At 38.4% G+C, this 144,179-nt stretch overlaps 1 protein-coding gene across 1 annotated transcript; it reads right to left on the bottom strand.

Moving 5' to 3' along the window:
* Positions 1–32,701: 32,701 nt before the first annotated feature.
* KCNK2 (potassium two pore domain channel subfamily K member 2) lies at positions 32,702–138,590 on the bottom strand (the record flags this gene model as incomplete). Its single annotated transcript, XM_084284027.1, has 7 exons — positions 32,702–35,085; positions 49,860–49,999; positions 58,250–58,436; positions 61,839–61,999; positions 95,994–96,111; positions 109,197–109,507; positions 138,557–138,590. The coding sequence occupies 7 exons, from the start codon at positions 138,588–138,590 to the stop codon at positions 34,762–34,764; spliced, it is 1,275 nt and encodes a 424-aa protein (XP_084140153.1). The 3' UTR covers positions 32,702–34,761.
* Between the last annotated feature and the right edge of the window lie 5,589 nt (positions 138,591–144,179).

Genomic DNA, 144,179 nt, shown 5'->3' with positions numbered 1-144,179 from the left:
TATATATATATAGATAAATGTTAAGTTGAAAAGTTACTCCTCTAAGTCAAAATACACTCCTTACAGATACTGCTGCGCTGAGTCATACTATTCAGAATTATTTGTCTATATAGACCAAGTACATATACATTATATAGGATTATTACAAATGTGTCTGAAATAATGGCTGTAAGGCATATCTAACATGCATTTCAAGGGCTGAGCTGCCCAACTGGAACATTGATTTTGCCAAACCAGTGGGCTGTAAATTCACTATCAGTTGGTGGACAACATACTCTGAGGTACGAAAGCAAACGCAAAAGGTAACCTCATTTTGCTAACATAATTTCTGTTTGGGGTGTTTGTATCTGCATTTTTGCTTCTATTACTAAACTGTAAGTGGAAATCATATTGAAGTGTTCCCTCTCTCCAAGCATCACTTAATGTTGTTTCACATCACCAGTTCTCTCACATCTTTGCATTGCTGTAATCCAGATCATTATTAATAGAAAATGCACAAAAATACACACAAAAAAATGCACAAAAATACACAAATACTACATCAGTAATTCAGTTGTAGTAGAAGAAATCAACTATTTCCTCCTAAAGTTACATCAGTCATAGCTATAAAAGCCTGGAAGGTTCCAAGCCTTGGGATGACCACACATCATAGCTTTTAAAGATCAGGGAGAGGACTAATATGGAAAAAAATCTCTCCTCTTTTGGAATACTCTCCTTTGAAGTAAGAAGTGATGGCCAATTGTAGGGCCAGGGTGTAGGACAAAACAGACTGTGTCTGCTCTCTGCATAATTACTTATACTAAAACAGCAACAACAAAAACGTGGACACTGTCAAAACTGAGCATGCGTGGTCATCTCATATGTTAAAAATACACTGCTTAATAGTTGCCTTTTTTTTTTTTTTAAGGTGTTGATGTAGTAGCTCTTTATTTCAGCCTAATTCCATCAAATACAGTTCTGTAGTTCATTTCTTTTTAAACAAATCCTTTCCCTTTTAATAAAACAATGCAGTAGTGTTCATACCATTGAACATTATGTCTTCTTTTCCCAGGGAATCTGTTAATTTATAAGCCATGGTTTGGATTCTCAGATGCTTGAAAGATTAACAAGAAAAAAAAAAAAAAACACACAAAAAAAAAAAAACAGTAAAACAACTATACTCTGTATATTATTTATAACCATGTTAAAATAATTGGCATATTAGAACATTTCAATTAGTATGGAGGTCTAGATGGCAATCTGTATCAGGCTGTTACGAATACTCTAAAAGAACTTTAAAATCTAAAGATGTTAAAAAGGTATTTTGTGCCATTTAAAGGTAGTAAATCTATCAACTATAACCTTGGTATTATTCAGTCAGGCTCCCTCCAAGCTGGGTGAGGTGAGTAGAAATATCAATCAGATTCTGGAGTTTGACCCAAGAATTGTATTGTTTATCTTCATGGCACAGGGAATAAAAATAAATAAAGGAAAAAAAAAAAAAAAAAAAAAAGGAATTTTTTTGTGGGGCTGACTGCTCCAGTTAAAGTATTTAGCAAAGAACTTTTTGAGGAAGGTGAAATCTGAAATCTAATTTAATATATTTTATATTCCCACAACACACTTAGCAAGTTTTCTCAATTCAGTAACATTTCCTACTGAAGGATTTAAGATAATTAATCCAGGGATTTGTATTTCTGTCTAGCTAAATATTTTTAGCTACTTCTTACAAAGTAACTTTTACTTATGTGTTCAAAACATACTCCCTTTGAAAAATGGTCTTTTTCAAGATAATCTACTACTTGAGAGACTCTTAACACCCTCTGTGTGCTGATGTTTCACTTGGCAAGCTTCCAAAGCAGCTTATAAATTACATATTCTTCAACAAGCTGATTTATATCAAATAACAGCTGATGTGTAAACAAAAGAGAAGAGAGAGTCTAACAGAAGCAATGTGATAACATGGTAGAAACTGGAAGGTTCCAAAACTGAAAACACTTTGGTAAATGCCACTGTACCTCAGAGGGCATTCTGGTAAACAAATGAGGAGTTCTTCTCTTTAACATTTATGCATTGAAATACAGTTTCACTATTTTTCCCCCAATCAGCTTTCATGTAATAGTTGAAGTGTTGCATAGCTCATCACTCCAGTACGTATCAATGATGGAGTTCACATAGTGCAAAGCACCACTGGGAAATTAACTTTCATCTTCACATGGGATTTGCAGCACACTCAACATCAACATCAGAGCAGTCCTGCAGAGGGGTGAACAAATTTTACAACCCAATGCTGTCAGGAGAAAGACGGGTCCCACTGCTTCCCCTCCAACTGGTATCCAAGGTCTGTTTGCACAAACCTATTACTCATCAGACCTCCTTCCACAGGTCCCTCATGGTAAGTTAGTTCAATTCACAATCTCAGTAGAAAAAGAATCGAGCAAAAGAAGTATGTTGTTTTCTGTTGGATTTGTAAGATGCTTAGGATAGCCCAAAGGATCCCTGTCACAGCTTAAGGGAAGTCTTACGTCTTTATGAAAACATTCAGACTTGTGTACAGGGACAGCAAGGCTCCTTAGGTCAGTCTGTGAAACCTTGGTTTGGTACAAACCCTGCTAAATCCAGTGGAAGTTTACCAATGCCTTCATGCTTGCATTGTATCACGGTTTAGAGGATCATATCCACAGTGCCTAACATCAATACCTAACTTAGACAACGTCCATAACACATCTTTCCAAGCTTCCATGGTCATAGTTCCCTCTACAGTCACTGAAAGTAGAGCGAAGGGCGGCATTCATGATTTTCAGCTCCTCTTTATAAGTACTTTTAGACAAAGAAGTCTCACTGTTGTGCTGGCAAATACATTTCAATATGCCAGGAAAACACTGGCCAAAAATAACGGTTTATAACTAATAAGGAAGCCAAACATTAACATAAGCATGAACAATAAAAATTCATTTTCTTTTAGTTGTAATGCAAAGTCTTCTTTTATTATGGTCTGTGAAAGTACTTTCACTTCTTAATAGTATCATAATTAGCAATACACTGCTTATTGTGCTAAGGGCACAATTCCATGAAATACCTGGTGCTGGTGGATCTGCTTTAAGAAGTTACCACTGTAATTCTGCTGCTATAAGGGCAAAGACTGAGCAGGCCTAATTGCGCTTTACCCAGGATCTGTGAAGCAATCAGCCTCTAAAGGCCAGGAGGAAAGAGAAGGCGATTGTATTCTAGAAGAGAAATTAAGACTTTTTTATTATTATTATTATTAATTTATTTAATTCCATATCTCCAGAGATTTTTTTTTTAATTTTTATTTTTCTACCAATAAACAAAACAGCAGAACAGTCAATTCCAGCAGAGAAGAGCAACAACCTGACTGAGATTTTCATATCACCATGCCCCAATTACCATGTGAGCAATCTGTCTCTTCCCTCCTTGGGTTAACAGACTGAGTCCCAACTCTGACATTTAAGAAGCAACAGCCACATCTAGAGACAGGTTAAAATCCATCTCAGAAATTCCTCCTCCTCCCCCCGACCCTAAAGCCAAGTTGCTTTTTGGGTCACGTAAGACTTTTGGCTCCCAAAGGCTAGGTGAGTATTATATCACTGTCCCAAGGAGGGACACAGCTGATGTCCTTCCTTGCCCTGCATCGCTGGGAGCACAGGTCACCCTTTGGGAAGCAAGATTAAAAGCCAATCAAAGGCCCTTGCTTGTATTAACCTCATCGCAAGGGAAGAGGGTGGGGGCTGTCAGCCTTAATTAATGCCTGGTTTAAATGCACTTTGCATTCCTTGCTTGACATGTGCTTTACAAAAGCCAAGAGCTGTTGTTGTTATTAACAACTCACAGTATAAACACACTTGGCCTGATTTTCCTCCTCCTTACAATAGGCTTCACGCTTGTTTAAGTCTCAATTCCGATGGAATAAGCAGGCTTTCTGCTGTCAGGGTGAGAGGAGGCTCTGAGAGGTAATGTATGAGCACCTCAAGAAGAAAAGGCAGCAGGAATAAAAAACAGCATGGTTAAGTGCTCCATTCCTTGAAGGTTGAGCATGGAATCAAAAGCAAGCCCAGTTGTATAAGCCTTACCCCGTGCATGCTTCTTAGCCTCTTAAGCAAAAAATTGTCTTGTTTGGAAAATTATTTTTTAACAAATGCTTTTTTTTTGAAAAAAAAAAAACAAACCTCTGTCAAACTGCTTATAATACAGCTAGAGCTAAAAAGACATCAAAGACATTCTGCTAAGGTGCTTTGATCTGGAGGAAAATAAAAAGCCAAATGAAAGAAACAAAAAAAAAAAAAAAAAAAAAAGGAGACATGGCTCATCAACTTGGGTCCCAAAATGCTTTTCCGTAAAGCATTAAGATATTTGGAGAGGAAAAAAACAAACCTACCAAGTTCTAAAATCAGTCCCAGCGGTTATGGGCTTTAATGTTCTGCAAGTCACAGGAGGCTCTTTAGTTTGGCCTTGATCCTTTCAAGTAGCTGGAAATGAAAACATGGTGCAGAAGCTGTGGCTTCAATTAGACATAATATCGAAAAAAAGGTTGATAGCTCTTCCTTGCTAATGAGAGAAAAAACAAGTGCTCTGGAAGAATGCCATCCTGTCCTGCCAGCTGACGTCAATAGAGCAATCACGCACGTCTAAATATTAGGGCAACTTGCAAACATATTTTTGCACCTTTTTCATCTGCTTACTGGCTCCTTCAGAGAGATGAAGTTAATGCTGATCTCTTTTCTTAGTTCAATAAGTTTTTGATGTTTTTCCTCTCATCTTTTCAGCACAACAGAAAAATTAGTTGAGAAAGAAGAAGGTGAATTTATTCCACCCACACCCCCCCCAATTTACAGATTACACCAAGGAACCAAACCAGTTCCTTCTGAAGTCATTGTTACTTCAACTGGGAACGTTGCTCTGGTATCAGAAAATAAGTCTCTAAACTTACACTGGACAGAAAAAGATTAATTTAGGAGAGCAGGAATGTGAGGGAACTTAAATATCAGCTTCAGTCCTCATTCTGCTTAGCACGTCCTATTGCATTCACAGGCATTTAGGAGAACATAAAGGACCTGTGCCTTTACTTCTTGGTTTTCCACTTATATTAGTTTATTGTTCAAAGAGATCAAAGTCACTTTGGATTTAAAAACAAAAAGTAAATAAATAACAACAGCAAAATTAACCATAGAAGTATTCTAGTCTACACTGAATACTTTACAAACTATAAAATGGGACTTGGAAGAAGGCCAAGGATATGAACACATGATTTCATAATGATCATTATTGTAGTCCCAAGTAATCAAATCTCTTTCAGCTGAAAGATATTACCCTTCCTAGATTCAACCAGGGAGTATTAGATTCAGTTGTTTTCTTTCTACATATGCAACAAGAAGTATTGTTCTACCAGCCAGTATAAACAGGTGGGAAGAAGCAGTGTATTTGCCTGGAAGTAACTTTGCTTTAAGTTCGTGGTAATTTTAAGAAATATTAGTTGCTCTGATATACGGTTTCTATTTAAAATAGCATGTAAAATACATAGGATACAATAGTGTTTTAGAACAGCAGATCACAGCCAGCATTTCACAGCTCAATGTAGCATGAAATGCAGTTCAATATAAGGTAAGAAACTGAGCTCAGCTCTCCATCTCTAGTGGTGCCCTTACACATTGCTCAAAGATGAGATGCCCTGGGTGAGTCAGGTCTCTTTTGGAAGGCAATAGCTCCAGCACAACACAGCAGCAGGGCTTTGCTCCTTGCCTCACCAGCCACTGCTATCTTCTCTGGCAAGCAGAGAAGAAAATGGCAGTGATCAACCTGGGGACACCTCCTGTGCCTTGACAGAGTGAGCACCCTCATGATTCACCTCACTCAGCTTCATTCTGTGCTTTTCCTGTATGTTTTGGGGTACTTATATTGAATTGAGAACTGTGAGGTATTCTTCATTTTTGTGCCATTTTCCAGAGAAATATTCAGGATCCTTCATGGCTTGCTATTTTAAAGAATTTACTAGTGAGACAAAATACTGGCCCTTTCCTCAAGTAAGGTGCAAAGTGAAAAAAAAGAAAAGTATATTAAGTAAATCCAACCCCTCCTCTTAGAGCATTACATATTTCAACTTCTTCAAACAATTTGTTTTCAGTCTTTAGGACCTTCCACAGCAGAGTTCCTGCAAGACCTTCAGCCCATGTTGTCCCCAGAATTGCGTAGCTCTATCTGTTATAATCATAGAAACACGAGGTTGGAAAGAACCTACAAGATCATCTAGTCCAACCATCCTCCTATCACCAGTATTACCCACTAAGCTACTAAATCATATCTCATACCATTTTGTCCAGGTGCTTCTTGAACACTATGAGGGACGGTGATTCCACCACCTCCCTGGGCAGGTCGTTCCAGAGTGCCTGACCACTCTTTGATGGAAGAAGTTTTTCCTGATATCTAATCTAAATCTCCCCTGGTGCAACTTGTGGCCATTTCCTCAAGTCCTATCATTAGTTATCTGGGAGAAGAGGCTGACCTCATCATGGCCTCCCCTCAGGAAGTTGTAGAGTGCAATGAGGTCTCCCCTGAGCCTCCTCTTCTCCAGACTAAACAATCCCAGCTCCCTCAGATGCTCCTCATAAGACTTCTGCTCCTGATCCCTCACCAGTTTTGTTGACTTTCTCTGGACATGCTCCAGGGCCTCAATGTCTTTCTTGTAATGAGGGGCTCAAAACTGAACACAGTACTCAAGGTGCAGCCTCACCAAAGCTGCTTACAGAGGGATTATCACCTCCCTGCTCTTGCTGGCTACATTATTTCTAATACAGGCCAGAATGCCGTTGGCCTTCATGGCCACCTGGGCACACTGCTGGCTCATGGTCAGCTGAGCATTGATCAACACCCCCAGGTCCCTTTCCTCTTCACACTTTTCTTCTAGCCACTCTGCCCCAAGCCTATAGCGTTGCATTAGGTTATTGTGCAGGACCTGTCACTTGGCCTTGTTAAAGCTCATCCCATTTGCCTCAGCCCAGCAGTCCAGCCTATCCAAATCCCTTTGAAGGGCCACCTTGCTCTCACGCAGATCAACACTACCTCCCAACTTGGTGTCATCTGCAGACTTACTGAGGGTACACTCAATCCCCTCATCCAGGTCATCAATAAAGATATTAAACAAGATAGGCCCCAGTAGCAACCCCTGGGGGACACCACTTGTAATGGGACACCAGCTGAACTTAACTCCATTAACCACAACCGGCTGGGCATGGCCCTCCAGCGATTTCTTGATTCAGAGAAAAATATATCTGTCCAGGCTATGGGCAGCCAGTTTCCCCAGGAGAATATTGCAGGAGACCATCTCAAAGACTTTGCTGAAGTCTAAGTAGACTACATCAACAGCCTTTCCCTCATCTACCAGTCTGGTCACATGGTCATAGAAGGAGATGAGGTTGGACAAGCATGACCTTCCTTTTGTGAACCCATGCTGGCTGGGCCTGATCTCCTGAATGCCACGCAAGTTCCATGTGATCTGATCCAAGATGATTTGCTTCATAACCTTCCCTGGAAGTAAGGTCAGGCTGACAGGCCTCTACTTCCCCACATCCTCCTTACGGCCCTTCTTCAAGCTGGGCTTTTGCCTTTCTAACTTCCACTGTGCATATCTGAGCAACTTCCTTGTAGTTGCCCCAAGTAGCCTGTCCCTTCTTCCAGCAGACGTAGACTCTCTTTTTCTCTCAGAGTCTCAACAAAAGTTCCCGGTTCATCCATGCCAGTCTTCTTCCCCTCTGGCACTCCTTACGGGACTCAGGAACAGGCTGCTCCTGTGCCTATAAGGTTTTCATCTTGAGGAGCATCCAAACTTCATGGACCCCTTTGTCCTTCAGGAGTGACTCCCAAGGGACTCCTGCAATAAGTGGCCTGAATAGGTCAAAGACTGCCCTCCGGAAGCTCAGGACAGCAGTTTCACTAGTTACCCTTCTGGCATCACCAAGGACAGAAAATTCTACCACTTCATGGTCACTCTGCCCAAGACAGCAACTTTCACTTCTACCAACCAGTCCTCTGTTAGTGAAGAGCAGGTTTAGCGAGGCACCTCCTTGGTAGGTTCTTGAACCAGCTGTGTCAGGAAGCTATCTTCCACATGCTCTAGAAACCTCCTGGACTGCTTCCTCTGCGCAGTATTATACTTCCAGCATATATCAGGGAAGTTGAAGTCTCCCATGAGAATAAGTGCTAGCGATTGTGCAACTTTTGTGGGCTGCTCACAGAATGCCTCATCCATCTATTCATCCTGATTAGGTGGTCTGTAATAGACCCCCACCAAAATGTCACCCCTACAGGCCTTCCCCTGATCCTTATCCATAGACACTCAACTGTATCATTCCCAACTGCAAGCTCTTCAACGTCAAAAAGCTCTTTAATACCAACCCTGTCAGAGTTTAAGAAGTGTTTGTACTGTGCTCTTAGTTATATCGTCTGAATTTTAGGGTGGACTTGTGTGGAGTCAGGAGTTGGACTCAATGATCCTTGTGGGTCCCTTCCAACTGGGGATATCCTATATAAAGAGCCACACCACCACCCTTCCTTCTTTGTCTATCCCTTCCGAAGAGCTTGTAGCCATCCATCACAGTACTCCAGTTGTGGGAGTGATCCCACCACATTTCAGTTATAGCAACTAGGTCGTAGTTAGCCTGTCACGCAATCACTTCCAGCTCCTCCTGTTTGCTGCCCATGCTGCGCACATTGGTGTAGGTGCACTTCAGATGAAACATCTGCCTCACTGCCACCTTCAGCACTGCTTCCCTGGGCACTTCTCTGGCGAGCCATTTTATCCCCTTCCTTGATGAGTCCTGCCAGCTCCTGCGCTAGTCCATAGCATGGACTCAGAAGGAAGGGACAGACCTCCCATGTCCCACCACAGGAGCTCCCCCAGCCACCCCAGCTGTGCTGTGGGCAGTTACAAGGTGCTGGGCACCCTCCCTGTGCCCAGCAGGCCCTGCGAGGTGCCACCACCCCAGGGCTGTTTCTGGGCAGAGGCCATGGGTGCAGCCGCCGTGGCCCTGGCACCACCTGCTCCCTGCCAGCCTCTGAGAGCCCCCGCAGCCTGGCCGCGCCACTGCCTCGGGCCTGCCCTGGCCGACTGAGGGCCCCAGGTGCCCCCGTAATGCCTGGACAGGTGCTGCGGCTGCGGCGGCTGCAAGGCGGCCAGCCTCGACTACATAACAGAAGACATCAGGGAACTTTTCCAATACCCTACTTGCAGTTAGTCATGACTTTGCAAAATCCTAATCACATAATGGATTTTGTGTCAAGAATGCAGGTTCCCTAGACCTTATTAGAGGTGTCTTTAAGAGTCATTTTTCTGCAGGTAATTAGTAGAGTCTTAACTGGACTCTGACAACTAAGATGTCTACAAATCTTTCTGTGTATAGAGAGTATAACGTAGTTCTTCCTGTTGAAGAGCTCATACATCCGTTAGACTAAGAAAGAAGTTGAGCGTATTCTAGCCCTTAACAGCTACTTCATGGGCTATTCCCACAAAGCAGTACATTTATGTACAGTTTGCAGACTACTTGAATTACCGTGACCATTATTACCATGACTATCTGACTTACGTGGATAAACAATGAAAAAATACGATGGGAAAACTGGTTCTGTAGAAAGTTTTACCTACTTCATAGATTTTCAAGCATATTTATTCATCTTCATACCTTCCCCTGCTCCACACGATAGTGTAAGAATACCAGTGCAGACTCAGAAACACTATGTCACTGTTAAAATAACTGAAAATGATGAGTTTTCTTCCAGCTGTTGAGACTTTGACATCTCTAAAGAAAGTCTTGCATGCAGAACCCAGGCCTCTATTTTGTACCACTTAAACCACTTCAAAAATCATTGTTGCCATTTTCACCACCAAGGACATAGTTCACAGGTAACCACTATGGACTTCTAGTACTACAGACTGGCTGACTCTCTGAGCATTAGAAGCTGAAAAAAAAAAAGATATTTTATGGTTATGGTTCTTACAGCCATTTATTTCAGGAATCATCACTTCAGAAACATAATCATCACTTCAGAAACATTGCTTATTTTAATTAAAAGATACTCTCACCCAAATACATACCATTTCCCCCCTCATTCTTGTGCATCAAAGCATTGAAATGGCTGATTGGATATAAGGTATGTAGTCACGACAACTCTGATTCTGCTTTCTGGGAGGGACAATAGCTACACAGCGCAGGTATAATGACTACTGACAAAAAGAAATTCTTACAAAAAGAAATGGAAGCTGAATAGTAAAAAGGTTCTCTTGGGAACTGCTGTTCTCTAAGGAGGGAACATTTAATTTCAGATAGAACAACTGGAGCAACTTCAGTTCTTCAGATAAAACAACTACCTCCCAAAATTAGAAGAACAAAATACACAACCCACCTCCCGCTCTGCCCCAGAAAATGATGTCAGGAGAAAAATATAAATACTAAACTTAAAAGTAACACCTGATTTTGATATTTATTTATTTATTTTTGTCTAAGAAAATTGAAGCATATATTCTTTTGTACATAATTATATATGCTTGTATGTATTCTTGAACAGCAATAACTGCAATTAAGTTGGACATTTTAAAAAATGCCTAAAAACTTCAAACTTGTCTGTTTGAACTCTGCCTGTGGAGAGAAACAGAAGTTTATTTACAAGGCTTTTGAATACATAGTGTTACTTTTCTGATTGCAAATGGTAAATATTGGCTAATCTCTATATGACGTTATATGTTTACACATAACATTATCTACCTAAAGGTTTTGTGTACTTTTTCCTTGTTGCTATATGTTTTGAAATAAATATAGCTAATCACCTAAAGAATTTTTATTGATCTCCACCAGAAATCCATCTTGCTGTTTTTGGGTTCTCTATGACAAAATGCTACCACCCCAAAATTATGAAGTGAGGCCAGCATACACAAAAGTGTGCTCCACTTCACCACCACCCAGTGTTGCTTGAATGTGCAGAGAAAAGTTGGTGCATAACAGCCAAGTGATATATACAAAAGAAGTGAATGGCCTCTGTCATGAATACAACTGTAGTTACTGTTCATTAATAATAGGGAGATTAAAAAACAAACAAACAAACAAACAAACAAAAAAAAACGGAGACTTGCACTTTCATAGCTAGTATGGTAGTATGGTACAAAAAGCTGGCTCAGAATGCCTTTGATTAAGTCTGAGCTTAATTACTGAAGAATAAGGCAATATAAGATGGGAGAAGGATGACGTGCTCAGACCTGAAGCATTATTTATACTTTTCATACCTAAACAACTCATTAGATGTTTAGTTTTTCATGTCACATTAATTAGCAGAAGTTATAGTTGACTCTGCAAAAGGCTCAACTAGCTAGGCTTACTGGTTTGCAAATGAGTTGTCAGCAGCTAAGTTAGCAAATTGTGTTTTGTTTTGTTTTTTCCAATTCCACAGGGAAATAACTAACTTGATTAAATGGTCTTCACTGAAAGGATCTTAAGAAAAACTACCTTAGCAAAAAAGTGTTAGCAACAACCCATGCACCATCAACAAAAATGTTTTGATTAGGAACAGTTATGTAGGCTTTGAAAATTGTTCTGGATTTCAGAGAAAACTCTTGAGCTTGATCTGAAACAAAATTTAGTATTTGTATAGATGTCCTGGTTTCAGTTAGCACAGAATTAATTTTCTTCCTAGTAGCTGGTGGAATGCTGTGTTTTGGCTTAGAATGAGAAGAGTGCTGATAACACCCCGATGCTTTAATTGTTGCAGAGCAGTGCTTATACTAAGCCAAGGACATCTCAGCCTTTGCTCTGTCCTGCCAACGGGCAGGCTGGGGGGTGCAGTAAGAGCTGGGAGGGGACAGACCCAGGACAGGTGACCCAAACTAGCCAAAGGGGTATTCCATACCATCTGACGTCATGCTAAACAATATATAGGGGTGGCTAGCCGGGGGGAGGGGGCCGGACTGCTCGGGGTTAGGCTGGGCATCGGTCAGCGGGTGGTGAGCAATTGCATTGTGCATCACTTGTTTGTACATACTATTATTACTTTCGTATTATCCCCATTGTATCATCATTATTATTCTTGTTATTATTATTTCTGTTATTTTTTTTTTCCTGTCTTATTAAACTGTCTTTATCTCAACTCACGGGCTTCACTTTCCATTTCTCTCCCCCGTCCCAGAGAGGGAGGGGGGAGGGTGAGCGAACGGCTGCGTGGTGTTTAGCTGCCGGTCGGGTTAAACCACGACAGTCTTTTTGGCGCCCAACGTGGGGCTTCTTCAGCACGACCCACCTCCTCCTCTGATGATATCCCAAAGTATTTGCCTTCTGGCCAGTCCATGATCACTTCCAATATTCCTGGGCGACTGGGGTTTCCTATTCGAGCCCGCTGAGTAATCAGTGCAACCCACTTGCTCCATGTAGCATCAGTTGCATGATGCGTAGAGGGGACCCTTCCCTTGAACATCCAGCCTAGTACCGGTAATCGGGGTGCTAGGAGGAGCTGCGCTTCAGTACCGACCACCTCCGAAGCAGATCGAACTCCTTCATATGCTGCCAATATCTCCTTTTCAGTTGGAGTATAGCGGGCCTCAGATCCTCTGTATCCCCGACTCCAAAACCCCAGAGGCCGACCTCGAGTTTCCCCAGGTTCTTTCTGCCAGAGGCTCCAGGTGGGGCCGTTCTCCCCGGCTGCAGTGTAGAGCACATTCTTTACATCTGGTCCTGTTCGAACTGGCCCAAGGGCTACTGCATGGACTATTTCCTGCTTGATTTGTTCAAAGGCTTGTCGTTGTTCAGGGCCCCATTCAAACTCATTCTTCTTGCGAGTTACTTGGTAGAGTGGGTTTACAATCAGACTGTAATTTGGGATGTGCATTCTCCAAAACCCCACAACACCTAGGAAAGTCTGTGTTTCTTTTTTGTTAGTTGGTGGAGACATAGCTGTTATTTTGTTGATCACATCCATTGGGATTTGACGACGTCCATCTTGCCATTTTATTCCTAAAAACTGGATCTCCCGTGCAGGTCCTTTGACTTTATTTTGTTTTATGGCAAAACCGGCTTTCAGAAGGATTTGGACTATTTTCTTCCCTTTCTCGAAAACTTCCTCTGCTGTGTCACCCCACACAATAATGTCATCGATGTACTGCAGGTGTTCAGGAGCTTCCCCCTGCTCTAGTGCAGACTGGATCAGCCCATGGCAAATGGTAGGGCTGTGTTTCCACCCCTGGGGCAGCCTATTCCAAGTATATTGGACTCCCCTCCAAGTGAAGGCAAATTGTGGCCTGCACTCTGCTGCTAGAGGGATGGAGAAAAATGCATTAGCGATATCAATTGTGGCGTACCACTTGGCTGCCTTCGATTCAAGTTCATACTGAAGTTCCAGCATGTCCGGCACTGCAGCACTCAGTGGTGGCGTGACTTCGTTCAAGCCGCGATAGTCCACTGTTAGTCTCCACTCGCCATTAGACTTTCGCACTGGCCATATGGGACTATTGAAAGGTGAATGAGTCTTGCTGATCACTCCTTGGCTCTCCAATTGACGAATTAGCTTATGGATGGGAATCAGGGAGTCTCGGTTGGTGCGATATTGCCGCCGGTGCACAGTTGTGGTAGCAATTGGCACTTGCTGTTCTTCGACCCTCAGCAACCCCACAACAGAGGGGTCCTCTGAGAGACCAGGCAAGGTAGATAATTGTTTAATGCCCTCTGTCTCTAAGGCAGCAATACCAAAAGCCCACCGGAACCCTTTTGGGTCCTTGCAGTATCCTCTTCTAAGATAGTCTATGCCAAGGATACATGGAGCATCCGGACCAGTCACAATGCGGTGCTTTTCCCACTCATTCCCAGTCAGACTCACTTCAGCCTCCAATACAGTCAACTGCTGAGATCCCCCTGTCACTCCACAAATATAGATGGGCTCTGGTCCTTTATAGCTCGATGGCATTATAGTACATTGTGCACCGGTGTCTACTAAAGCCTTATACTTCTGTGCGCGTGATGTGCCAGGCCATCGAATCCACACAGTCCAATAAACTCGATTGTCCCTTTCCTCCCCCTGGCTGGAGGCAGGGCCCCCCTAATCCTGGTCAGAATCTTCCTCGTTTCTGTGTTTGAAGGACTGTCTGCTGGAAGTTGGAGCAGCAAACTTTTCGGAGAATCCCTTTTTCCTGATTGTTTTCTTTTGCAACTCACGTACCCGTGCCTCTAGGGTCGTGGTAGATTTTCCATCCCACTTTCTCATGTCCTCTCCATGGTCTCGTAAGTAAAACCACAGGGTGGCACGGGGTGAGTACCCACCATATCGTCTTCCTTGTGTGGGTGAACGCCTACCCCTGACAGCTGAGACACTGCTTTGTACAGGTGCGAAGGAGAATAATCTCTCTTCAAGTTGGTGAACCTTTTCAGAAAGTTTCTCCCAAGTGTTCTCCTTTGGTCGGTGGGCACTGGTTGGTTCAGGTGGGGAGGACAATAGATTCTCTTCAAGTTGGTGAACCTTTTCAGAAAGTTTCTCCACAGCTGAGACGCAGGCCTGTAAGGAAGAGGAGAGACTTTCTTCGTACTGCCGGAGTTGTTTAGCCGCTTCACCCACTGTGGGTTCCTCATCCTCTTTCCAGGCCATTATTGCCAATGAGCTGGCATATGATGATGGTGCACTCCGTACAAACTTCCGCCACATGGGTCGTGTACACTTGACTTCATCTGGATCTGTGGATGTTTGATTGAGGTCTGGATCCTCATAAATCACTTCCCGTACGGCTAATTCCCTCAGGTACTGGATTCCCTTCTCCATAGTGGTCCACTTGCCTGGTAGACATAAAATATCTTCCTTGAAGGGATACCTTTCCCTCACAGCTGAGAGGAGACGCCTCCAGAGGCTGGTGGGTCGTGTTCCATCTGCAATTGCTTTGTCAATGCCGGCGTCTCGAGCAAGGGATCCCAGCCGCTTGGCTTCCCTGCCGTCTAATTCCACACAGTTGGCTCCAGAGTCCCAGCACCGGAGCAGCCAGGTGACAAGCTGCTCACCTATACAGCGACCAAAATCTTTTCGCACATCTCGTAGCTCGCGCTCGTTTAGGCTTCGGGTAGTTACTGTTGCTCTTTCGGCATCCTCATCTTCCTCCTCCTGAATCCTTGACGGCCCAGCGTCGTCATCATCTTCGTCATCTCTATACTTAGTTTTGGCAGAAGCCTTACCTGGATTGGCAGAAGACTCTCTGCGTTCTAAACGACTTGAATTTCTGTACCATATTTTCACCTTCTCTACAGGGGCAGCTTGCACTGCTACTGCTCGTTTCTCTGACTTTGTTACAGGGTCTGCCACAGGGGTTGGAATGCCCTCTGCAGGGTCAACTTGCACTGCTACAGCTCGTTTCTCTGACACGGCCACAGGAGCTGGAGCGGCTACAGGAGCTGGAGCAGTTGCAGGAACCGGAGCTGTAGCGGCTACAGGAGCTGGAGCTGGAGCTGGAGCAGTTGCAGGAGCTGGGACTGGAGCAGCAGTAGGAGCTGGAGCTGGAGCGGCTTCAGGAGCTGGAGCTGGAGCGGCTTCAGAAGCTGGGACTGGAGTAGCGGCCGGAGCTGGAACTGGAGCGACTGCAGGAACTGGGACTGGAGCAGCTGCAGGAGCTGGAGCTGGAGCGGCTTCAGGAGCTGGAGCTGGAGCAGTTGCAGGAACTGGGACTGGAGTAGCGGCCGGAGCTGGAACTGGAGCGACTGCAGGAACTGGGACTGGAGCAGCTGCAGGAGCTGGGACTGGAGCGGCTGCAGGAGCTGGGACTGGAGTGGCTGTAGGAGCTGGGACTGGAGCGGCTGCAGAATCCACCGCTGCCGGTCGGGTTAAACCACGACAATACTTTCAAAGTTTGGGAGAAATCAAATTTTAAGCCAGACACAGTCGGCTATGTTAACTATTAAAATAAAATACGATCTTTTTCCTTCCTACAGTTCAACTTAAAGAATAGGAATTTTAACTGAATTAAGTGAAGGGAACTGTTCTCCTCTTGAACAAATAGTATACATCACATTTTATTTATATGTACATTACAATGCATTATATAATTAGAATATAGAATTAAATGCTATTGCGTGTATTATTTTTTGTGTGTGTTGTATTATGTAGAGATTTTTCTTTTACAGTGCAAGATATTATTACAACATAGAAGGGTTTATCTAAAGTTTATGGCCAAATCAATTTGATGGGTAGTTCAAAACAAGTCTTTCCTCTCTGGCGTTTAGAAAAGTAAAAGTTTTTTTTTTTTTTTTTAGGTTTATATGATTGTAGCTAAGCAAGATGAACCTGAACTGATATAATAAGCACAGGTTCAATAATCAGCAGCTTCATTTTCCCCCCATTTTCTTTCAGACTCTTCTCTCAAGAGGAACATAAGACTTATTTTTTTATTCCTTACTCCAAAATACACAACAAAGCCTCTAGCATTTAACTTTTTAGTAGGACATCCATTTACGATTGTTAATGGGGCTTAATTTCCTGTTCAATAAGCCTTGATTCTATTTCGTTAAACTGCTGGAAAACTGTTTCTATCTCTAGATATATACTTGGCAGGAAAGCCCCGTATTAGAGCACAAATCCATTGACGAACACAGCACACAAATGAACATACACAGTGTATTGCTACCACAAGCTCACTCTGCATTTACAGTGGAGTTGCAGAGGTCTTTAGGGAAATCCATGCAACATCAGTTGATCTACATTACTTCTAGATTCTGCCCTCACATAATTGCAGCACATTTGTAGAAACACAAGTTAGGGCTCATGTTTTTGTAATTTATGTTGACTTTTAAGGTAGGGTAAGTGAAATATAGCGGCTCTTGTATTGACAGATTCTGAAACATTACTCGCTTAAAAAGTTTGATTTCCAACCTGGTGAGACACGTGCTTCTTGGGCAGTCTTCATCTTACTCTGAAAAAGAGTAAGATGAAAAAGATACATAGAATCAAACATCCTGCTCATCTTACTCTGAAATCTTTTTCAGAGTAAGATGAGCAGGATGTTTGATTCTATGTATCTGCTTTCTAATGTTATATTACAAACTAATCTTGAACAGTGAGATCTGGAATATAATTTCCAAGACACAATTTACACTACATAAGCTTTCAGAAATTAGCAGCTAAAAGCTCACTTGCTTAAAGTGGCTTAAAACCTTGATCTAGGCTCCATAGCACTGATTTAAATGGTTTTGATCATCTACCACTCTGAAAATGACCACAGTGATTTGAATTCTCTGCAAGGTGAATCAGATATTTCCTTAGTTTAAATCAAATAAAGGATACATTTCAACCAAATCAGGTATCTCTAGGTACACTGCTAGAGCTCAAAGTAATTTTAACAAAAAAGTGCCAGTTATTCTACTTACTACTTCTGAAAGCCAACAGAAAAAAAAAAAAAAAAAAAATCATTCTTGTCAAGTTGCTGGTGCCCATTCAAGAATTAGTTGTACAGTAATTAAATTTTAACTTCAAAGCTTGAGGAAAAACCCTGAATAGCCTTGTAGAGTCCAGTTCTTAAGATTACCAACTATAAATATAAAAATCAAAACCAGAAGTTAAATTGTACTGCTTGTCCTTGCAGCTAAATTAAAAGCAGAATCAGACACTGAATTACTAAATCCAATGACATCAACACAGTTACAGTTCCTGAGCTTAGTCAGAAGTGATCATCAGCAAGCAGCAAATTAATACCCATCTTAGGAGAAAGTGCAATATGTATTCCAAACTTTTTTAATTGGTGAGGAAACTAACTCAAAACAACAAAACAAACAAACAAACAAACAGTCATGAAAACTCTTGTAACCTTACTGAAGGAGCATATGTGTTCTGGGTTTTATCCTTTATTAAAACAGACATGATCCAGAGAAAAATAAATATTCTCAGCTGAACTTCCAACTTATTGGTTCAAAGGATACTATCCTGACATTAATCATTGAAATATAAAAGCAAAAGGAGTCAACAACAGAAAAAAAAAAATAAATATTGTCACTTTAGCACAATTCTTAGCTAAGACAAGTTTGTTTGGCTGAGACCAAACTATAAAAAGATCCCCCCTTTTGCAACACAAGACTAGTGCTGATACGTCAGAGATTTGTCACTACTGCAAAGGTGCATTTACTCCTGTAAAATTGACTGCAACGGTGCCAGTTTAAAGAAAGAAGAAAGGATCATCAGAAACTGATCATAAAAAAACAAACCAAAAAATCACTAGTTTTTTAGCTTGAAAACAGAATTTGTTTTCCACTGTAGGATATTTATATTGTTTCATATAAACCCAGGTTTTGCAAAGAGGGGTGATTTTAAGTACACTCAACTAGTAGTACATCTAGAAGCACTGGAAACAGGATGCTGCCATTACCAAACATCCAGGCTAACTTCCAAATCAGACAGATAGCTATACATTTACACCATCATCCACCATTGGTGTGAGATGAAGATTCAGAAAACGAAAAGCAAAACTGGTTTGAACAACATTTGTAGTTTTGGTACCCTGATAGAAGAGAGGTGAAGAACCTCATTTTATCCAGACTGCAAGGCTTTCCATGCTTTCTTATTTCTCAGAAAATAAACAAGAACAAATAAATCAATGTCTGATGTCCTCAAAACTATTGCATTCTAAGACTTTCCCTTATAGACCTTATTTTAAAAATGAATGAATGAATAAATAAATAAAAAGGACAAGCAAGGCTTTAATAAAAATAGCACAACAGTTGAACTTCCATTCTAATCAGCATGCTGTATCTCAGGATGCTTGCACTATTTCTTGAAGATGGCTTTAAGGAAACTAAGAAACACCATAGGGTTTATCTGGTCTCTTCAATCACTTGGTCTGGACATCATCTAAAACATTCTAGCTGTGACTAGGCAATAAAGCTATAATTAAAATCTGGGAGCCAATTGACTTCAGCAGACTAAGATTTTGCCCCTTAAAAGTGACAAAGTGACCTATACATTTTCACATCATTCAGGAACAGCAGACTCAAGATTAGGTGAAAAAAAAGAAGTGACCTTAGTTCACATTACATTTTATCTAATCTCTAGCAGTAAAATGAAATGACCAGATACTTCTCCAGTCACCACGCTGTTCCACTGTTCACATCCTATTTCAGTTTGAGGAAAGTGGATGAATAAAGGAATGATTCACATACAAATCCCATATCTGGGTGGATTGGCCTTCCTGGAGCACAAAGGGCTTTCCTCTTTTCTAAAGAGCCTCCTTCTGGTACCGGTTAACCTAATGGTAACTCCAGGTGAAGGTATACATTTCTCAAAGGCATTGCCAAAACCCTGATATAAAGCTCACAGAAGTCAAAGGTGTCTGGCAACTAATGACATTCAATCCACACAACCCATAATGGGCTTTATCAGCACTTTTAAATACCAGGAAATGCAGCATGTAACTGATCTCACATTTAATTCCTACTGACTTGCCTGCCTAAGCTAATAAGAACCAAAATTGGAAACCAGACATAGAGCACCAGAAGAGCAGAAAGCTGAATAGGTTTGCAGATTTTATTGTTACTTGTAGTGAGTGTAACAGGACAATTATTCTATAGTTTAAAAGAAAAACTAAATTTGGATGAAATTCTGACAAGCTTTAGATTATACAGATGAATTATAATTTGGTTATAATTTAGAAAGAGAACAGATCAAAGAGGATGTTATTCACTGGAAATTTCAATAATTTTATTTTCACTGATGGTAGAAATGAAACTATATAAAACTACATTTCTGAAGACTGGCTATTTGCTGAAATGTTGAAATGTGTTGCTAATGGTTCCTTCAAATCCTGGTCTGTTATCGTATTGTTGCATTTTTCTTATTATACTACAAATACCCTCTCTCAGTGGTTCGGTTACATTAATTTCTAGCCAACATTAGTATTTGTCAACAGCAAATACACTTAAAACTGTTGTAGTTCCTTTCAGAGCTGTACTGTTATTGAGACCATATTGCCCATTATGCTGGTGTTGTTTCCTCTTTTTGTCCTTTCCTCTTGACAAAATAATATATCTTAATGTCCTAACACTCTTCAGAGCTGTCCTGGACATTGGTTTATTTTTAATCCGTTAAGATCAATCTCAAAAATAATCAAAAGTCAACAGAACAGAGAATTGGTGTTTCAAAGGTAAAATCTTAGCAACATTCTCTACCCACTCCCCTTTCATTCTTCATTAATAGCAAGATTACGACTGGAAATAAACAATGCAAATATACTGTTATACATTTATCCACTGTAATACTTCCATCTTTTAGTGCACTAACACTACCTATTGCTTGGAATCACTAAGAAAGCCATCATCTCATCCTTTTATCTATGAAGCACTACAACTGGTTTGTCTTTGTTTTCAGCTTTCAAGCCCAGGTGCAGAAGCAGGTGCTCCCACAATTCTCATAAAGTTAATCACTACCAAGAGAAGCAGATTATTAGATAGAAGCTCAAAATTGCTGACTTGAAAATTCAGGTTTTGTTGTTTAACCTGCTCTGTTTCTGGATTTGCAAATAAGGGTATTCAAGTATCAGGCATGAATTAAATTCATGGCACTCCACAACTAATCTCTATATAACTAAATAGTCTAATAGTCTAATAGACAACTTCAGTTGTCTGCAGAGCTTTGACTTTGTTCTCCAGAGAGACAACTTTCATTTACCAGACCCTTACACAGCTTTATTTCCATGGCTTCAAAACCTTTATGAGCCTTTACAGAGTCCCAGTCATGCTATCATCTCACCAACTAGTTGCCTTCATTGACGTACTTGCTGTGTTTTCCAGAATTAGGCACTGATGAATAGAAGCTTAATGTCAGAGGGTGTATTCTCCCATCAATTTGCAACAGAAAACAATGCCTGACTTCATAGTGACAGAAATCCTGTAGCAGCTTTTAACTTCCTGTTTTTGAGATTGTCAGACCACCTTCTAAATTTTCACAGAAGGTGCTCTAAATTATTTTTTCAGTCCTTGTCCCAGTCAATTTCCTGCTAAAGTAGCATTGCATGAAGCAAATATTTCAAAGAAGTGATGCTCTATCACCTGAGGTATTTCAGACCAATGAACACTTCCTAGGACTCAGTGGGGACACTGCAGCCTTGATTCAAGTAAATATCAACAAGTTGAATCTAAGAAACTTTTAAATTATTGCTTAGTTGCTGGAAATGTCCAATTTGTCTTGCGTAGACTAGATAGCTTGTTAGCCACATAGGAACAATACTGTAACAAAACTCAGCACAGGATTTCAGAAATAGGGAAGATGCTCTTTATTTACCATCTCTCTAAGTAGATTTTGGTCACTTACACTCTGTCGTAGATTTCATTCACTCTCTCTCCCAGACACATATTCCCACAAACACTAAGACATGCTTGACCAAGCAGTCCGACCAGGATCACTTGCATGTGACAGAGAATCAGGGACATCAGCTTTTATCACTTCTCTTGACTGGTGACAACTTACTCTTGGACAGATATTTTATGCCTCTAAGAGTCAATAAAATGAGATAAAACAAAGAGGGAAGGAATGTGTATTTATACTGAGCACAAAGAGGAAGACATTGCATCTGGCAGATGCACAATTTTTAGGTTTTATTTTTAATAAAGCAAAACACACAAACAGAAAGAGGAATAAAACTGGGAATGATTACGTATTTTTAGGTATCACTCTTCAAGCTGCATCAGTACAGATGAATCTATCTTTATGGATCAAAGACAAAATAGAATAGAAAAGGCCAAAAAGAAGGGAAACTTGAAGGAAAGTTAGCTTGCATGTGACCTTTCTTCTTTCTGTACTAAAATGTGGGCTTGCTTGACTGCTCTTCTGAAAGACAGAAGCAAGTTGCACACTGATAATTGTTTTGTGCTCTCAGTTATGTTTGGAAAAAAAAAAAAAAAAAAAAAAAACATACTGAATAAATAGCCTTCAGCAATAAACTTGACAAAGCATTTTTCTAGTAAACTGTCAACATAGCAAATGTGAAGCAGTGAAACAGGCAACTCATCTGATTTTGCACAGCTAATTTTCTGTCCTTTTATGCATTTGATTCACGTGCTACTGCTCCTTGATTTCTTTCTCTGCAGTATGGTGGCCACTGAACTCATCATCTTGCTTACAAAACGACAGTGGGATATTTTTTACAGTTCTCCAGGAATACTACAGTTGTAGGAATCATACTGACAAATCCCCATGTAGCCCATTCACCTAGGAGGCCTTATCAGCACCTGATAACACCTCCACCACCACAGCTGCCAGGGGCGGAGGTTGATGAAGCCACAGCCACGTCCTGCTGCAGATCACAAAACCTCTTCAACCAGAAGATTGGCCAAATCATTTTGGTCTGGCTACTTCAGAGAAACCTCTTTCTCTCCTACCTTGTTTTCACAGCGGCTCTAAAACTTATCAAAAAGGGAAAAACCAAAAGACTCAGGTGGGGCCCAGGCCCAATGATGTCCTTTGCTCCCCTCAGCCACCAGGGTCCTTTCCTGAGAAGTTCAACAGTGAGGTCCCAGGTTTCTGGAGTTGGGCTATGTTTTGGAAGCAGCCTGACTCAGACTAGTACCCAGAGACCTCTCCCAGGCTGGAAGTCCACTGAGCTGGCTGCTATTATCCATCCCCAAAACAGATTGTCTGCCCATCACCTTGCATTATGTGGGTCAGCAAAAGGGCTCAGCTTTGTAGGACTAACCAGCATCTGAGCTACTGAGCTTTCATCTCCTTGCCTCCACGATGTGCTGCACACCAGTACAGTTTCAAACAGGAGGAGTAAAAATCCTATTTTGACAGCCTGACCTGTTGCCCCATAGTTCAGCTGCTCTTCAGGGACATGTGAACTTATCCCCTCCAGCAAAGGAAGTTCAATTTCCCAGAGAGGTGCTGGGTAAGAGCTATTGTATAAAAAGGGCTGGTACCAGAATCTGCTTCATCTTCTCTGACTACACATCAAATGGTCCTGCTAAGTGCTTTGGGAAGAACAAAACAAAACAAAACTGTGGTAACATTAGCTCAAGGACTGGGAAGAAGCACATCTCAGCATCCTCAGATAGATCTTTATAACACTTGCATTTATTTCCAAAATTTCCCTTTTTTAACTGCATCTAGACAGGAAGATTCAACATGGAGTTGAAGGAAACTGCAGCTTGTAGGTTAGCAAATCCTGTTGCTTTCTATCAGATGGCAGAAGAGAGCTCAGCTCCCCTGCTATGGCCCCGGCATCGTTAGCAGAGTCACATACAGCCCTGCAAATTTGGGGGAGGCTGAGGTGACGATCGTCTGCTGATCTGAGAAACTTGCTGTGTTGCTCCAGGGCCTCAATCACATGCACAGGGTTTGGTGTCTCTATATGGGGACAAAATTATGGGAAATAAGTTCTGTGTTGACTATTTTTAGGTACATAAATTCTTTATTGGACCTAAATTTCTGAGCTATACCAAATGAAGGCATCAATTATTAAGAATCACCTCAGAAATTAGTCTTTCATGTTAGCTGAAAAGCTCAGCATTCACTCATTTGATCAGAAATCTCTGCCTGTTCTCGTTCTCTGCCATTTCATATATTTTCATGTCAAGCTTGGTATTTTAAACTTGAGGTCTTATGAATTAGAAAGAAACTTCTGTAATATAATAAAGCTGAGGGCTAAAAGTTATATAAATGCATGCTAATTTTGTTCTACAGCAAACGAATAGTGGCAGTCAGTAGGATTATTTAAACAAAGAAAGAATTCAGCTGCACAGAGGTCACTCAAAAATGGGGCAAGGCAAAATGGATCAATCCCTCCCCATGATATACCAAGCTCGTCTCTTGTGCTCACATAATCTCCACATGATTCACAAACCAAAATGTATCTATATTGTGCCCTTTCCTCAGCAGATCTTATATGTATGAAGATTGCCTTAAAAAACATTCTTTCGGTACATTTTTTTTCCATTTAGAAAAGTGCTACCATGGCCTGTGACCATTGTTCTGTGGCTTGAAGCTTGTGACAAGATCTTCAGGCCACCTGACATCACGGGAGGCAGAAGGTGAAGCTGTTTCCCCTTTTATTAACTTCTTTTTCATAGCTCAATTTATTAAAAAACAAAACAAAACATACAGTTGTACCTTCATCTGCCAGCCTATCTGTACTCCTTCAGTTGGGATAAGACAAGACTGACAAAGATGGGACAGGTACTCTTGGTGGAAATGCAGCTTCAGAAGGTTTGGCTGCTCTGCAAAATAGGGAATGTCAGTTTTCCCCATTACAATTTGAAGGAAATGCCTTCTGTGTCACATTAAAAAAGGTGGGTCCTTCTTCTGGTGTGTTAGAATACCAACACATTTCGTATAGCCAGGGCTCCATTTCCATTTTACATTAGCTCTGGTGTACTTAATTCCTTTGCCAATGTTAGTTACTGCTGAGTGTGTAGGTTCTGCCAGTAAACATGCAGTCAATGTGAGTGACTTGATTTTGTAGCCTCAAGTGCTAAGATGAATGAACATTTGGGCATATTGGTAATATCATTACAGTTAATTGCATTTTTAATAAGCCCCCCCTCACTGCAAAAAAAATCGTGCCTTTGTGAATAGAGAACTGAGACTTCTGGTTGATTTAAAGCAAGCCCTCTCCTGCGATGTCCTGGTCTCCCACTTTTTTCTAAAGATAGTATTACCCTGGGGGTTGTAGGAGCCTAAGCAGTGGTAATAGTTATATATGAGGTTAAACAGGACAAGCAAATGAGAAGCTACAAGAAAACTTTGTGTGTGTGTTGCTTCTATTCAGGAGCTAGACTGAAGTATAATTTCAAGAAGGGGATTTAAAAAATGTTTGAACAGGCACTTAAACAACACACTGCATCTAAAGCTTAGAAACATAGGGAGGCACACAGCACTGAAATTATCTCCACACATCGTATTTGTTTTCTTGCCCAATCCTTCAGCTCTTTTGGATAGAACTATCCTCTTTTGCCATACTTTGGGAGGGGACTGGGGGACAGTTAGTCAAAGAGGTACAGAGGTGAGACTGTGGCCTGATACCCTGCACAGATGGAAGGACATCCCTTTAAAAGCCTTCTTATGGGAAACAGGCTTATTTACATTTCCTCCAGTGACAGTTTGTTTGATGAAAAAAAAAAAAAAAAAGACTCTGCCTCCTGGGCTTCTGAGTCTTGGTAACAATGCTCAAAATAAAGCTTTCCTTTTATACTTTCTCTTGTATCTTTTCCCATTTCATGTACCTGCCCCTGTATTCAGATTTCTCAGGAACAGAACCTCTGAAGCATGTCTAGAATCTGGTTACCTCATTTATCAAAGTGGCTCCATATCCAGTGTTTTGCTGAAATTTGGCAGCATAGCTCTTAGTAAATTAATAATTCCTGTCATCTGGCGTGAAAGGGAATAAGGAGATAACCATTGTTACAGCTTGCAATGTAGGTCTAAAGCCTATTCCTCTTTATAGTCTCTCCAAGAGTCTGTACTCTAAGGGCTGCCTATTTTTAGTAAATTGTGACATTTAATGAGCACTGCTTTATAGCTTAGCACTATGAAGTTTTGGTAATCCAGCAGCTCTTTTCTGGGGAGAAGGCCAGACTCCAAGTGCTGGTTCTTATTTTACATGCTTGTCATTACAGTGACTTGACAGATGTTTAAAGTGCTCTCAAATTAACATGACAAACAAAATTAACATATTATTTGTGGTTTCTGTACTTATCACTACAGCAATCCTATTTATTCATTACATAGCCACAAATCATTCCCACTAATACGCATTGGTTGAGAATTAAAGTATTATCCTAATCCACAAATACACAGTAATTTTTAATATCGTAATTAAAAAAGATTTACTTCTCTGAATCATGAGGGGAAGCAAGTGCTATGAACGTGGCACTAATGGCAGCAGCAAAGAGAAAACAAAAGACAATGCAGAAAGCTTTCTGTGTAAGGTGTTCCACACACTTCCTTTTATTTTCAAAGACACATCCCAATACAATGTTAACTATACTAAAGTGTTTCTTATTACTGCTCTCTGAATCAGCCATGAACTGAAATAGAGCAAATAAACCTAATAATTCACAGACCCCTCTTTAACTGCTGTACAACACAACAAATATTAAAATAATAATAATAATAGTAAAACAAAAAAATAAAAATAAATGAAGTGAGGGGGAGAGAGAAATGAGAGCATCACAGCTGTGGAACATTGCCAGAAAAGAACAAGGAAGAAGGAATTCGTCCAAATTGTTGAAGTGATTCTGTGGCTAATGATTTTTCAGGCTAATGGTTTTTAGTTCTGCCTTTTCACGTCATCTGTAAGATGATGGAAGGATAGAAAGTCAGATGGAAAGGGCAGAGAATCTTGATTTGTAATGCTCTGGATCTGCTTTAAGGATCACTCACTTCGAATATAGCTCAGATACAGAGCACAGACAGAGCACAGACTGATCATCAGAAGCTCCTGAAATAATTACTATCCTGAGAATTGCCCCTGCTACTTTGAACTCATTTTTGGTTTATTTCTCTCAGAGAGGCTCGCAAACACTTTCAACCCAAGCTATATATTTGCAGTGATTATATATTTCAATTATCAAACTACTTCTCCTGCACAGCTCCCTAATAGCACAAGTGGATTATAAACTCTGGAAAACATGGTGTAATCCCTGCAGCTGCCCCCAGATCCTTTCAGGCCAGTTTTCTGTAACTTCAAAGTACTTTTAGCTGCAGAGTTACCATACTGGCAGGCAGACAAAGTGAAAAGCTGGAATAGATGGCAAAACAGCTTTATTTTGGCTGCATGCAATCCCAACCACTGCCTGAAGCGCTGCAGGAAAAGGCAACCCATGGAGCTGCACATGATCATATTGTCCTCTTCATACACCACGCAATGCCACAAGATCTGCAGCAACATATTTTTTCAATATTTCTTGTATATTAAAGAAGAAAAAAAAAAAAAAAAAGAACAAACAAAACAAACAAACAAAAAACAGGTGCTTAGTACAACTTTACAGATCCTTATATGTTTCTTACGTAAATAAACCTTTCCACTTGCATTGATATTGTGTTATTCCTTTCTAATAGGATCAGAAATGTGCAAACGAGTCACACAGTACATTAATTTGTTTCAATGAGTTATGTTTATTATTCAAGGTGTAACTAGAAAATGTAAAAATGCATGAAGCAACTATAGTCTACAGACAAATGAAAACAAAATTAAAAGAAAGAATGAAAGGAAAGTACCCTGACATATCTTTGTATCTACATGTAGTTATGCATTTCTACATTCATTTTTTCAGTACAGAGTAACTGGGTTTGGATTTGTAATGAAAAAGAAGAAAGCTTTATGGTATGCTCTGTAGTTACAGGCCCTACATATTCTACATTGTAATCCTTTACTCTTTGTGGTAGGCTCTGTTAGACAACAGCAAGTATGGAAAAACATCATTGAGGTTAGCAGAGTATAAACTGATGTGTGAATGCAGGAATGTAATCTCTATGTTGTCAATAAAAACTCATTTCAGGCCTAACTAAACTTTGCTTCTGAGATCACCAAGCAGCAGTGAGAGTTTAGAGGAATTTTTTCTTTATTAGTTTCTAAAGAACTGTTTTCTGATATTTTCAGCCTACACAAGTAGAAAATACATACAACTTCTATTGCTAATTTTGCACTAAACTGTTGCACGTTAAGACAGGCCAAGCTCACAAGCAGCATACAGCTGCAGTGATAAAACAAAACTGCAGCTTCTGTTCTGGTCTTGACAGAGCAGATGGGAGTCTGATTTTTTCAAAATACTATCTGTACACAAAACTCTGTTCAAAGGGCTTTATATTGAAAAGGTAAAATTTCTCTTATTACTCTACCTGTAGAGTATGACTAAGAGAAGAAGTTTGTCCCCTTTCAAGCTACCCGGTCTTTGCTAGTTAGCTGGCACCCAGAAGGGTGTAATACATTCATAGCCAGTGCACATTCAGAGCTTGCAAAAGTGTTGCAGAAGAGCAAGAGTAACCTGATAAAATGCAGACTGCACTCTGCCTCTCTTCTGACAGTCTCTAAGGACACTGGGAAATGAAAAGGTCTTTGTGCTTGTACCACCTCCACTTTATAAAGTGCACAATAGTACATGACATATTACTCCCACTTCAACTTTTCGTGGTGGAGCCTAATTTTTAATGCTCCTTTCACTACAAACCACTGAGGTATTCTCTATTAAAAAAAGCATTCAGACTTTATGGCTCTTCATTCTGCAGTCCAGAAGGGCCTAGACTGTGACTCTTAGGCTAATATTCTGGCCAGCTGTACAATACAATGCCTTTGCAGTTGTAAAATTTCCTCTCTCCTGCTACAGAGCAGGCACAGGTGACATAAAGTATTCTAAATACTCTATACATTAGGCAGAAGGATATGCCATGCCATATGGCCATGCTAAAGTAGAACTTTCCTTGATCATGATTTCTGTCAGATCTAGTGGGCTTCAATCAGTAATTGTCCACTGCAGTGATGCACTCTGCTTCATGTGAACACATACATCCCATATTTGTCCCTTTCAAAGTATTACATTCCAGTAATACTCCTGCTGGATTTGGTACCCATCTATCAGCTCATTTATTATGGTAGGAAATAAAAAGAAACTTTGAACAAAATCAATTTCTTGGGGGGAGGAAACAACACAAAACAAACAAAAATCTTCTGGAATGACATCACACTACTTTAGTATGCATGAATACTGAATACAATACTTCTTTCCTAGATAAAATGCAAAATCCATATAAAATGAGAGCAAATTTGTGACTAGTATAAAAGGCAGATCCAACAGGATTCTCTCATGTTCCCATGAGAAAATTATTAACAAATAGATTCATATTTCTAGTCATCCAACAAAGTTAGTCTCTATCTCCCTGGAGCTAAAGTAGACTAAATTATACTTAATGTGAAAGATGCTTTCCCCAGAAAAACTTCTCAGTCTTCACAGTTTTATTTGAAGAATCAAATTAATAATAAAAGAAAAAAAAATTAAGAACTATCATTAAACTGCTATTGAAGAAGTCATTTCAGGATGCAGCTTATCTTCTGAAGTATATTATTATTTATTACTTATGACAAATAGTACATAGGCATATCACGTACCTTCCTCTAGAGGATGAAAATCTGACTGTATATTCTTGGGTATTAGCTAGAATTAATAACAGGGGTTAATAAAGTAAATCCTTCTCAAGGAGTTTCTCAGTGAGGGTATTCATAAACATTCTTGTGGTATTCACAGGAAAAAAAAAAAAAAAGTATATGCAGTGTTCAATGAATCCTACTAACAATAATTAGCAACAGTGGAGACAGAACACAAACTATTATCCCAAACTCAGTCATAAAGAAATCTAATACTGGTAGCCTAGTCATACTGTATTATTTACAAACCAGAGATTAGTTGTTTTCTCTGTAATTATCTGTCTATATCAGCTAGACCAGAAAAACAGCTGAACATTCAGAAACAATTAGAACAGGAAAAAAAAAAAAAAAAAGATTATTTATTATATCATAAATGTAGAGTGCTATAATTAATGAAAATATGTGATGTCTATTGTTTTTCGAAGATACTGATATTAAATTGAGCTACATTGTCAAAACTCTAATTTAACACGAAACAATATTGAATTTACCAAAGTGGATTTTTTAGTCATCTTAAGATTATACAACGTTGATGCACATTGAAAGCACAGGTACATGGGTCCAGAATAAAAAGCTGTATAAGCTAATATATCAGCTGTTTATATAAGGAAAAAAATGATGTTCTGCAATAACTGAAGTACCTGTTCATAAACTTATTCAACGTAATCCTCTGAAAGTTTGTGAATGCATAATTATCAATGGCTTAGAATTGAAGTGTTCCAAGTTTTTAAAGTGCAATAAACTTGTTATAACTGATTCTTACACAGGCTCCTTACAATTGTAACAATTTGGCAAAGTACAGAATGCTCGTTCAAATTAAGAGGTGACATTTTTGTTATCTATGAGTAGCCCAACAGCTTTTTATTTCTCATAACAGTAAATCAGCATCTTCTCTTTTTTTCCCAAATGGAATATAGCGTTCACAGGAAGGTTGTGCTGGTTTTTTTTTTTTTGTTTTGTTTTGTTTTTGTTTTTTTTTTAAGTCTGCAGGGCAGCACAAACCAAAAATCTTACATGCATTTCTATGACAAAATAATTAATTTAACTTTGACAAATTCATATAAAATGTATACATTTTTTTAAATATATAAAAACCTTTCCTTTCAAACAACACTGCAAGGTAGGAAATAAAAGGTAATTACCCCATAACTGTATGACAGTAATTTATTAGAAATATTACTGCTGTATTTCGACATTATATGTAGTTTCCCTGACAGGAAAATTTCCTTCACAGGAAATAAAATTATATACATATGTAGACTTGTCATGAGCATGTAGGGTTGACTAAGTAGAGCAGCTTTCTATTTCTTCTTCTACTGGACATGTTGTATTCCTGTTTAGAGATCAGTGGCGTAGAAATGATGCTGGAAGAGCAAGAACTCAAAACAAACACACAAGCCAGATTTTCTCCCATCTGCCATCCTGGTCTCACAGTTTGTTTAGTGACCTAAGGAAGGTCCATTCCAGTTCAAGCCTGGTCCCTTTGGAGGTTTAGCACTTCTGTGGGTTCCTATGTTACTCCCCAGCTTTCCTCCTATTGCGTCAAAAAATAATTCAGGAAGGAGTGAAGAGAGAAAGGCATGACTTCACAAGGTTCAGTGAGCTTCTGGCTTTGACCCTTTCAGGCTGTTTGCAACTCAGGGGACAAGGGTGCCTAAATATTGGAAAAGGGGGACAGCCAGCCCAGAGTTTAAAAAAAAAGATGAAATGCAAAAGTAAGCTCTTCCCACGGTATTCAAGCAAGGATGGGGCATAGAACAAATTCTCTGTGACTCAGTCTCAGTCTCCCTGCCTCCTATGCAGGGCTAATGAAGAATTGAGGCTTTGACCAAAGTAGACAATTTGGATACTTTGTCCGAGGATACAAATTACAACAGAGAATTAAAAAATATGTATATTATTATGCATGGCAGAACATAGGCAACAACCACCAATACAGATTAGCTACTTCTCCAACAGATTCCAGATAATTTTTATTAATGTTTCTTCTAACATTGAGAAATAAACTATTTTGTTAAGTGGCAAATGTGCCTTTACATATAGGAATGCGCTAGAACTTATCTATCATTCAAACTATTTTTCAACATCTGTATTTATGGTATTTGCTTGGCAGTAAAAGAGAAAATAAACTTTTAACAAACTGAAATAACCATTTTCAGAAACTTGCTTAAGTAACAAGCATCCCAATAGTCTGAAAACATCACATGTGTGAGAGGAAGGAGGACAAGTCGAATTTCATGAAGTCTTAATTCCTGTTTTTGTTGCTCCACATTTGGTACGGAAAAAAGAGAGCTACACAGGATTTCCAGAGACATGAAAGGCATGGGGTTTTAATTCAAAAGTTTGCTCTTACAGGAGAAAAAAGAAAGATCTTCACATATATCATGAAATTTTGTAATTTCACTTAACCATCCCTAGCAGATCTATCACTGTACTTGGAGAGGGAGAAAAAGATTTTGGAATAAACCTAATGGCTCTAGACCTATGATGACTCTACATACTTACCCCAGCTGGACTGTTGCATCTTTTCTTCTTCAGTTATTAATCTTATGAGTTAAGGATTTTATTTGTTAATGTATTGTTCCAAACAGACAGATCTTTGATAAGGTTGGGTATTTTAGATCAAATACTGAAGTTAAAAAAAAAAAAAAAAAAAAAAAAAGAGAAAGAAAGAAAAAAAAAAGTCTTATAAATAACAAGGGTTCTTTTCCCAGAAATCACATGCAAGAATCAAGACAAATAAATGCTCAATGTATTTAACACATATCCATAGTATTACTAATATTGTCATAAATTCTTGAAACAATATAGTCTTTTCAGCAGGTCTTGAAATGACTGAAAGTTTCTTTAAAATTAAAGAAACCATGTAGGCACTCACTGTTATAGGTTGGTAAATTGATACAAACTAGTAAGATTGATCCAAGGACTTAAGCTTGGTTTGCATTGGAAGGAACCTTAAAGCCCATCCAGTTCTAATCCTCCCACCAATGGCAGGGACACTTTCCATTAGACCAGGTTGCCCAAAGCCCCATCCAGCCTGGCCTTGAACAGCTCCAGGGATGGGGCATCCACAGCTTTTCTGGGAAGCCTGTTCCTGTGCCTCAGCACCCTTATAAAGATATCACATCTGCTTTCAAATACGGTAAACATTGAACATTACCAGTCCCTCCAAAAGGCACTGAGATATCCCATCCAAATCAGATTAGAACAATTTAGTAAAATAACACTCTTTAGTCTTTACTTACCACCACACAGCTGCAAGTCAATGATCGTTTGGCCAAAACATAGAGAGGCCACTGTAAATCATCCACTGCCGGAATGACTACTCTGGTGCAGCAGGTTACTGCCCATAGGGCTGCTGGTTCACACACCTCTGCACAAGGCTACCACCAGCACAGCATCCCGCATCTCCATCAGTGAAAAGACAGAGATCACCAGCAGCTCCATAGCACGTGACAGAATAAACTTCATCCTCCCAAGTTTTTGAACAAAACAGAAAGAAACACAAGATTGGGTACAGCATCCAAAGAACATTATTTTTAATATCAAGAAAAAAAATATATTCCTGTGCTGGATGAGTCAAGCCTTTATTGCTAAACCAGCTTAAATTAAAGAAGGTGGCAAACTGCTATACTCTAACCAGTGAAAACACAAAATCAGTTTCACAAATGATTTCTCAGCATTCCAGTTATAGCAAGCAGGAGATTCAGAAAAACATATTTTAATTAAAAACTTTATTTTTCATTACAATTCACAGTTTATACATGGCAAGATGAACTCTTGCCATGTGGACATTCAGAACACTGTGCTGGGGAGACAAGGGTCTTTGTTATAAGAGCATTGCTCTGTGCTGTTTCATGGAACTTCTTTAATTTTAAAAGCGTACTCTCTGTAAATGTTAACTGACTGATATTTACACTGAATTGACTGAATTTACATATTAACTTATATTTATTAGAAAACAAGCTAAGCATCCAAAAACATTAACATTCATATCTTGCATGTTATCTAATGGTCAGAGATGCTGTAAGATTTGCCACTTGAATCATGCCCAATCAGCAAAGCCTTGTTTTTGTGTTTTGCTTTTTTTTGATTTTTCTGTTTTAATTTTCACAGAGCCTAAATTATTCTTTAAGGCCTGTTCAATTCATTTTATGTACAGCCAGGTTACAATAGACTAACATAAGAAAAGAATGTAAAATTATCCATTCCATCCTGCATTTCTTCTGAATCTCATGTACACCTATAAGCAAAATAGAGGACATAAAATCAAAGTTAACGTGTTTTCTTAAAACCAGTAAACAAAACCCAGAGTCTGGTTTAGATCTGCTTCTCGTCAGCCTATCCTTTCCGAACAATCACCAGTATTCAGGTTGTGCTATTTATCAGCTCTTCTTCATGCCTGCACTTATATTCAGAGCCATCTCTTTTTAAATGTACAAAGTCACAGTGATACCAGTTTCGATTGCATTCCCACGTTAGTCACAGCTCCGGCACAGGCAGCCACTGTACAGTGTGACATTCAGGAAAGCACTCCAGCAGGATTCCTGTGTAAAATATCATATGGCATCTGGTGCGACTTGACTTAAAGAGGAAGTTAAGAATCATCGTCACAGAGCAAATATCTGGCAGAAGGTTTATGCTTCTTAAAAAACACTTTTTTTTTTTTTTTCTGCATTGTTTTCTGAATGTGGTTATTAGAATACAGCAATTAAAAGCCTATCCTGCCTCTCCTTAAAATAGCCATATTTATTTGCTTGTCATCCACCAAATAACTTAGTGATTGATAAGCTGCAGATTTATTTATTTTTTTTTGGTACATCTGACACAGAGAAAAAACTGCTTGAAAAACACTGCTTGAAAAAAGACCAAATAGGGTCTGCAAATTCTACAAGTCAGTGTGAACAAGTATCATCTGGACCTGAGTAAAACAAAATGCTTCTGGGGGACATGTTTGAAACTTCTAAGACTGCAGTGCCTTTAAATTTGGAGCTAAGAATATCATTTGATCATTGTTGAGTTTTGGCATTCATTCATGCTGGTTGGTATCTTCAATACAGACACCTTTAAAACACCATCATTTCAGGAAGAATGAAAGCTCAAAGAAAATACACTTCTCATAAAAAAAAAAAAAAAAAGAAAGAAAAAAAAAAAAGAAAAACACACAAACAAAAACCATACAGGAAGTGTAGAGGTTCTGGTTCTTCAAAAGATAAGGCACTGACAAAAATTTCTTAGGTAAAAGGCTGCATAAGAATTTCTTGCCATTTACAAATGTGTTGTAGTCCATATATGGTCCATTCCTAGGCTCAGTAAGGTAGACCCTGAAATTTTAAGGACTGATCCCTCAAAGCTACATTGTTACCATAAACAAGTGTGATTCATTCTTTAGGCCATATGGCACATTAGGAGAAGTGAAAAACAGTCTGGGCAGATAAAGGCAGAAGACGTTGCTTGTTCCAGCATCTTTTGATAACAGAAGTGCCATTCATCTTTGTGTCTTTGAAGAGATGTGATGGTAACTTGGGACTGTAGTTTCTGTGGAACTCATGCACACATATAAAATGCTATTAGCTTTGATCATTGACGGGGTGGAGAAAAAAAGGTATATGGCTAGTCTAAGCCAAGAGCTTCTCATGGGGTGGGATCCAAAGTCACAGCTGCTTAATATTTTCAATAACGGCTATCTCTTCTGCTGCACAGTGCGGTGTCAAACCATTCATATAAATGCTGTCCGTCTTTGTAAGAGCTGGCAAGATGTCCTTCTCACTGGTGAGATGGTTGACTGACAGGGTTCTCTTGCAAGGAGTCAGGTCTTGATTGTGGTTTACAGCAAGTTCAGCGGAGAGCTTTCTTTTGATGGAGGTAGCCCGCTGGAACTTGTCATAGATCTCCACACTGAGACGCCTTCGTGTTTCTTTGAACTCTGCAGTGACATTGGCCGTCCACTCTGCAGCATGGGCTCTGAATTCCCCTACCTGAGGCAAAAATGAGAAGAAAAAAAAAAAAAAGCATAACCTGTCTGAGCACATTAAAGACCATGTAGGCTTGAAAGCCTGGTGAGCCCAATGTGTCTCTGGGCTGGCAGAGCTGCTGTAATTGGTACAGATTTCTCATCCCACAGACTTGTTTCTTTATTGACAGCAACTAAACAAGAAAAAATGATGCACTGGGAAGAGTTAACAGCAATTCTAAAAAAAAAAAAAAAAAAAAACAAAAAACATTAAAAAAATATATATATTTTCTGCTGAAGTTTATTATTGAATTATAGGCAGCGAAGAACAACGAGATGCTCTGGAGCCCTGGCAGCTGCACAGTACCCAGCTGGTCAGGGGATGCTGAAATCCCAGCAATCCAGGCTGTGCTATGTATTGCTACCAGGGTGCAGGGTTATTTATGAGCACTTCTACTGTCTGCAGAAAGATCCCTAGGAGACTTGGCAAAGACTTTTCTAAATTTAGACAGAAAAGCTTTTATAAATGAAAGCATCAGCTGCTGGTATTCTCTTTTTTTTTTTTTTTTGTGCTTGCTCGAACACAGCGCCAGTACAGTGACAGCTTCATGTCAGCAACATGTCTGCTTACCACCCCGACTCCTCTGAAGTGACATGCTAAAACAACTCACACACAATGGCAGTGTGGGACTCCTGGAGCTGTCACCATTTACACCCAGAGTAAATGGAGGCCGCTAGTCAGCACACGGGGCTGTGGTACAGTTACCATACAGCTGGTGGCATTTCCCCTCTCGTGCACAGATCTCCAGTCAGGTTGGCTTGGTTGCAAGGTGCTAGGTTTGCACAACCATTATCTTTTCATGTATGTATACATTTGAGTAATCTGCTCTAGTGTGAGGTGTCCCTGCCCATGGCAGCAGATCAGAACTGGATGGTCTTTAAGGTCCCTTCCAACCCAAACTATTCTGTGACTCTGTGCATGTACATCCCTGTCACACACTTAGCTCCTGTTCCCTCACTCTATGTATCTTTTCTATAGAGCCTGTCAATATAACAGGCACTATCATTAAAAACTACCAATTTTTCATTAAACTTTCATCAAAACTACCACTTATTTTTACTCTTTAAGTTTCCTTTCCACCATTTCTGTGTTTCAGTATTGGGAAAAATGCAATATCCTATAAGCCCAAACTCTGAGACTACTGCTGAGGGAGGCAGCTGCTGGCACAGACTCAGATTATCCTCATCATCCTTGGACAGGTCATGAGATGGACTTGGCAGCTTACCCATATAACAGTCAGAGGTGAACTATGGCCTTGTAATTTATATGCTATTTATATTTTTGCTCTTGTATTTCAACCAAAGCACCGTTACAATATCAAGTTATATAGGTAATTAAAGGAGGCACATTTTGAGGAGATTATCTTGTTATAAGGGCTAAGAAAATAGATCGTTTTTCTTTAAATCTTGTCTCTGTGGGCAGCTTATTAATTGGAAGGTATAGCATAGGGAAGATAGACTGCTGATAAATATAACTCCAAAGCAAGGCATTTTAGAAGAATTAACCCACTTAAATAAATTAGTCTAATCGGTACTGCTCAGTCCAGAATTTCAATCATTGGCAAGCAAGCTTGGACTTGGCAAGCACAGAAATCAAATAAAAATTAACAAAGAGAAATACGGGGGGTAAGCTAGCAGAGAAAAGTGGCCAAAGGCTTATTCATGCTTTAGAGTACAGTGGAAAACAGGAATATAATGAAAGTAAAAAATAATCAGCTCACTCAGGAGTGACAAGGTCTCAGGAAAACTTCCCCCCTCCAGAAACAAAACAAAAAACTCTCTTTACCCAGAGGTCATTTTATTACATTTGTCTCAGCTTCAATGAATTACACCCGTTGACTAATGTGGACCCATTATGTATATTTTGTAAAACAGGGATTATTATCTGTAATACACAGAGGATTTTCTCAGCTGAATGATTATTAGTATTTAAATTGCGCAATTAGGATCAGACACACTGCACTTCAGATCTGAAAATAATGTAATCTGTACTGCTGAAATATTTCAACTGCTACAATATTTTTATTTGTAGTAAACAAGTAATAAAAATATGATAAAAAGTATCAGTTCACACCCCAGGGCAGCTCTGTCCTGCTCCAAATCTTGTATAAAGGCAGGCTGCTCAGATTCTGGACCATGCTACTGGCCGGGGGAGCAATTAGCCAGTACATATTCTATTCTACCCAGCATATTTGTAGCTTTCACCAGTTGTGTAAGCATTCCAGTTATTTTTCTCATATACACACCTCTGCCATTTCACATAGTCACATTCAATGGATTTTATCAGATTAGTAGTTTTAAAATTGTGTCTTGGCAACCTACTGGAAGCCACAAGCATCTTGAACTGCCTCCCCCTAACCTTTTTAACCTGCCTTTTAATAGTTTTCAGTTTCTGCTTCTGTCTTGTTCTCCCAGCAAAGAAAAAACAGCTAGCCATGCTTCTGACAATAGCAAGTACATGTAACCTTTAGTACGTACTCCGAATTACCCCACCAGTCTCCCTCACCACATGTTGGTGATGGAGCTGTCTTGCACAGGCAGTGTAACTCATGCATGTTAGTTATTCTGGAGAATTTTCAAACTGTAGTTGTTAGGATATTTAATTACTAAGTTCTAATTAGATTTCTTTAGGGAACCAAATACATGCAGCTAGATGAAAAACATCATTAGATATGCCTTTTGGAGACAGACTCATGTTCCAATTAAGGTGATATGGAACATGAACATGGTGGCCTCAATCATATCTGTCCATATACCAGAACTATGATGCTGCTTGGCACAATTTCAACTTTATATTAAAATCATTGAAAACATTGAAAAATGTTGTGCTGTTGCTAAGCAGAATTGAAATACATTAATAGTAAGTCAGAGGTAATTGGCACAGCAGGAGAAACTAGAAGTTCAGTGCTGTGTGAACTCTGTGTACCCCAAATTATTGCTTTGCTTTTGTGTGAACTGAAATGCACTCAAAATGTTATGTTTTCAGAATAAAACTCTCAATTCCATAGCACTTACAGATTCAAGTACAAAAGGTTACAGAAAAAGAAATGTGCAGTTTTCAACCGCCAGTGAACATAAGCAACTTGCTCTCAAAATTTGATCCTCCCTTTATCCATATGGACATTTCTGTTTATGTTCAGGTTCTTTCTGTCCTTAGGGTATGACATTTCTTCATACTGCATTATAGGTCCTCTTCATCTGGGCACTGACAGCCACAAAATCTTTTATGCAAAGCGATTGAAATGCCAGTTGCCTATGCTGCTCAAAAAAATCTCTACATACCTTCTGTAACATTTATTTACTTTTCTCAAATTCTCTTGCCTCATTACAGCACACAACTTCAGATTCTGCAGTACCTGAAGGACCCTTTCCACTGGGTAGCTTTCCAGCCACTCTTCCCCCTGCAGCCTGTAATGCTGCTTGGGGTTGTTGTGTCCCAAGTACAGGACCTGGCACTTGGCCTTGTTGAACCTCACACAGTTGGCCTTAGCCCATCAGTCCAGCCTGTCCAGATCCCTCTTCAGAGCCCTCCTGTCATTGAGCAGATCAACACTCATGCCTAACTTGGTGTTGTCTGCAAACTGAGGGTGCATTTGATCCCCTCATCCAGAACATTAATAAAGGTATTGAAGAGAACTGTCCCCAGTACTGAGTCCTGGGGGGACACCACTAGTGACTGGCCTCCAACCGGATTTAACTCCATTCACTGCAACTCTTTGGGTGCAGCCACCCAGTCAGCTTTTTAATTTCACAATTTTTCAACCAGTATACAGTGGAAACAATATCTGAGCAATTTTGAAGTGTGACTTCTCATTCCTGTTAAAGTCAGTGTAAAAAAAATAAATAAAACTATACACCAAGAATACTGTATGAACTTTCTGAATGATGAAACAGTTCCTGGACTCTGCAGATACCTTATCAACAATATTATCTAAAGATGGACATCCTGAATTTAATGGACCTAGGAAAAAACATGGACATTAAGTAATCACTCGTTCTCCTGTTCCTGACAAAAAATATCTAAATACCAACATAAAACTGGTGCGGGTCTCTCAGTCAGTACCACGGGTGAGACCAACACCTTCCCTATTGATTTTCATTACCATGTTTTAGATTTCTTGTTTTCTAGCTGAGCTCAGATCTTGGATAGAGGCCAATCACATAATCCTGAATGTAAGCATGCCCAAGGGGATGCTACTGCTAAAAGAAAAAAATATTTGAAGGTATTGAAGAACATGACTTGTTCTTCATTATGTTTACTCTAATTCCTTATATTTATCAGGAATTTGAGGACCTTTCTGGACATGCTCTGAACAGATAACCAAATAATTATATAAACAGAACTGCCCAATATGCAGGAAGACTGTTCATCCTATTAAGTATGGTCTGGACAGTACAAGTCATGTAGCCATAACCTTTACATATGAGTAGTCTGCATTTTGAATTAAGTCACAGCTGTGGTCAATAAAATAAAATAAAATTGAAACAAACAAGCAAACAGAGAAGGACCTCCTTAAATAGACTGAAGTGAATACACACTGTTCTGACTTTGCCTTAGTTTGCTTCTCTCTCTCAGGGTCATTCTTGAAAAATTCAAATGTTGAAGCATAACCAGTTAATCTTCTGCTGTTTACAGAAGGGGAAGATATCATTGCCTGGATAGAATTCAGAGGTATGATATGAAAGATATGCCTAGGAGGAACTATACCATTAAGTACTAAACAAAACATAGACATTACATACACTGTGCAAGAAAATGAGACTATATGTATTTCTAAATGAAGTGTGTAGTTTATTTGATATCTGTACTTTTATGTTGTTTCCTTTGGTATGCAGGGCTCATACACTTTATGATGGTCATACTGTTAGTGCAAACCAAAAAAAAAAATCAATTAAAAATTACCAGATGATATACCTCTGACTGCATTTTAGGAGGGGGAAAAAAGTGGCCTTCCTTACTGTTCTTAATGCTCTAGATGTTCCTCAGTATATGATTTCTAACATTTATCCTTAATGCATTCTCCAAAGTTTTTCAGCTTTTTTCTATCTCAATGTAATTTTCTGTTACTTAAAAATAACACATCCAATTAACCTCTCCATGATATGCTACTCAGCAACAAAACTAGAAAGAGCATGTACATGTCACATTATCCCAGCAGCAGAGTAGAGTACATAACATTTTGTCTTAGCTTTCAAGAAACTCATCCAGCCTTCTCAGAAATTGTTCTCAAAAAGTCCCACTTAAAAAAAATGAAATTAAAAAAAAATGTAGGTACAGAGATACTAGATGTATTTAACAATGCAGCTGCTAGATGGGCTGACTCTCTGTAGGAGGGTTTGTCTGTCTTCTCACTTTCCTGCAGGCCTAAGGAAGCATAGGCCACTTCTTTCTGCCCAAAATTTATGTTCATCATTGCAGAATAGGGAAAGATAGGTTTCACAGACATTTTGATTGATCACCATTCTTTTCCTGTGTATCAAGAATTTATAGTCAAAGTAAATAAATTCACATTCGCAGTATATGGCGTTTAGCATTTTCTAATTATAGCATTATTAGAGAATATGCTAATTCCATTGGGCTATAATCGGTGAATAGGTAGAGAAGACTCTTGTTTACTTGTCTTTAACACAAGAGAGAGGAAAGACCACAGGCACTAACAAGATACCTATGCCAAGCTTTCCCAGGAGTTTAATCACTGTCTTCCATTCCTTTGTTCTTCCCAGACCTCAGCTCTATAGCAAAGAACTCTTATACAAGTTTTTAAGCCACCAAACTTAAATTTCAAGTTGAACAGTACAAATCAAGCAGTAGTTTTCTCTTTTGGATCCCCTGACAGGTATCCCTTTTTTTAAAGCCAAATATCAGAGGGGAAAGGTTCTGTTTTATGAAGTTGCATCTTCTGGACTAACATTTAAATTATATAGTGATATTTTTGTAGACATGGTGGTCAGAAGTGTTTTGGGAACAATTCTCTCCCACTGGTAACTGGATTATTCAATCCTTTAATAAATAATGTTTGTGAGTTCATTCCAGTGAGCAATGACTGTTTGGTTTCACCCACATAACTTCCATGAGAACATCTGATACCTTGGATAAAATAAACCACACTACCCAATGGGAATGCAGAGAGCCTGCAAATTTTGATTATTGTTGTGGAGACACATCTATGGTGGCAGCTGTGTGAGTATATTTTGTGGAGATATGACAGATGGCAGATACAGAAGTGTCCCTTTTGATCTCTCATGGTCTGATTCAACTAAATAGAAACAGGTAGCTTACAAATTTATTTTTTTTAATCACAAACAGAGCCAAATACAACAGTCACCACATTTTTGCTTTGGTTTACCTCTTTTTTTTCCTCCTCCAGAAATATAAACAAACCATATTAGGTACCCGATACTGCCTATCAGACACCTCTTTACATAGAGCTACATGTTTATATTCTATTACTGTACACAAGCTATTGGCCTGGTTAGCTCCATCCATAGTGTTCCACTTTGCTAATGAACTTTCAGGCATAACAAAAAAGAGATGATTATATTTTCCTATCAAAATCAGTCATTCTATTCAGCTGTTTTTATCTACCTCAGAGAGCATCCAACCCCTCTCAACATGGTAGGTGTGAATTACACTCACAAGAATCACAAGAATTAATCACAAGGAAGTTTAAGTTTACATGAAGCTCTATCAGCTGACCCTAATGTAATTCAGAAGGCCAATATGTAGTCTATTCTCTATAGCCCATGACTTTGCTGCAGCCAGAAATAGCAAACATTTTGAGAATTATACTAGAAGCATAACAAAATCCAAGCCACAAGCAGTTGAAAGGCTCTCTCAAATTTCTCCCACAGTATAAAAGATAACTTTCATAATTTCATTGAACTTTTTTTTTCTCCTTATAAAGATATGCTGAAGAGAACATAAAAACAAAAGACCTAATTTTGACTTGGTACTAAATAAAGACTGGCTACTGTATTTACATGGTCAAGTCCCACCAAAAATTGCTTAATCCTTAAATTTCCAGTATCGATATCTGGAGTAATATTTCTGTGAAATATTAAAGCTGCACTAAAGTTGTTCCACCTGAGTATTTCAACTGTGTTTACCCCTTGTAACAAAAAGTATTCCATAGTGTCTTCAGTCCTTTTTATCCATTATTGAAAAACATAATTTCCTCATTATCAACATGGCTTCTTGAAGATGCAAGGTTATTCTGCTGAACTGGCTTTGTCCGAGGACTCTTCCATAAGAGTTTTCCACATGAAAGTTATCAAATGCATACACACTCATTATTGCTAACATGTTCTAGTGTCTTGTCTTAATAATATCCAAGCTCTGAGATTACAAACATTATAAATAAATAATAATAATAAAGTCTTCAATAATGTTAATGATGAGGATTATGGTTGAAGACATTCAAGACTAAATATCACTCTGTCAATACAGTTAAGTCACAGGTACATTTGTCTCAATGGCTTAAAGGATCAATTACATCTTGTCTCCAAAAAATAAAATAAAATTAAGATTTGCTAATGTAAATGGTGATAACCTACATTCAGTGAGTCTTCGTGTATAAATAACTCTGAGAAATGCCATTGCTATAACAGAACTCTTTAATCAATTTCTATCTTGCTATGAAGTGTAAGTAATTTGCTCCAGTTTTATTTTTGCAAATTCAATAGCCCTCAGTGCCCACCTTCCCTTGCCAGGCACAGTGCCCAAGTTGCTAACAGAGGTGTATTTGGGTAGCACTTCTCTTGTAATCAACACCACACCAACATCACTTAGGGACCTGGTACTTACTATAACAACATAGGCATTTCTAAAGAGCTTTAGTATCCTCTGCTAAGAGGTAGGATATAAATATAAGCCACACAATATGATAACAACATAGGTGTTACCTTTGTGTGTGCAGTGAATTTGAGACTAAATTATGCAGGCATCATGTGTCTGATGTACACAAAGCTATGAAGAAAGACATCTCAAGAAATAAAGTGTCAAAACCAATCAGCAGATTAGTTTCTCTCAGACTAACAGAATAACGTATCCTTTCAAATTTCTTATTGTACAGAGTATAGTGGTGTACTTGTAAAAGAGTGATCAACACAGAAACTCAGTACCAGACTGTTGCAAGGGCAGGACCTAGAAAACCATCGGGTAGCTTATACTCGTGATCTTTTAGAATTAGATCAAATTTCAGATCAAATTTCATTCAAAATCAGGTCAGCCATTTCTTCCTTTTTCTTACATTAATACCACTCTATGTCTTCAAGACTGAGAAAAATTATGGAGGGATGTAGTCCCATCTTTTTATTTATTTTTTTCTGTCCTATTGCTATTCAAGTTTGACTGGAGGCCTAGAGCTGCATTTATTACACAAATATTTTATGACCTAATACTTCATGTTCTTTCCCATCTGACACAAATTATTAGAAACAATAATTTTTTTCTATGTTGCAATTCTTTCTCAGATACACATTTCCGCACATTTTGGATGGACTGGGAGAAGAACTTAAAAGTTAGACGGACTTCTCTTCAGGCAGCTCTTTATTTTTTTTGCCATTTTTTGTAGAGCTCTGCATTCTTCCTGACTCTTAGGCCACAGAGCTAGGGACTGTTTTCTGGCAATATTCCTTTTTGTAACATCTGCAGTAGTAACACCATTTTCCTACAGAAATTCAACAATCCCCTGCTGGCACATCCTAGAATTGTGTCACCCCCATTAACCACTCATGTAAAAGGACTTCATCTGCAATTGCTTTTGCGCTATGACTGCCTCCTACAAATATTTATCTGATTCAGCACTTGCTAGGAACATGCTCGCACCAAGTTCTTCTACCCAACTCCTTGAACTTATGAATAGACAATCGTTAGCATTACTGAAATGTATTCTGTTTTGTTTGTAAGAAAAGGAAAAGCCCTGAGTTGTTTTCCTTAAGGCAACTTGCTTATGGCAACATGCAAGGGATCAGCAATGTGTTCATATCTTTGTAAAAAGCCTCTAATCACCAGGCTGAATAGTTATTCTGATCGGTTTCATTTCTAACTCAATGGATGTTGTCTCATAAAATAGCAAGTGCCAAATTAAGAGCTCATTGTTAGCCTCCTTCCTCCTCAGTCACATACCCTCATGGAGCAGGTTTTAAGGCCTGTTTGCCTGCTAAGCTGATTGAATTCACTGAAGTCTTGCAAAACTTATGTCCCTTTTCTAGCAAGCTGAGTCCACTCATTTTACAATTAAATAAGCACCAGATATATTATTAAGTCAGAGGTGTAACATACTACAGAGAACTGGGAAGAAGGCCAGGGGAAGGACAGAGGATAAAGGAGGGAGAAAGGAAGGCCAGTGTTTTCAGCATGGATGAGCAACAAATTTGGCTCAGCTGTTTTGTCAAATCAGACATGACTAATTTTAATTCCTTTAAAAAATAAAAATAATAAAACAAGACAGAGGTACCGTACCATTTCCATGCATAATGCCTACATTCAGGAAATACAAGAGATTCACCTTCTCTTTAAGTTTGGGCCCCCTATGCTGTATGAACGCATTTAGCCTTAAGCTATAGTAAAATGAAAAGACAACAAATATTACAGAGAGTGCAATAATTTCCATGGCATCATCATGACAAGCCTAATTCTGTTTTGACAGACATGAGTGACAGATCTGCCACTGGTGCCAAGGATTAAACAGAATGATGATTCAGATGAATCAAATTGTTTATAAATACCAAAGATAACAGTTACCTTTTGAATTTTCACAAGAAATGAATGTGCTATTTCTCATGAAGTTTTAGATTTGGTCATTAAAGCTGGATCCATGTCATTCAATTCAAAGGAACGACACCCAGAATGAAAAATCACTTGTCCAAACTGAGCTGATATCTAACACATGTCATTCATGTGGGCTCTTGATATATGCCGAAGAGAACAGGCTCTTTGAGGATATAATTCATCACCTTAAGGTAGATACCTTAAAAAATTTGAACAGATCATACTAGAAACAGTTATTTCCTTCCAGTGACTATAAAGACAATGTAGATGACTAGTTCAGATGTTAAAATCTACAGTGGAGGTTAATCACATCTTCACTGACTTAAATGGAGTCTAGAGCTTGAATGGACTAGTGCTTAACAAACGCCAACAAACAACTTGAGGCCAAGGGATGCAAGCACTTAATCTTATAAATGGGAGTTTGAAAATTATAGCCTAAATAACTAAGATTCTTGATTGGGCAGGCATCTTTGCAGGAAACACTGAAATTCAGAAGCTGCTGCATACTGAGGTAAAAGAAAAATATGACAAGGAAAAAAAAATCCTGCTGAAATTTTACCTTTCAAAGCAACTAAAATCAGAAGACTATGTAAGTGCTCTGAGTAATCAGAGTACAGAGAATAATGAATAGGGGGGAGTTTCAGGCAAGCTAGTACTCTGAAGCTGAACTTCAGAGACAGATCGCCTACTTAAGATTTTAACACACAGCATGTTCCAATGACTTTCTGACACTTCATCTATCTTACTGTATGAACTGCTTCCAGCAGCAGATCTATCCTTCTAAAACTCCCACTTCTGCCTCTACTTGTCTTTCACTTCCCTCCCCATCTGAGGCATTCAAAACTCTCAAGAATATTTCAGGAGACAAAGGCCACCTGAGTAACTGAAAGACATTCTGGCTATCTGCATTTTAATATCAAAATACAGCATTATTGTGGATCAATGAATATCTGACCAGATTATTTTTTATTTTATTTTTTATCTTAACTCCACTTTGCATATGAGAAACTTTTCTGGTGGTATCATGAAAAAATATATATTTTTTTTATTTGTTGAATATAATGCATTATTACCACAAATCCTCATATAAACTGCTTTTAAGAACAATAAAACAGCATTAGTAAAGAGAAAAATGTGAACAGGAAATTAGATGATAATCATAATCAACAATTTCTTGGAACATGGAGGTTTCCTTACATAATATGTACTCCAAGTAAACAATAACATTTTTTGTTTTGCTGGGGTGGAGGGTGGTCATATTTTGGGATCCCAGGAGTTGGACTCAGTGATCCTTGTGATATATCCTACAGATTTTATCATAGCCTCTGTCTCTTAGTAGATTTCAGTATATAGCATGGCTTCCAATGTTAAAGGCTGTTTCTGGGAATAATGAGCTATTCCCCCCAAAAACTGACAAAATGTTTCCTTAAAAAACAGTAAAAAAAAAAAAAAAGTCATGCTTATGACTAGGATTTTCCATTGCACTTATTTCTATTATCTGAACTACAGATAGATTCTTCTGTTATAATCTGCATCCACAGAAGCTGGAACAGACCATCATAAATTTAAGCTTAACTGAAAAAACAGATAATTCAAGAAATTCAGAGTGTCTTCTGGCTTCTGCTGGCAAAGAAGAGATTTAATGACTACATTTCCACTGAACTGTCTCAACTTTTTCACTCGAATTTTCCTGGACAGATAGCAAAGATGAGCTGAGAACAGCAGTTTTAAAGTCATAAAACGTTACTTGTAAAGTGAATACTTGTACAATGCTTCTGTTCAATCAAACAGTTCATCTCACAGCAAAATACACTGTATTTGAACACAAATTTCTTCTTACAAAATTAGGATAGAATCCAGAAATATTTCATTTTTCCTAACTAGCACACAAATAGTACTGTGCCATGTTTCTGTTTTCTCAAATTGTTCCCACATTTCTGACACTGTAGTAGTTACTGCTAGAACATTTTTTGTTATGCATTTTTTCAGACATGCTTAAGCAATGGGTTAAAAAGTGGGGGAATATTTCTGAACAACAGGGATATGATTAATTGAACAAATGGTACAAATTATGTTATGTCTGTCTTTAATCTAACCTAAAACACATGAGACACTTGTATACAGCAAAATCCTTAATACCCGCATCAGCCAAGAGAATTTGGATATATCTGAAGAATGATGTTTTCCTTTTTGTAGACAAAATGAATATGCTTGTTTAGGCTACAAAGGTGAGAAAGAATGGAAAGAGGAAAGAGGAGATACATTCCTGGTGCCTGAGGAAAGAAACTCTGGCATAGCGCTGTGCTGTATAACCTGGGAAATTTTGAGTTTTGCTTCATATAACTAGGAATATACTTAATATGTTAGAAATCTATGACTGTTCAATTCATGTTTCTTAGCCTATACTGAAATGTCTCCAGTATAAGAAAAAAGACAAAATTCAAACATTCTTAATATATTATCATTATAATAACATGGATAATGAGACATTCTAAACAAGATTAAACCCTCAGTGCTATGTACAATTATATAGTCAAGATAGCATCTTATCCAGAGATCTTACTGCCTAATAGAAGAGTATGAGAAAAGTAAGATTAAAGACCAGATTTGTTTCAGGAAGTAGCATGAAGAACTAGCTTGTGTCACTAGTGCATGAGGAAGTGCTGCAAAGTGAAGCCTGAACAAGGTATTTTTGCATAGCCCCAAGTCATAGTGCCCTAGTCATAATCACAGAATTGAAGGGGTTGGAAGGGACCTCAAAAGATCATCAGGTCCAACCCCCCCCCCCCCCCCCGCCAAAGCAGGTTGCTGCCCAGGTAGGGGTCCAGATGGGCCTTAAATATCTCCAGAGAAGGAGACTCCACAACCTCCCTGGGCAGCATATTCAAGTACTCCATCACCCTCACCGTGAAGAAGTTCTTTCGCATGTTGGTGTGGAACCTTCCTATACACTATCTTGTGACCATTACTCCTTGCTCCATCCCTGCAAACCACTGAAAAGATGTTGGCCAAATCCCTGTCTCCCACACCTCAGGTATTTATACATATTGATGAGATCCCCTCTCAGTCTTCTTTTCTCCAGGCTGAACAGACCCAGGTCTCTCAGCCTTTCCTCATCAGGAAGATGCTCCAGGCCCCGTATCATCTTTTTGGCCCTCCTCTGGACTCTTTCCAGGAGATTCCTGTCTCCCTTTTTGTACTGGGGAGCCCAGAACTAATACCACTCTTGAAACTAAATGCAGTTTAGGAAATAACCCAAGTTGTGAACAGTTAGAAAATAGGGAAACACCACATGTACTTGTCCAACTCTTACTTTTCTCAGTGCAGACAAAGTAATGGGCTAGATGGAATTAGTTCTTAAATTCAAAATAATACACAAAAACAATACAGGTTAATGCCATTTGAAGTGATCTGCTGGTTTCCCTGCAGACAGTGGAGATAATGCAGGTTGACTGATAAAGATGCCCTCAGTGCTCTTCCAGAACACAAGATAGTGATCCTGTGAAGTGTTGAATCTGGAAATGAGAACACTTGTGCAATACATCCCACTCCATATTTGTGAAGGACACTAGAACAGCTAGTTGTGTAAACCAAACTATAAATGTAATTTAAGATTTGCAGAGCAGAGGCAAAAGATGAGTTCTCATACTTTAAATAAATTTGATCAAATAAATATTGTCCTTTGCTTTGGAGCTACATTCTCTCATTAGTTAGCTCCTGATTCTTTTATTGTGATAAGCGTTTATGAAATTCTTAGCAAAAATTTCCTTAGAACAGGCCTGTCACAATGCTGTCACTAGCTGTAAGAGCTCTAAGCATAGCAAGAGCAATGCAAAAAAGCTACAGATCTCAAAATGGACTTAGCAATCCTGCCCAAGTGCCCATCTCATACCCTCCTGCCTGCTCTTACTATCATCGCTGCCCTTTGGTCAGGAAGAGGCAGGGACCCTGAATGATCCAAGGAGCCTGTAATGAGTGAAGATGTAAGGGTGTAAGTTACCCTTTATAGTAAGGACTTTGGGAACTCAAGCAATGTCAAGATTACATCTGGACATTGATTACATCTAGATATTGATGCCATGCCCTACAGCTACAGAGACAATTTAAAGAAATATAAGTAGCAGGCCATTGCACAGTAACCATTCATTTCACCAAAAAAGATTTTTTCTATTTAAATAACACAAATGAACTGACACGTGCAGAGGAACTGAAGTTAAATTAGAGGGAAATAATATGTTGCTTAAAACAGAATTAATATATTTCTGAAACTTCTAGTGAAACCTGAACTGTGTTAATTGTCACCAAACAAAGTTTTATTTATCCTCTAACATTTTTAGAAGCCAGAATATTTTAAGTGACAGGAGTAAATTTTGTCACTTAAAAGTAAAAAAAAAAAAGATTCACAGTAAAATATTGTATCATCATTGAAATAATACACGTTTACAACGCACCTGACTACTAATAGCTATGCATGCTGCTGAAGATAATTATATTAAAATACATCCAAGAATATTTAAATAATTCATTTCAATACATTAAATAATAGGAAACATTCTCTTAGTGTAAAACGATGAAAGGTTTCTTGAATATAACTATTCAGTGTTGTGTTTTTTCATATCTGCATTCCATACAGAAACAACGAAAGCAGAATGATTATTTTTGCCTCAAAAATCACCGACTCTATTCTACCGTCTAGAATAATTCTTTCAGATAAATCTTCCTCTAACTCAGTCATAATTGTGTAAACACCACTCAACAATATTTTACTTAAATTTATATGTAGCCACATAAAATTCACTATACATTGGACTAGACTGCTACAACAATTCCATTTGAGCTGCAGCATATATTTAATATACAGACAGCTTTGTCCCATTCCCTAAGAATAAAAGGGGTTGTAACTTCATCTGATTTCTAATCAAAGTTTTTAAAAAACAGTATTTCTTCTCCTTTCAAAATGTTCTTACCTCTTCCTTTGTCTTTTTTGATATGACTCTTAGCCAGTCTCCGATCATGCTGAGGACAGCTGCAAAGTAAGCAAGCCCAACAAGGATCCAGAACCACACCACTGGCTTATAAAAATCTAGGTACTCAATATCTGATCCCCCTGAAAAACAATGAAGTTAAGAATAAAGCACACTTAATTGTTATAGGTGCAAAACTATTTTAAAATTAATTCTTTTTCTAAAAATAAAAAATAAAAAGAGAGATCAGCAGTAGTATGCGAATGTACACAATAGTTCCTAATCTTTCACAATATTTAAAATAAACACTGACAAACTGATTCAGCTTTTGAGATACCATCACTTAAGGTGGAGGATGCTTAAGGTCATTGAGGACAGCTTGAATGAAAGGATTTCCCACCTGCTGCAAATAGACATGCAGTACAAAATTAAGCTTTGTTCTGGAGTATGTTCTTATGCTGAGAAATCTGGCTTTGCAAAGACTTAGAAGCACATCTCAATTACATGAATCCTTTAACCCTAGTAGAGAAGAATAATATCTGCATTACCAAATGTCCCTGTTGGGCACTCAAACATTGCCATCTCCTTTTTACTGAAGAGGAAACCAGGCTACAGGGACTTGAGTGAGCTGATCAAACTCAAAAAAAAAAAAAAATAAGAGGATAAAATATCTGGCAGCTGGAGGCAACTTTTTTTTTTTTTTTTTTGAATCCCGCTGCCATAAGAACCAGACACTTAGACACTTTCTTCTTTCCAAGTGTTGAAGTAAAAAAGGATAAATTTCAGAGACGTCTGTAATGGAACTTTTAGGTCCAATACAACTATAAAGAACAGATGCTTTATTCTACCCTCCACTCTCCCCCAAAATAAAAATAAAAAAAATAAAATGAAGTTATGTTTATCCAGAGTTGTCAGACAACACAAAGTAACTCACATTTCACATATTGCAGTACAATAACACAAGTTTTAAACTTGCAGATCAGCTATACTATGACAAATAAAATACTCTTCATCTGAGTTGCTGAAAACAGAAATTTGCATGTCTGCTTACTGAAACAGCCAAAAGAAAATGCTCTTTACACCCCTTCATGAAGAGCAGTGTTCTTCCTAGCTCTTGTTATCTAATCACCACACAGATTACATGCAAACAAAGAATTTTACTGACTAGTATCTTAGTGTGGGATTCCTCATAGATGGAAATTTTTTCTCATGTCAATAAGCCCTTTCATAAATAAAATTTGTTGAGCTGTAGTGGTTTATTCAACTGCCTAAGAGATGAAATCCATACTGCAAAAATGAATACTTCTACACTTGTACAGTCACAAATACAGTACAAGACAGGGCTTTATCAGAATGGAACAGAAGACAGCCATTCACTCAAAAGGCTGAGTTTGTCACACCCCAAGATAAGCAAAATATCAGAGAAATAAATATGTTAACATCCACCTTGCATCAATGCAGTAAAACAGGATTTACAGATGACTTGTCCTGCTGTCATTCAAAAAAGTTGTTGATTACCACCGTGTCTTAGCTCTATCAGGAGTAAGCATTGAACCACACTCCTTGGTTCACATTCTTCGTATGTTCATACAATGCACAAAGACATACAATGTAAGGTATCCACTCGCCAGATTTCTAATTTCCAGCGTGTGAAGTTTGTAAGTGGGAACTGGAACCCAAATATATCCGTCTGCAGGCAGCACTTCCTTCATCATGTATATGTAGTTTGTTTACAGCAAGGTTAATTACCAGATCAGGTCTTCAATTAAGAGTTTTCTCTGCTGTCTGACCAGGAGATGGCTCCATCTAGCCATGCCCAAAGGAGTTCAGCTTTCCCAAAGTTTGCAAGGGACCCTCTAGAAAGGTTAGACAGCTGAAGCTGTCTAACCTTTCATCAGCTCTTGAATCTATGAATTTCAGGGACTCCTGGTGAGGTCTCAATTTAATGGAAGACCAGGGAGAAAGATATACCTAAGGATATTCATCCTGAAATAAGTATTGTCTTCTGTAACTATTGGAGGAATTCAGCAGAAATGTTCAAGTGTCATAGAGTAACACAATATCATAGGTAGGAAAACAAAATCAAAATCAACTGTACTGAGTTCAAAGTAAATGAAATTCATTAACTACTGAATTGCAATTTACAGAAATGTGTACAAATATATTTGTGTATGTATATGTACATGTAAATATATTTGTACTGAAGTGTGAGATAATTAGTCTAATGAATTTACCAGTAACACTGTAAAAAGCATATCAACATGATAGATTTGCATGAATTTTTCATAGCACCACTTTTAGTAATGCTATCATCTGTCTTTTGCAAAGCAGATTTTACATAACGCCTTAGGAAGCAAAATGCTGAGAAGCAAGTTGAATTTCAATGTTTGGCAAAACTTGTTTTGTGGGCCAGGGGACTAAACTTTTGTCTGACTTTGTTTGGACTTTACCAGAAATAGCTTTAAACAAACAAAAGATATATATCTACCTTCCCAGAGATTTGGTCAACTGGTGTGCACCAGCTCTAACTAGAATTTTCACTGCCTTTATCTTTACAAAGAGCAGCCTCAGTTTATTGCTGAGATGTTTTGTGGTACAGATTTGATTCCAAACTCCCTAGAAATCAACAAAAAATCAAAGAGCTTTCTCGTTTATCTTCATCACAGATTTATCTTTCATCACAGATTGCTGCTACCACCATTCTTACATCTGCCAAACAACTTTTAAATGATTTAGGATTTTTCATGGAAGACAGATTTTTTTTTTTTTATGGCCCAAGCACCTTTCCTTTCTGAGGTAAGAAGTTCTATGTTTTAGTGAAGGATGGCATTCAAGAAGATTTCAGACATACATGTACATTAGGACAGATTCTGTTTATAGGGTACATGATTGGGCTTAAATTTATGCATATGTATATATATATATTTACATAAAACAATTACATAATTTAAGTAAAAAGTATTCTCTATCATTGCCACTCTTTTCTCTATCCTTTCATAGCTGACACAAACACAGAATTCTAGATTTAGAGACTTTAGAATAATTATCTCTAAAGTATCTTTTTGTTCACATTTTTGCTTCAAAACTATAAGAATATAAAGAATGAAAAAAACTGATGTTGAGTATCTTAATTCCATGTTAGCATAAACTTCTGTGTTATTCCAAAACTAGCCCTTCAGACCAGGAATGGACTTTATTATTTTTTTTAACAGTACACATTCTGAGCATAAAAAAAGTGATTAAATTTAAGCACAACTTAAATCAAAGTTTAACAAATAGCCATCCCTCAATCAGTAGCTTGTCCATCAGTCATGACAAACCTGGCACCATGGGCAACTGGCATAATCCAGAAACTTCATTTGTCCCATTCCAAAGAAACATGGAGGTTTGGCCCTGTACCTTGAAAGGAATTACCTCGAAGAACTGCAAAAAGGGACAGAGTAAGGCTAGCTTATGCAGAGACCTGAAGAAGCGGCATGCTGGGGACAAGACAACATTTGCACCATCTGCAAGAAAGAATATAACGTTGGCTATACAAGTTACTTGATACCACTCAGTGGAAAATGGAGAGCTACTTCAGAATACAGGGCACAGCTATAAAACACCCTTTCCACACTGTCCTGTACAGAAATTGAGTGAAACACTGCACGTTGACTTAAGCTTAAAACAGCCTACATGGTTCACACTATATAGTCCTTATAGCAGATGTGAACTCCTGAGGTGACAAAGAGCACTTCTGAATGCCAAAAAAGACAATGCCAGCAGGAGAGAGCACAGATCAATAGGACTGCTATGACCAGAAGGTAAGGTGTTTCAGTTCAGTGACGTTAAATGAGACTAAAATTCTGAAAGTGTTCTACAAATTAGTTCTCCCTCCAAGTAATTCAGAGCAGACCCAGATATATATATATATTAAAATGGCAATAAACCTAATTCAATTACAGCCCAAAACAGTAAAGAAGCGATAAGCTAAAATCACAGATCAACAAAAAAAAATAAAAAGAATGCCTTAGAAAACATTTTAAAATTGAAGACTCACAAAACTCTGTGATTATTTAAATTGGACTGATTGCAGCATAACCTTATTCATTATGCTAGTGAAACAGACTACTGATGTGCTATTAATATTTCTGACCCTCACATAATTCTGTCAAGTTTGGGCATCTGATCTACTTTATATTTGATAGCTGCTAGACTATCTCCTCCAGAAATATTTAAGGATTTATCTGCACATATGACCAATGCATTGTCATGTTACATATATTTTGACCTCATTGCTAACATTGGTAGACAACATTATCTTTCATTATACTAAAAAATGACATGAGAAGTCCTCTTACTTTCCTCTTTTTGAATATTTATAATAATAGCTTGATTGTTTTTTTTCCTGTAGTATTATTCATTGACTCCCCTGAAAACAAGATAAGCTATGTTTGAATCAGTTTGGCATGATTTTCAAGAGACAGTTTCTTACTTGCTTTGTGTGTATTTGCGTGTGTGAAAAGCTACAATGGTAGACTTTCTTCAGTTATTAAAAAAAAAAAAAAAAAAAAAACTCTTAAAGAAAGAATAAAAATACATTAAAAATTCAATCTCCCCATCAAAAAAAAAAAAAAATCAACCCCACCTCCCACCCCCACTTAAAAAGAAAAAAAATCTTTTTTTGTTGGTATTTTTTTTTTTTTTTGGAATATTATCCATGTATTTTCTTGAACATGCAGTACAAAAACTGTTCACCTTTTATCTCCTTGCACACACCCTTAATGATCAGCCTTTACATCTACCTTAGGACTTCTCTTGCTAGTTGAAACTGAAGCTAAAATTTCCATAGGGTCCAAATGGCAACTTAGATTCTCAGTACAAAAGAGGATGTTTTGGCCTTGTGGCTCCTGGGAACTGAATGCTTGTTCTCCAGTAAAAATGAGAAGACACTTGTAGAAAGAATCTGGAGAACTGTACAAGAATTTATATTGTAAGAGCCAGCCCTACAACCTTTAATACCATTACAATCCATAATCCCATGTTCTCCTGTTGGTTCCCTTCTGGTACAGCTATTTGGAAACACTCTCCTTTACTTCTTAAAAAGTTCTCCAAGGCTTCTCTCTGGCTTTCAAATCCAGTGGTGCCAGGCAGCAGCCAATTCCATGTTAGTGAAAAGAGAAATACTGTGAGAAATATTTCTCTTAACCCATTATCACAGCCATGACATTACTATCCAGGACTTTCAGACTTGTTTTTTTCCTCTGGGATGACAGTTCCCAGAAAGATAAGATAATTACCAGAATATTTGGAAATTCTCAAATAGGAATTTTGTTTTGTTTGAGGGGACTTTATGAAACAAAAAATATAATAATACATAATTATCATACATAATTATGAAATATCCCATGGAGCTCCTATCTGCTACAAGAATTGCCTTTGTTGTTGTTTTAGAAGTACACTCCATTATAATTGCAAACTGAAATGACACTCTGCTTTAGTTTTGACTATTCTTCTGAGTGGTAGAAGGCAATTTACACTCCAAATATTATTTAAGGAACATGCCTTCCCAGACAAAAAAAAATCAAAAAAAAAAGGACTAAGTTAATGTCAATGTTTGTTTGTTTGTTTGTTTTGTTTTTTTTCCCCTCTTCAAGTGGCTGCTCACCTAAGCACTTATAAGTGGACTGCAGTAGCTTTCTGCCTGATGCACGACTCACTGTGACAAACCAAAACCAAGAAATGTCATGCTCTAGATCCACAACGATGTCAGATGCTTCTGCCAGATGAAATACTTGTGTTCCATCATGACAACCTCACCTACAGCCATTTACACTAACACATGCCTTATCCCTACTTGCTTCATCTTATTTTCTGTCACTCAGCTTTTCTAAACTTTTGTGTTAGAGTGTTCTAGTTAAGGTCTACAACAAAACACCAATGGTATTTAATGCCTACAAGGTGGTTATGGCTTACCTAAAAACAAACAAACAAACAAACAAACAAACAAACAAACAAAACACCACAATGAAACAAAGAAATCATAAAGACAGCTTACTAATTTGGTAGCTTGCAAAATATTCTGCACGTTTTCTCAAAATTAATAAGAAAACATTTGTCTTAAGGGCTAGGTTATCAGCTTGATTTAAAACTTGCAGTGTGAATTTTCCTTTTAAAATAGTTTAGTATGATGGAATTTATTCCTTATATCTAATCTAAATCTACCCTCTTTTAAGTTAAAAGTATTAGCCTTTGTCCTATCACTACATATTCCCTCATAAAGAGGCTCCCTATCTTTTCCACAGACCCCCTTTAGGTACTGGAAGATCACCGTAAGGTTTCTATGGAGCCTATTCTTCTGTAGACTATCAAAACCAACTATCTCAGCCTGTCATAGGAGAGGTGCTCCAGCCCTCTGATCTTCCTCATGACCCTTCTCTGGACTCACTCCAGCAGGCCCCTATCCTTCTTATTCTGGGGGCCCCAGAGCTGAATGCTCTACTCCAGGTGAGGAGTAGAGGGGGAGAATCACTTCCCCTGGCCTGCTGGCCATGCTTCTTTTGATGCACCCCAAGATATGGCTGGCTTTCTGCAAGTGCACATTGCCAGCTCATGTTGAGTTTTTCATCCACCACCACCTCCTTGCGTTTGCTCTCAACCCACTCATCTCCCAGCCTGTATTCATGCTTGGGGTCACCCTGATCCATGTGCAGGACCTTGTACTCAGCCTTGTTGAACTTCATGAGGTTTGCACAGGCTCATCTCTCAAGCCTGTCAAGGTACTTCTGGATGGCATCCCTTCTCTCCTGCATGTCAACTGCAGGAGTCAGTCATCTAGTCATCTGCTGTCAACTGAGTATGTTAGTCCACACAAAGATGATAACAATGAAGCTTATTTTTTTTTTTGTCAGAGATGAAGTTGACAATCTAGTGGCCACATTAACCTCACAGTGATGATGGAGATGGTCTAAACCTCTTTGTTTAAGCCTTCACTGCAAGTATGAGTCCAATTCCTACACACTGAAACTCTAAGGCAATAACATATTACAGAATGAATGAGTGTCTTGCATATTGCTCTAAAAGTAAATAGAAAATATTCACAGCATTTCAATATCACCATTAAAGCAGAACTTAAAAATATGCAAAAAGACCATAAAAGGCCACAAGGTATAGATCAACATAATTCAAGAACATTCTGTAGAAAGGGAACATGTTTCCTGGTAAAATTAAAAACCAGACATCATGTAGGAACAAATTACAATATCAAGTGGTCTACAAATAGAAAATCTGCAGAAATTTTATAATGAGAGTAATGATGAATGTACTCGGTGTTCCAGTTAGAGTAAAGTGGGCCATTTCACGTGGTTTCTTACAGTAAATATAACCAGGCATTTATACATTATTATTTTTATTCCCTGCCACACACGTACACCAAAGGAAAGAAAGTCTAAAGCACCCGTACTCTTAGCTTTGAAATAGCATAAATTTTTGATTTGGTGCTAGTCAGAATCTGTTCAGAACCACAAATTCTTGAAGACAAAATCAAAATAAGAACAATCTGGCTGAGGAAAGCAAGTCTCGGACTCATAGCATGAAACTGAATTTTTAATCCTAACCACACCAGCTCACTGGCTCAACACAGCTTCTCAATAGAGACAGCACATACTTTGTCCTACTCTGAGATCTTACACCTTTTCAAGAAATAACAAATGGTGTAGATAATAAAAAAGCTTATTTTTGTTTCTCAAATTGAACTTGTCTAATTTATTTTTAACTAATCCAGTCTAGATTAATAGAACCAGGTGTTGGTCATGTCATCTACACGCTGTGCTACAACTTCTTATACTGTAAAACACACATGGGCAAATGCATACAGAGCAAACAAAGTAGAGAAAGATAAAACAGAAACATAATTTCAACAGCAGAAGAATAAATCTGGAACAACACTTTGAAAGCAAAATGTGCAAACAAAAACTAAGTTTCGTATATAACTGAGCAAAATGAGACGCTAAAGGACTCCTGCTAAAGTAAAAATACTTAGCAGACTAAAATACTGTAATTATTCTGGTACTTCTCTCAATCTGTAAAGCCAAAAAATATCTAAAATCAGGTAAAACATCTTTTTAACAGTACAACAGAGAAAAAAAGGAGTATATGTAGTCAGAGGGAGACTGTTTCATCATCCCACCTCCTGTAGTCAGTGTAGTGGCTGTAGTCAGCCACATGATCCAAGGTGGCAGTCTCTCAGGGCTTGACACAAGAACGATGAAGGATAAAACTGGGAGAGAATGGTAAAACCACCCCTGCCATCATTGTGTCAGTGTTCCCCAGCTCCCCCCAAAAGACATAAAAATGCAAAACATACATCGCTGTGCAAAATTTCATGAGATAAAGAGCAATGAGAAAAATCTTACCTGCAACATAGTCACCAAATCCAATGGTAGTTAAAGTGATAACCACAAAGTAAATTGCATCTAGCGTGCTCCAGCCTTCTATATGCTTGAATATAACTGCAGGAAGAGCAACAAACAGCACGCAGCCAAACAGTATGAATATTATTGTTGAAATTATGCGAATCTTTGTCTGACTCACATTCCATTTCTATGGAAGAAAGGGAAGGGGAAAGAGAGGAAACCCATTGTTAATAAAACTGTGCCACTATATATAAGCACCTATCACCTACAATAAGCACCTCATTGCTCAAGAGGACATTCTAGTTCTCAAACAGAAAAATCAAAGCATTGTTTTATTGTGAAAGTGTTTTCAAAGCAAATATGACTATCCTAGGAAACATTTGGTGGCAGGAAATGCAAAGTAGTGCTGGACTCTTCTTTGTGGTCAGATGGGTGGATGGCTTGTGCAACGTTCATTAATATTAACAGCTGATCATGATACAGTTTGAGTGAGGACAAAATTTGAGTAAGCTTCAAGCAGTGCTCGCACCTGGTATCTCTCTGCTTTTTTTGCATCCACGAATAACTAAATAAAAATGGCGTATTTTTATCATATATCTCTCTCTTTAATGAAAGAGATAACTAAGCAAAACCATAGAAAACAGAGTTGAAATAGAAATAGAGGGGACATGAAGAGATCTTCTCTTCCAAACCTTACTCAAAACTAAAAATGACCACACCTAAGCCACGGCATACAAGACATGTGAGGCAATGCAATCAAGGTTAACTTATTTTCAGTAGAAAGTTTTCCCAATGCTTACCCTGCATCTCACTTGCTTCTGTTTAAGTCTACTACTTATGGTCTCATCCAGGGCAGACCAACTCCTACTTCATTCTTTCCAGCAAGCTTTTACAGTGTCTTCTGTCATATATTCTTTAGTCCAAAAAAAATGCACTTATTCAAGTCTAACCTCACCCACTCAACTCTCGTTGCTATCGCTCACCTCCATCCAGCCAATACACACATTTCTTTAGATGTGGTTCTCAAAACTGGACAAAAAGTGAGACATACTACAGCAAAACAGAACATAAGAAAGGATCCTTTCATCCAATCTATTTATACTCCTATTTAAGCCTTTAACTGTGACCTACACTTTCTCACAACAGTACAACACTCTCCAGTACTAGCTGAAGAGCCCCTAGAGGCCTCAGAACATCACTACAAAACTGCACCCAGACAACTGTTTATTGACATGTAATTGAGTATTTCATTATTCTTTCATGTCTTTTGAATTTGTTATTTTTGAACTGAATCTTATATATTCATGCTGCCTTTCAAAATCTTCAAGATCACTTTGAATTCTAATTCTGTCCTCCAACTTTTAGCTCTCCGCAGCCTGAGATCATCTCTAGATTTAATGAGAAAAGTGTTTTGTCTGTTGTGTAAACTAGTAATGATTTATTATTTTTTTCTAATCATACCAAATCTAAAACAGACCATTGCAAAGTCATGTTTGACATGCCCTACCAATTTGACAATTTTCCTCTCAGTACAGTTTTCCACAGTCTTCCATGCATCCAGGGCATATTGCTTTAAATTAAGGGAAACTAGGGGCTGCATAAAACTGTAACCTTTAAAAAAAGCAGACCAAAAAGAGACCAAATTATTCACGATGCATGGTTTCTTGTATTCATGGTTTCTTTTATTTATGTTAAGTGCCAATGGAAAATATGTTTTCAGTCAGCAGGACCAAAGTCTAGCTTTTGTAACCCAAATCCCAGTAGCTGGTCAGGTTATGGCAACATTAAATGCCCTGTTCTGACCCATCAGTGTCTCCTTGTTCTTCTTTTAAAGAATGAATGAAGGAGTGTTCCAGACTGCAACATAAAGATCAGTGTTTTAATTCAGAGATTGCCAAAAGGAGGCAAGTTGCTTCTTTTTGTGTTAGGGCATCTTTGTTGTGTATATACACTACTAAACAAAGGAAAGGGGAAAAAAGGGGGAAACCCATTATTCCTCTAAGTGATAGCCTAAGAGACACAAACAAATTGGTCTCATATTTTGTACCTTTATGCAAAAGCTAAAATTCAGTTACAGCAGAAAAACAGAAAGGATAAAAATGTGTTCTCATGGAATGTTCATGCCCTTTCTAGCCAAGTCTCAGTGGAAATTAAATGTTATTTATCAGTAACTAATTAGGATTGGAACTGATATCTGGAACTGAAAAAAAAAAAGGAAAGAAAGGGAAAACAACACACACATATAAAAACAGCTATGCTTTTTCCTAACATTGGCTTTCAAGGTTGTGTTTACATATTGCATATGTAAACATATACATGTATATCAGCATATGTCTGTATGATATATTTATGTACATATGATATATATGTAAACTAATGTATCAGCACAGCCAGTTTGCCTTTCATTAAAAAAAAAATCAGTCCTTTTAACACTTGTTGGTTTGATGCAAACAGCTACGAAGTTATGGTACTTACTACATGTTCACCATATATGATACATTCTACACATCAAATGACATAGTATTTCATCAATGTTTTGAACATAGTATAGTAATAGCTACACCTATAGCATTTCATTAAAGTTTAATAAAATACTTAACTCATTTTCTTATATTTCATTGTGTCATTTATTCTAGGCATCAAAAATATCAGTAAAAATATTTTTAATTACTGTAATAAGAAAGTATGATATTGCTAAAATTTTCTGATTCTGAACTCAAAGTATCATGTGTAAAGCAGACTTTAAGATAAGCAATGAAGTTCCTCTGCTATAATTTAAGGCATTTGGTTGTTAAGGACTGGCTATGTCTTAACTTTATCAATATCTGCACAAGCTTATGTAGTCTCTTGTTGGGTCCCTTCCTCTACTTAAGCTGTGCCATGCTGTGTGGACTAATTAAAGATCCGTGGATCAAACAAAATGAAGGACATGAATCTCAACAGGCTGTGCTACATGGTTCAGCAGAAGCTGAAAATACCTTAAAACTGTAGAACACCCTGCAGCTCAGTGAGGGGACCAAAGCCTCCTCAAACAGGAGTCCAGTGTTGGGAAGCAGGTTCTGTATCATTTTGTCTTTCCTGCTCCCTTGAATGCCCAAAGCATTAGTCACCTATAGCCCCATAAATCTGGAAACATAGGTGTCTGCAGGCTGTTGACGCTTCCTCAAGTTTGCTGATGTCTGTGTACAGATTTTTAAGGACTGTGATTTTAGACTGACACCAAAGATCTTCTGTGAATCAACCCAGAGCAGCAATAACTTCCATGTATTACCCCTACAGTTCCACTCCTCCATCTCAACATGCCAGTGATTTCCTATCACAGTCTATATTATAGTCTTTAAAGGTAAACACCACAGTAAGCTTAAGAGTACTTTAAGGGCAAAACAAAAAAAAGTTTTGGATCTTGCTCTTTGCAGTCATCATTATTGTAGAAAATGTTGGACTGCATCCGATTCTCAATTAATGTTCAACATGTACAGACTCTACAACGTTCTCTGTACCTTTTGCTAGACATTTGGTTACAAGGATGAGCTATACCCTGTGTGTTACACTTGTTGAATTTAGAACAGCAAGCAGCCATCATACTCACAATGAAGGTATCTTCTACTTTGGCAATTCCTTTTCCAAAGATTGTCCCTAGTTGATCTCCAACACCAGCCAAGAGAAAACCAAAGAGAGGAATTCCCAGTAAGGCATAGATGATACAGAATATCTTTCCACCTTGTGTGCGTGGGGAGATGTTTCCAAAGCCTAAATTACAAACAACTTGAGATGCTTAAAAAGAAATTACATATATTACACTTAACATTTTAAAAGGACTGTAGGAACAGAACAGTTGCAAACACATCCTAGGTTAACCATATGATACAGTAAACACCGTGAAAAATCAAATAAAAATGTGTTGTATAATCCTCTTTGAACTAAATTAAAGTGTTGTGCTTTTTTAAAAAAATATTGTGTACATAATATGGAGAAAAAAATTCATTAGAGAAATAAATCTTATATTTTTATATATACACATATACACTAATAAATTATAACTTTCCACATTTAATACATGTAGTTAACACGAATTGGTTAAGTTATGTTTTAGCCTCTGTTTTCTGGAAACATCTATTATTGGACTTTAATTTGCAGGCTGCATTACTCTAAAACAAGATACAATTTTTGGGTGCACTGTGCTTCAAAGCAAAGCAGCCTGAAAGAAACCATTTGGGTGATCAAAATAGGATTCTCTAAATTAAATGGAAGTGCTTACACTCATTAAAGGCTCAGGTTCTTTCACTGTTGCAAACAGCTTTGAGAGACAGTTTACAGCTCAGGACTCTTCTCCATTTGAAAAGTGAAATAATTTTCACCAACCTGTGAAAAAACACACCCTTGATATGCCCATGATACCTCCATTGCTGCTGTTCTACTTTAAATAGAAATCCCAAAATATGAAGACCTTAGACACCACTGTCTTTGAAATGCCCTCAAATATATCATTTAAACATCAGTCCTGGAGATATGTCCAAGGTCGCACTGTTTCATGAGCATCAGTCCTCATTTTAATTCTTTTTTTTTTTCTCTGAAGTCTTGGGGGAGTAGCAGGGCAGTAGTAATAACACATCAGTATTTTTGAAATTATTTCACTTTTCAGCACAACAATGTGCAGTCTGAAGGAGGCCAGAGGGAGAACTTTGCAGAAAAAAAAAGGGATTATTTTCCATGGAGAAATTAAGCAAAAGCTTTTAAAAGAAATTACCATTTTTGTAGAAAAGATATCTTGTGAATAAAAAGCAAAATATTTTAGCAAGTAATTGAGACATTTGTTTATCTTTAATATTAAAATTGCGCGTAAAAGATACTTTTCATATAAACACATAAAACTCGATGAAGATCCCATTTTCCTTTGAAAAAGCTGACAAATTTTATCAGCTCTATTGAGAAAATGCTCATTTTTTTTTTTTTTAAATAGCTTAGTATTCATGCACACCAACCACCGGCTTCTACAAAGCAAAGCACTTTTAATGAATATCTCACCTATAAGTGTTGTGTTTTCTTTTTTTAAAACTATTTTGAGCATATTGGTTTAATATGTATTTTCTTCATGAAACCTATTTATATTACCTTAATTTTTTGTTCTGCTGTTATGTAGGTAAGCTAAACCAAAACTTTTTTCTTTCAGTACACAGGAGACCTACCCCTCAGTTAACCTAACTAAAAAAAAAAAAACATATTTGGAATATATTTTACTCTTAGGTATTTTGCTGTAATATCTGTTTAGAAATAGTAATCATGAGAAAAACAAATGCAACGTTACAATAGAGTTTAGTTACATTACAAATTAAAAAAAGCGAGGAAAATTATGTTGATATTAAAGTTTTCCCAAAATGTTAACTAATACAGTCTCTTAAATACAGTCAGTTAAATATAAGGGACAAAATTACAGGAAACATCATCAATTGAAAGTCGTGGAGTCTTCCACCTTTGTAAATCTTCCCTGCAGTAATATAATGCACAAAAAATGCCTGACTCAGTCAAGTGGAATAAAGTCAGAGGGCCTTTAGTCTAACCTAGCATTCCTCCCTAACCTGGAGCCAGAGGTAAAATTACTGATTGTTATAATTCAGGAAATTTCAGCTCCACTGAGTTCACTCTGTGCGTTCATACACCAAGCAGGAAAGACTCTTGAGTTTTAAAATAAAATTAGCTCATCACCAACCAAAAAGAGACAAACAGATCCAAGCTACTCTGTTTTCATAAATATCTCTGTTTATGCAGCAACAGGAGCTTGAATAGCTGCCAGGGTGTAATTCCTGCAGAGTCTTAATGCAATTCAGAACCTGAGTCTGGATACACCAGATTTATAAAATTCATATTGGGGGATTTGGAAATAGCTCTCCCTTTTCTTGGTTTAAGAACTGTATTCACTAGCTCCACAAAAATGATAGCATAATAGTGACAAAATACCAGCCCAGTGAAGCACAAGCCAAGGAGGCAATTTTACTTACTTTACTTCATAAAGCAAACTGGCAGTTTCCTTGCATCCCACAGCTATTACAGAGATGATTGCTGCTGTGGCATATTTCTCATCTGCTGCTAATCGGTACGAGAACAAGAAGTTCACGTTCAGCTCTATGCATTCTTGCTCTAAATCACAGGCATATTTTGCTTCAGAAAAGGATGGGGACTTTTTTTTTCTACCCTGAAACTGTTGCTTTTCATCGAAAAGCAAATTGTTGCAAGGATTTGCTTTTTGATGAAAATGGCAAATGCTTTTCTTCCATAAATGACATAAAGAAGGTCTAGTGTTATTAGTTAAAAAAAAAAAAAAAAAACTCACAAACACTGCTGGAAAAAAATAACACTCCAGCAGGCAGTACAGTTTATCTCCGGTCAGATGCTCACTGCACACAGTACAAGCCATGGCACTATCATGACAGGACATGTGCTTCAGTGAACTGATCCGCCAAGGGGTTTCCATCACACATTAATCATATTTTCTGGAGTGTCATGTTTCATAACAGTCTGCTGCCACACACCACAGCCTACTTCACGAGTTACACAAATTGTCCTTACATCCTACTCTCTTGGTTTCTTCAGCAAAAAGCTAATCCATCATTTATGTAATGGGAGAGGAAACATTTATATTTCATATGGTTGTTGTAATTCCTGAGGGCTTTGTCTCAGAAAAAAAGTTTAAAAAGTATTATTAATTTCTTAGGAAAATCAGCAGAATGCTGCTGTTGAGTAAAACCAAAGGAAATCTTCACTTCAGGCACTGGGCCACAGGACTGCCACTGTGTACCTTGCACCTCCCCTCCCCACACAGGGCAGGAGCAGCACAGAACAAAGTTTCACCCAAGGTAATGTCAGTACCATTTGCAAGCGGCCCTTCCCAATGCCCCCCCCCCTCACTTCCCTTCCATAACCAGGAGCACAATTTGCCTCCTAGTTTCACCAAATCCCTTTCATGTCTTGCTAAATGCCTAACATGCCTTTAACACCCAAGGGATTTTGTGCATTTAGAATATGCTGTCTCTGACAAGCAGCTGTGGACAAGAAATGCATTTTAAAAAGAGCTTGCCGAATGCTTACGTGAATAAAGAATATAAGTCCATTGTAAATACTTTGCAACTAATTGCTCCATTCGCCAAAATAACATATTCTATGGTTTCAGCTCCACAACTCTTACAGCCCCCAAGATTCAAATGGCAAATTGCTTTTGGGAACCTCAGGAGAGACTTGATGGGAAATATGTATTTTTTTTCCCCCCTCATATCCTCTCTTTTTTAATACACTTCTTCAAGAATGAAGATGTCTAACTTTTCTGTCTGGTATAGATGGACTATTGAGTAGAAATTAGTAACTTTGTGCTAACTTCAAGGGCATTATTGGTTTTGAGCAAAACAGAAAGTGTTTGAAGATTTTTTCCTGTGAGAGACAATAGTTTATATTTCATACAATTGACAAGAGGCACTTTTGTTCAGGTTTAGAAATCAGACTGTCTTTGCATTCTAGCCTTCATAAAAAGTTAGACTGGCAATTGGTTTAAAAAAAAAAATCTAAATTCCTTTTCAAAAAGAGAAAAGATCCTTTTGCTTTGTGGTTCACTGGGATCTCACTCTTTCAGAAAGCTCTTTTAGATCCCCATTTTCAAAGCAGAGATAGAAGAATAGAGACTCCAAATTAATATATTTTAATGGAGAATTCCTGGGCAAAGAAGGGTATCTACTGGAAGTAGTTAGCTACAATTAAGCATTTCTTATGTGAGCGATTACAGGTGCTTTGGGGAGTTCTAGGACTACATTTCACTTGCAAAATTGACTGGAAAAATGTCACCACTTATGTTTCATTAGTATCAAATAGCTCAAGTGGGATTGAAAGGTCTGGGGAAGGTTTTAAACATTTTCTTTCTTAACAAGAAAATGTATATTCAAATGCAAGTAAATGTTTTCCCATTGTTTTTGACATATCTGAGATTACACAAGACATTGTTCACCAGGTAGCGAACAGTGAGAATGATACAGAAATAATGTCACATATTTTGAGATATGAGAAACTGCTCTCAGCTGTAAGCTCAGCTATGTGGGCAATTCATCCAACAGGTTAATATTGAAAGATAAACTCCATGGTAAACATGCACATCCTTAATTACATGAATACAGATTACAGAAACCTGGTACTGCAAAGACTGCACAGACTGAGAAGATGCTGAACTCCTTGCTGCTGAACCATGAGGTCAGATCCAGACAACCTGGCTGCCATGCCCTCAGCTCAAGCTGCCTGGTGGCTGTGCCTGGCACTCATGCAACAGGCAGTGATATTGCCATAGGTTTGCATCCAGCTGGACTACGCAGCTTGATTACAGTGATTACCCTTTTCAAAGGGTGAATGTGTGTTTTGATACTGAATGTCATATTGATTTTAAGAGATCAAAAGACGCTTTTTCCAGGCCCTAAGGAGCTATCTGATAAAATCTTTATGAAAGGTACCTCACTGAATTTCTAGTAGCTAAGACATGTTTATTTATTTTCCCCCATTTGGAGTGCCATTCAGGCTCCAGAGATTAGCATCTAAACATATGCCAGAGTGTCGGTGCCAAGACAAAGATATGCACTTATTCATAGATAGGTATCTCTTTTAGTATAAATAATGGTCATATGTGAGTATAATCAAACAAGAAGGTATTGTGTGTACCCACACTGTCTCTGTGGAAATCTCTGCATATACTGTAGAAAATTCAAAACTGCACCTTCTTGTTCACTGCATGGTAAGTACTGTATTTTTACACCAATCCTCTTTCCTTTCTTCTTTCTAACTCTGCCCTGCTCTCCAAAATATGATACACTGGTGTATGTCCATGTCATACACGTGTATAATTAAAGATATATGTCACATTTTTTATGACTTCGGTAAGTATAGTGTAAGAGAATTTTCAGTCTCCCATGTATATATCCTCATAACATCTTTAGGTAGCTAGAGAACCGATATTCCCCTTTTTCATAAATAGGTAACTGAAGCACAAAGTCCAAAATCCTCCGTAGCATTTAGGTCCCTAATTCACACTGAATCTGTGGATGAGGACAATGCAATGACTCTACAATGACACCAAACTAAGGAAAGTTTAACTTCTAAAATCTGAGAACCTTCACTGAACTTGTTCAAGGCTAACCAGATATCTGTGTGTGACTATGTGCATCTACGGCCTCTCCTTTTTGCTGGGCACAGGCACACATGCATGCACATGTTCATGAGCACAGTGCAAAGTAATCTGAAGGCTGAATAAAGACAAAGACTATTTGTAAGTATGAACACTTGATTGAATGAGATATTAATACACTTGAATAAAAGCATGATGTTTTTATGTTACACACATACATAAATTCCAACAAATGCATGCAGAAGTTACTGTGTCTTAGAGCCACTGCCCACAAGCTGTTTCCTGTGGATCCTTGTTAGGATCATACAGCTAGCTCTCCTCCAAGTTAATTTTCCACACTGAAAATGAAAATACTTTTCTATGCACATAGTTATTGAAGTCACAACCTGAATCCCACTGAAGGAAGCACCCAGTGCAATAACAAAGAGATGCAGGTACTTCTGTTTTAAACTGTGGCCTGTTATAAAACCTCAAATCCATCTTACACGAGTTCAGCATAATTTCTTTACTGGTCACTATAGCTCCTAGAAGCCAGTTCTTCAAATAGCTCTAGCCAGTGATTTGGGAAGGATGTTGTCACACAGTACTGTTATTTCCTTAATATCAGCGTTCAGCACAGCACTTCTTGTGGTATTATTGGATTCCAACCTACAAATTCTGACTTTTAGCACTAGTCCATAATTCTGTGTCACAACAATATCAATCTATCATTTTGAAGGTTCTAATGTTCTGTCTCAAGCCTGGAAAAAAAAAATGGAAAAAATTTCCGTTACCTTTTCAACTATGAAAAATAACAGGAAAACCTAAACTGACATTAATAAAATGTGTAATATTCAAGAATTGACAAAACAGAAGCTAATCTCCTTTCAGTGGTTTCTTTTCATCTGCTTTCTCAGGGAACGGTAATCAAATCAATAAAACTTTTTCAAATAACAGGCTATATATATATTCAAGGGAAGCAAGTTTCCTTCGAGTCAAAGTGTTATGTTTGGGAGCTGAAGGAGCATTGTAAACAAAGTCTCAGTGTTATGAATGCAGAAGCTGCTGCCACATTCAGTAATGCACATACAGTTGCTAAGGCAATTTCTGAAGGAACTGGGTAATAATTGTTAAAAGCCTTTTAAAAACTTAAACATCAGATGCTCTGCCCCCTGGTACAGGTTCCTTATTCATTTAGCTGTCACTTTGCCCAGCAAAGACTTCTGTCCCTTTTCTATTTATTTATTTTTTTTTTTTGTAGTCTGTGTGTTATAACTTGGACCCTTTTTTACCTCTAATTCTTATTTGAGTAAGACTGAATCAGCTTCAAAAGCCCAAAACTCCCACTTATTGTGATTTTTTGTTGCTGTTTTGTCTCTTTTTTCCTTTAGGTGAGATTGCTCCATGGGAATAATGTGTTTGACTAACACAACTGGCAACATAAAATAACATACTTTAAAGAAAAAGTTAATGGCTCACAATGCCATGGAAGTTTTACTACCCACATTTTCTTACCAAGTGTAAACACACAGCAAATGTGATAAAAATAACACTCATTCTGCACTAAAGTCATCAGAAATATCAATGTATTGATAAAATACATTGACACGTGATCCAAAGAAAAACAAAAACTGTGGATTTTTAGATGCACTAACAAAATAATTATAAATAGATAAGTAAGTTTCTGACACTAACTTTAGTGGAAGTCTGAAATACCTTTTTTTTCCTAGAGCTTAGAGCTTTCTTTAATGCCTTTCCTTTTTGTTTCCTACAAGTAGTATGGCAAAAACACATGCAAGTTAAGGACAACAGCAAACATACAGCACTAAATTAAGAGCTAAAATATATAAAGTCTCTACCACTTGCCCTGCCTCTCCAGGAGCACTGCTGTTCCTCATGGTGAGAGTATCCAGTTTCTCTGGTGGAACTGGCTCTGCACCACCAGTTCTCAGCACAGATTCTGCAATCCCACACTGATTTCAGTGAAATCACATATTCAAGACATCTCAAAACAAATTGTTTTGTAGCTTTAAACTGTTCTTCACACAACCTTTTTCATCTTCACAAAGGCTTCATGAGTTCAGTGTTCAAAAACACAAATGTTTTACAATTTTAATTCTGACAGAAAAGATGGGGCATATCTCCTATGTTTATTCTTGCTTATAAACTACAATTACACAGCCCATATATCCAGATCCTTTGCCCTGAGTCACAGAGAGGCAGAGAAATTCTGGGGAAGGGCAAGCAGGCTGGAGGAGACAGAACTGACTCTGATAGTAAGGGGAAAAACCTCTGTTGCACATTATCTAACTACTTCATTGCTTAATCTTAGTAAGGCAGGCAGAAAGAAGGGCTTTTCAAGGTTAAAAAAGGTTAAAATATGTACATACATACATGTAAAGCATACCTATATTGATAGATAAATGCTGTTTTGTTAAGCATCAAATAGCTAGTAATACAAATGCCTTGACACAGATAGCTGTAACATATACCAGTGTAGTAAGAAGAAAAATTCCTCAAATAGCTAAGGTTAAAAAAAGAACATTATCAAATTTCTAAAACAAAAGACTAAATATCTCAATCCATAGATTTACTTTCTTTAAAAAGAAAGAAGTTTTTGTCACTGTGGCTCACCATTTTGAAAATGGTTTGAAAGTGTGAGGTCATTTGTCCTTTGGTTTTCCATTCCCTCAAGTAATCTTTATAATCAGTACTAATATTCAAACGTTAAAGAAAATAACATAAAGAAGGATCCACTATGCATAAGTAACTTCTACTGACTTCACATTTCAGCTTCTAGCTACTTATAGGCTATATTCCTGATTCAGCAAAGTAAGCATGTGCTAAACTTTAAGAATACCTTTAAATTTATCTCTATTCAGCAAGCATTTAAATATTCACACTGTCAGCATATACACCTGCAAAGTTGGACAAATATATATATTTTGTCAAATGAAACGCTTAACAGATTTTTAATTGATTTTCAACAGTGTCGTGATGTGGCAGAAATCAGTTCTGGAAATCATGCTGTCACGAGTTCTCTAATTTCCCAGAATTTCACACTGTATATCAAAAAACTCTTTTGTTATAATGTCATTATCCTAGCAATTGAAGAAAGTGCAATTACAAGACTGCAAAAAATTTAAAATCCTTCAAAGGAGCAAAGACTATTTTTCTTCTTCCATAGCTTGCAATTTTTAGAGACCTTAAGCTATGCAGGTGTGGGTTTTTTCTTCTGCAGTGGGTGTCAGAGCAGAAGGCAGAGGAACCTGGGAATTCTGTGGCTCACCAGCATCCTACCAACCCCCAGCTTAATTTCATGTCTTCACCCAAGCCACTCAGTAAGCTAGCACAGTGGAGAGTCTCATGCAATTCTTTGGAAAAGAGAAGTCCAAAGGTGGAGAAATGTTGAAAATAACAAAGAAATTTATCACAAAAGTTTGCACTTCTAACCAAAAATTCCAAACAGAACAATAATTTCAACCACATGTAAAAAACATTTCTCAGACATTATTTCATTTTTTCTCCTACCACCCAAAACCCTAGGCTAGAATAAAAACAGCTACCGTACAATGAACTGACTCCATAAACAAAGTTCTCTGAGTCCTGCTTGGTCTATGGGATCTGTATTAGTTCCTGAAATCAGGTGTGATCAGGTGTAATACAATCTCAGTTAAACCAAACACACCAGCTAAACCTCTCCAGAAATTGAAGGGGGTGAAAATTTGTTTAAAAAGTGAGAGGAGTTATTTATGACTTATTTTCTTGAGTAAACAGTCCCCATATATTAGGGGTGAAAAACTCTAAGCTATTTATTAAATAAAAAGAAAATCAAAAGGAAAATAACTGGAGAACTTAGCTAAAAGAAATCATCTCAAATGTATAGTGCTCCTCTCCCTCACAACTGCAAGGCATAAGGCACAACCTTCTTCTTCCACAGCCTTCCCAAAATGCCTCCAGGTATTCTCTGACCTTGGTCTCCACAAGTGAGAAGGAGCTATAAGCCTTATGTCTTATTTAAATCCCAACTACATGTGGGCATTTCACACCCTGCAGGGTGAAGCCCTTTGGTGTCCACCAAGCCATATGAAAGTACAAGATGACTCAGGAAAGATACAGAGAAAAATGAAGTCTTGGAGTGCATCACTGCTGCCAAACAAAGTGGAGCTGGAAAAGGAAAGAGACATCACTTTGGGGGAGCACATCTACTGTCATTCAATATAAATAAAAGTTTCAGACTTAATGGATTCAGGTTTGATCTAGTTCCTACTTTGGGCAAGCCTCTTCACCCATATGTCAGTTTTAAAACACAAAAGCATCAATTTACTTTTTTTGCTGTCTCCTCTTAAGTGTCAGTACATCTTGTAAAAACAATATCTTCCTTTTCATCAAAGGCACGATACATCTTTGAACTGAACGACAAGAAAAAACATTTCCTGAATAAAATAATACTGTGTTTCTCCCTATAAAACATTAAAGCCTATAGAGATATGAACAGCACAGCAGCTATGCAATCTAAGAACAGTAAATCCTAATGACTTTTAATAGCACTACTCCTGGTATGAGAAAAAGTTACTTTCATTACAGTATATCCTATGACCTTATTAAACCTTAAAAATCAAAGAAGTAAGGTGGAGGTAGAGGAGTAATATTTTTAACAGTATTTCTGCAGATAATATGGATTGATTTTTTTCCTCTATTTTTATTATAGCACTCAAATGCATTGCAAAAGAGAACATAACTCTTAGCCTCACTAAAGGTCCACACTACTCCATTACTACCAGCTCGGACTCATCCTTAATTGTAGGAAAAGTTTCATTAATGTTTTAGTTGCTGTGAATTCCATTATTAGTCACTCCAGTTTGAAACAGTAAATATGCATGTAATCTAAAATTCCTTCTGCTACGTTTAAGGAAAAATCCTGTACATAAAAATAAGTCTACATTAATTATCCTTAAATTTATTTTCTAATATAATATTAGTCAGAAAATTTTTAGACTTTTACTATTTTGCATCAGTGTTCATGATCAGTCTTTGGATATCTGAATCAGTGTCTTTTAGAACACTTAAATCATTTACATATATAGCTTTTGTTCACACTATTATTTAGAAAATTACTGTTGTTTGCAAGCATTTCCATCCCGAATAAGTATTTGTGATTATTCCACATATTATCCTGATGGGATAATGTGAAAACCCAGATATAAGATATCTAGGTTAATACTCTTGTATTACTCATCACACTTTTGTCTGTTCCTTCCAAAGGTTTCAGTATTTATTTAGGAATATATCACTCTGAAGAATCACACCAACATAACCAAAACTATTGATGCTGAATAGTTTATAACAAGAGAAATGCTGCATAATGGTTTCTTCTTTTTTTTTTTTTTTTTTTTTTTTGATAAATAAACAGTAGCAGCTAATAAGCATGTTTGCAGAAACCTGCAGAACCACACAAACTCGGAAACAAAGCATAGAATAAATGCACTTTTCCCTTATCCATATTACTTACTTTTCACTTATTCTGAATAAGGAAACTAAAGTAGTTTGTGTCCAAATATGTTAGCAAAATAAATTGCCTCCTTTTTAATTTAATATAGAAGTATCATTGCAAAGGTTAGTACCCATAAAATATGTCATGTTCCAGCTGCCTCTGCTAGCAAGATCTCATTTGCTAAAGCAACCAGAGTGAAACCTAACTTGGAAATCAAGGAAAGTTTATAAGTCTATCTAAAGAGCTTAAATTCATTTGTTTCCACTACAATTAGATGATTCCACTACACACTATTCATTCAAAAGAGCACCATAATCCTCCAAATTTAACAAGCTAATTACTTGTTACAAAGTTAATTATTATTAACTGAAGTCTAAAGATTGTCTTGCTTTAACCAGGACCTCTTTCCCAGGACTAGAAATGCTTGTGAGAGCAATCTGTGTCTGTTTGCTGTGTCACAGCTTCATCTGTAGGCACAAAAACGGAAAACAAATTGCTTGTTGCTATTCTGTTTTTCCAGCATAGTTTTGTGACTTGTGAGAAAAAACTATCACATGAATTCTTTGTTTACACATACCATGAATAGATGAAAGTTATCATATGTCTATCCACATCACCAAGACTCACAAGACTTTGAGTCTTTAAGTGATCATGTACAAATGTGTTTTGTTTTTTTTTTTTTTAATCACCCAGCATACTAAAACAAATCTTTAGAACTCTTAACCTGCCAGTAATGAAATCCCCACTGCACCCCAGGTGTTAAAGCTGCAGTCAAAGGACTTATACACCAGCCATTTTTTCCACACACAAAAAAAAAAAAAGACTAAAAGATTAGCTGCCTGTGTTTCTGTGATCCAATAAACATCAGCTCCAACAAGAAGGATGAAACTCTAGGACCTAGGGATTTTCCGTACTATAGTTCCTGAAATCAGTATAGAGTATTTTAGCATTCTAAGCATAACAGAAAATGCATTTCCGCCACTCAGACAGCAAGAATTATAAATCAATGAATGACACTCACTGTTCTTCCAGATGGAACCGTTGGCAATTTAGATTATTTAGTATCTAAATACTACAGCACTACATACATTAAAATGTATTAAAATGATAAATAGACTAGAAATGTTTTTAAAACAGTTCTATGCAATTTGAGTGTCCTCTTAGTTCTACGGTTTAGAATGGTGAAACCAGATGAAAGGTTGCAACAGAAATAACTTCTTAATGAAATGCCTACAGGTGAAACTCATTCTCAAAAGAAATACCATTCCCAATTGCATTTTCCTAGTAGAATAAAGTGTTTATGCATGCCTCCCAAAGTCACAGAAGCAGAGTTGAGTGGGACAATGCTCTCTCTAATTGGAATAACCATTATGAACATATGTAGGGTTGGGGCTGTCATGCAGGCAGGCTCACAAAACACAGAATGCACAAATATTCTTCATAACTGTAACCTATTCTTTCCATGCCACCTATTACACTCATGTAATGTCATAACAAAATTAAGTGCAACAGATGTGTCTTCACTTCAAAAAAATTACTTCAGACAATGGTACTAAATCAAACTGCTCCAGTAATGCAATAACTGATACTTTTATGAATTCATATTAGTGTGTTTATTTAGTTAAAGAAACACCATTCCAAAAAGATATTAAGACTAAGCTTTAACACTTCTGCCTTTATGATCCACATATATTGTGCAAAAATACACACAAAAAGAATAACAAACAGACAAAATCATGACTCTGCCCACCAAGAGACAGTCTCATACTTGTGGAATTGAAAAAAGTGAATTGTAATCAGATTTTAAAAGCAGGATCCTCAACATGGGTAGATAATAGTGCATGAATATCATACAATGTTGTTCATGAAATATATGAATCACCTTCCTTATCTTGAGAAGAGTTTCCCAGTTAAAAAGCATCAATTCTGAGAATAACCATAAGTACAATACTATCACAACTTTGTACAGATAATCTCAAGGGTAAATTATTTTCCTTGTGATAAGCATATTTTCAGATAGTTATATGAACAATAAAAAAGGGGGGGGGGGGGGGGAAGGACCATTTTAACTACATATTTTGCAGGTTATATTGATCCATAAAATTACAAAATCTGTAATGCCAATCCAATTTTCCTCCTAGCATAGAGCACACTGTGAACTGGAAATAGCTGTGTTCAATATTATAGAGAGAATAATTGGCTCTACATACCACAATTCTTTCCCTGCACATCTTTTAAAAAAATCTACTGCATATGACTAAGCCACTTGATGCTACTTCTTCCATCCTGAACAATAGCCTCCAGATGCTCATTTTCATCTATCAGAAGAACTGCAAAAAAAGAATTGTAAATCTAATGTCTGCAGTGGAGAAATCCAATCTGTCCTTAACAGATGCTGGCATGGAGTTTTTCAGTGAAACCTCTTTTCAGCTGAAAACCACATTGGTGCCTCAGCTGTGTCATACAGCCCTGTGCTCATAAACTGCTGGTAAACACTACAGAGCTCTAATGAACATGTAGTGCATGACCAGCCTTTTCTACAGCATTATTATTATAATTTCAACAAACTGATAATCTAGAAACTTGAACACTCAAATGACCACTCAGTTGAACAATTTAGCCTTGGAAATACACATAGCTGATGCTACACAAATGTTGATGTTACACATACAAATATCCTCAGAAGAAGAAGTTTTCTCTAATCATATCTTCTTTGCATACTACAACGTTTAGTCAGCAACAAGAACAAAAAAGAGAAATGTGTTTTCTTATTAGGCACTGGTGTTTTAGGGTGCAGTGTACCGTTACCCCCTGTAACAGGGGTGAAAAATATGGGAAACCTGTGCAAGTGAGAAAGGAATGAAGAATGTCCAAATCAAATGTTTAGGATTGGACAAAAAAGTTGCACACTCCTCAAAGTGGCTAATGTTTCTCTTTTATTGTCTCCCTCCTTTTAACCCCTACCAGTCTCAAGCTGATTTACAAATAAAAATCTCCTTGCAAAAATATTGTCATACGTTTGTTTAGCTTAACATATGAAAAATTCAGTAGAGCTCCAAACTGTCCAAACTCTGGCCTTTGGACAGTACTGTAATAAAATTAAGAATGTTAAGTAATAACGTTTCTTCCCCTAAGCATGTTGATGAACAGAGTCAGCTACTTTAGATTACTCCATGTTTTTCATGCTCAGGAAAGAAAATTGGACACTCTGCTAACTTCGCTTCTCTTCCTCAGGGAGGCCACACCAAATGCATTTTTTTTTCCCCACTGTTATTCTAAGAAGGCACAAAGGACAGTCCTGGGCCACTCACCTTCCTGTGATTTTACCATCAACATTTCTGTTTCTGGCTTCAGTTACCACCACCCTTGCGCCACATGGTACTAGCTAACATGGAAGAGGAAACAACATCATTTAGACAAGTCTCGGGGAAGTCCTGGCTGAGGAGGCTTGAAAGAAGGGAGAATGCAAAGGGCAGAAAGAATAGAGGCAGAAGTTTTTCATCCAAGGTTAATAAGTAAACTTTCTTTCATGTGCCCCCACTTCACCTTTACATCATCATGTTCATGCAGAGAAGCTTCTGCATGAACAAAAAGTTGTTAGCATGCGCTTATCAGCGGATACGGACAGTAGGTCCCCAGGTAAAGCCACATAATGCTTGTTGAGATGCCAATGCATATATGTATTTAAAAGACCATGATGCAAATACATGTGTAAACATACATTTATACCTTAAAAAAATTTGTATTATTTGTGCAGTAAGAAAATTTTAAAAAGCTTACTGCATACAGGTTTTGTTATACAGTTCTTCTTATCAAATGGCTGAGCCCTGGTATTGTAGCCAAATACCAGGAAATCTTCATATTCTTACATAGAAAACACATCCTTGTGGAGGTCTTTTGCTGTTCCAGTGAAGTTATTTTAATTCCCAATAGCTCTAAGCAAGCTGGGATAAATTATGGGAACACCTGTTCCCATACACTGCCCTACAACATAAAAACTGCCATACAACATAACATCTCGCTCACTCTTAAAACAAGTGATGGAAAATCCCTGAAACCTGCCAATGCAAAAGTACCTTCAAAGGTTGGGCTAGAAGCCTACCTGCGTTGTTAGCTAGGGCAGCATATGCAGCACTCAAAGCACCACAAAGGTCTCAACACAGCATCTCTGCTCTACACCAAGTCATTGGCTTTAGGGGATAACGTCTAAAATACAACAAACATGGGTAGCAACTGCACCATAAGTGAAGTATATGATAGCTGATCATTGAATTCACATGCTTGGTGGAGACTGAAAGCCTCTAACTCAATAGAAATATACAATTTCTATGAAAAATAGAATTCTGACATGTAAATGAAAGGATAAAGAGGGGCAGTGAGCATTGAGGCAGTATTAAGGTATACTCATCTAATACCTAAAAGAAAAATAGAATGGCACTGATTTGAAGAAACATTTAAGACTAACTTTGTTAGTTACTAAGAGTAACTTAGAGATAGTTTCAGTAAAACCACTTTTATATTGGATCCTGGAAGTATTCACCAGATTGAAGGATTTTGTTTAATATTATTTTTTCTAATGTATTTATATTGATTTGTATTAATATTAAAGGCTGACTCACAGGAAACACAAAATGACATGAGTACAGAATGCATACACCACTAACAAGGGAAAAAAAGATTTTCCACAAGAGTGGAAAAATCTGGGACTTGACATCACTGAACTAGCAAATACCAAATCCACTGGAAACACCAAGCACAACTTGTCTTCTCCTGCCCTCAACAACATCACTCCTCCATGAGAGCTCACCACACAAAAGTTCCTCACAGTCTTGAAGTCAGGCATATGCAGAAGTGTTTGTAGACTTAGGACCTAGTATTTTAACACATTTCATACTTCTTTTTTTTTAATGTTCATGGTTGGATATGATTCCATCTGATTACTACTGATTTACTAACTGTATGTGTCAATATGGTCAAGTCTCCTTTTCTGCCTGGAATCTTGTGATTTTAAGTTCCCCTATAAGTTTGTGGCTTAGTGTTTAGTCATAATGCTAGTGATAGCTCCATATGCAATATATTATACATGACAAATTTATTACTAGTAGCTGACAACTAGAACAGATCAAAAACTAAGTGCTTTAAAAATGCTTCATGATAAAAAGAAGCATCTCCAAATGGTGCCAACAACCATCTCAAAGCCCCATTCAGATGCTGGTCACAGTCCTTCATGTCGAGGTGTTCTGTTAGTTCTGTGGTTACTTTTCCAGGTGAGGTCAGGCAAAGGGTGGATGGGAAAGAGGCCAAGAAAAGCAGGTGGTGATGAACACAAGATGAAAAGGTTGCAAGAAAAAGAGAGAAGGGGGGAATGTTGGAAAAAACACTGAATACAGGATGAAGAGCACCTGCCTGAGCTTCCAGACAACTTAGAGGGAACATCCCAGTTTTGATGCTCGTGGTGGGTGTCTCTCCTTCACAATTTCTCCAAAGGCCACGTGGCAGGGAGAGGCATAGCACATCCTCAGAGCTGGAACATGCTTTGCACTATTCTGCATCCAGTGGTCCTTCATCAATAAAGTATTCTCTATCCCAGCTGCTTTTCCAGCTTCCCCTGCTATGGTTATTTTGGTGCCTGTTAATGAGCAGATCTCTGTGGGAGCATTTCCATGGAGGTCTGCAAAGTTGCCATCCTGTCTCTGCGTGACTACTTAGTGACATGCTGTTCTAACAAGCATCTGGTCTTCCAAGAGCTTTCATGTCTTCCAGGAGCTTTCAATACCTCATTCTTCTATCCCAGCATCATAGAGATGTGCTCTAAGTAGAACACAAAAATTTATCTTCTGAAAACCCCTGAACTTTATGGATGTATATGAGAATGAGAATATAGTACTAACCTTACAGCCAGCACATGAACCATCTTAAAATTGCAGGAGTGGTTGGCCAGCCAGTGATGAGCCATTTATTGCTCTTCTGAAACTCATCACAGCTTCTGTCCTCAGAAAAGACATTCTGATCACTGCTGGCAGGGTGCTTGCATGGACAATGTTAGACACAGACATATATGCACACACAGGAGTCAAAAAGCACCACAGTGTAAAGCTATCAGTTCAAAAAGTGTGAGCTCATTCATCTCAAATTCTAATATAGAACTTCTTAATGATAACAAGACCTGAATATGGGTCTCATCATTTTGATGATGTGTTTTGTTGCTAGTTCTAGGGGAAAGCTGTCCTGGTTCTTTCTCTGCTTCCCACCTTTATTGCCCTTTCATGGCTGCAGAGCACATGACAGGGCTTGCTCAGCCAGCCAGAGTCTGAAGAAGGGATGTTTCTGCTGTGGAAACTGATGCAATACAAATAGATTTGATTGACAAATAATTTTGACTGCTTCATTACATTTTATGAATCATCTCTCAACTTACTTTTTCTAAACCTGTTCTCTTGATTTCAAGATTTCATGAAAATGATTGTTTCAAATTCATCCCTGTAAATTACCACTCACAGAAAAATATTGGATAGCCACTAAGGTTGAGATGCCGTAAACATTAAACTTGGTTAAAAAAAAAAGTTGAGTGGCACAGATGCGAGTCTGTCTGCACTTACACTGCCAGCGTTATACTTGACCATCATTTGTATGATGATTCAGCAGCATACCATTCCAGAAATCTCATTTTTAAAATTAAGAAAGAATAATGAACTTTTAAATGTTTTACTATGAGAGTGTGGACATGAGTCTCTGAACATCTGCAACATGGTTCAAACATTTCCTAGAAGGGCATAATAATAGTACTTTTATAGTCAATGATACAAGAACATAGTGGGATAAGGTGATAGGAAAAGGTAATGATCGTTAGTAGAGTACCTGATAGAATTAGAAAAACAACAGTATTCAGGGTAAATGAAACATTCCCCTGCTATGCTTCAAAAGCTTATCTGTACTTCCAGTTATTTTGAGTGGCTCTAGTAAGATACTCCCTTTCCCTACGAATCCTACTTCTTTTTACAGAAGAGTAGTCACACATTACTGAATTCTACTAAATTTCATGAAACAAAAAGTTGAATTTAAGATTGTAAATTATCATTTCTATTATAAGCTCAAATACTCAGTCTTGGAGTTCGATATATCTGCCAACTGCGGTTCCTGCAATCTTGCTCTTCAAGTGGAACATGGTCCTCGGTCTCTGCAACATACTCATGTTCTTTCATACCAAAGAAATGTACTGCACAAAGTTCCAGACAAATTTATACTGTACCCTTGGACACAAGGTTCTGTTTTGCTTGCTCAGTAATAAATCTGTCCATGTAAACATCTGTTGCTCCTGCAAATATGGCAACAAAAATAAATATTTAAATATTTTGACCCATATACTAACCCTAAATGAATTGTTTTAGTAGAAGTATACAGATTTTTTTCCCCTTTTTTTATGCTAGACCTACCAAAACCACTCCATTGGTAATATGACAGCTTCAGAAATTCATGTATTTCACATGACATCTTTAATCTTTGCATTTCAGCATCTTCATTCTCATCCAACTCTATTAATACTAATATTCCTCTAGTAATAATTGCTCAATTAATGTGTGGATTTTTGACAACACCGATTAATATCTTCTTCAGTTACTGTTGCAGAACCACACTGGCTACTGCTCCTTTCATCCAATCATGAGAAAAACATAGCTTGAAGATTGTGGGAATAAAAACACAGAATAAAGAGTACAGAATAATGACTGCTCCAAATCTGCACTGACTTATAGTAGACAAAGGGGACTACCAGTTTAGCTGAATATCAAATCTATGTTTCATATTTGCACACATGAAAATTCTGAAGAATTTAACAGCAATTACTAATTAGCAGTCAAAAGTTCAGAGAAGAAAAGGGTGATTATTTTGCATGTGATGCTTGCAAGTGCAGACTTAAAAGCTATTTACCAGGATGAACAATATATTAATCTGTCATAAGTCATTACAAATTTATAGATCTCTCTTCACACAGATAATCTACAAATCACCTTACAGCAAAATACAGTATTTCAGACAAATGCAAAACTAAATTACTTTTTTATGTAGCCTAAGAAAATACCACTTCAGGGCTCAGTTGAAGCTCAGTAAATCCCATAATGAGACACCAAAAAATTAAAATTTCTCAGTCTTGACAGTGTATAATGGAGCAGTGAATTGGATAATGGACTCTTATTCTGGTAAGCACATTTTCTCTGGCCAGAGCTTAACCAGACAGTAGACAGACATGTGGCCAGAGAGGTTCTCTGTTCTCAAGCTGTTGAATTACACTTTCCAATTACACAGTCCAGTGTGTGGAGCAAAGTTTACACCCCCTAACATATCTCCTCTCACATTCACCATCCTTTTTTATATCAGGGAAAGAACAGAGCAAGCCATGGAGCAGAAGTTTCTTTGCCCCCACCAGGAGCACTGCCACAGGTCTGGTGTCCTAGCACTAACTGAGTTCTAGCAAATATATTTCCCTGAAGCCATTTCTCCAAGCAGCTCTCAAAGCTGTCCACCAAGAGCCAAAATGCTGGGTTTTGCAAATCTTTTTTTTTTCTGATCAGAGTGAAGCTTATCAATCTGTGGTATAATAAAAGCACAAATTGCTATCTTCAGATCAGTTTCAAGAAGAGAAAAGGTTTAACCAAATAATGACACTGGTGGATTTGAAACAGCATTTGGTGACACCAGATGTGTTTCAGCAAATTTATGTCAAAATCTAAAATTAGACTCAGACTACCAAACTGCTATGGTCAAACTGCTATGATGTTAGAGTGTGTGCCAACAATATGTTATCAAAGAACTTTCTAAGCTAACAAAATTATGGATGTTATTTCCTATGGGGAATAGCTCAAAGGCCATGGAAATATCAGCTACTTAAAAAGCAAAGTTAGAGGCTCTAATGGCCTCCACCTTCGCTTTCCCTTATTTAAGTAAAAGATTATCAAGATTAAAAGATTCACTACTACATTGAAAAAATAGATTTCAGTCTTCTTAAATTAGTCTGCTTCTTGAAACATTGTTCAACTACCACATAAAATTAGATAAAGAATCTGTACTTCTAACTTACACAATCTCAGGGATCTTTGATATACGAATTTTTCTTGATTCCAGAACTAAATTTAGCAATTTTAGCTGTATATTGTAAAACATGTCCTTAATGTGTCATCAATTAAACTGAGCAATACAGCTACTTGGGATACTCCATCGTGTTGTTACTACTGCTTCAAAGAGCTTGTGATCCAAATAAGCAAGACAGACATATGAGCAGAGCAGCAAAGGGATCCAAACAACTGATGGCAAGCACCATGCTGTTTTCTCAATCATTTGTTTTCTGTGATGGATCACACAGCAAAAATAGTCAAAGGCCTGCAAACAAAGGTCATCCAACCATGTTTCCCCTGAAAACTGTTTTGTGCCGTATTAACCAAAGAATGCTAGTAAACCGAGCAGGTCATGACTAACATATGACCCAATGATATAAATGATGGAAGCATGCAAAAATTACAGGTCAACAAATAAATCTCACTATGCCTAATTCTGGGAGTTGAGGAGGAGAAAAAAAATATATTCTGACTTTGGACAAAAAGCAGCAGCAACTGTAGATGAGCAAAAAGTTTCCTTCCAATGCAGTCTTTTCAGATGGTAAACTTTTATATGGGTCAACAAATTACTAAGATTTAATAGAAACCATCTTTTTTGTTGTTTCAATTTTTTAAAAGAAAGCTCTCATGAACTAAAATAAGTTGTACAACTAATCCCAATGATAGAAAAGAGTTTGTCAGCCTGACAAGTAGCAAGTGGCACCAGGCTATTCCTGAGAAGTATTTAATTCAGATTACATGCCTGGAGAAAGGAAGAGAGATGAAAAAATCTATATAGCAACAGGTGATGACAGCAAGTAAATAATTATTCAGGAGTTGGAGTCTGGCCATCAGAGAGGAGAGAAAACCCAAGTGACATGCCTAACTCTAGTTACAGTTTCAGGCATCTTCATGGCATGCTGGGAGATAAGAAAAGCAGTGTTTTCAAATAACGTTGTCCTTAACCAGATCTAGTCTTAATACTTGATACCTAAACATGTTTTATAGAAAAGAATAGCAAATTCTGTGGGGAAAAAAAAAAAAGTAGTTATACTCAAAGCTTAAGAAAAACAGTTTTGATGGATTTTGTAAAGTATTTTAATTCTTGAGATTTGAGCTATTTTTCCTATTCAGATTGCTTGTTAATTTCTATTTATCTAAATATGAAATTAATATGCCCATACCCACAGTATCTGAGCATAGTGAATTACTGATTACAGATGGACAACTGGTTTTGAGTAAAGATCACTGTAGGTGAGAGAGGCCTCACTGTGACTGTGATTACCACCAAATTCCTGTTTGCCAAGTAAGACTTGAATTTACACAGTTTGTGCGGTTGCTATGAAACGTTCACAGTAAAGATGTCTATATGAAGTAATCTCTTCTCTTTAATTATTCTTGTCTTTTTCCAGCCCCTGGGTAACAGTCCAGCAAAATACATCAGAATCCCACACAAGTGGGAGAAAAGCAAGAAAAGCACATCTTTAGTGAAACCACAATGGTGAAACTGTCTGTAGATTTGTCCCCACAAAACCAAAATGCAAAAGGTACACTTATTAATATCAAAGAATACCGCTGGCTGCTTCTTTTCAAAAAAAAAAAAAAAAAAAAAAAAAAGCTAAAAATAAAAATAAAAACCACCAATCAGACTGCCTTAGCTAGAACTAAACAGGTAGGTTAACCAGAAGGAGATTATGATATTCATCATCTTCATATGTAAGCCCAAACTAAAATTTTAATCACCAGTACTCACACATGAATGTCTCAAGAAAAAAAAAAATCATACACATATATCATATGTTTTACAGGCTAACAGTTCTACTACCCCACATATTTATTTATTATTAGCTACTATGTAGAAGACAGCTGTCTTTCCTTTAGCCTACATCACCCCTTTTCTCACACCTGGAAAAGCATTGAAGCATTCATTGGTCAAACTCAGCATGACCAGGACTTTTCTGTGTTGTCACCTAAACCTTACATTCCATGAGTCCTTTTTATCACCCGCTTTACTACCAAATATCTGTTCCTCCCAAATGAAAAGAATGAAGTCTTCAGAAAATAACTTTGGTACTCAATTATACTTTCATTAGCTGTTTAAATCAGTTTTCAACACATTTTATCCTCTTTATCTGAAAGATTGCACATGCAGATTATATTCATATTAATGTAGAAATAAAACTGTACTGCTGAAAAATATGGATTTTAAACCCACACTGAGACGTGAGCAAATCAAGCCTGCAGCACCCTGGAACTTCACTTGTAGTCACACCAACTGATGGAGATCAGTAGATGAGATTTTCCAAAGTGCCATAGGATTCAATACTGCAAAATACTTATTGGGGAAAAAAAAGAAAAAAGAAAAAAGTATTTTTTTTAAATTTCTTCTTTGCCTACATTTACAACTAGCTTTCCTCCTTTTTTTTCCAGTTGTGGGTCAGATTTTTTTTTTTGTTGCTTTTGACTTTTTTTTTTTTTTTAATGGAACCAAGCTAGTAATAATAAGAAATCTATAAAATACAGAGAGTTCTCAATGTATAAAAAAAGAAATGCTATTATAAAATGCTAATGGATATTCTCACACACTGTAGTGATACTTTAATGCTATTTTACACCCTAATGCCAGGGGCACAACACATCAGATTTTATACTACCCATATCTCACTTCAAGATACCCCTAAGTCATTCTAGACTGTCAGTACAACTTTTTTTTTTCCTCCAAAGAATGTGAGAAGAAAGATATCTCAAATATCATTAAAACAGAACCCATGAGTTTAAGAAGTACTTTCTCATATCAGGTTATATAGACTGAATGTCTTAGATACTGTATGCAGCTTTTAAAAAACAGGAACTGAAAGACATTTTTTAATTTCACAGAACCAAATTCTATGTCCTGTGCTTCTACAGTTAGAGCTAAAACAAAAAGTAGCCACAAAAAAAAAAATAAAAAAAAAAAATAGGTGATCTTTATACTGTTTTACACAGGGAAGAATGCAATGAAACTTAACTTACATTTTAACGTAGCACTGAAATTAAAAAAAAAAAAAGCAGTCTCAAATCCAACATAAACCTCACTTCCAGACAAACAAGCAATTGATAAAATACATATTAATGTTAGACTCTTACTTGTTTGCCAGCTCTTTGAACATAGTTTTAGATGTTTCTGCAGCATAGCTATCTTCCTGACCTAGGCACAGCCTGAGAATTTACCTCCTAGAGGTAAATGCATTTGGCAAGCACACTGGTGAAAAGCTGGCTCAGGACGTGGGTAATAGTGATTGGAATGATACAGCCTGGATCACATTCACACATTTGAGTTAAGTGGTAGCCTAGAGTCTATCCTAATCAATTGAGTCTATTGTTTGGTGGATGCTGGTTCTCCAGTTCAGTGCAACACTGAATACCCAGGCACAGCTATTCCCTGGCCACTTGCCACTCCCCTGCACCAACCAGCCAGGGCACCAAGAGGTGCTCCTGGGGCTTGGGAGAAGATGACCAAGTAAACCTCCATGCAATGTAAGCAATCTTTTTCAGAGTTTAGTTTACAGGAATAAAAATTGCCATGACATACCATGGCCACCATATCAACGTAATTTAAAGTAAACAAACTGAACAGAGGGAGACTTACAGTGGGCAGGTTCTCACCTGGTATAAAACCTACAACCATCTACAAGAAGGGCCGGAGGACTGACCCGGGAAACTACAAGCCTGTCAGTTTGACCTCAGTGCCAGGGAAGCTCATGGAGCAGATCCTCCTGAGAGTCATCACGCAGCACTTGCAGGGCAAGCAGGCGATCAGGCCCAGTCAGCATGGGTTTATGAAAGGCAGGTCCTGCTTGACAAACCTGATCTCCTTCTATGACAAAGTGACGCGCTGGGTGGATGAGGGAAAGGCTGTGGATGTGGTCTACCTTGACTTCAGCAAGGCTTTTGACACTGTCTCCCACAGCATTCTCCTCAAGAAACTGGCTGCCCTAGGCTTGGACTGGCGCACGCTTCGTTGGGTTAGAAACTGGCTGGATAGCCGGGCCCAAAGAGTCGTGGTGAATGGAGCCAAGTCCAGTTGGAGGCCAGTCACTAGTGGCGTCCCCCAGGGCTCGGTGCTGGGGCCGGTCCTCTTTAATATCTTCATCGATGATCTGGACGAGGGCATCGAGTGCACCCTCAGTAAGTTCGCAGATGACACCAAGTTAGGTGCGTGTGTCGATCTGCTTGAGGGTAGGAAAGCTCTGCAGGAGGATCTGGATAGGCTGCACCGATGGGCTGAGGTCAACTGCATGAAGTTCAACAAGGCCAAGTGCCAGGTCCTGCACCTGGGGCGCAATAACCCCAAGCAGAGCTACAGGCTGGGAGAGGAATGGTTGGAGAGCTGCCAGGCAGAGAAGGACCTGGGAGTGATGGTGGATAGTCGGCTGAATATGAGCCAGCAGTGTGCTCAGGTGGCCAAGAAGGCCAACGGCATCCTGGCTTGTATCAGGAACAGTGTGACCAGCAGGGCTAGGGAGGTGATCGTCCCCCTGTACTCAGCTCTGGTGAGGCCGCACCTCGAGTACTGTGTTCAGTTTTGGGCCCCTCGCTACAAGAAGGACATCGAGGTGCTTGAGCGGGTGCAGAGAAGGGCAACGAAGCTGGTGAGGGGCCTGGAGAACAAGTCCTACGAGGAGCGGCTGAGGGAGCTGGGCTTGTTCAGCCTGGAGAAGAGGAGGCTCAGGGGCGACCTTATCGCTCTCTATAGGTACCTCAAGGGAGGCTGTGGCGAGGTGGGGGTTGGTCTGTTCTCCCACGTGCCTGGTGACAGGACGAGGGGGAATGGGCTTAAGTTGAGCCAGGGGAGTTTTAGGTTAGATGTTAGGAAGAACTTCTTTACTGAAAGGGTTGTGAGGCATTGGAACAGGCTGCCCAGGGAAGTGGTGGAGTCACCATCCCTGGAAGTCTTCAAAAGACGTTTAGATGTAGAGCTTAGGGATATGATTTAGTGGGGACTGCTAGCGTTAGGTCAGAGGTTGGACTCAATGATCTTGAGGTCTCTTCCAATCTAGAAATTCTGTGATTCTGATTCTGTGAAAACAATATGCCTTACAGTGGGCAGGTTCTCACCTGGTATAAAACAATATGCCTTTTGCACAGATTCACAAAACCACTTAACAACAGATATTCTAGCTTCCAGAACCCAGAACTTTTCTGCTAAAAGGCAGCTAGGTAAGTGCCTTGCTTTTTAAAGCAATCAGCATGTAGGAACCCCAGCTGAGATGATCAGCTTCACTTTCAAAGCAGGTTGCTGCCCAACATGCTAATCTTAGATTGTTAGAGAGTAGTAATAATTAAAAAAAATCTGGTATTGATTATGGCTGCCATCTCCTTTTTAAAAGCTGGTCCTGATTAGCTCAACTAAATAGTAAGTGCAAACAGCTTTGAACAAAGCAGTGTATCATGGTAAAGAGATTAACGTAGTCAAAGCAGAGTTTACTAGCAGATCATCCTGGTCGGATATACAAATACAAGTGCTTTTATTTTGACCTCTAAGCACTGTGCACTCAGTGGCTCCAATTTTGTTACTTCATGGCTAGTAGAAACAAAGCACAAAACGTTTACTTTTTTTTTTTCTTTCTGAATTTTCCCAAATCCTGTGCTTCTTGTTTGCTTTCAGGATTTGAGGTTCTCATGGTTAGTTGCACCGCTACTGATGTAATTATGAAAATAAACAAAAAGGGAAGCAGGAAATAATTTCACTTATCCTAGTGTTCTGCAAACAGTGTAACTGTATTCAGCACCTCTTCCTGGCAGCCTTTCCTTTATTGATAACAACAAGCTTTCAGAACTTGGAAATTAAAATGGATGCAATTGGTAGGCTCAGAAACCCTGCACTGATCAGTTGATGATGAGAAATCTAAATAAAGAAAATAAAATCCTGTTCCATTAGCACACGAGCATTAAGAGAATAAGCTGTGAAAATTTCAGTGCTCATTTGCAGCGTAAATTGGGGACTGTGCCACAACTGACAAATTGACATTTTCACTCCACAGCAGGACTAGAGCAGAACCATGTAGTCTGGTTTTTAGGAAATTACAGAAGATGCAGAAGAAGCATGGAAAGTTGCGTGCCTGGCAATTTGTTTTAACACAACTGTTTGCTGTTTCTTAGGAAAAGGAAAATTAAAAGGTTAGAATGTGCATGCACATCAAACTGTAGAAATCTTACATCTCCATCCTTTGCAAGGTCCAACAAGAAACAGACACCAAACCAAAATAAAATCACCAGTGCTGCCTAGGAGGATGTTTCTCAGTGAAAATAAAAAGGCTACTTGGACAAAAACAGTTTTTAATGAATTCATGTCAATGCTGAAAAGATTCCAGTGGCTGCAAAAAAATATTTCAGAGTACAAATATATTTGGAAATTCAGTTTTACAAGACAAGTAAATAGTTGGTAGTCCTCTAAATCAGTATTAAAAGACCAAAAATTTGTAAAAAAAATAAGTGAAAAAAAAAAAAAAAAGATATGAAAGGTGATACAAAATGTCATTGATGTTACTGCTTTTTCTCAAGAGACAGCATTCCTTTATACCAACCATTGTAAAGTTTCTCTCCAGAATCTTGTCATGTCAACAGAAATTCCCTTGTACATTCACACTACTAAGAGGCGATACTGGCCTGAGCTTTTCTGATATAGCTAATAATTTGAAGTAACAATATCACAAGAAATATCATATGCTTTCTGTTTTGAATATGGCCCACAGAACATGCAAGTGCCTCCAGTTTATCAGATACCTGTATGTCAAACATTGGTGTACCAAAAAGGAGATAATAGAAAAAATAGCAAGTATCTGTGCAATTAAAACTGTGTTCCATGCCATAAACTTACATTTCTTAGCTTTTAGAGCCAAATTTAGCATTGTGAGGTATTCTGGCATGCACAAGGAAAACTTGGTCCTCGCCTTCTCTTAGTCTCAGTCTTTGTGGTCAGTGAGGCTCACCTTTTCTCTCATTCTACTCACACCTTTTCTGATACACAATCCTTCAATGTCTCTGACTGAGCTCTTCATCTAATATTATTTCCTTTCAGCTATTCACCATAGTGTTTCCAGCACCATTGTTCCAGGTCCCCTAACTCCCAGCAGTGTTATTCTAATTTATTACTTCTGAACCTCGTATGGTCCAAGTGTTATTTCCTCACCATTGGAGTCAGATAAGCTCTCTTTCATACTGCCTGAACAAATGCAGGAGAAAATTGAGGGCACGGTAGTAATACGCTCTCTACTCACTGTTCCTTGGAGAAATAATTACAGAGGAAATCTTGCTTAGTTGGTACTGTTCTGGAAGGAAATATGCTCAGTAAGGATGAAATATCTGGAGAATTTTGTTGTCAAATCCTCAGAGCACAAGTGAGCCACTATTTGTCAACTGCCAATAACTGGGTCAAATTCTTTACAGGAGCAATAAAAGAATTGAAGGAGAAAAAATAAAATGGGAAAAAAAAAAAAAAAAAGGAGAGAAAAAAGCAGTTTTAGCTCCACCATCTTCTCTCTGGAACCACAGTGTGGGGGCACAGCACAAACCGAGACAAAGGACTGAATTCTGAAGAGATCTTGGGGGATTTTTTTAAACAAAATTGTTCTTTCCATTAATATTTGGTCAAATGAGATATACATATTTAACACACTTTGCAAGCAGATATGAAATTACTGTTACTTTCTACAGACTCCTCCATAGAGTAAGAGACGGAAGGATCATTTCCACCTCATTTCCCAGCAATCTCTCACTACTGCATCTTCATCTTCTAACTCCTAACCACTGTTTTTCTGCATTGCTCTACAGCTGGTCTAACCAACTGGTTATACTCAGCTTTCCCCCCGGTACACCTACACTGGGAGCTATATGAAACCTGGACATGCATCCAAGCTAAGATCCATAAGATCCATGGCCCTACTTTACTGAAACCTAAATTGTTGCATTTGAAAGGGAGCCAAAGAAGATGATATTGAGTTGAGGAACCTTCAGAGAAACAGATCCTCAAAAGGCATGTGCTTCAGTGTCCACCATGAAGCCAGGCTCACGTAAGTCATTGTCCCAAATGCAGATCTGATGGGGAAAATCATGTAGCAGAATAATTTTCAGGCAAATATATTTCATGTTATGTACTTTTAGGAGGTTTTCATGACTCCCTTCCTCAATCACCTCTGCATTTGCACTTCATTCTCTTTTGTTTGTTTCACCACTTTTCCCTTTCAAACACACAAGGCACAGAAACCCCAGCATTTATATTCTGATATCCAGCAAACTGGAGTAATCTTTTGAAATAATTTTTTTTAAGCTCATCCTCAATAGCATCTACTTTTGGAAATAACCAAGGCGTACTGCCTTCCCAGACTAGTTCTGCTCCAGTTCTCAACATGTGGTCTGTGCTGTATGGTAGATGTGGGTCTCTTATGCAGGAATCACAGAAGAAGATTAAAAAGAAAGTCTGAAGGAGTCCATAACTCCACTCAAAAGTCTGAGGGGTAGCTAACTGAAAAATATGAAAAAATCGACATTTAAGATAATCTGAACACTTTATTTTGTTTAGGAGATATTGGAGGGAAAGTTTTTTAGGAAAAAAAAAAAAAAAGTGGACACTTAAAGGTCTTTTTATTGTTGTTGTTGTTTTTAAAGATGGTTGTTACTATTTCTGTTTTAGTGAAATTACACACCACAAGAAAAGCTGAGAAAAACTCAGTCTCTTCTTTGGTGACAAAAGCAGATACAAAAACAAAAACAAAGACAACAAAAAACATTCTAAGATACATTTGTGATACTTGCTACTTTTCTGAACTAAGGGAACAATTTTTTCAGCATCACTTGCAGTTTTTATCTTTATTATCTAGCATAACAGGTAACGCATTTAGATTACCAACAGTATTTATCCTTCAAAAACATCAAACATATTTTGTGTATTTCAGTTATCAACACATTATTCTTTTACTTTGTATTTCAAAAAGGCAGTGAAATTGTGCTAGAAGGGTCAGATTTATCAGCAGAATTTCATTATTTTTTCAAATTAATAGGCAATGTAATAAGACCTTTTAAAATAGCCTGACTTCACAGGAGAAGCTTGTGTCCAGGCAGTTGGAAAATGGCAGAAAAAGTATTCCTTACAGTGAAATTGCTTTTGAACCTACATAACTAATTGCAAATCAAGTGACAAATTGAGTTCAGATTTCTAGTTAAAAATATTAAACATATTTCATAGTTTTACCTGTTTGCTATTCAAAATTGTTCCCTAAAATATTTAGAAATATTTAGAAATAATTGTATTGTTGTTATTATTATCATCATCATTATTGTTTTGGTTTTGTTATTTAAGATTCATATTCCTTTGCACTCTGCAATGATCGTTGCTAGGCTTTGGACCCAAAGAACATAGCAGTACTACAGTAGGTAGCTACATGAAGCTAACTTAAAGCTCAGTCAGAACTGAACTTCTCTAGAGGTTCAGTTTCAAGTGCCTATGAGAAGCCTGGGTTCAAAAATCAAGGGCTAGTAAAAAAATAAATAAATAAATTGAAAGTGGGAAAGCACAAAAAAGAAATTATGTATTCTTCCTTTTTGATTTGTTGAGAAAGTTATTAAGAACTCTGGGATTTGGACATCAATAGAGCTGCCAAGTATCATCTAGCTCTCAGGTACTCAGGAGCTCCAAGAACTCATCCTTGCATAGACGCAGCTCTGTTTGGAAAGACATGCTCCTGAAAACTACAACCGTTGAGGAGGTTGCTGGGATTCCTGACACACTCACAACTGCTATTCAAGATACTCCATCTTCCAGGACTCCAAAGTGCCATCTCTACTATATATCTGCTTGTGGTGCTTGAAAATGTCATTACAGACCAACTGGAATAACAGCAGAAATAGTACGGCTATTTGATCTGTAGGAGTCTACTAGAAGTTTTCATTATATGGTTTCTGACATTGTTTATGTGCTGAGACAGCAGTCACTTATGAGAAAGGCCACTAAACTAAATATCTTGGCATGTCTACTTTGTTTTTTGATTTTTCTAGATAAAGGTCTCAAGCTTGCAGCAAGAAAGGTCTCCTTCCCTACCCTGTTGCCCATAAGAAACTTTCTCAGGACCTAAGATATAAATTGCTGGGGAGGGAGGGAGGCTGACTGTGCATTTCTGAGTTAAGCAACCTATTGAAGGAAACAATCTAGAGAATAAAAATGCACATCGAAGGACAATTATGAGCCCTCAGATAAAAAAAAAAAAAAAAAGTGACAGAAAGATTATTTACCATCCTTCCTCAGCACCGGCTTCAGCTGGTTTTTGAATAAAACCAATCACAAAACTAGGTGAAAATTTCTTTAGATTTTAACTAAGAATGCAATACTATTTCCAGCCAGTTTCCCATCTCGATAGTCACGTAACAAACCAAGGCAATGACGGTCTTTAGTTGACTGATTTGATTGATTGAGTTACCATTTTTTTATGCTTTTCCCCTCAATCTTGTTTTTTGTTTGTTTGTTTCTTTCTTTCTTTCTTTTCTATAGACATGTGGTCTTAGAACAGAACTGAGTGAATAATGACATTTTCAGGTAGAAAAAAAAGAGTGTCTTCTGTGCTTTGCAGCACATTGTATCCCAGGGAACAATGCAACAATATATTTCACAAACAACCTCTGCATTCCCATATCCCTCTGTTACCATTTTCCCTCTTAGGGATTACCTGAAAGTGTTCCATACACACAGAGTAATCACATAGTTCCATATTTCTTTGTCGAGATGAGCCATATTTATCCTAGAAACACATCCACAAGTAAGAAAACCTAACTAAGCAAACTAAGCCCATAACCCACAAGGTAGCTTCTTGATGCTGTTGCACAGTAATAAATGCAAAGCCAAAATCAGTCCACTCAAATATGGCAAAAAGGCTAAAAAGGATCTTTTCTATTAAATAGAGTCTTGTGAAATTGTTTGACACTGGCCTCTGTATTAAATCCACTTCCTAGGAAAGATCTAGCAATAAATGGCAAATAATATTCTAGTAAAACTGAGTTTAAAATTTTATTATACATACAGTAACATTTACTAGATAATATGAAGGATTAAAACAGAATTTTAAAAATAGTTAAAAAATGCCACACCATGCTTTCTCTAGTATTACCTCTGCTTTTTTTAGCTGGCTTTGACCCTCGGTAAATACACGTCACCATCAGAAAGCCTTTCAGCAGCCTACAGGAAATTCAGAGCAGTAAGAAAGGACACATGGTTCTGCCAACAGCCACTGAAATACAGTGTCATGATTTTTCACTTACATGCTTGCCATTGGTATAATACAATAATAACAGTAACTGTAAGACAATACTTGTTGCTTAGGTAAGTGCTAAAGTCTTTATTTATGATCTCCTCTCCCCAGGAACCAAATATTTGGTGGATACAAATGGTACTGTCATTGAGGAAAGGTTTGGAAAAAAAAACTATCCATAAATAAACTATTGGTTTCACTAAAATTTCTTGGATTCCAAGATATCAGCAGGAGGTGTGTGGGCTAATGATAAGGTAAAATTATAGTAATAAGAGGTTTGGGAAACTAGAGAATCTGCTGCAACACTGGAAAGCTATCATTTTCTGTAGGTGGTAGTAATTTTTTTTTTCCTTCTATTCAAGTACTTCTTTGAGGCATTCAGTCTGAAGGACATAATATTTATAATTTTATTCATACTTATAAATATTGCTCATAAATTATTTCTGCAAAGCTGTTTTCCGAATTTATAAGGTCATGTCTTGGTCCACAGAGAGTATCTATCCATAGTGTTTGGATGAAACTTACAGCAGCTCTCTGGAGATGCTCATAAACTGCATTTTTAGACTCTTGAGAATTTCAAATATCAAATTCTATGATAACCATATGCCCCCAAGTTGGAAGGAATGCCTTCACTTTCAAAAGGTTACTCATATATGAAAAGCTCACGTTGTGAACACAAATGCAGCTGATGGCCTGTCATAATATAAAGAATAGTGAAAATACAGCCAACCATCATGCTCATCAACATTTTTCTGGGAGAGCCACAATTCCAAAGGCTTTTCATGACACCTCCTTTTTGTGTCACATTGCAAGCCCTTTGAACCATCAGGAAGATGGTTCACAGCAACAAGACAGTAACAAATATGCAACAGCATTAATGTACACATACAATTCAGAGATCCTAAGAAACAAACCCAAAAACTGTAACTGATTGCGAGCGTTCATCAGAAGGCTTTCTGATGAAAAGCACGGCTGGTCCAAAGCCAAGATATTTCTCAGAATACTTTTTCTTAGACTTTTTCCTTACGTTTTCTATCACAAAACCTGAAATAAAGATTTAGAGTTGTCTAGTTTGACCTTCTGACTACTCTGGTTTGCAGAAATGACCTGAAATACTAATTTTCAAATGTATTTCCTATTGGGTTATCTTGCCTCCTGGGGACAGCAGACCAGAGGACTGGATCCGTTTGCAGATGCCCCTCTCTCCTCTAAGCAGGACACATGTTTTGGTGGTATCAGGTCAATAAATTAAATCAGGAAACATTTTGATTCTGAAGGACCTTAAAGTTTTATTTAGAAATGAAATAGTGAAACAAAATGTTCCACTGCTTTCAGACAATTTTTTGAATCATTTAATTCCCTGGACATTTTTCCTACTTTTTTATTCCTATTTGCAACTGAAACAAATGCTAAGCACTTTCTACAGGACCATGGATACATACTTGCAATGATATGCGTTCATTAAAATATCCTAAAGAGTAAGGGGTAAGTAATTTAGAAGCAAAACATAGTGAACTGCAAAAGACATTGGCCAGTATTAATAAATATGCAGTTTAAAATAGAGGCTAAAATTACAACATCAAGCTTCATGCTGTCAGAAGAAGATAACATAAGATTGATTGTATAGCTATCCTTCCACGGCTTTTGCTTGTCTTGGTTATAATCTGATAAAATTTCATTTTTCAGTTCTTAAAATTAGTGAGTTTGTTTCTAACCTTAGTAAAGTCAGAATTTGACCCTTTGCTTTCACTAAATCTGTGTTGTAGTTTCACTGGATGTGAAAAAATATTCTACCTAGACACAATATTTATACGTATGCATAGGCATGTACACACACAAACACACAAAACTATGTTTGCACTTGTACACAAAGAAAAAACAAAGGTATGTGAAAAGAACACCCCTTCCTTCACAATGTGCATATAAATATTACACAGAGATAATAAGTGCAACAGTGAAACAGTTGTTTATACATTATTCTGACAATGTAGGTCTTATTTTGTTTTTATCTGATTTCTTCAAATTTATATCCCCCTCTGTGGATGCCCCTCCTGTGACCTGGGAGCTATGCTACATCTTTGAACTGTCTACCGTGTGCACTATATTCTAGTCAAGGGGAAGAAACTGAAAGGTCAAACACTGCTCCTGCTCACACCTGCCCAGAGGGACAGTGGCTCTTGCATGCAGAGAGGATGCAGAAAGCTCACTGAACTTGTGTCTATGAACAAATCACCGTACAGCTTTGGTCCTTCCTGAATGCAACAGAAGCCTCAAAGTAAGCCCCTGACTGTAAGTCTGTCCATCAATACAGTGCTCATAACTGAGTACACTGAACTGAATCTTTACCATGTTGTCATCTTAATCAAAACAGAGAAAACATAGAGTGGGATTATACAGACCTGAAACTCCATACATCTCCATCAAGGTTTAATGCACATGTGCTTTAAATCATGCCCTATTTAACACTTACAATTACACAGTTGACCAAATTCCCCCTAGAAAATGTTTCCACAGCCTCTTCTAGTCACCTCACAGAAACCTACAGCAACATTTTTTCTTCTGTTGCAGTCATTTACTCAGCTATGTTAAAGAGAGCTCTCACATATGCCCCTGCAGCTAAAAAGTAACTCTTTGCTTAAAAAAAAAAAAAAAAAAAAAAAAAAAAAGATTTGGAAGATATACCATTGACAAATATATGCACACATTTGAAATCAAAAGAGTTTCTTTAGTTACTATGAAAAGATAATAAGCTGTGTCCTACCTATGGTGGTAATAACAGTGCCAGCAAAGAAGAAGGAACTTCCCAAGTCCCAGTGACTGATCTGAGTAGATGTGTTTCCTAAAGGTATGATTCCTGCATTTATTGCTGCCACTACTTGCTGCAAGTTTAAAAAGATTTTTGTCAATATTCATGAAACAAGGATATTAATACACATTACACAGTATTTTGATAAGTCACTTACTTAACCAAAGCAATAAACCAGCAAAGAATGGGTGTTGGGCTGTTTGAGTTTTATCACTCAGTCAGGATAGGAATTAAACTTCAGAGCACACCTGAGCATGTCAGCGGGCTGCAGAGCTGTGAGCTCTAGACCCCTAACACAAAATGAATACAAAATCCACAAAGTCCATAAAAGTCACCTTAACTAGATGACAAACACAATTATTTTAAGTGTTGTAACTATTTGGTGAATAAAATGATGCATTAAACAAAGAATTGCAAGTAAAGCTTCCCCAAATATTCCTCTATTGAGTTAGGTAAGCAGATGTATTTGTTAAAACACAGTCATTTTAAAAGAAAAATTTCCATACATTATTTCGGATCAAATTAACTCCAATTAATTGAAACACTTCTGTAGAACATATGATTCAGTAATTAAAGATTTATAATTACACTTATGATTATAAAACTTCCACTATATTAATAACAAATCCAGAGTCAAGTACTAAACACGTATCTCCAAGTTTATACAACTATATACTTCATAAATGTCGTCCTTGAAAAATTCAGTTCCAGCAGCTGAAATGAACAAGCATGACATTTGTGACATTTTCAGAGTCTTGAGAAATACAAAACATTTCTTATTTTGGCAATGTCACCTACTGTAAATTGTTATCATGAAAGAGGATTCCTGTGCAGTTTTATCTCCATTGGAGGTATATACCAGCAGCATTTCAGTTAAACACTACATGTCAAGAAAAAGTATTTTTAAACTCACAATAAATATTTTAAGAAACGCAAGCTATAATTTCATTCTGAAACTTTAAAACAGGATTTATTTCATAATCATGATCATAGTAATAATAATTAGTGCTTAACAAAAGAACAACAGAGGAAGCAATCCTGCATAGCTAAAACGAACATTTTCTTTCTGCTTGGTGAGTTGTCCAAAAATTACTTTGCAGATAAAGACAGGGTAGACCAGAATGTTTTCTGTGTGGGCAGAAAACCCACTGTTTTGGTTTCTGAAACTGTTCTGAAACTGAAACCCTCTGAAACTGTTCCACTGTTTCAGAGGAAGATTGTTTTGCAGAATTATTATTATTTTGAATCATAAAATACATCAATAATTTGCTAATGAAACCATTTTTGTTTCTAAACAATGCCCGTGGAAGTTGTTGTGGACAGACATGACAAAATATCAGTGCTGGGATCACCAGGCTATCAATTTGTAGTGGTTCGATCTCAACCAAAATCCCCCGCTTCCAGTTTGCCATTGTCAAAGCTCAGATGCACAAAGCAGCCATTTCCAAATTCACAGCTGCATCTCTACAGCCATGGGGATCTTGCTGCCATTTTCAGCACCCGGGGTTGTCAACAGAAAGCAAGCTGGGGTACTTTTACATGGACTTTACACACTCTATCTTCTATACCTTCAACTGTTTTCATTTTAAAATGCTTTAAAATACCAGAAAAGCAGACATCAAAGATGTGGATTTTTCAGTCCTACTGAGGAAGGAGAAAAGGATGGGGAGAGGGAGAGGAAGAGAGTTTAATTCTCCTTTGGGTTTGCAGAATAATGCTGCTTCTACATTTGTACATTACCTACAACTTGGCAACAATAAGTACTGACAAGTGTCTACATTCCTGTAGGAAGGGACACATCAGACTAAGCCCCATGTGGAAACCAGACATTGTACTGATTTCAGAATTTACACATCACAGATATTCCTTTGACTTACAAACCCTAGTGCATTATGAAGCCTACTGAATACATTTTGAGTTTTGTTTTGTTTTTTTTTTTCATTTTACTGAACCAAGAATTTTCACCGTATGTCCTTGTACCTGCAAATGAGAATGTGTTCTCCACTGAGGACATCATATGGTAAAGCACTGGATCAATATAATTTTATGGGACCATTCACATTTTATTGCAGTCTAGTGTACTGCATGAATGCCCTATACAGAACAATGCACCTGTTTAGGCAGTCTAACAAGACCAATTTTTATGCAGATCCAGATGTAAAATGTTTTCAGAACTTTGTATCACCACCACAAAGTTTTGAAGCCAGACTGCATCAGTGTCTTTTCTGTGAAAGATATGCTCATTGGAATTGCTCAAAGATCCATGGCATCCATGCATTTCCTAACTGCAGTATACTACAATTCCAGGAAAAAAAAAAAAAAAAGGCAACTTAACCCAAAACTGTTCTGTTGGGTCAGTGGGTCAGACCGGACAAAACACAACATATGGCTACAAAAGACAATTAGTCATTCTGATGTCTGGTTTTAACCAACAGCTAATTTGGAAAGGATGTAGAATTAGGGCAAGTAGGAAAGTGGCTTTTTCTTCACACAGCTTCAGACCAGAAGTTTTATGGACTTTGAATGGAAGGCTGCATCTGCATCATGGTGTTAAGATTGCATTGGGTGGATCATTTTACCAAGAATTTGACTACTTTTGGAGACCTATGGCAATCTGGGAACCAAGAAATACTGTGGCAGTGAGTTCTGCAATTTATCTGTGGATTGTTTAAAAAAGCACTTCCCTTTTGAGATTAGTATGTGCTTCCTCATAATAAAGTTCTTATATTATAAGAAACATTTCAACAGAAATTTCTTATTTGTCTACTCCAATACATTCATGATCTTGTAGACCCATCAGCTGCCTCTTTTCCAAGTTAAAGGCTCTTTCTTATTAAATAATGTATTTACCTATTTAAATAAACCTGTTAAATATTGTACATCAGTATTTCTTTATTGCCAGTATTCTCATTGACCTTCTTTGTACCTTTACTGATTTACCTTAAGCATTATTTTAAATACAATTTTAGTCAGAAAGGGCCAGATGATGCTTTCTTTATCGTCTGGTTATTAAGTTTCCAAATACACACTATAATGCTTTCTTCTCTGTGGTTGCCATGTTTGGGAGAAGCTAGTCTTAAATATTACATTACATTCCTTCAGAGCTGTCCGTAAGTCTTCCTTACTAACAAGGAAGGATGACAGGCCTAAAAGCAGCAAAGTCGCAGGTTTACTGTGATCAATAACAACATCTCATAAAGTCTTTGAATGTTGCCTCTGGATTTCACTGGGAGGGTAAATTCATCTTAAATTCTTTGGATCAGCAGTTATCTTTCCTCCTTAGTTTGGTCAGTGCCGGTTAACAGGTCCTCATCTAAGACTATTCCTAACCAAAATACTAAGAGAAAATAATATATATGACAATTCCTAACATACATGCATTTCAGGGCAATATCTGCAAAGCAGATATTTCTTTTTGATCATCTCCACTATACAAAGGTACAAATGTAGCACAGAATAAAAACTCAGCCTTGTGCCAGTGTTTTCTGCCAACTTCATCAAGAGCTGGCATCTCACCCTGTATGATTAAAAAGCATGTTGTTATTCATTGTCAGTGCTCTTAGGTCCACTTTTCTCTGTCACTTTATTCTTGATCTTCAGCCTTATTTATTGACTGATGCTTTACTACAAGAGCAAACACAACCATTTCATTTGTCACAAGTTTGGCATGACTTTCCTTCTTTTTATAACCTTTTTTTTCTGTCTTCTGAGCCCTTTGGAATATCCTAAATTATAAAATACCATTATTAACTCTGTGCATTTTCAATCCTAAAAGAGTCAAAATCATGAAAACTCTGTATAATCTTCACATTTATTGTAGGTTGTAGCTGATAAAGGCTTTGTGCTATCTTAACATTGGAATTTCTTGGCTTCTAAAAAAAGTACAACAATACAGTTAATTGACAGCCTTAGAGGGAATTTTTCTACTTTTTCTTATTAGTATTCCATGTACAAACTAAATTCCGGCTTAAACCTCAGTTCCACTTCAATACTACAGAACCACTCACCACTAGAATAGGAATGTGGATTGTTTCCATTCTTAAACCATGTAGATTATTTCACTTGTCTTGCCTTCTTTGAGTGTATTTGTTTATCTCTTTTGTATGAGATCACTGAGGACTGTGCAGAGGAGGGATCACCCTGCAGACAGCATCCAATCATGGTCTGTCTCTATGTGAAATAGTTTTAATAATATTATTACGTCTGTTCAGTAAAAATACTAGGTTTTTGACTACTTGCTTTTTATTTGTCTTTATAATGGTGAAATTTGGGGCTCTTTTGAAAGAAATAACATTTTCAAATATCTAAAAACTTTAGGAACTTAATTCTCTCTCTCTCTCTCTTTTTTTTTTTTTTTTTTTTTAAGTCACTAGGACCCTTAGGCTAGCTCTGTGATGTATTTTAGGCATAGGCATAAGCTTTGTTCAGGTCCTAAGTTGAACTACAGCCAGACTACCTGGTTTTGCACCTCTAACCAGGAATAAGCCTCAGTAGAGCATCAGTGAAAAGAGGCAGAGATGTTTGAACACAGAATGGGTGGGCCAGGCATTACTTGTGTTACTTTTAAAAACAGGACCTGAGTTCCAAAAACATAAACACTGCATTCACGCTGTTTCCAAGAACACGGGGAAAACAGGAGTGACAACATAAAATCTCATTTTAATTCAATGTCAGTTATTCATTTCCTATACAATTTAGAAACAGTTTCCGGTAAATATATTGTGCAGTTTTGGTTTATCACATCTCTGTATTCACGCAGATAGCTGTCTGAAGATGCCATGCTGAGCTACCCTTGCAGTTTATCACACAAAACAGCCTTTGAAAAAGCAGTTTTTTGTGGTTTTTTTTTTTTTTTTTTTTTTTTTTGATTTGGGTTTTGGTTTTGGTTTTGTTTTTTTTGGGGGGGAGGAGGAAGAAGAAAAAAAAATGATAATTCCAATTCTCCTAGGTCAGGGATTTCAACCTTTGTTCCTCTGACCCTGCAAGGAGTCAACGGAGATGAAAGACAAAAGCAAGCCTGTTGATGACAGAGCTGCATCCACTACTCTGGGGTCCACATTGCCACAGGACAAATACAGAGAGGTTTATAAACTGATGAGAATAGCCTCTGGTAGTCATCCACTTTCTAATCTACAGAAGAGGCAGAAATGAGCATATGTCAAACCAGCCGCCCCTTCTCATCTTCTTCTCCACCAGGCTCTGAATGCATGCTTTTGTACCATACTGCAGTCACTTCACTTTTCTGAAATGATGTAACACAACATTTCATTACTCTCAGCTTTTCTATCCAAAGATTAAAATAGATTCACCTTAAATTATGCTGCTGATAAAAAAACGCAGCGTGTTCTGTTACCCACCTTGTCAGGAGTTAGCTTGTGCTTCCTGGCAATCAATTAACAAGTGATGTCAAAAAGTCAGAGATGCCTCAAAGTTTTTGGAAACTTTGTTCTCCACCTTTGTTGTCCTGCTGCAATTTTGACAAGAGCTCTCCCTCTCTCTTCAGTGTAGCTGCATACCGCATGCTGCCCAGCTACTGCATGGGTCCTACCTTCGTACTTTGCTTTACAGAGAATGGAAATCCCAGTTCTGTGTTCAGAGGCACACTAGGATGATTTCAACACTTATCAAATGACTCCCTGGACTCCCAAAGCACATGCTTTAGAGCTTTACTGTTGAAAGAGACTGCAATGATGTTTGCGTTGTATTTCTGTGACTGCATGTACTTCTTTTTCATTTGTATAACTTATGATTGTAATCTATACTACCAACTAATACCCAGCATGCCATAGAACACTTCTCATTCAATGTTCACAATCTACTTGAACTAAAAATATATAGAAACGTATTGAAAAACATGTATATTTCTAACTATATATTAAAAACTGTGTGTATATAAATTTTGTGTGTGCTTACATGCATATATATACATATGTATAGACACACATCTAGGTAAGAGGGCTTTTCTTTGCTTCTTGAGCTTCTTGAGACGGGAAGAATTATTCAGACAGCTGCTCAGGAAAATTGACTTACCAATGAGTCATAGCTGCCACCCTTCTAAGACAAAAGCTGTCATTCAGATGCACTCAAGCTAGCTAGGTTCTTGGTCCTGTAAAACTGTTCATCTGAAGTAAATATATCATGTAAGAGCCAAAACGCCAGCAGCAAGGAAAAAAAAAAAAAAAAAAAGTTAGAACCCCCTCTCCTTGAACAGAGAAATGAAAAGGATGGTTAGAATTTATTTATTATTCTCCCAAAAGTCTGTATTGATTTTATGCGCATGAAGGGTAAAGAGCATGTGCATAAAAAAAATCACTTTTGGTTTAACCACCATGAAGAAAATAACTACAGAAGAGGGACTTGTACTGACAGTGTGCTATGATGGGAATGGTCCCAGGCAACAGAAAGTTTGGCAAAAAATCCCTCTCTCCCTGTGCTGAGACAGAAGAGGGGACTTCTGAGAGGGGAGGGTAAAGAGCCAGGACTACATCTATACTTCAAAATAAGAATACACAAGCTCACCTGCTTTGATGGGCAGACTCCTTACTAAGGACAGACACTTGCACAGGGTAACAACACAGCCTACAGTTCCTGCACTTCATATTTTCACTGCTTTAAATGTCATGCATTGCATGTTGCTTCACAAACAGCATTAACAGGCAGCTCTGTGACTGGTGTTTGCAATTTGTTGTAAGCTTCAAGTCTGAAATGTAGCAGCACGACTTTGTACATTAAAAAAACTGATGCAACAGTATTTTGGATCCCCAGATAAATAAATCAAATACACTGCAGCATCAATTTCTTTTATGCTGGTCTGTCAGTCTTTTCAAGGATCTAAGGTTTATGAAGTACAAACACCTGTTGCTTGCAGACTAGGATCTAGACCAAGACGGGATAGTTCATGTTCCTTTTGGGGGAAGCTGGAAGGAATTGCAAAAGGGAGAATCTAAGCTGGTCTCAGCTGGGAAGGGCCTGAGTTGGTACATGGCAAACTGCCTCAAAAAGTTCCAAAAAGTTCCTCAGAAAGATCACAGGAATGAGAATGTCTATCAACATTGCAATTCGAAGAATGGATAAAATTTCATTCAAGTTGAATAGGCTTAGCCAATACATTTTAAATTTATATTAAATAAAATAAAATAAATAAAATATATTAAATAAATAAATTTATATTTAAATGTCAGATTTGCCTGAAGACAAAATCTTTACATATCTGTGACTTTTTGCCTGAAAACAAAATCTTTACATAACTGTGACTTGTTATTTCCAAAAATGAGAGAGCAAGCTCAAAAAGCTTCTAATCTCTGGGAGAGAAAGAAGGGCTTGCACTTCTTTATTTTAACTCTGAGAGGCTGTGGTTCAAGGAGCTTATCTGGCTGAAATAAAACAACTTCCTTCTGAGGATGCAGCAAAATTAGTTTCTTAGGGCTAAGATGCAAGTTGTAAAAAACCCTATGAAAAAAAAATATAATTTCAGCTAACGGTGGAGGTTAACAATAATGAAAAATACATCCAAGCTACTTCAATCTACTGAAACAAAGTCATAGAAAATACATATTTTGAAGTAAAACATTTTTAACAAGTAATTACATCAGAAGACATGATGACATTCTGGTGATACGAGTTTGGTGAAAGAATTGCAGGAATGTATGTCCCATGACATTCATAACTGTATCAGGCTTTCCTCAAGAGAGATAAAGAGAAAAAAAAATAAAAAATCTTTCCTCCAGAGAGATAAATAGAAAACACATTTTAGTCTTGTTCACAACCCAAAAGATGAGTGCAAAGTAATGGGAGAATTTAGCCCTTGCAAACACAGAACTCAAAGAGGCAAGGCACATGACTGTGGACCCTGAGAGCTTTCTTCTCATGTTAACCACAAAGCCATGCAGAACCCAAGGAGATCAACTTGTGTGATCAAGATCAATTCAGCTAATCTTGACGGTTCATTAATTCTTTTTTCTTTTAAATATAAGTGCATTTTTGTAGGCATTCAGTTTCCAGAGGAAGCCACATACTCTAAAAGGGGCTGGATAAAATCTCTATAAAGTCCTTTACTGCAGGGACAGCTTGGTGCAGCACCATGAAAACTTGCTCAGATTTTGAATCAAGGTTTATAAAACAAGAGTTACCACAAACAGCACTTGGAACACATTAAAAGATTGTGTTGTTTATTCTGATATTAATTTTTCCACTTGTTGGGGTCTTCAGAATGAACATATTTGAAGGAATTTTCTGCTAAAAGAACCAAAAATTAGATATGTTCTGTTAGTTAGTTTCAGTTTTTACTTTAACAATCTTTATTAAGTTTCATAAGTAAGTTACTAAGATAACTAAAATAATTCACACCAGTTTGCTAGGACACTTCAGATATTTAAAATAATTTAACTGAGATTTCTTTTATTTCCAATTTTTGTACAATAATACACTAAACATCTTGATGCTTGGGGAGTAAAAGGACTTTCTTTTCATTTTGGTTTATAAAGGCCAACCCTAAAACAGATAACTGCTGAGTAATACATAATTAGGTGTTATTTATATAAAAAGCTCTTCTCTCTCCCTCTCCCTCTTTTTTTTAATCAGCTTTCTCTTTGGCAGGAGGACAAATACTCGTCTCTCATTGCCAAGACAGCCCACAATACACAATGCTGGTCACATCCTAACATGATGTGCATGTATACAGCATGAATACAGCAGGAGATCTTTCTGGGTACCTGACAATACTTTGTGCATCTGAGCTTGGAAACTGCCTCCGACATTTTCAAAACTTTTCTGGCAAGTTTAGCGGAGGGAATAGTCGACACACTAAAGGAGAAATGAAGCTGGAATAAAATAATTAGATATTCAAGTGCTCTAATTAGAGATTATTTTTTTTCATTCTCTAATTCTTATTGTTCCTTGGATTACTCCCAGGTTTCTATCAGCTTCTGTCAACAAAAAACTCACTAGTGGAGAAAAAAAAAAGTTCCAATGGAGATGTAAAAAATCCCTACCATGAGGAAAGATCGGGTTTTTTGTTTGTTTGTTTGTTTTGTTTCTGTAGTTGTTGCTTTGTTTTTTGTTTGTTTGTTTTCCTTTCTCATATACATGAAATCCAGACAGCCTGACTACCTCTGCTCTTTTATTTTGTCATCTGCATGGCATGTCAGGGTCAAGCTGAGCACAGGCACGGACAGAGAAAACAAAAAAACAAACAAACAAACAAAATCCATGAAAATTGACAAGAGTTCTTTTTCTTATAGCAGAAATAGTAGCAAAGTCTCTGGCCACACCCCCTTCCACAGCTTTATAATGTGTGAGATATTATACACAACTTTCACCAAACACTTCCTCATCTGTTAAAAACCAAGACCCTTTCAAGACCTTCCAGCCGAAACTTTAGTAACGCAAGTTTGACATGAGACCACACACAGTTAGCTGGGCTGTTGCATCCTCATCAGACTCACCCAGGCAGCATTTGTATGTTCACAAGTTTCCATGATGGGGGATTTCTTTAGCTGTAGATCATGGGTACACCAGCACTTAACGCTGTGCACTGCCAAGCTCAGCATTGGTGTGTAGAGCACACAGTGATCCACTTAATATTGTTGTTAATACTTGCTTCAGGCTACAGAAAAGAGAGTTGAAGTTGCCTGAAAAAAATGGGCTCTTGGGTGCAAAGAAACCCTCTGCATGACTTGCACACATATGAAGGTTGGTGCTAAATAGCAGTGCTTGTGGAATATCAAAAAAATGGTTTCTGGAATCAGGCCTCAAGGTCATGCATTGCTGTTGTTCATTTCAGGTGTATTTTATTGAGGTGAGGCAACAAGGAACTGAAGTAGTGAGCACTGAAAGAGATTTGCAGCACCAGAGCATGGAGGTCAGCAATGGAGAAGGTCATGAAGACCACCTCTTTGTCAGCACACACACAATGCTGCAGGACTAGGCTGACCTCCCAGAAGTTACGAAGAAAACACAGGTCATTTTTCTGAGGCAGATGAGGTTGCTTGGCTGTCATCAGCAGGGCACTCTATTTCATTCACTTTACATGATCTCTGCACTGCATAGCAACTCTCCATCACCCCTGGCTTCACATGTATATCAGATATATAAAGTATATAAAAATATAATTCCCACTGAGCACACCTAGAGGATCCACACAATCAATGTGAAAATGTTTAGTTTCAGGAATTCAGAACCTGAGCAATAAAGCTCTGTGTGTTGAAAACTTATCAGTAGCATATACAGTTTTGCCAGGAAGGCTTTTTGTGACTAGTGAGAGAAAACAAGACTGAAAGACAGCAAAAATTCCCTGACCTGTGTGCATTGCTAGAAGCTAACAACTTTGTGTGTTGTAGTCAGCTCTTGGGCAAATCAAGATTTTATCAATAGACGATGGAACTAGCACCTGTGTGCTAGTGAATTGGACTTTTCCACTTGCACAAATGAATTTGGTTAAATTTGTGTTCTCAGGCTAGTCTTCCCAACTTGCTCACCTGACTGAACCACCACACAATGTACTGTCAGTTAGGAGTCAATGGGATGGTCAAGACTGCTTGAGAGTAAGGGTTAAATGGCAGACCCGAAACTGTAAATATTGAAAATGCCTTGCATGATAAGCACCTTGAGCAAAGACTAGAACAAACAAGAGCCAAACCAGTTTCTGAATTCCCAGAACATTAAGTTCAAAAGGAAAATTTTATAATGAATTTCATTATAGTTTGACTCAATGTAAACACTTGATTAAAGAAGACATTATAGTCTGTAAGCTCTGTAATTTTCTTCACACACACTAAGCATTCCAGCTTCCTACTGCGCTAGAACATATTAATTTTCAGTTTGGTATCTTTCAGTGAATTCTTAAATATCATTTACTTTTTCCTTACACGCACTATTTAGTTTTATTCATACAGACATCCAATGGAAACTGAAGAAACACTGCATTATATTGTACTAACAGTCAGACATAAGCCCAGAGAGACAAAACACTTTCCAATAATTTAGCTTCTGTGACAAAGTGGGAAGAAATTTGACCCCATGGTTAGGGTAGCTGGAGAAAAATTTATTTGAGATGCTGCTTTTCCACAGATTTCCTATTTAGTTTGGGCAAGCCACTTAATTCCAGATCCTTAAACAACTTGATGTAATCCTTTATCACTTATTCCGCAGAAAGAAAGGCAGTTACATGTACTTGTACGACTTGGCCTTGGCTCACTTTTGCCTCTGTCCTCCTCCTATAAGAGGGGAACCACAGCACCTTCCTACCTCCATGCCCTGGTCTTCACAGTGCTGAGAAGGGGTCTGATCAGCAGAAAGGAACAAGGAGGAATTAAGTTTCTCCATTTAGCCAGCCAACAAGCACAGCAAATTCTCCCCACAAGCACCACCTCGCATTCACGTGCTGTGGGTGGCTGCATCACCTGCCATGCTCCAAAAGCCTTTGTTTTTTCTGGTCACGCCAAGATTGCTAGCTAGAAGGGAACTAATTCTGATACGGGTATCTGTGCACTGATAGCTGTGCTGAAGCTGTCATTTATTTTACACAGCACATCAAATGGGCTTTGAATGCTGATTAAGTGATTTTCTACTACCAGTCTGTGCTTCTGGGTAGGGAATCATAAATGCTTAAATATCTAAATACTCCAGTGCAAATTTCAACTTTTTTTTTTTTGCCTTCAGGACCATCTCGTAGATGATGTAAGATAATATTGCTTCCATATTTCTATTTTTATCTTCAAAAGTACAGGATCTGACCTAAAAAATTTATATGGGATATTTATACTAGCTACAAGAGATTATTTTTAATCAGAATGTGTGTGTATCTCTTTGAAAGATTAGCTCACATTCTGCTGGTAAAAACGCTGACACATATTTATTACATAGCATCAAAATTGTACAGATCGACAGCACCTCCTCAGGCATGCCTAGTTGGGATGCATGGAGATAGGAATTGCTGAATAGTCATTTTAAAGGGTTCCACTTTTGGAATAATTCTGAGGGAAAAGGAAAAGGAGGGGGGGGGCAGAAATCACAAACTGCAAGGCATTTTCCTAGTTTGCCTTCAAAATTTAGAAGTGGTGTGTCATAAAAATAACTCAGTAAACCAGAGCTTTGTATTTGAAGCTGCAAAAAAACATGTGTCCGTGTCAATGCCATGCTCAAGGCAGGTTGGTCTAGGTAGCTAAAATAAAATTCTAAGCTCTCGGCCAGATCTGCTGTTAAAATCCACCTCCAGAAGGCCCTGCTGCCCATGCCACGGGCCAGCTCTGGAGCCTGCTCTACCCATGGCACACGGATGCCCCCCACCCTCTTCTGCTCGTCCCCTTCCCACCCCCAGCCCCACAGCCCCAGATGGCCCTGCGGTTTCTGTGAATGAAAAGATCAATCCCTGCCAGCTCTTGGCTGTTCACCCCAGCCTCCCACTCCCAGAAGTGACATTTTTGGCAGCCCCTTGCTGTTCCCCGCAGTGCTGCTGGATAGCCATAAGAATACAGGCACACGAGATTTAACTTGGAAAGGGCCTCACGAGGCTCTGAATCTGTTTCTGTGCTACTGCAAATAAGTATTTCCTATGGTTCTAAGCCAGGTGACCTGCAAGGGTAAAGTCATGTTAGTAGGAACACACTGATTTACATCAGCTGGGGATGCACCTTTAAGAAGCACAGAAAATTGAGATTTAAGATCAAAATAGCAAGTGCATGGTGCTTTCCTGTACTTAAAACAAAATCAATAAAAAGAAGCATACAGCTGGAAGGAAAGCTAGCTTGATACAATCACGGTAAATTAGAACTCCTTTAAGGCAATGGATGGTGTATTTTCTTCTTCAGAATTGGGCTTCTCAGATATTGACAGACCTAGTAAGGCACGAATCAATATATCAACTCCTTTGTGAACTATTAATTATATATATTGCTGATGAATAATCATTTAATTACCATAATGGGTGGCTTCAATGAAAAGGCTGTCTACTGAGTGCACTGGACCTAAAAATAGCAGTAGATTTTCCACCACGAGGCTTTGCGTGGAAATGCTATTGCTCAACTTCTGGCCTCACCACTTGTTACATTGCATGGCCAACACGGAGCTCGGCTAAGACAGCTCTCCCCCTGTATGCCAGCAGTGCTGCCATACATTATTTGTCCCTCTAAGGCAGGGCGACAAAGGTGTCGTATGGATTACCTGAATCAGTTCATCAAGCTCTGTTGCATTCACACAGGAATGCTGAGACACAAACGTCTGCTTCTGAATCACAATGGTGGTTTTCTGGGAGGTTTCATGAGGTTGCTCCAGGGCTTTAAACACTGTCGCTCCAATTATTAAATACACGACCACCACCAGAAAAATTGTTGAGACTGTCTTCCATTTCATAACATTAATAGCTGAATCGCTTTCCTCCCGTGAAGTGAGCACGGTAGGCTTGGTAGAAAATGATAATCTTGGTTTGGAGTTCTGAGTGGCCGATTTGGGATCCAGCAAGTCAGGTGCCGCCACTAACAAAACAGAAAAAGAAAGTTAATTTTTACAGGGCTGGTCAACGTGTGTTAACAGAGCTTCCTTCTTGCCAAGAGATTACAGAAATTCTACTGCTTCCAAGTGGAATTCTTACATAGTGGAATCTTTCCCTTAAATCCCATGCTGCCTTACAACAAAACTGCTGCTCGGGGAAGTGTTATCTGTTTACACTCACACCCACATTTGCAACATTTTCTCTGTGTGTGTCCCCTTACGATACATGATCACTTCCAAAAGGCAGGATTCCCGCTATTTGCGTATTTGTGTAAGGTGGCATTTTGCTGCAGAGATTCTTTACGTCCACCACTGCCTTAAGCACTGCTAAGCAGCTTTCCAGCTGTATTTCCTTGGCATTACAGAAGTAGCAGAAAAATGCAAAGCCGTCTTTCTCTTACCTATTCTACCCTGTGCTCCGACAAACGCTCTCTTACAACAGTTGCACGATCACTTTGCAACTCCCCAGACGCAGCCATAAAAACAATGCGCTCTTCATCATACCGCTCCTAAAGCGTTAATTGCATATCGATCAAACCCTTCGGAAAATACCAGTCAAACACGTGCACTTACTGGAAAAGTCACCCATTTGTTAAAGCGGGTATTTTTATTTACAGCTACGAAAACCCACAGGGTTAGGAAACGAGCAGCTGAGCGCGTTATCAAGTGTCTCCATAACTCATGTGACTGCCAGCAACTACGCGGGCAATGGAAAAAAAAAAAATCCACCACATCAAGTGCAGGTAAAGGTCTCCTGCGGGATGATGGCCGCAGCAGTTGACTGCAGAAGCTATATTTAATTTGTCTTGAATTACAAGTACACGCTGAATGGCCGCAGCACGGCTCCCAGCTGCCGGGGGGGTGGAAGCCCAGCTGTGGAGGCAGAGCGGAGCCCCCCCGGTTGGCAGAGCCGGGACCCGATGGCCCCGCAGGGGCACCCCGGGCACCTGCTGTGGCGGGGGGCAGAGGATGGGGCGGGGGGGGAGCATCTATCCCCGACCCCCGGCCAAAGTGGGGGGTCCTGGGCACCCCCGCATCCCTCTCACCCCCTTCGGGGCCGGCTCAACACGACCCCCCTCCCAGCCGGGGGCCGGGCGCGGCGCCCCCCTTGCACACACCTGCCCGCACCGCGCTGCGCACCCCCGGCCTCACCCCCCCGCACCCCTCACCGTGCCCGGGGGCGACCCTCCGAGCCCCCCGCGGATGGGGGCTGCGGTGGGGAAGAAGGGGGGGTCCGGGGCTGCCCCCTCCCCTCCCGGCCGGCCCCGCCGAGCCGCGGCGGCGAACAAAGGAGCGGGCACCGGGCACCGCCGCCCCCTCCCCGCGGCCGGTGCAATGCGCCGGGGGACCCCCGCCGGGATGCTCCGGAGACGGGAAGGGGATGGAAGGGAAGGGAAAAAGGAAAGGAAGAAGGGCAGGGCAGGCGGCCAGGCAAGGTGGAGAGGGGCGCGGGGAGGCAGGGGCGCACGCAGCATCCGCAGGGCTGGCAGCGGGGAGGGAGGCACGCCATTGTGCTCCTACTCACTTCTTATTTACCGACCCGCTGCCCTCTCCTCGCTCCACGGGCGGGCATCTTCTCGGGGCTCGGGCGGGTGCAGTCGGAGCCGGTTAAAGAGGCAGGAGAAGAAGCAGGAGAAGAAGGCAGAGAGGAGGAGGAGGAGGCTGGCGGGTGGGTCCGGAGCGCAGGGAGCGGCAGGGGCGGGCGGGCTGGCGGCGCGGATCCCGCGGGCTCCCCCCGGCCCCGGGGCGGGCGAGGTGCCTCGGGGCGCGCATCGCGCTCCGCCGCCTCCGCGCGTGCCCGCCTGCGCGCGTGCCCGCGGCTCCGGACGGGCACCGGGGGCATGCGGAGCAGCCCCGGCCCTTTTGGGGGGCGGCCGCCCCCGAAAACCCCCCGCCCCTGCTCCCACTCCCCGCTCCGCGCCCGCCTCCGCGCCCTTCGCCAAGCGCCCACCCGAGGGACCGAGGGCGACCTGGCTCCCAGCCCCGGCCACCTGGCTCCCAGCCCCGAGCCGGTCACCCCAGCCCGAGGGAGACGCCAGAAGCGCTGCCCGAACTGTGGCTGCTGCCCCCCAGAAGCCTGAACTGGTCCCCGTGATTTTGGCCTCGGGCTAAACCCAGTGTCAGCCACGCATGATGTGAGCCACGGGTCCGTTGTTCATGGCCAGGTGATGAAGGTCTGCGCTCATCTAAAAGGCAGAAGAACATTTGCCAGGAACAACCCAAAACTGCTTCCACCACTGTGTAAAGTCTCCGCAAACGTGTTTGGAATTTACTCACCATACCAACTGGGTGTAGGTCGCAAGAATTTCACACCAGAGTCTGTCTCTGTACAACGGCCAAAGGCAGTCATACCTCGGGTGCTTGATGGGCTTTAATCCTGCTCAGATCAGCAGCACCATCAGCAAACGCTTTAGAAGCCACTTATTTTAGCACGTCGTCATATCAATGTGACATAATACAAATGAGTGTAATACCGAGTTCCTTAGGACTCCCATTTCTGCAGCATCAATCACGCCGCTCCTCCCTGGCGTGCTCGCATCTCTGCGATTTCTCCTCAAATCCTTTCCTACCGCTCCTCATCCCACCAGCCGATGGAGCAGCTGTTGAGTGACAAGAGATGCTGGGCCCAACACAGCAAGTAGCTCCTCCATCACATGCAGGACTTTGTTCACATAATCCAAATCCTCGAAGAATCAAATCCTCAAATGGTGGCAGGAGTCAGCCCTGTGACTCTTGAAGATAGAGGATTTTCAAGCCTGGAACTCTTTTTATACCAAAAAATATCATAGCCTTTCACCCTTCTCCCCAAAAGACGTCTCAGCCACAAGCGTATGTAAACACTGCCTGGTCCTAGCTCATGGAAAAGAATCACTTCATAGGATTTCTTCCAGCATCCTATGGGAAATCAGGCATGAGCATTTTCCTGCACACTGAGTCTGTGTAAAATATTGTGGAAAATACTACTACATGCCTTTCTTTAGCAATCTAAATATTTGGAATCCAATTTTGTTTTTGCAAACGGAGGAATTATTATTAAATGTTTAAAAAAGGTCAGACTTATTGAGTACAATTTGAAAGCAATGGGAAGCTTCCAGATAGCTTCAGCAGCATTTGGATCAGGCCTTTCATTTAGGCATTCAACCAAACGGGCAGGAACCATTTTGGGTAGCAGGAGAGGTCCTCTCCAGAAATGACTGCAATGGTGCCCTACCTCTGACAGCTGAAAAGCTGTCCCTGGGAACGTAATTATTTCAAGTAATTATCTAGTGAACATCTTAAATATCTCCTTTGAACTGCCTGGTATTTTCCACCTACAGTGATCACAGCCACAGTACCCAGCTGGAGATCACTGCTTACTTAGACTGGACTTCAGCTCTGCAATCGCATTTCCACCAGGGATGTAAACATTCCACATATGGTACCTTTAACAACGAGCACCATCCAACAAAAATGTACAACAAAAATGTACAACAAAAGCTATTGTGTGTAACAACTCCCATGTTCTTGAGGCCTTCTACAGCACCAACATTTATTCTGTGTAGTTGTGCCCGCCGATATTTTTATTGTAACATGCACCACACAGTTTGAATATTGTGTGTGACCATTTCACCCTCAAATTTGGAACTGGCATTTGAACGGTTTAAAGTTCAGGCCTGTAGCAGTCCTGAACTTTTCTAAACACACTCAAATGCAGCGTGTCACTGGCAGTGTGTCACTGACAAAACACACCACCAACCAATGTGGATGAGATTAAGTAATAAAAGGGGTTATAGCACAGAGCTCCAGCCTTGAAAGCAAATGGGCTCGCTGCTGTGCCAAGAGATTTATCTGAACAAACTAAAGAAAATCCTCAAATGCTTACAAGTCAAAGTATCTACAGGTTTGTGTATTTCACGCTAACACGAGAAAGGCTGGCAAAATACGGGACTGACAAAAGCTGTCTTAAAATGTGGCGGCATGAGCTTGGGATGGCCACAGTGCTCACAAAGAGCGGCTGCAGGAAGCTGCTCAACCCTTTGAAACGCTGAAAGTAGGCTTGTCCGAGAGAGGCAGGCATGCAGCAGGCAGAGGAAGTGCCTGTGACATGATAAACATAGCAATCACATATTCATACAAATAACAGCTGTACATGACCTAAGCATAGATCTGATAGGGCAAAAGCGCACTTGTAAGGAAATAGTTATTCCAGAAGAATAGAAAGACTAATTTAAAAAGCCTACATAAAAAAATACCCTTATCTGCTGCTGCTTTCTGTTCTTATTTTCAGTCACAGGAGCCATCCCCTCCCTGCAAGACCAGGAGAAGCATTTTGGGCCCAGAGCAAGGGGTTCCTCTGCAGCCCCACTGCTGGGTGACACAAATTCTGTTCTCCTCTATCCAGCTGCACAATAGGAGGCATCCCAGCTTCCAGCCTTCTTTATTCATGTTTAATTGCCAAGGATTTGTGCATCCCCAAGGGGCTGTTATGGCACGGCATCCCATGAGGGCATTTCCCTCCCTGCTTACTCCCAACACAAGAGCATCTCTGGGTTTCCGCACAGAAACACAGCTTCCCATAGCTGCTGTACCCTGAAGGGAAATGTGGAGAAGACTCAGACAAGGGTCAGGCACATTTGGGCCCATGGGTGGTAATTTAGGCTCTCTTTTCCTCCCGGAGATGCTTCAGGGATGTGGCCCTCCAGTGCTTCTCACCAATCGTGAAAAGATTGGCACTGCTCAGTTTTATTACAACAGAGCCCAGAAGAAATACTGCTGCACTTATTTCGTAGGTTAATTTTTAGGCAATTTTTATGTATTCAGCAGAACCTAAAAATGACTTGTCTCTTGACTTCGTCAGAGACATTGAAAGATCTCTGTCAGTTCTTTATGGATAATTATGACATTAGGGCCATGCTATGTCAGTGTGTTCTGCCACTAAACTGTTAGTCATATCCTTCCAAGGGAATTTACACAAAACAAGAAACTAAAGGCATGCAGCCCGCTTCTCCTTCCAGTGGATGAGGAGACAGATGGGGGGGTCTGGGTGCCACGCTCCCTTCCCACCACCAGCAGTGAAGGCCATGGAGAAGGTGCCGGGCTGGAGGCGCTTACAGTAAATCCCTACTCAGCCTTTGCTCACCTCTCGAAATCCATACAGCAGTTAGTGGCATGGACAACATCAAACTCCCTACTTTATCCTATCCACACTATCTGAGTCTTTTAATGCCTCCTTCCCACTCCGTGCTTGAACATACGTGCATAGACAAGAACGAACCTTCAGCACGACTCCTGCAAACCTGACTGAAGACTTCTTACGCTATTACCGCACCTATCAGTTGGCAATATTTAAAAATGCATGAACACTTTCAATTCACATTTTTAAATGAGTTAAACATTACGTGGTGCAACTGGTATATGTATTAATGAGTTCTACCTACCCTGAGCGTCTGTTTTAGTGTGATGAATTATTTGTTCAGCAGAAAAGCCATTGTTCCGCACCTCATCAATTCATAGAAAAAATGTTTACATGTGCCTATCTATTTTCATACAGCTCAGTTGTCAGTTTTAATTACACTCTAATTCTTTCCATCACAAGTAATTCTTATCTATTAATCCACGTGTGGCAAGTGGGAAGTTGTTTTAGGATCCACAAAGTACTTGCTATAGTAATTAATATTGTGAATGTGTATTTTTCTTTACTGGCTTGCAAATCTCCCAGTGGGTTTCCTCCCTGCCTGTGTCGTGTTACCAGATCTAATGGGATTTATTTGTCACATGTTCTGCCACTGTTTTTTCATATTTGCTTTCACAAATCTGTTATGCTTGGGCAGCTTCCGAAGCAACAATTATAACTAACTTTTCAATGTCATTCTCATCAATGATAAATGTGAATTGCCATATGTCACCTTTATTATGGTTTATTTATGCACAGGAAAAATTTACTAGTACTTTGAATTAGTAATCTCCTTGAGGGAAATCTAGTGTTGCTTTGAGTTGATCACAATTTTTTGTTGTTTGTTTTGGTTTTGTTATTTGTTGTTGCTGTTATTCATCCAAATGTTCTACAAAACTGCTGTTTGTAATTTATTTTTAATTTTTGCTAGTTGTGGTCTCTTTAAAATAGGAGACTGACAATGGTAATATCTAGATTTTATATTTGGCTGTCCACACCCATTAGTACAAATCATGCAACTGTCCTCATAGATTTTCATGGCACAGCTGGATGACTTACGACATGGAAACTTAGTCTCTGTATTGTCTCTACAGAATGGAAAAAAAAGGCATGGAATATTTTTAAACAAAAAGAACATGCATGTAAGACCACATACATGAAGCTTTGACCAAAAGAATGGCCAAGGTTCATACTAAAGCAGGTTTTCTTAAGTAAGCAGGTGCTCATTTTTAAACTATGTCTTGAGAATCTGGTTTTATATTTGCAAAATAGCACATGCACATTTTAGGGCATTCTGCAAATAATTACGCATACCTTTGGTGCAACTATCTGTAAATAAAATAAAATACAGACAGACACTGGAAATCACCTAAAATAGTATTAGTGGTTTTCTTGTATAGTAATCCACAAATAACATTTAGAAGAAACAAAACAAAGGAAGAGAGGAAGAGAGAAGAAAATGGGGAGGAGAGGAGAGGAGAGGAGAGCAGAGCAGAGCAGAGCAGAGCAGAGCAGGCCTGGGCATTACTAAATACCATGCAGGGATAATGAAAGAACTTGTTAGTAGAAATAAAGAATACAAATGAGTAAATGAAAAAGAAGAACATTAAGTATCATCTACGTTTTAAAAAGCATCGAACTTATTCTACTTGGCAGTAGCCATAAGAAAAGTCGCAATGTAATATATTAATTATTTTCAAATGTGCACAAAAGACACAGTTTTCTGGCAGTCTCTCAGCTCTTAGCTGCATGGAGATGCATCTGGAAAAGATGCTACAGATTTTTTATAGAAAGACAGGCATTTGCTAGTCATTTTTTTTTTTTTTTAAATCTGATCACTTGTTCTAAGGATAGACCTCTTATTTTATCTCTTCTCAATTATTTTGTCATTTTCTCCTCCCCTCATGCCAGGCACAGAGCTCACAAATCACACTGGGAAACTAAGCTCTGCACTAATGCTAATGTCAAAATATGGCAGTTGCAAGTAATGGTTATTTAATTTAAAGAAGCACAGAGTTCCAGCTTTAAAAACTAGGAAAAAAAAAAAAAAAAAAAAAAAAAACCTCCTAGATTCGCTTTTAAGCACCTAAACAAGGGTGAAAAAATAATTTCTTATCACATGAAGACTCTGACTTTAAGAATCAGGGTATCATATTTGCCCTAAGAACTTAGCTTTATCTCCAAATGATCACCTGCCCCAGCCAGTGACCGAATCTTTCTGCTTTGGTAAAAATGCCACCAGCACGATGCAGGCAGAAGTCTGGATCAACAGAACCCAGTTTTCATAACATGCTTGGACAGCAAGAAGTATGAACTGCTGCTATTCTGACACATACCTCAGTACACTGGGATTGTTTGGTACGTCTATTCTTGAACAGACTTCCCTACTTTTTCTTCAAGTGTAGACCTTGATAGCTGGGGTTTGGTGGTTGAATCCTGAGCTGGAAGCTATGGTCAGTGCCAGCAAGAGAACAAGCTACAGGTTCATACTCAGGCTTTCAGTTTTAGAGAGTTTTCAAATATCTCTTGACATTTTATTTTTTTTTTTTGCTAGAAATAAGGATTTCAATTGTGTCTTGCCACTGATGTCAAACAGGCAAAGAAATTGATTTGTTGCTTTGTACAGTTTCATCTTTTATTTTCATTTGTTAGAGAGAATATCACAAGCTGGTCTCTAGCTCTAAGGAAAGTAGAGGTACTATTGGGGGAAGATTGGCCCACATTTTCCACTTTGAATAACAAATACAAATATAGCCCAGATGTAAATACCCCAGGCATCAAATGGAACCAGACACACTTCAGACTGGTACTGGTGAGAAAGTTACTTTATATGACCCCTTCACATAAAACACCTAATATTAATATTATAAAATCTCTGTGATATGTCAGCAGCCTGGACTTAAAGGACACTCTATTTCTAGAATCCTCAACATTTTAATATTTTCATAATCACTTGCCCAAAAAGATCATTTGCCCTGTTGCATAAGTGGTCAAAGTGAGATTTTACAAAATACTTTATGACAGAGTAAATGGCATTTCTTCATAAAATCTATTTCCTTTTAAATTATTTATATTGGCAACAGATAGAACATAAATAACTTACTGTAAAAAAAAAAAAAAAAAGTAAATTTTCTGTAATGCGTTTTTGTTAAAAAATGGAAAAATACAAATTTAAGAATCACGATTGCCAAGAGAAGTTAGTAGGAAAAAAAAATAAAAAATAAAAACATAAAGAAATCAATTCCTGAAATTATTGCTTTCCTGGCTTTTCATGTTCTCTCTCATAACAACTTCAGATATTAAGGAGATTATTACTCGGAAAATTTACTTAAGGCTTTATCCACTAAGAATATCTCAATAGAAGAAATACAACAAAAGCAGAGAGTGAGGAAGCCTCAGGCTGAACATTTGCACTATATTCTTGGGGACTCATTGGCAATTTCCTTCTTCGTTTTAGAGGAAAGATGCGATGATTTTTCTTACTCATAAAAAATTGCCTATAAGATTTTGGTAAGTCAACTGTGATTGCAATACTATGACTAGTAAAGTAGACTTGAGGAGAAAATATCCCTTATTTCTACCTTACAGGATCACAGGGAGTAGGTCCCACATCCTGCTAGCAAATCTGCTGCCCAAGGTGTAATCCAGATGATGGATATGGGTATACCTGCACATCACAAGTGCCCCCACAAGTTGCTGTGTGGGTATTCTGAGGAAGCTGCTACATGCGTCAGCTTGTGTGGCACCACAACACAAAAATAGGCAGCTCCTGAAGGTAGGACAGGTATGGTCTTCACAGCAACACAAACTGGTAGCTCTCAGCATGGCAAGCTAGCTCAAATACAGTGCTTCCATGGCATTTCTGTGCTGCCTCAAGTTCTGGAGTTGCTTCTATGCCAGCTACTTTCCTTTCTCCTATGTCATTGTGCAGAATACAGACATCACAGACATAACATCTGACTTGGATAGAGGTGCCCATCTGCAGAGCTGTGACCTTCAGGAACCCTATTTCTTTTAACTTCTGCGTTTTCACTGGTGATGTTCTTTAGCAAGCTTTCTGCTTCTGGACACAAACACTTCCCACCATGCTGCTCAACACTAATGTCTTTCTTACGCCCAATTGATCCAGAAAATAAGCCTTCCTTACTTATCTCTTCAGGGGAGTTTATTTGGAAGGCTTTTCTGGAAGGCTAGCAGAACAAACTTTATGTAAAATGTAGGGACGGTTGCCACTTTCTTTTAAAACAGAAATAAAATAAATGCCTCCACCAGTTTTTATGCAACAGTGCAATGACTAGAGAACTCTTTCAGGATATAGGAGAAAAGGACTCCAATAATTTCTTCTGTGTACAGGAATTTAAATCTACATCTGTTGCCTTCCTGGAGAGAGCCTGTCGTTGGGACTTACCCTGTTCTGTCAAGCCACACTTAGAGATCATCAATCCCTGACACATTACTGGACCCACGCATGCTGTCCTGTGATTGCATCTAGTCACTAAGAGATATTACTGAGCTGTTTATTGTTCTTACCTATGTACTGGTGCAAAATTAGTTTTACACTCGAGTTTTATAAATTGTAATATACTTACACGGGTGCTTAGAAAGTTTACTTTCCTTTGCCTTCAGCAGGAAGAATTTTACTGAAAACAGGTAAATGACTTGTTTACCCTCAGGCCAAGCACTGAGCTTGTCATTATGTCTTGCCTTCGTACTATGGTTTCTTCAGAACCAGGTACCTGCTGACTTCTGCCTGAGCCTGTGCTGCCACAGAAGGGCACTCCAAAGGCATCTCTACAGAACAAAGACTAACGCATGGCAGGCAGGATGTGAGAGGACCGGATTCCAGTGGCTATGAGCTCTGGGAATTATTTTGGAAAGTATTTTGGCTCAAGTGCCTACCAGCTACATGGGAAAGAGAAATCACCTTTAAGCCTAACTAGAATGAGATTTAGCTACAGCATGTTTTATAGTTTCATTTCTCATTCCTTTCTGCAGATATAGTCACTGATTTTATATTATTTTAACATTTTAGTATTATAAATTAATTTCATTTTTTTAACTGAAAGCTAATTAGAACTAAGACAGATTTCAGGACGCCTAGCAGACCTTAACCACCCATCGCCTCAGTACGTGGCAAATGCTTCAGTGTGTTTCATCTTGTTCTTACTGTCCCAAACACCCCAAGTTTATCCTCTAGCTTGTAAGACTGAGGTTCATTACTGGAAAAATCAGACAACAGGTAGAAAATTAGCTTCCACTATTAGTATTAATCAGAACCTATTCAACAAACATCAGAATAATAAGTAGATGGCATGAAATTCAAGCCACCTCCTTAGATATACAATAATGCCGTAATCCAGCGGGCATTAAACAGATCTCATGAGATCCCAATTCTTCCTGTAGAATTCAGGATTTGTGAGGTGGGTAAAGGACACAAAGAGCTATAGAGAAAACCCTCCTGGCTTAGTGACTCTGTATTCACTTGGCAGAGGAAGACATGAGTTCCTGCTCCAAGGACTGCTCATGCATTTTAACCAGCGACAGTTTCAGTGAAAAATCCAAGCACAGAAACAAACTACATCTGATCACTTCGACGCATATTTATCATTGATAGTCATCATCAGTCTTAGTCAGCAAACACCACACTGACACTGCCTCCCTTTGAATTCTTTAACAAGTTTGCTTGTTTGGCATGCCAGCACACAAACCATCAAGGATGTTGCAACACGCAGAAAACTCCTGCTAACTCAGTTCAAGCAGAGTAATTAACAGAACTAATCAATTTCAAATGAATGAGATCAAAGAAATCTCCCATCACATGACTGTTTAGAATAACTCAAGGAAGATTAATTTATATCCCAGTGTTCTCTTGATCCCAATAGGTTGCTCATGACAGAAGAGTAAAAAGAAATCTTATTCTCATCAATCACTTTCATTATTACTCAAATGCTTACTGTGTACAAGGGTCCACACATTCCTCTGGTTTTAGACAAGAAAGCAACCTGTCAATAACTGCTGAGCTATCAGTCACTCAGAATGACTGCTTAGGGAAGAACATACACATATTCTCTGTAGAATATTTAACAGAAACTTTTATATGGAAAAACACAACTTGTATTTTGAAGAGTCACACCCAACCATGTTTCTCTTAAAGTAAATGACATTAAAGCCATATACAACAATTACTGATGAACTAACAGCAACATATCCTTCAGTATATTACTTGCACGTTATAGATAGGTATACTTCTGTATTATCTATACGTACTTCCTTTATCTAGCAGCTATAGTCTGTAATTATTATTATATTATAATATTAGTACATCATAATCAGTTTATAATAATGACATAAATACAGGAAGCTTGATAAAACACTCCTTATATACTCCTAATGACCTTGCTCATACACTACTATAACGCAACAAAGATCATAGCTATCATTCAGATGTAGTAGAAGTAAAATCATTAACTTTATGTTCCTTAGCCTCATATTCATTTAATGCTACAGAATTTATAATGCCAAGCTGGATTCTTGGAGGCTAACCTGTATGTGAAAGGCATTGCATGGTCCAGTAGCCTGCAATAATGGAAGACGAGGGGCGGTGACCCAGCATTTCTCCCAGTCCAGATCCATGTCTCCGTGTCTCTTTACTGCATATCCGTGTGATCCCACTGACTTAGACTACACCAGTACAAATAAAGTCATCCAAGGTTTGGTCACTACCTCTTGTACCTCAGTGCTTATGGGCTGTGGGCTTAGGCAACACAATGATTTAAATCACCAGCCTCTATGTTGACATGTCTAATGCTATTCACCTTTCAAACATGCCACATGCAGCTCAAGTTCCCTGTTTAACAAAAGAAGAAAGCCAGTCACCCTACAAAGGAACTCTCAGCTTCCAGGGACCGCTATGAACTAGCCACTGGGCAATACAGCAGGAACAGAGGTGGACTAAACCCTGTCAAACTCCAGGATTTAAACCTCTCAAGGGAGGATCTGTTTGCACATTGGATTCCAGATGTCAATTTGGTGTTTTATTTTGAAAGACAGGGCAGAGTTAAAAAGTGGGAAGGTAGGCAGAAAGAGAACAAAGAGCTAGAAGGCATTGCTCAGTGCGACTCAGTAGCTGAAGCACTCACCCAGGAGACGGGAGAGGAGATGTGGGCCCACAGCTTCTACCTCCCTTTGAATGCTTTAACCAGCAAGGCGTTGGGTGGGGTATTCTTAATCCCCACATTTTTAGCTACTTATGATTTTGGCAATAAAGCATTTACTACTGGCACCCATGTCCTAACAGGCCACAACTGAACTCTTTTATACCGTTTTTACACATAACTTATTCCGGCAAATTCCCATAAACTTCAAAGGAAGCCTAAAAACTTACAGGCACTCAGTTCTCACATTATCTATGGCTGTGGCTATATTTATGTTCCCATGCAAGCCTTGGCATGCCCCAGGGTCCTGCTCCACAGATCATTCAGACCAATGCCTGGTGGCAACATGCCATGGCTCATGCTCAGGCTCTGGGCTTGAGTTTTCCTTGGCATGGGAATTGGGCAGAGAGGCGCAGAGATGAGGGGCTTGGCACATGCCTGGGTCTTGCCCCGCTACAGAGCTGGCACTCAGCCAGCATCTGATTCTGAGCTCAGGAAAATGGGAAGGTCTCCCATATACCATGACACAGAAGTAGCCTACCTACTTAAGAAGTTTTCATGGGTGTTCAACAGGGCACAGCTCTCAGAAAATGCTACCTGCATGAAAACTCAAAAGGCAAACACTAAAAATGCATGCCTGAAAAGTGTAAACAGCTTGGTTTTGGATAAACTGGAACTATGATAGAAGCCCACTTATATGTAATATTAAAAATAGGTGTACAGGCCAAGCCAAACCACAGTCACCCATTAATTCACAATGGACAGAATGGCAATTATTCCAAGTGGCTTTTTCCTCTAGTCCTTACCAGGAATCTTCTCATAAGTAGAGACTGCTAAGTCTAGCTAGAGATATGTGTTGGCCTTATTACCATATCATATGCAAGTAAAACTTTGTGAATTTATTTTTATTTAATTAATTCTTAGAGGTAGAAAAGTGCTTCATTTTCATCAAAGGGACACAGAAAATCCTGACTTGAAAACATTACATATGGAGTTTCCTATGGAAAAAAAAAATTATCAGGTTGTGGCTCAGCTCTCTGCATACTCAGTTGTCAATGTGCACTGAAAGAACTGGGTCATTTTTCTCCTTTGTCATGGACACTTTCTTCTAAAATCTCCAAATCATATAATGGATATAATAGAATGTTTCCTTATTACACGCATGTTTAACAATTTCTGATCTTTGTTCTACATTTTCCTTAGCATTCTCTTATGACAGTAATGACTGTTTTCATCTTCTTGTTTCTTTGTGAAATTTGCTTTTTTATAATTTTTTGCTTTGCTGGCTATACCTTCATTTAGTTGTCTTCTTTTAATCTATGTTTTTCTTTCTGCCTGTAAGTGTTTTTGGCTTTCTAGCTTCTATATTCTCCCTGTGAGATGAAACACTGCCTCTGTCTCCTTCAATAAAAAGTAAAATTCTATGCAATTACATTTAGTTTGTATACTGCTATTATGAAATAGTTTGTCACTGCACAATCTGGGCTTTTTTGTTCGTATTCAGATTGACTTAAAATTTTGTATTGACTGGTGTATCAATATCCAGTTCATAAGCAACAACAATTCCATTCTTGTTCAAGAGGGCATTCCACTCATCTGAAATAGGTCTCTATCTGAGCAATTTCCACAGAACAATCTTCTACACTGTGCAAAGTACTTATACTTAATTTCCTTTTAGGTATGGCTTCCCACAGCTAGTTTAGTTTCTTTCCAGAATAGTAGCTCTGTCAAAGGCCAGACATTGTTCTGTTCCCCATTTTTTTCCTTCAAGTGTAAACTTTCACACTACTTCTTGCAAATTCACTCCCCATGATAATTGATCTGTTGAAGATTTTCTTCACTTTGTCAATCTTCTTTTTAATATTATTATTTATTTATTTATTAAGACTTGTTTGTTCATCCAATCTACTCTGCTCTCACCTCTTTTCATTCTAAAAATGCAGTCCCATCTAAGCTTGTTCCGCAACCTGACAAAGTAATACTGCTTCTTCTAAAGGTAAGTCAGACTCATACAATGTTTTTTGCTCAGTTCTGCTCTCCGAAGTCCACCGCAGCCTGATCTCAAAATAAGATTCCCATAAACACTGAAAAAAGCATGAGTTTTTTACAAATATTAAATAAATTTCTCTTTAGGTATTTCATAGGTAATTAATGCCTCTCTGAATTTCATTCTTTCTAAGAGCGTGACTCTCCTGAATTTTTTAGCACAAAATGGTAATTAAACTTCTATAATTGTAGGCTATTAAACTGTATCCAATGCCTCTGGCCCAAAATTACTGGGAAAAAAAATAAAATAGCTAGCTTTGCCCACCTTTCTTCTTAGAAACCTTTCCTTTTGAAGAGACAAAATCCTCCTTCAGTCCCTCTGCCTGATGCATTTCTAGAGGATTCCAGCAGCTGTAGTCCTGAGCTGCTCTTCCAGGCTCTTCACCTCTCACATTCTTTTTTCTACTTTTCTAACATTGGATGCATGTTTCTTTTTCAATGTCTTCTTCATGTATCAGAGAGTGTTTTTGGGTAGTAATTCCTGAAAATGCTCAGGTTGAATCCTGTAATTCTTATGAGTCTTTCCAACTAACAAATGCAAACTAACATAGAAAACGGGTATATGTAACACTGGAGCTTGTGAGGGAGGGAAACTGACCCTTGTCTTCCTCTTGCTCTTGAGCTGTTCTGATTCAAGGCAATGCATTACAGAGAATGCTACACTTCTGCCTAAGACTATTCAAGGTCCAATTACCCTTAACTCCTCACTTCAGCCTGAGTCTAAAGTAAGTTTTGTGGCCACAAGATGGAGATTCTTATCAGCACTAGGTCTCCTATAAGTGAAAGGGGACAGTTAGCTCTTCCTGCAAGGAATCCAAAGTTGCTGGTCCTCAAGCAGGAAGCCATCAAACCTATAATAAGCCAGACCTTCCTAGTCTGTTTTAACCAAATTTATTAGAAGTCTTGTTAAATCACCTTTGTATTGATTATTTTTGCTAACATCACCAATATATATGTGGGAGGGTTTGGCCAGCAAATGCTATCAGAGTGCTGCATGCTAACCCACAGGAGCTGGTGAAGCAGGAAAAGTGCACTTAGCTCTAGTCATTGGAGTTCCACAAAAATTAACCCAATGTGGAGCAGAAAATATTTTTAGATGGATTGTGTCAGAAGAAACTGGAAGAGCTCATCTACCTTATTCTGGCAAAATGAAAGCTGAGAAAATATCTGACTGCTGTGTGTGGATACATCAAAATGACTTTTTTGAGCTAATGGACCGTGCTGGCACAAAAACAAAACCATTCTGTGAATAAATTTAGGCTGGAAATCAGAAAAAGCATGAGAAGTGCTAGCTTCTGGAACAATCTCTCAACAGGGAGGCTGAGAACAAAAAACCCACATTGTAAAATAGAGCCTGATCAGCGTAGATGCTTATATAGAGGTTTATCTGACATACAGTCTTTAAAAAAAAAAAAAAAAAAAAAAAAAAAAAAAAAACAGAGATTGGTCTCATAGGGTCAAGAGAGTTGGTGAACCCTCCTGACTCCATAAGCCACATTCTCCAATTTTCACAGAGCCACATAGACCAGACACTTCAGAGAGCTGTGGGGAGAGTGGATAGCTCAGCAAGTCCCAGATCATTTACTGTTCCCTTATGGATTTGGGCTGGATGGCCTTTGCATCCCAGAAGAAGTCATGCCCATTGGCTCATGTCCCCCAGCAGCCTCCAAACCACTGCCACATGAGTGCTGTAACCCCAGAATTGGAGCCAATTTGGCATACAGATCAAATAATAATAATAATAATAATAATCCCAAGCCCTCTCTGTCACACTGAGATGTAATGACCTTGCAATCCACAGCTTTCAGATACCAGTGTGCCCCTTTTCCAGCCTAAGGAGAATAAAAATCTTCTGAAATAAGAAAGTGTTCTAGAACAAGATTTTTTAAAGAACTTTTTTCTCTAATTTCCTGTATTTTTTAGCAACAGTAACACTAAGAACCACAGTGAAAACTGAATATCTTTATACTAAGTTATCATCATCAGGGTGAAACACTGTACTGATAACTTGAGAAGATTTGTGATTTAAGAGGCAATAACAGTGTCCAGGACTGCATGTTCCACCAAAGCCATAACACTCACAGCAAGTAAGTGTCAAAGCTGAAGATATGTGCCATTTATTAATAGAAGATGGAGTTATTGCTGAGTTAAGAAGTAGCCTGGAGTTACTAGTATAATTAAAAATTGTGATTAAATATTAAGATGATTGAAAAAATTTAAATCGTGAGCTGTCAAAGTGCCAAGTAAAAATTTTAAAGACAAATTTAAAAAGCAGTGGGAACAATCTTTTCCTACATTTTCCATTTTTTTTTTTTTGTTACCAACCCTTTTTCACCTTTTCTAACATAATCCCCACACTCTTTTCTATGATTTTTGCAAAGGTTAGCAAGGTTACCTATGTCTACAACATACTTTTGTTGATAATATGTGTTTGGAAATTGCTGAAGAGACTGTGCTTGTTCCCATGTGAAACAGAGAAAATATCATAGTGAAAAGGAGGACAACCCCTTCTGGGATGGAACTGCAGTCAGAGAGAACAAAATAAGTGCTTTTGAATACAGTTAGGAAAATGAATCAGAAGACTGAGAATAGGTTGATTGTGGGTTATTTGGTTGTCTAAATGCTGGTTGTTTTTTTCAGGATTTTCCATCCCAATTTTCTCTGCTGTTCCGAAATATTCTTCTTAATTTGGGTAAATAAAGTCCTTTTTTTTCTGTGTGTCATCTAAGGGAAGTCAGAGCTTGATATGACTTCTTAGTTGCTGAGAAGGACCTAAGGAGCCAGGCAATTGCTGAAGCTAGACTATGAAGGCAGCATGTACACTGGCACCACAGCTGGCCAGGAGCTAGATGTTTCCATATATGCAAATGTCCTCTTCTTTGTACTGTAAGAATGACAACTTGTTAAAACAAGTTTTGTGTGTTTTTTTTCTGTGAAGAGCTAGGTGAAAGACCCACACACATGCCACAGAAGAAAGCAGACAGTAGGTCAAGGAGCCTCTCTGGGAACACTGGAGACTCAAGAGCCAGCATAAATCTGCTTGATCCAGTGCCTGGGCCAGCCCAGCACCAGCAAGTAAGGTAGGTGTGCTACTGTGGCCATGGTGGAGCTGAAATGCAGGTTCCCATGAGAAGTTTCAGTTAGACCAGTGCTTTCCTGTGTTGTTTTTTCTTGAAAAAAAATTGTTTCTGTCTTCAAAGACATTCTGTTACACCTCAAAAAAAAAAAAAAAAATTTACCAGTTCCGATTTATGGCAGCAAATAACAGCAACACAGCCTTGTCCCTGCTATGCCGGATCTGCATTCCTCCTGTCTAGTTCTGTCTGCCACCAACCTGGATGAAGGCATTCGTCTTCCACAAGTGGCCTACATCCTATTACTGTATGCTAACTCTGCAGCGATGCAAATAAGACACTCATAGCTAGAGTACAGCATATAATTACATCCTTACACAAAAGCCATGCATGGGTAAGGCAATATACAATGCTGAATAAACTCAGCAAAAGTAAACTGTATGCATGAGTTCCTTTCCCATCAATTTTCCCAGAGATTATGCGAAATAGAGCTCTGATGCACACCTTCACGTTATTTTAAAATAACAAATGCACAGTGCCCAATGGATCAGTGAATACTCTGGGGAGAAACCAAAGCTTTTGTTCCCAGACAAACCCCCACCCAGTCAGAAAATTTCAAAAGGATGGCTGGGAATTCAGTAGAGAAGACAACAGACTTCTCTTCATTCTTACCTCTGAAGGCTGCCAGTCTGTGCTGAGACAGACACTCTGCTTAAGAGCTGGTGATTTTCTGCCTAGATCATACAGGCTGCCTCATAGCACAACCTCAAATCATGCAGCTGGAAGCATTCATAGTTCTGCCATCACTGTCCTGTTACAGTCCTGCCTCCCCACAGCTTTCCACATACCTGAGCTTTTGCAAAGAAGATATTCTGCACCCACATCATAAAACAGGATTTCTGTAGTGGGAAAGCAGTGTCTGTTAAGGTTTACTGGAAATCCCAAACACTTCTACAAACACTGATGAGAAATGTATTTCCAGAGTATAAGCACGTTTTTCTTTCCTGTCATTATATCTCTGTTGAGATATGTTTCATACTTTTTTTCCACAAGTTTTCAATTTGACCATTTAATCCACCCTACTCCATGGCTTTGCACTTGTGTTCTGGATGCTTCATTCTCTTCCTTGCACCAGTGCTTAGCTCCCTATGGAAGCAACAGCACCCATAACTCATCTTACAGAAAACTTGTATACTGAATTTCATTCATATGTGCCTTCTTTTTACCACCCAGTAGCACTCGAGATGAGATCTTCATGGTGGTGTACTCCTGTGCAGGATATTTATCTCAGTTGAACAGAAGCACATATGCAAACCTGAAGTAAATTATTGAATATGGGGACCCAAACCTCCTTACACTCTGTATGACAGGATTAATGGAAAGTATGCTTATTTTCCAAGGCCAGTAACATATGGATTCTTCTCTCCAATGATTTTACTTATGCTAGAACAGTTTTTTCTTCTTATATTCATAAAGGACAGATTTTTCTGATGCAATTTTTGTATATATATTTTTTAAGAATATCAGCAGTATATCATTCCTAACAATTCCTTGTTTTGTGGTTTTCATGAAATTAATCTTTTCCTACCCTTGGTAAAAAGGTACAGGTTATATATCAGCTTCTTTGGGATTTTTTAATATCAGCTCACATTTATGCAGAGAGTGAAGCAAGACTCTCATGGCAACCCTAGGCAGCTAAAGAAAGGGCTCCCAGAACACTTGTTATACAGGAGAACAGCACCACAGCCCAAGTGCAGTGCCCAGGCAATAATGAAGAAAATCTGTCTAGTTAAGCATCTGCAGAGAAACATTGCTTTTACTGACTTTTTATATTGCTTGCAATGGAGTTTGACATTTAATTTTACTTTTGTCATATACACCAAGGTAAGAGTTCTGTCCCACGTTAAAGAGAATAGGAACTGTTAATTTCTACTGTCATTCAGTGGCCTTTATTGCAGAAGCCGAGAGCTGGCCATCTCTCAGTAAGTCACAGGACCAGCACAATGCCTTTAGAGTCACATTAGGTGGCAACTGCCAGTCTCATAAAGGACTTGACCCCAAGCAGCACATACAAAGAACAAGAGAAGCTGTGGAGTGCAGCAACCTCCAAGTGTCTTGCCTCTGTGTGTTTGCTGACAGTATGAGGGGAGATGATCATGGCTTGGAAGACAGGTGGTAAAGCATAGTTCATATTCCAAAATACTGACTACAACAGGGTTGAGCTACTTCAGCAGAGCTCTTCAGTGAGTCTCTGCCATTTTCTTGTGACTGTTCCATTCACAGGAAATTGCACTCCAGAAGCCATCAAATCCAAGCAACAGTGACTCATATATTAATAGGATTTTACTTTCAGTCTCCTACAGTTTGTTTTTTAATGTGTTTTCCAAAATAAAGCAAAAATCTGATGATACCTATCAATTTTCATAGTGTTATTTTTGCATATACATCAGCAAGAAGGTTGTACATCTTTCCACACTTCAATCCCAGGCCAGGTTATTTCTACAACTGTGTTTTTCCTATTCTTCTTGATTAATGTTTTTCCAAATTCCTTAAAGTAACCATGACAACATTTGAAAGTAGTCAGTGTCTCATCCAAAGCATTCTAAAATGACTTCAAGAAAAGAAACTTTAGAAATCTTTTCCTTTATGAATTTGTAGTGGCTGTAGTTGCAGTATTTGATCTGGTTCTTTCCAAGTAATAGCAAGGTTGTATTGGAAGTCGCACGCCTTCAAAATAAGAATATAATACAAGTTCACTGTGCTTTTCGAAATGTTGCACTCCACTCCTCTATCTACCTGGACTTCTTTGGGAGTAAACATTTATTTGTATGAGAGATCAGTCTACATACACTAGGCTCAGCCAGCAAGATGTGCACACTGCAGACCTACCCTGCTGATCTGCCTCCTTTTCAACAGGAGAGTTGGAGAGCAGCAGGCTGGGCACCCCTGGTCCCATAATAGTCTGTATCATCTTCCAGTGTGTAATCAGGTGTTCAGGGCTCTGCTTTCTTCATGAAACAGTAATAGTGGAGCTGAAGACAGATCTCTTCTGGCATATGTGTGGTTCAGCACGTACAGCCAACAGTTGTCATGGCCTCCTTGACTTATACCATGAATGGACTCCAAAATGGGCCTGAAGATTCAGCTTTCAGAACTACTGAGGCTGCACAACCTCATGTGCTCATAGGTAGGGTTGTGATCTGAGCTCCTGGTTTCTATGTTCTTGGGTACATTCTCTGCAGCCCTCCCACCACTTCAGGTATGGCTGTAACATCTCAGAAGCTATCCTCCTCAACCAAGGAATGGGGGCAGAACAAGGCTTTGAAAGCATCCTGGAGCAGCCTCTTAAGAGTCCTTTGGAGGTAAAGTTACAAATCTGAGAAAATAGAGTGTGTTGTCAGAATTTCTGTAGGCATTTGACTAGTTTTTCTGTGTGTACACAAGTGCACACAATACACTATTTTTTTTCTGTAAGCAAATACAAAATAAGTGGTAGGTAGGAAATTTGAAATAGCTATTTGAGGAAATAATGGCAACACTAGCAAGATAAAATCATTGTATATGCATGTCTGCCACTGAGGAGTTTTTATTTCCTACACATATTTTTGCAAACTGTGGGGAAAAAATAGAAGGGATATTCGATGCAACAGAGAAAATAAAAATAAATACCTTTACCTTGGCCAAACGAGAACCCAACACACATCTAAAGGCAAGTTGATGGGAATTTTGCCTTATTTGACACCGCTACAGTCCCAGGCACCCTTAATGATAATGCTCTTTATTTTATAAATAATATAACAACCCATAAGTTGTACATATCCGATCATACACTGTGGTTTCTATTTAAATTTAAGTTATGTGGTTTTACTACTTTGCAAGAGATTTGACCTTTCACTTGCCTTTCTTTATTACCTACCACCACATTTTTAGGCAATGATACACTGCTGGTTTGGAACAAAATGAAAATAAAGACAGAACAAAATAGCAGGCATTTCTCAATGGCATAAAGGATAACAAAACTGGATATTCTGTGATTACTGTGTAACTTGATGAGCTTTCAAATAAACAGTTCAGCAACCACCATTCCATCACTCAAGTGACTGTAGGTTAAAAAGATATATATATAAAAGGTATATTTTGTATTAACAGACTCTCAGACTATAGTATTATACAGACTATGTTAATTCAATTGTTTGAGGAAGAGGAGTCAGAATTACTTGTCCCCTAATTGATATCTCCACAACATTTCCAGTATGAACATAGAATCATAGAATCACACAATGGTTTGGGTTGGAAGAGACCTTAAAGATCATCTAAGTTCCACCTCCCCCTGCCATGGGCAAGGACACCTCCCACGAGACCAGGTTGCTAAAAGCCTCATCCAACCTGGCCTTGAACACTTCCAGGGAGGAGATATCCACAGCTTCTCCAGGCAACCTGTTCTGGTGTCTCACCACCCTCATGGTAAAGAGTTTATTTCTTATATCTAATAAAAACCTACCCATTTTTAGTTTAATACTCTAACTGCTTGTCCTATCACTACAGTCCCTGATAAACAGTCTTTCCCCATCTTTCTTATAGGCCCCCTTTAAGTACTGGAAGGAATATATGAAATTAAAACTTTTTTCTTTTTTTTTTTTTAATTTTACATGAGGTTTGGTCCATTTTAAATACAGAAATAAGCAACATATTTGGCTTAGAATGTCAGGTTAACATGGTTTCTTCTATTTGTCAATCAATCCTAAATGGATTGCCATGCCTGTATGGAATCCCACTGATTTTATATATGGAGACTCATATACATATCAGATAGCAGGAAAAACTGAGGTTATAAATTCCTTTAAACTGCTTTCTAGCTGTTCTATCTCTGTCCAATATATTGTTCCAGTACAACAACTTCTAAAACTACTAATTAGTTTTTGTGGAAAAAAAAATGTTATTCTCTGGGCTTCTTTTCCCACCTCACATCATCAGTAAAAAGCATTTATATTGTAATATTAATCGTGAACCTAAAGTAAATAAAAGTTTCCTAGTTACATCACTTGATTTCACCACCAAGCTTTTAAAGAAGTGACTACTCTAACTTGTCAAGAGACCAAGAGACTAGGATAAAAAAAAATAATAATAATAATTCAGATCAAAATTAAAAATATTAGAATATATTTTGCATATTTTGGGGGGGGAGGGTAAATAGTTTTACTAAAAAGTATTTGTTGTTACATGTAACCAGGAACAGACATTCTTCATTTAACATGGCAAATAAGTAAACTAATATGGCATATATTGGTCTGCCTGATAATCCTCTGAAGACACTCCATGTGATGTTAGTAGCCTTTAAATCAGCCCAAAAGTTAAGCTTGGACCACCAATTGACTGCCATACATTTAACTTGCATTAATCACAATTCTTTTGGCTATTACTCCCAAAAGCAAATATCCTGAAGTAATGAAAACTACCTATCATGATTCATGATAGTTACATTTTAACACACACAGATATGTGTTTTATTCAGAGAAAAAGTGATAGTTGTGGTAGCAAATGATAAAAATGATAAAAAGTGATAGCAAATGTTGTTTTTCTCTGAAGAAAAAGGGGAGAAATAGGAGAGAGAGAGAGAGAAAGAGAGAGAGAGAGAGAAAGAGAGAAAGAGAGAAACAACTAGGTTTTTGTCTTTGTTGTTTTTTGTAAATCCATTTCATAAGCCAGAATCAAAGATGTGGCTCCAAGATTAAGTCTAGAAATCTGCTTCCAAGTGCCACTTTGTGGGTGCTGGCCACATGCATAGTTATCTGCTACAAGAGGACTATTCATCCAGGAAAAGAACAAAACTGCAGTTTTAGCTTCAGTTTAAGAAAAAAGCATTCCATCCAGCTCAGTATTTAATTTGCAACCCAGAGTAGAGGACAAAATGCCTTTATTTTAACCTAGGCATTAGTTAAAACATTTTAGATATCATGGATCAAAGAAATCAAGTTCATTCTTTAAAATAACAACCTATTTCTCATTCTACTTATTTTTAACTGGAACCTTGCAAAATTTGATGCTTCAAGCTCAGCTGGCATTTTAATATTTTTTGTTGTCTCACGTGGTTTCATTCATTCTGAGCTTTGTTTTTACTTTCACATTTTTCTAAAATAAATGTAGTAGTTAAGATAGGTTTCTGCGTAAAACATTGTGGACTGGCAAAGGAGCATCATTTTTATGCCTAAGAACAGCATGGTTTTTTATAGATCGAAGAGTGCAGACTCGCAGAATGTGTAAGACATATTTTAAGAGAGTGATTTTTTTTGTCTTTCTAATTGTTTCAAAATATAGAACACATGAGAGTTTTTTAAAAATTAAAATTAAAAATGTTGATTACTTAGTTATATGTCCTTGCAATGCAGTGGATTTATTTCAAGAATTAAAGACAGTCTTCCTTTTAGAGGGCTGATTCTACTAAAGTTTCAGAAAGAAATAAAAGACAAAGACTATTAATGCTGCTATGGAAATTCTCTGCGTTTCAGCTAAAGGATTAAAGTACCAATCTAGAAGTCAAGCTGTCACAATTGTCTCTGTTTTATTTTACTAAAGTGCTGTTGCTTTAGTCTATGCACAGAAAGGACTTCAGTTCTTTGAAGCACAGAGAGATAGAAAGCTCAGAGCTGTGCTGAAGTCAGCTTGACCTAGTTTGACAGAGACAAGCTGAAAGTTCGCTGCAGAAACCTCTATCACCAGCTACCCTCTGCCTCACATGGGGGTCTCCCTTGCCTGGATGAGTACTTGGTTCCTGCTGCTCCTTCCCTGGGCTGTACAGGCGGAGCACGGCAGGTCGCTGCCAGCTCACCTCCCACGCTGCTCCCACCGCTACAAGCCCTTGCAGCACACTGTACCTCTGCACAGCTGCAGGGCAGCACTTATCTATCACACTTGCAGCAATTTGCAGAGAACATACCATCTACCTGATCCATTACATGCTCCTTCGTGGAATGGTGACCAAGAAAGCTGGTCTCCGTCTCCTTGCAAAGCACGAGGAACAGATGCAGAACACTGATGACAGGCTGATGTTCTGAAACTTTTGCCATTGATTTTGCTTTTGAAGACAGCAATTGCAACAATGCTTCAGGAGGCAAAAACTCAAAGTTATAGCTCTTTTCACTTAGTGCTTATTCACAAAAATCACACTGGTTTGTTCTGTCCAAATATTTTGGATTTCTTATCTTGACAGGATGTAAAACCTGCCCAAAGTGTATGGAAGTTGTTTGGGAGAAGAAAGTCCCCAAACAACTGCACCCCTAGATTATTCCAGTATCAGGAAAGCTGAAAACAAATCCACCTCTGGCCTCCTGGGGTGTGACTGCTGTGTTGTCTCTCTTAAAGCCTCAGCACAGAGCTTGGTTGGCTAAATTTCCTGACCCTACAAACCACCCACCAAATTTTTCATGAGGCTGAGAAGGCACTCATCATGGCTGTTTGAGATCAAGCAGGAGGAGGAGCTCTGGGAGGAAGGCACAGTTGGGAATGGACAGTGTTCTTCCAGGGCCTCCCCTACACACACATCCTTTTATTTTATATACTGAAGTACACATCAAGAAACAATTCCTTCTGTGGGAACTTTGCAGTCCAGCTAGATAAAGGAGACAAAAAGCAAGAGCAAGGGGGTATTGTCATCATGATCTCATTTTATACATAGAGTGTGGGGCAACAGAAATTAAATGTACTGCACAGCTGGAGAGCAGCACCCACCTGCAAAGCTGCATTTCTAGCTACTTTATCCATCATTGCAGTGTAAAAGGTTTTATTTTATTTAAACAGGCAGAACTGTTAGGAAAGAAATTTTTAGATCCTAGCCTAAACTCCTGGGGATATGAAGGAAGATGTAGAAAAAAAATATAATCAAACTTCTGCTAGACTGCTGTAGAATCCTTGAAAACAGTCTATTACATCTCACTATTATCCTGCATTTCATCGTTATTGGAAAAGGCACAACTAAAAACATCCCTCTCCCAGCCCACTCTGACCTCCCTTTAGAACATCGTGCTCTCTTTAAGTCAAAAATCATGCATGGACATCTGTATGTATTAAGTACAGTGTTTCATGTAGTATATATTGTGTCAAAACACAAAATTGATGGAAAAAAATGATGAAAAAGTAGCCTTGACTGCTTTAAATCACTTTTTTTTTTTTTTTCCTCTCCACTAGTCAAAAATAAAGACTGATGTAATAAATAAAGCAGTGGAAGGATGCCAAAAAGGTAGTTGTCTTCATGTTACTTTGTGGCTTACTGAAGATCTTAGCATTAGAACATGTTGAATGTTGTAAGAATGTGCCTGCAAGCATTGAGCAGTTCCCTTCTCTTCCAGAAGTGGATGCGTGAAGTAAATCTTCTCTTTTCATTGCATATTAATAGAGATAGGAAGTGGTTATACATATGAAGAGATTAAGCTATTATGTATTTTATCTGTGGTAATCAATCATTAAAATACAAGAAGAGCATGAAGAACCTATTTCATCTCAATATGATGCCTCTCTACTTCTCAAACATGCTTTGCCAGTACTGTCTATAAGTCTTTTAGACTTAATACTTTACAGTTATTAGGAAATGATATCCATCTATTTTTTCCTCAAAATTCTTCAAAACCTGTTTCGTTATCTTGTCCCAGACAATTTTCAGATTTCACCTGCCCTGCACTTGGTATACATGTACTTCCAAATTTAAAATCTTGACTACAGTACAGTTCTCAGCAGTGGCCAGCAGAAATACAAAACATACATGTTAAACATAAATAAATTAAAATAGTCTCTACAAACTAAGTCCTCACAGTTGTGGTTGTCTGAAACATGGCTGGATAATGTTCACTGATGTGGCTCCTTAGCTAATCTAGGAAACTAGAAAGTTTGAAGACCAATGGAGTAATGGAACAGAGGCCACAAGAACAAAACATCATCCATTTGGCAGTAGCATCATTTGGTTAGAGAAAAAATATTTGCAAGGTGAACAGTTCGTCATATAACTGCTGCCAGTTCTGGGACAGCCTCCTACTTATTTTCTTTCACTTTCAAACATAATAGCTAGTGTTAATGCATTTAAAAATACAAGAAATACTTTCTCTTTCCTACTCTCTTAACAGACTGTCATCTCAGTGTCTCCTCAGAAAAAGAAGTTGAGGTATTGTGATATTAGGCAGTTTATGATTCTTCCTTATTTCTGCTCTTATCCTCACCTTTCTCCTTTTCTTGCAGGAGCTTTTCTTGCAGCTCCTGCCCTGCAAATATTGAAACAGCATCAATAACCCTAAAGACGTGGGATCATAAACACTGTTTTATTTTTCATATGGAAAGGCTTTTGTGTCCATGGCTAATATTCACCTCCACCTTCCTTTTAAATCTGGTGCACCAACTCTCTTCTGAGATGTACTCTAATGTACCCCTCAGATTTAATGCCATCAATACTGAAAAAGGCTGTGTCCTACTCCAAGTCCATATGTCAATTCCATTTCAGAGCAGAGAGAGTAGTTACTTCCTTCACTTTTCTTTTGAAAAGTACTTTTTGTTTTTAAATATAAATTTGGTGCAATTTTACCCAATAGACAGCAAATATCTGCGCTGAAGTTATATTCACACATTCTATAAAATGCAGATTGTATAATATAGCATGATGGCTTTGTTCCATTATGCTTCATTACTAGGTTGAAAATTACTGACACTGTACATTTTTTCTCTTTAGTGTTCTATCATTTTAAATTATGACTGCACTGTAGGTTACTCAGTGTAGTAAATAATCTAACATTTTCTGCCTGGCACCCTACTAACTGCAACAACACCTTCCTTCCCAGGTGGTCCTGAGGCCTTTCTCAAATTCTCGTTAGGTAATTACATTCTGCCTGCCTGAGGTCTCCTCCTGACTCTGCAAATGCATTCTTCATTTGTCATGGACAGTTTGTAGTGGTGCTGCAGGCTATGGAACAACTGCACTTGGGTGCAACAGCAGCTTTGGTACCTCAGTACAACTTACCTCAGTTGTTTTCCATTCTCTTTAGGATCATGGGATAAAACTTGACAGATAGTCAAAAATAACTTGGGGGGTGGGAGGAGTTGTTTTCAGAAATTAAAATTTAATGCTTGAGTTAATTAGCTTCCTAAAGATTCAAAACTACTTATTCTTCAGATGTAGAGCTAATGGTTAACATGTTATCTAAAGCCTCTGACATTGCTTCAGAAAACAAAGTTAAAATAATACTAGAGAAAATAACATGATCACTGATACTCTGAGAGAGCAGAGAATGAAGGAATGTCAAACAAGGAGAAATCACCATAGGCTGGGCTTTTTAATCAGTAATTCCAACCTCAGCATTTATATGTGTAGTACACACCTTAGAGTAGCAGAAGAATACGTAATAAAGCATTTAATTAATTCAAGGAAAGTGGTCCTTAAAAAAAAAAAAAAAAAAGCAGGTATTTTGGGAGATATCATTTCAGCATAATTAAGCATTCCAAATAAATACAAATTCTTGTTCACTTTCATAAATGTATACAGTGATCCAAATCAGACTCATAACTGTGTCAACAACTGAACTGCATTAAAGAATCAAGTTCCATTATGCGGTATTAAAGGTTCCTTTTTGAAGATAATAAGTAGTTTATCAGAAATCCAAAAAAATTACTCAAGATTATGTTTAGCCTTATGCTCATTGACGACTACAGACAACCAAGCAGAAGCAGAATATTTCTTACTCATGAACAAAGCACATCACACTGGAGGGAAATAGACATTTTCTGAAGTTTTGGAAGAAAAAAAAAGACAAAAACTTGAACACTAAATACACAAAAGCAAAAAGAAATGTTCTGAACCCAGAACAGCTCCTTTTGTGGTGGCTCAAAGACTTATCACTAATTCAGAAATCTATGGTACAAGTCTGAATCAAGCAGAATAGAGATCTGCAAACAGATTTTCCTGTTTCATGCAGTCTAAACACTAGAGCATTAATTTCTTTCTCTCAGATTTTTGATAGGATTTTCCTTCAGGGCTTAAGAAAACTTTCCAGTCAAAACCTACATACCTGCTGATAATTCCCGAGGAAAAACAGAAAGACCTCCAATATGTGACTGCGGTAGGACTACTTACACTAATGCGTTGAAGTGAAAGCACGTTTTAAGTGGTTTTCTGGATAAATACCAGTCTACTCAACATTTTTCTAATCCGAGATCCAAATTAATCGTCATATTGTTATAATGAAATAAATATGCACCATATTATAGTGGAATTTTGATCATATTAAAGTTACATTAAAGATATCTCCAACTACCCAAATAAGCCTTCTCAGTAATGACATATTGGAAAACTGATGCAATTTTCCTAAATCATGCTATTCAAACCTTAACTCATACACAACTTTGTGTCTAATCAGACCTTAATAGACAATCAGTATTTCAAAAGGAAGAAAATTAACTAAAATAAGATGCTTTTATTTATAAATGAAACATATGTCACTGAGGCATTTTCTCCAATGTAATTATTAATCAGTTAATCTAACTCTTCACTCTAGTCCACCATCTCAAGCAAGGGAAGCTGATTACAATTTGCAAAGTTCAATTAAATTAAATATTTGTCTGTAGTAATGTACTTACAGTAGAAATTATGTCTTGCTTGTAGGTTCCTCATTTGGTGATGTAATATTCAGAAGTCACCATGCTTTTGGTCTTAGATAAAGCATTTCCTTCATGGCTCTCTTTAAGTGGTCTTCTGAACAAGTCATTGCATCATAATATACTCTCTTCTCACATACATGTATGTTCTCTTTCTGTATTTTCTGTCCAAAATACTCAATAGACACATAAAAGTAAACCAGTGAGTTACTAATTATGATACATGGCATTTATAGCATGTTTTACATCTTCAAAGTATTTTACAAATAACAGCTGATTGAACAGGTTAGGAAACAGAAACCTGAATGAAAATTACCCAGAGTCCCTTAAAAGATTGAATAATTGTATCTCAAATGTTCCAGAAGGCTTTAAAAGGCCACAGCTTCTTTGCTATAAATGAATAGATCAAAATCAGTGTTCCCATTAATTCTTCCTTTCTTAAGCATCATTCACATGAAACATGCATATGCAGCATGTAGTCTAATTGCTGCTGAAAGAGCCCCAGTGTATTTTAAGAGTCAGGTGTGCCTTAAAGTATATAATTTGATCCATTCTTTAAAGAAGGAAGACTTACATTGCTACATCTGTGATTCTGTGATTTCTTTTTTAATTCATGAGTTTCCTAAGTAGCAGTCACAAACCAGGTTCAAGTATCTTTTCTCAACTGTATCAATAGTTTTTTATTAGGACAAAGGAGAAGGGAATAACATACTCTTCACAAGGTTTGATTTTCTTTTCTGTACCCTCTTTTTTTTTTTTTCAGTTTTGTATCTATTTTATCTATCCATTTTTCCTTCCCATGTGGTGCAATATTATGATTATCTCCATTATGAATTTTGAAAAAGGACCCTGAGTTATTTAGTTCCCTAACTTCAGTTTCACTTGGACTTACCAAGTTCAGATGTCGGTGTTTTGAGGCATACTGCTTATTTTTTCTTTAACTCCTTCAAAATATATAGGTAGCATAATTATTTCATATTCTAGAAAATAGGAATAGTTGTGATAATGGCCACTGAACAAAACAGACAAGCAATGCTATTTTAAGTAATGTGGTGATACATCAGTCTTATCCTTAACCTTATCCTGAAATTTCTGATCTATCATCTTAAATATTTGAATAAATGGAGACATGTTAAGAGAATTAATGTAATTATAGCACTTGAACATTGTGGAATCCACTTGTAAATATAGACATCCAGCTACAAACAAAATAATATTATTCTCAGTAAAAGAAAATCTGACTTGACCTTTGGGACTTGTAGCCAAATATTTGTGCACACTTCATTTCTGATCCACTACTTATAATTCTTCTTTTATGGTCAACAGATAAGCTCCTCCAGACAAAAAAAAATAACCATATTAGGAAAAGAAAAAAAAGCTTCGGAAGACTGTGTTACAAAGACCTCAATCCCTCACATTTAATTAAACACAAAAATTTTTGATGAATTTCACAGGTTGGTAATCTGGCCCAGACTTTGGAAACTGACCCATATGTGACAGCACTAAAGCAATTACAGCACTCATGGCCAGTCATATGATGTAATTTCTTAAAATTTTCATAGAAACTCTTAATATGGGGATCTGCCATATCTGAGTTCCTATGACAGATACCTCAATAGTTTCACATACCCAACTTTCACAACTTTCTACCAGAAGCTCTAAAATATTTAATATTTTGCTTAAAGCCCTGATGTCAGCCAAATATATTAGAACACCTTTTTTATTTTTAATTTGATTTCTTGGTCCTTTGTTTGCAGTGAAGAGCAGGAAATGTGAATCACAGTTGACAAGGACCAAATAAAGCAAGACCATAATAGTCTTTTTGATTAACTTTAAAACTTTATACTTACCAGGAGCCTGATAGCTAAGCTTTTGAACAACTATGATGAAGACATAGATACATATTGTAGGAAAATCTGCCTTGCAGCAGACTTTGCTATGCATTATTTGATAATAAGTCACTAGTGTAAGGAGCTCTTTAGAGAACTTTTTCTATGTTGTACATTTGAAGTACAGGATGCCAGCTTCTCTGCAATCAACTGCTTACAGCAACCATTTTGATAGACAATGCTCCTCTGCTCCTGTTTCATTTAAAATGATACAGGTCTTTTAATGCAGATGTGTGTCTCTCTGTGAAAAGCAAACATTTAAATCTTGCCACCTACCTACCAATGACAGTATATCCCACAGAAAACCAAGGCTCGGGAATTTTAGGTCAAAAATAAGTTATTGGAACTATAAGAAGTATCAAAGATGGTCAAAGCAAGCCTGACACTGTGATATGAAGGCATACATTATCAAGAGAGATTTTTGTCATAGGATAAGTTTCTGCTCTAAATCTGCTTTGATTGCTTAGCTTTAATCTTTTTTTCTTTTTCTTCTCTCTCTTTTTTTTTTTCCCCCATAGGCAAAATCGTATTCCTGACGTGTACATCTACAAAAATGCTTTCAGATGATCAATTCTCTCCATTTAGGCCATTTTTGATTATTTGGTTATTACACAAACAAACAAATTGCTTGTTCTCGTTTCTGTAAGTTGTGTAACTCATTTCTGTGAGCAATTGCCACAACTCTCTGTATAAATTTTGTGTGCCTGCACTTGGTACTAACAATAATCAGGGGTGTATTAAACAAATTCACTTAATCTGAATCTGCTGCAGTTAATGAAGATTTTACAGTGTAAATTCATGATGGGGGAGATTCAGGCTCTATACATCAGAGGCTAATTAACAGGTTTTCTTGAAATTCCTGAAGGAATGGGAATTATGCTGGGTTATGCCCTGAGAATTGGGGTACATGAAATGCTCTTTACTTTCATAAAATAATGGAAATATCACTATATTTGCATCACATATATATATATATTATATATATTAAGCCTATACAGCCATAACTCTGATTTCATGTATCTCAGTCTGCAACATGTAGTCATCTGAATTTTCGAGACTGGAAAAGTACTATGGCTAGTAGATCTTACATCAACATCCATTTTGCCCTCAATGTTTATTTCGTTCCTTTCTGTTCACTACCTCTTCCCTCTTCTCTCCAAACCTGTTACCAAAAAACTTTTTCAGGGTCTTTTTAGTCTCTTCTATAGAATACATTTATACCAGAAGACAATGTCGGATAGGGCAATTCAAAATGAAAAGCAAGCAAACAAACAAAAACAACAGTAATAATTAGTCCCATAAGTTTATCTGGTTTATGAAATGGCTTGGGTATTTTTTATTTTTATTATTTTGTTTTTTCATGTTTCAACCTTTTATCTGTGTTGTTTTTATGCCTGTGTTGATCACAATTTACAGTTATGAATGTATTCCCCAAAAGCCTGAATTATTCATTTCAAGACAATTCAAAAATACTCAAACCTTCAAAATAATTTTACCTTATTCGTCTTTTCCATCAAAAACTCCATCAGACAATTCCAGGTTTCTCTTTCTGATTGAATTTTAGAACAAAAACTACAGCTAATTTTGTATGGTTTACCACAAACAGAACATCTCTCTTTTGCATACAGTGCATGTGCATAGTAATTTATACATTTGAGCACAGTAGCAATATATGTCTAGACACAGAAGCATTTTCTCTAACGTATTAGAGAAGGTTTTTGTTGTGCTATATGAGCTGAGAGAAGACAATGCAAGAATATATTCAAAGTTTCAAGTGTCTTTTTGGTCTTGTACCATCACACATAAGTCTGTTGACATTTTGTTACAAATAAATTACTCAAATCACTCTTCTCTGAAGAAGGTAATAAAAGCCTTTCCTGTTTACAAAATTCAAGAATGTTCAGATGTTTTTCTCACACCTAATGCGTGGAAAGCTACCAAAAAAGAAGAGCAGGAAACACTTGTTTGTCCCTTGTCACATCACAAGACAATTAACACCGGGCCAGTTACCATAAATGTTAGGCTAAAGACATCCCCTAACTTTCATATCAGGTATAGCTGGCCTCAGTTCCCTGTATCTGAGAAAATGGGCTAAGTCCAAAGGTGGCCAAGGTTCAAACCCATTGCACAGCGACACACACAGCTGCCCCAGGGGCAGGGCTTGCCTGGCAAAGCTGCTCTCTCATAGTTTCATCCCTTAATCTGTTTCAGAAGAAATAAAATAATAATCAGTCCTCGGCAGCTTCCAAAAGCATCTTGTGCTTTCTGCTTCACCACCAAGTCAAACAGATGAGTTTCAGACATTGCTGGAGTTGACTTCAACTAAGCAGTCTTTGTCCTGAAACAGGCTGAGGAGTGCTCACACACTGGTTTACAGTGAGTCTGTGCTCAGTAAGCTGTTTTTGTCTGCCTCTTGTAGTTCTCAGGCCTCACGTCAGACACAACATCTGAAAACAGTCCTATAGGTAGGCTGTAAACACACTAGTCCATGAACTGGAGAGGCAAACTCAGCTTCTGAGCAAACAAGCCCTAAATAAGCTCAGGTAAATCACAGAGTCATAGAATCATTAAGGCTGGAAAAAACCTCCAAGATGATCTGGCCCAACCATCACCCTATTACCAATGTCACCCACTAAACCATGTCCCTAAGTGCCACGTCCAACCTTTCCTTAAACATCCCCAGGGATGGTGACTCCACCACCTCTCTGGGCAACCCATTGATAGCAAAATGCCTGACTAGTTTATCTGAGAAGAAATATGTCAACAAATGTCTGACTGCTCTTTCTGAGAAGAAATACGTCTCCTCATTTCTAACCTAAACCTCCCCTGGCGCAACTTGAGGCCTTTCCCTCTAGGCCTAGTCACCTGTGAGAAGATGCCAACCCCAAGCTCCCCACAGCTTCCTTTTAGCTAGTTGTAGAGAGCAGTAAGGTCTCCCCTGAGCCTCCTCTTCTCCAGTCTAAACAACTCCAGCTTCCTCAGCCGCTCCTCACAGGACTTGTGATCCAGGCCCCTCACCACCTTCGTAGCCCTTCTCTAGACACACTTCACGGCCTCAATGTCCTTCTTATAGTGAGGGGCCCAAAGCTGAACACAGCACTCAAGGTGCGGCCTCACCAGAGCAGAGTACAGGGGGCCGATCACCTCCCTGCTCCCGCTGGCTGCACCATTCCTGACACAAGCCAGGATGTTGTTGACCTTCTTGGCCACCTGGGCACACTGCCAGCTCATGTTCAGGCGAGCATCAATCAGCACCCCCAGATCCTTTTCCTCTGCACAGCTTTCCAGCCACTCTGCCCCAAGCCTGTAGCGCTGCATGGGGTTGTTGTGACCAAAGTGCTGACTGAACCTGAAGGTATCTTTATTTAAATACTGCATGTTTTCCTGATTTAGATAAAGATACCAACTCTCTTTCCCTGTGAAGATGTAAATTTCCTAAAAATGTCACATTTTATATATTCATAGCAGCTATGGCATTTATACGGATAAAGAAAAAATGCACAGCTGACAGAACGGCATCATTATCTCATTAGAAAAATATTCAAAGTAAGGTTTTTCTTTAAAAAAGCCTTATCAGGGTAATACTGTTTCTTCTGAAATCATTGGCAAAACAGCAGTTTGGAAAATTCTCTCTTACAACACTTAAGAGATAGAAATATAAACATTTGTCTACTTTCAAAGACATATGAATTCTACCTAACCAACACTCTGAATTC

Source organism: Netta rufina (assembly GCF_964035555.1).
Source record: "Netta rufina genome assembly, chromosome: 3".
Lineage (NCBI taxonomy): Eukaryota > Metazoa > Chordata > Aves > Anseriformes > Anatidae > Netta > Netta rufina.
The sequence above is the reverse complement of the archived record's forward strand: the minus strand, read 5'-3'. Positions and strand labels throughout refer to the sequence as shown.